The 144,179-nt window shown below is 46.2% G+C and overlaps 1 long non-coding RNA gene and 1 pseudogene across 1 annotated transcript; one reads left to right on the forward strand and one right to left on the reverse strand.

The window, feature by feature from the left end:
* Nucleotides 1-28,986: 28,986 nt before the first annotated feature.
* LOC140458919 (uncharacterized) lies at nucleotides 28,987-110,144 on the reverse strand. The gene is made up of 8 exons (XR_011953745.1): nucleotides 109,772-110,144; nucleotides 109,181-109,314; nucleotides 106,581-106,703; nucleotides 65,449-65,575; nucleotides 50,641-50,911; nucleotides 46,769-46,895; nucleotides 36,479-36,613; nucleotides 28,987-29,110 (listed from the first exon to the last, which is right to left on the reverse strand). It is a non-coding gene; the product is annotated as an uncharacterized lncRNA (long non-coding RNA).
* A 2,906-nt stretch (nucleotides 110,145-113,050) lies between these two features.
* Nucleotides 113,051-114,180, forward strand: LOC140458918 (cyclic AMP-responsive element-binding protein 1-like; annotated as a pseudogene).
* The last annotated feature ends 29,999 nt before the right edge of the window (nucleotides 114,181-144,179 follow it).

Consider the following 144,179-nt stretch of genomic DNA (forward strand, 5'->3'; position numbering starts at 1 on the left):
AATGTCACCGGGAGAGATCCTTCGGGAAATTGTGATAAAGTGCAGTTTAAATAAATATAAAGTTTTAGAGTGATTCACAGAGGACAAGCTGCAACTAGAAACAAAAATAGCCAATTACATGTGTGTGAGGGGAGAACTGACCAAGGTAAACAGGCTAAACAGACTGAGACATGTGTCTGTAAATGAACAGTGGAAAACATTTGAAGGAACAGTGTAAAACACTCAACAGAAGGACATTCCATTGAAACAGTATAAACCTCAGTAAGAAATCCCCACTGGTCCCGCACTCAGGACAAAAGGGTTCATACTAGATTATGAGGCTGAGAAGATCACCACAAAGTACTTAAAATCCTGAAGTGAGAGAGTGTTTTAGGAGTAAATGTTAATGGATTGCAAAGGTTCTGCTCGCAGGAGGAGGGCTGTGCGAAGGGGAACCATGGTGAGGGTTTATTGACACGATAGGAATAGGGAGATGTGAAGGTTCTGGAGGTGGTGAGAGTGTTATAAAGAGTGGTCAGTGTCTGAACGGTGTTACAAAGCCAGTACGGATCATTGCAGCTGGAGGGGTTTGCAGAGGTAGGGAGGGATATATGTATTTTTATTTATTCATTCATGGGATGAGGGTGTCACTGCATGGACTAACATTCTTTGACCCCATGCTAATTACGCAGAGGGTAGCTCAGAGTCAGCCAAATTGCTGTGTGTCTGGAGTCAAATGTTGGCCAGACCAGATTAGAATATTTAATGTCCTTCCTCAAAGGAAGTAAGTGAACCAGATGGGTTCATCCAACTGATCAACAATGTTTTAATGGTGGCCCCACCAATGTCTTATACAGACACAACAAAACATCCTAACTCTTACTGTTAATGCTCTCCCCAATGAAGGTAACCATCCCAAACACCTGCTTCACCAGCCTGTCTACCTGTGACACCACATTCAAAGAACTGTCTACCTTCATCCCTGGGTCTCTGACTGATAACACTACCCAGGGCCCGAACATTAACTGTACAAGTCCCGCCCTGGATTGTTTCACCAAAATGGAGCACTTCACATTTATCTAATTAAACTCCATCTGCTATTCTTCAGCCCACTATCCCAGCAGGACTGTCCATTCTGTTGTTTCATAGATAACCTTCTCCACTGTCCACTTTACCACCAATTTCAGTGACACCCAAAAACCTTACTTACCAGGAAACCAATATTCCCATCCAATCCATTTATCCAAATGACAAACAACAGGGGAGCCACTCCACCGCTGGTCACATGACTCCAGTCAGAAAAACAACATGTCTCCCATCACCCTCTGTCTCCTACCATCAAGCCCATTTTGTATCCAGTTCACTAGCTCCTCCTGAATGCCATATCCTTTTTACATTGATCTGAGCTTTTTACCCAGTTTACCAGACAGAACATAGAACACAGAACAGTTCAGCCCAAGACCCTGCGGCCATGATGCTATGCCAACGTTTTATCTGGTTATAAGATCAAACTAACTTACATACCCTTTATTTTACTATTATCCATGTGTCTGTCCAAGAGTCTATTAAATGTCCTCAATGTGTCTAATTTTACTATCATCATTGGCAGTCCGTCCGACCACCTACCATCTCTATCCTCTTATTCATTCTCCAATCACCTTAAAATTACACCCCCTTGTAATAGCCATTTATGCCATAGGAGAAAAAGTCTCTGACTATTCACTCACTCTGTGCCTCTCATCATCTTGTTCACCTCTACCAGGACGCCCCGCCCCCTTCTTCACTCCAATGAGAAAAGCCTTAGCTCCCTCAAACTTTCTCCATAAGAAATGCCCTCCATTCCAGGCAATATCCTGGTAAATCTCCTGTGTACGCTCTCTAAAACTTGCACATCCTTCCTGTAAAGATGGGACGAGAACTGAACACAATATTCGAAGTGTGGTCTCACCAGGTCGCTATGAAGATGCAGTAAAACCTCGCGGCTCTTGAAATCAATGCCCCTGCAAAGGAAAGCCAACACAACACATGACGTTTTAGCAACCCTACCAATGTGCGTGGCAACTTTGAGGGATCTATGGACATGGACGCCATGATATCTGTTCCTCCACAATGCCAAGTATTTTGCCTTTAACACTGTATTCTATATTCAGGTACAACCTTCCAGAATGAATCACTTCACACTTTTCCAGATTGAACTCCATCTGTCACTTCCAGCCCAGCTCTGCGTCCTGTCAATGTCCCATTGCAACCTACAACAGCCCTCCACATTACCCACGACTCCACCAACCTTCATGTTATTGGCAAACTTACTAACCCACTCTCCAACATCCACATCCAAGTCATTTACAAAAATCACAGAGAGCAGAGTCCCAGAGCTGATTGTTACAGAACCCCACTGGTCACTGAGCTCCAGGCTCAATACTGTCCATCTGCTGCCACCCTCTGTCTTCTCTGGGCCATCCAATCCTGTATCCCAATTTTCCTTCTTTTCTGAATGAGCCATCAACGTATTCTATCATATCCTCAAATAATTCAATCAGGTTTATGAGGCATGACCTGACCCCTCACAAACCCATACTGACTGTGGCTAATTTAACTATGGCTTTCCAAGTAGTCATAAATCCTGTCTTTAGAGTCGTCTCCAATAATCTGCACACCACAGACATTCGACCAAATCTGTAATTCCCAGAATTCTACCTCCGTAACATGGCTCAGACTTTACAATTCTTCCCTCCTCTGCCATGTTCCCCAGAAGGACACTGGAGGGTGGTGGGGGTTAAAGAGATATCGAGGAATATCAGGACAGGAGGATTTTGCAGACATTAGGAGGTTTGCAGTGCCAAAAGGAGGATTCAGTAATTGTGAGGTTTCATGGAGATGGAGGCATTTGAGGAGGGAGGGAGGGAGGATTGTAGGGAAATGAGAGGTGCTTTGTTAGGGCTGCAAGAGGTTACTGAGTCGGGGAGGTTTAAGCACTGGTGGTTGTTACATAAACATCGTTTTAGTTGCAATGGCAGGAAGAGAACTCAGGAAGCTGAAGAGTATGGGGGCTGAACGATGTTACACAAATGGGAAGAGTTGTCAGAGGTGGAGGTGTTTACAGAGACAGCAATGGTCTGATCTGGAGCAGAAGACCCAGACTTGGAGGGATGTGGGGACTGGAGGCGATTTCACAGTGAATGAGGACTATAGACCCACAGGAGGTTACAGAAATGTGGAGAGCTGTAGGGCTGACGGGTTCATGAAGTTGGGAATGTTGGGAGGGATAGAGAAGTTTACAGGGATAAGGATGTTTGTAGGACAGGGCTGGATCAAAGAGAGGGACTGTTTTAGGGAGCTGAGCAGATTACAGAGATAAAGATGTTTGTATCGACTGGAAGAACAAACAGATATGGAGGGTCATCGTGCCTGAAGATGTTTATAGACATAGGAAGGCTTAGGTTCTGGGGGTTATTTAGACATGGAGGCTGTGGAATCTGGATTCTTTTTGGAGAGATTGGGTAGCAAGTTTGCTTGGAGACAGTTTCACAGATAAGGGAGCACAGTACAAACGGAAGGAAGTTCCTGCAGTAGGGAGGGTTCGAGTGGAGAGTGATGTTTACACAGATGGGGGTAAGAGCTGGAGAAGGTTATGGAGATGAGTAAATGTTTGAAGATACAGGAGGAGCTTACACTGACAGGGTGGGTGATAGTGACGGGAGGATGTTACATTGTTAATGAGTCTTGTAGGAACAGGATCGGGAGAGGCACAGGCATTGGAGTGGGATCTACAGATCGGGTTGCAGGGACCTGAGAGGATAACACAGATAGGGATGATGGTAGGGTCTCTACAGACTGATGGCGTTTTAGGGACTGGAAGAGGTTCCGTCCACAAGGAGGACTGTAAGAGCTGCAGGAGCTTATGGAGAGTTGAAGAGTTGGAGCAGTTCACAGAGGGAGGGTTCTCCGACAGGAGTAGGTCACAGATAGTGAGGGATGTGTGGCCTGAGAAAGTTAGAGAGGGGAGTTTTTGGGACTGGAAGATATTACACTGACAGGGACAGTTGAAGAGACTGAAGCAAAAATGGATGGAGAAGGTTACACAGATAGGGAGGTGAGTAGGGACTGAAGGTGAATACACAGACATGGAGGGCTGTATTGTTAGACTGAGCTTAGAAGGATAGGGACTGGTGTAGGGATTTACACAGATAGGGAAGTTTGTGTTTTTGGACAAGGTCACAATGATACAGACAGTGTTAAACAGTGTTGAATGGACTACAGAGGAGCTCAGACAGAATGTATTTTGGGGAGTGGAGGAGATTACAGACACAGAGATGGCTGTCGGTTTGAAAAGAGGTTCTACAGATCCTCAGTGCTGTAAGGCTGAAGGGAGGTTGCAATAATAAGAGTTACCTAAACTTAATGACTTTTTTGATAGAGAGAAAGTCTCAGAACGGGATTGTCAAAAGGAAGTATAGACAGTCCAGATGAGTTTACAGAGATATAAATGTTTTTGGTGGTTTCAGGATGGAACAATGATTGGGAGTGATGTAACAAATGGCAATAGTTATCGGAATTGTTCTAAAAGCAGGAGGAGGTGACAGTCAAATCGATCGTGGTAAGAAGCTGACATCGCCAAGGAGTGTTTTAGAAACTGTTGGAGAGTACACAGATAAGGAGTGTATTGGGGATGAGGCAAGGTTGAAGAGACAGGGATGGTTGACAGGACTGGACAATAACTTGAATAGAATCTCCACAGTGTGGAACCGGCCATTCGGCCCAACAAGTCCACACCAACCCATCAAAAGAGCATCCTAACCAGACCCATCCCTCTCCCTGTCCAATAAACCCTGCATTCCTCATGGTGAACTCACCTAAACCACACTTGCCTGAATACTACAGTCAATTTATGATGGCCAATCACGTATCGTGCAAATATTGGACTATGGCAGGAAACCAGAGCAGCCGGAAGAAAACCACACAGTCGGGGGGAGAACATGCAAAGTCCACACAGACAGTCGGCCAAGGCTGGAATTGAAGCCAGGTTCCAGGCACAGTGAGGCTGATTATACAGAGCACTGCAGAGATTGGACTAGGTCACAAAGTTCACAAGGGGTTATTGGAACAGAAGGAAAATATAGTCAGGAACAGGAGAAGCTTACAGAGATGGTGTCCATGAGAGGGACTGGAGGAGGTTAACGCAATAGGGATGGTTGTGCATTCTCTCGACAATTAGAGGTAGGGACGGTTGGGGAGACTGGATGAAGTTAGTCATACTCAGAGTTGTACACACTCTGAGTAAGGGCAGATGGAGTTTACTTCTGATCACTGTGAGGTAATGCACTGTGGGAAGTCTCATATGCGAAGGATATACATCATGAAGGGTAGTTCCTGCTAGAAAACTGAGTAAAAACGGGACCTTGGTGGAGTCCCTGGATGTCTGAAGGTGTCAGCACAGGTAGACAGGGTGGGGAAGGCACCTGAACTGGGAGCAGGAGGGGGACCCACATCCTGATGGGGCGAATTGTTAGAGCTGCTTGAGAGGATATAATCTAATCTGGCATGGTGTTGGACCTTAAACAGTGATAAGGCCAGAAAGAAGATTGAGGTTGGTGCACAAGTTAAAGACAGCAATTTCAGCAGACAAGGCAGGCAAGAACATAGCAGGGAATGGGGGAGGGGGAACTGATGAGTAAAGAGCATTTATTTCAATGCAAGGGGCCTGACAGCTAAGGAAGATAAACTCGGGGCATGGATTGGAACATGGGGCTGGGATATTATAGTTATTACAGAAACACAGCTGAGGGAGGGACAGGACTGGCAGTTCATTGTTTCAAGGTGGAGATGCTACAGGAAGCATCGAAGGGGAGGCAAGACGACACGTGGTGGTGGGGTTTTCATTGCATGAATCATTACATCAGTACCTAGAGAGGATATTCCTGTGGGATCACTCAGTGACGCTATGTTAGTGGAACTGAGAAATAAGAATGGGTCATCACTCTGACACGATTGTCCTACTGACCCCGAATAATCAGTGGCAGACTGAGGAACAAACATATCAGGAGATCTCAAATATCAATCATAATAATAGGCCTGTTATGGTTGGGGTTTTTAAACTTTCCAAACCTAGACTGGGACAGCCAGTGTTCAGTGTTTGCAAGAGAGGAATTTGCTAATTGTATTACAGAAAACTCCCAATCAATATGTAAATGGCCTGAAAAGAGAAAGGGGCAAAACCTGACCTCCCCTTGGGAAACAAGGTCGTAAAATGGACTGAGGTGTGAGTGGGAAAGCATTTTGCCAAAGTGACTCAAGTCTATTCGTTTGAAAATAGTGATGGAAAAGGACAGGGCTGGTCCACAGGTTCAAGTTATAAAATGGAGCCAGACTAATCTTGATAATATTAGCCAGGAACTCTCAAAGGGTGATTGGGGAGCCTATTTGCAAGGAAGACTGGTAAGTGAGACTATTTTAAAAGTGAGATAAATTGAGCGATCACCACCTGCATGTTCCTGTTCGTGTGCAGCTCAATGCTGACAGCATTCGGAAACACTGGCTGTATATTGAGGGTCTGGTCAAGGAAAAGAGGGCATGTCAGGTATAGCCAGCTGGATCAAGGGAATCCTTGACGATCACAGGGGCTGTAGGAATACACTTTGGGTAGAAAACAGGAATACAGAAAGGGGACATGCATTAGCCTTGGCAGAGAATGATAAGGAGAATCCAAAAGTAATTGTATAAATATATTGAGTAAAAGAGTAACTCGATACAAAATGCTGTCCCTTAAAGATCAATGAGACCATTGGTGTGTGGAACAGCAGGATATGTCTAAGACCTTAAACACATTTTTTTTTACTCGAGAACTTATTGAGGACAAAGACTGGGGAACTCGGGGAACAAGAGTAATATGTTAGACCATATTTGGAGTTCTCTGCAATTCCAGTATCCCCGCTATAGGAAGGATGTTGGGAAAGTTGAAAGTGTTCAGAAAAGATTGACAAGATGTTGCCAGGGTTGTTGCTGAATAAGCTGGGGTTATATTCTCTGGAGCATCAGAGACTGAGCGGTGACCTGACAGAGGTTTGTATAAACATGAGGGGTATGGATTGGGTCAACATTCAAGGTCTTGTCCCAGGGGTTGGAGAGTCTAAATCTAGAGGACATAGGTTTAAGATTAAAGGGGAAAGGTTTAAACGGCACTGCAGGGACAGCTTTTTTATGCACACGGTGGTGTGTGTATGGAATGAGCTGAGAGAGAAAGTAGCAGATAATGATACTATGACTGTATTTCAGAGATATTTGGATGGGTATATGAATAATAAGGGTTTAGAAGTACATGAGCCAAATGCTGGTAAATGGGATGTATTTATTTACATCTTCTGGTCAGCATAGACGAGTTGGACCGAAGGGTCTGTTTCCATGCTGTACATCTCTAGGACTTGAAAAGAGTGCATGTTATCGAAGGTTTTAAAACACAAAGCTATGGAAAACCCCAGGACCTGATTAAGTGTATCACAGAACATTGTGGAGCCCCGAGCAAAGATATTTGTACCATTGATAGCCATGTGTGATGTGCTGGAAAGGCTGGAGGGTGGCATAGTGGACAGTGAAGACGTTGTAATCGAGGATAAAGCGGATGGCCCTCAGGACAACTCCATACAACCCTGTCACGGTGGACCCTGCAAGACGTGTCAGATTGTGGACATAGATACCACTATTACGCGTGTGAACACCTCCCACCTTGTACATGGCAGGTACTCATGTGACTCAGCCAACGTTGCTGGAGGCATGGTACTTTGAGGAAACCGAGCAAAGGCTACGACAACGGATGAATGGGCACCGCACAGCAATCAACAGACAGGAGGGTTCCCTCCCAGTTGGGGAACACTTCAGTGGTCCAGAACATTCAGCCTCGGACCTTCGAGTGACCATCTTCCAAGATGGACTTCGGGACAGGCAGCAGAGAAACGTGGCCGAGCAGAGGCTGATAGCTAAGTTCAGTACCCATAGGGAGGGCCTCAACCGGGACTTTGGGTTCATGTCACATTACAGGTGATCACCATTGCACCACACACACACACACTCATACACACACACTCATACACACACTCATACACACACACTCATACACATGGACACAGGTACACACAGACGCGCACACAGACACCCACACACAACCTTATAGACAGACACTCCCACAGTCACACATGCACCCCCTCAGACTTAAGACACTCTGCACTCACTACACACACACTTTCCCACACTCACAACCACCCCCCAGACAGAAACACACAGACAGACAAAGACCCACAGACACACATTTTGTGGGGTGAATTTGTACTTGCAGGAAACTTCAACTTTGGGAAACTTCAACATTCCTATAATCTGGGACAGTCACACTAACAACAGTGATATTGGAAGAGTAGTTCAGAGAATATTTCTTCAGTGTTTCTTTGAATAACAAATTATGCAACTGGCTACGGACATAACTATCTCAGAGCGATCGTAGGGTGATCAAACTTAGTGAATGAGTAATGTCACCTGGAGAGATCCTTCGGGAAATTGTGATAAAGTGCAGTTTAAAGAAATATAAAGTTTTAAAGTGAATCACAGAAAGGACATGCTACAACTAGAAACAAAAAACAGTCAATGACATGGGTTTGAGATGAGAACTGACCAAGGTAAAGAGGCGAAACAGACTGAAATATGTGCCTGTAAATGAACAGTGGAAAACATTTGAAGGAACAGTGAAAATCACTCAACAAAAGAACATTCCACTGAAACAGACAAAACCTCAGCAAGAAATTCCCACCGGCCCCTCACTCAGGACAAAATGTATCATATTAGATTATGAGGCTTAGAAGATCACCAAAAAGTACTTAAAATCCTGAAGTGAGAGAGTGTTTTAGGAGTAAGAGTTAAAGGGATTGCAAAGAGTCTGCTAGCAGGAGGTGGGCAGTGGGAAGAGGGATCAGTGTCAGGGTTCAATGTCACAAACGGAACAGGGAGAGGTGAAGGTGCCAGAAGTGGTAAGAGTGTTCCTGAGAGTGGTCAGGTCCTGAACGATGTTACAAAACAAGTACGGATTGCTGCAGCTGGAGGGGTTTGCAGAGGTAGAGAGGGACATACGTATTTTTATTTATTCATTCATGGGATGTGGGAGTCACTGTTAATTACCCAGAGGACAGTTCAGAGTTAGCCATATTGCAATGGGTCTGGAGTGACATGTTAGCCAGGCCAGGTTAAAACGTTAGATGGTCTACACAAAAGGAGGTCAGTGAACCAGATATGTTCTTCCCACTGATCAACAACACTTTTATGGTGACCTGACCAATGTCTTGTACAGATACAACATGACATCCCAATCCTACGCTCAATGCTCTCCCCAATGGAGGTAACCATCCCAAACGCCTGCTTTACCAGCCTGTCTACCTGTGACACCACTTTCAAAGAACTGTGTACCTGCATCCCTGGGTCACAGACTGACAACACTACCCAGGGCCCGAACATTAACTGTACAAGTCCCACCCTGGTTTGTTTCACCAAAATGTAACACTTCACCTTTATCTAATTAAACTCCATCTGCTATTCTTCAGCCCACTATCTCAGCAGTACTGTTCATCCTGTTGTATCACAGATAACCTTCATCACTGTCCTGTTTACCACCAATTTCTGTGTCACCCAAAACACTTATTTAACTTACTTAACAATATTCCCATCCAAACCATTTATCCAAATGACAAACAACAGTGGACCCACTCCACCGCTGGTCACATACCTCTTGTCAGAAAAACAACATGTCTCCCACCACCCTCTGTCCACAACCATCAAGCCCAATTTTCTGTCCAGTTGACTAACTCCTCCTGAACGCTATAACGTTTTACATTCATCTGAGCTAATTACCCAGCTTACCATCCGACATGTAGAACACAGAACAGTACAGAACAAGACCCTTCGGCCATGATGACATGCCAATCTTTTATCCGACCATAAGATCAAAACTAAAAGTGGCAGATAGAGTTTAGTTCAGATAAATATGAGGTGCTGCATTTTGGGAAAGCAAATCTTAACAGGACTTATACACTTAATGGTAATGTCCTAGGGAGTGTTGCTGAACCAAAAGACCTTGAGGTGCAGGTTCATATCTCCTTGAAAGTGGAGTCGCAGGTCGATAGGATAGTGAAGAAGGCGTTTGGTATGCTTTCCTTTATTGGTCAGAGTATTGAGTACAGGAGTTGAGAGGTCATGTTGCGACAGTACAACACATTGGATAGGCCACTGTTGCAATACTGCGTGCAATTTTGGTTTCCTTACTATCGGAAAGATGTTGGGAAACTTGAAACGTTTCAGAAAAGATTTACAAGGAAGTTGTCAGGGCTGGAGGATTTGAGCTATAGGGAGAGGCTGAACAGGCTTGGGCTGTTTTCCTTGGAGCGTCGGAGACTGAGGGGTGACATTTTAGAGGTTTACAAAATTATGAGGGGCATGGATAGGGTAAATAGACAAAGTCTTTTCCCTGGGTTTGCGGTGTCCAGAACTAGAGGGCATAGGTTATGTATGAAAGGGGAAAGATATAAAAAAGACCTAAGGGGAAACTTTTTCATGCAGAGGGTGGTATGTGTATGGAATGAGCTGCCAGAGGAAGTGGTGGAGACTGGTACAACTGGAACATTTAAGAGGTATTTGGATGGGTATATCAATAGTAGGGGTTTAGAGGGATATGGACCGGGTGCTGGCAGGTGGGACTCGATTGGGTTGGGATGTCTGGTCGGACTGAACTGTTTCCATGTTGTACAACTCTACGAATCTAACTTCCATTCCCCTCATTTTATTATCATCCATGTGCCTATCCAGAAGTATATTAAATGTCCCTAATGCATCTAATTTTACCGCCACCACTGGCAGTGCATTCCACTCAGGCACCACTCTATATGTAACGAATCTACCTCTGAAATGTCCCCTCAACCATCAACTAATCACCCGAAAATTATACCCCCTTGTAATAACTATTTATATGAGGGTTAAAAAAATCTCTCTCTATTCAATCTATCTATGACTCTCATCACCTTGTTCACCTCTGCCAAGTCACCCCTCACCCTTCTTCACTCCAATGAGAAAAGCCTTAGCTCCCTCAAACCTTCGTCATAAGACATGCTCTCCAGCACAGGCAGCAACCTGGTAAATCTCCTCTTTACCCTCTCCAAAACTTCCACATCCTTCCTGTAATGAGGGGACCAGAACTGAACACAATATTCCAAGTGGGGTCGAACTAGGTCTCTATAGAGCTGCAGCATAACCTCACAGCTTTAAAACTCAATCCCCAAACTAATGAAATCCCACATAATATATTGCTTCTTAACAAGCCAATCAGCTTGGGTGGCTACTTTGAGGGATCTATGGACTTGGAACCCAAGATCCCTCTGTTCCTCCACACTGCTAAAGGTCCTGCCTTTAACTCTGTATTCTGCATTCAAATTCAATCTTCAAAATGAATGACTTCACACTTTTCCCAGATTGAACTCCATCTGCCATTTCTCAGCCCAACTCTGCATCCTGTCAATGTTCCTTTGCAACCTACAACAGCCCTCCACACTACCAACCACTCCACCAACCTTTGTGTCATTGGGAAACTTCCTAACCCCTCTTTCAATCACACATCCAAGTCATTCATAAACTCACAAACAGCAGAGGTCCTGTAACCTCTCCCTGCAGCAAACCACTGGTCACTGAGCACCAGGATGAATGCTTTCCATCTATCATCACCCTCTGTCTTCTGTGGGCTAGTAATCCTGTATCCAGACAGACAGGTTTCCCTGTACCCCATGCCTCTGTACTTTCTGAATGAGCCATAAAGATGTTTTGTCACATTCTCTAAAGATTCAATAAGACTTGTAAGGCATGACCTGCCCCTTACAAAACCATGCTGACTATCTCGAATCAAACTATGGTTTTCCAAGGAATAATAGATCCTGTCTCCCAGAGCCCTCTCCAATAATCTGCACACCACAGACATAAGACTGACAGGTGTGCAATTCCCAGGATATTCCCTTTTCTGAACAAGGGAAATAATATTTTCCTGTGTCCAATCATCTGGTTCGACTCCAGTGGACAGTGAGGCTGCAAAGGTCATCACCAGGTGCTCAGTAATCCACTCCCTCGGTTCCTGTAGTAACTTTGGATGCATCCAGTCTGGTTCAGCGACTTATCTATCCTTATCTTTTACAAAATTCTCAGCACATCCTCCTTCTTAACACCCACCTGTTCACGTACATCAGCCTGTTTCACGCTGTCCTCACAAACGGCAAGACCCTTCTCAGCAGTGAATACTGAGACATAGTATTCATTAAGGACATCCTCTACCTCCTGTGTTTCCAGGCACAAGTTCCTTCCACTATCCCAGATTGACCTTATCCTCACTCTGGCCTTGCTCTTGTTCCTCGCATAAATGGAGAATGCCTCACGGTTTTCCTTAATCCTTCCCAACAATGCTTTTTCATGCCCCCTTCTTGTTGCCCTAAGTCCATCTCTAGGTTCCTTCCTGGTACCTTCAGAGAATCCCGACTGTGTGGAAACTGGCCATTTGGCCCAACACCTCCATATCAACCCTCCAAACAGTATCCAACCCAGCCCCATTCCCCCACCCTATTACTCTCCATTTGCCCTGACTAATGCACCAAACCTACCCATCCCTAAACACTATGGGTAATTTAGCATGGCTAAGCCACCAAACTGGCACATCTTTGGGCTGTGGGGGGGAAACCGGAGCACCTGGAGGAAACCCACAGGGAGAATGTGCAAACACCCCACAGACAGTCGCATGAGGCTGGAATCGAAATGGAGTACGTGGTGCTATGAGGTCGCAGTGCTAACCACAGACACTGCCATCCAATGTAACTCTCTGGAGCCCTATCTGATCCTTGCTTCCTCAACCCTAAGTAAGCTTCCTTCTTCCTCTTGATTAGATGCTAAAGTCCATGTGGACAACGTTGACTGCTCTGCCTTCATCTATCCTTGGCCACCTCCTCGAAGAGTCAATCCTTTTTGTGAAACGTGGGTTCCCACTCACAAAGCCATGCTGACCATCTCGAATCAGCCCTTGCCTTTGTAAATGTATGGAGTTCCTTTCTCTCAGAATCTCCTCCAACAACTTCCCCATCACTGTTCTCATGGGGCTGTAATTTCCTGGCTTTTCCCTGCTGTCCTTCAGTGATGGAACAGCATTAGCCAACCTCCAGTCTTCCAACATCTTACTGTGCCTGTTGATAATATAAATATCTCTGTTAGGGACACTGCAATCTCTTCCCTAGCTTCCCACAATATTCTAATCTTACTGAAACATATGTAACCAGGAACCTCCAACAGCCATTCCTGTCCCTCATCTATCCATGTTTCCGTGATGGCCACAACATCGTAGTCCCAGGTAACGATCCACGCCTTAAGTTCACCCACCTTATTTCTGATACTCCTTGCATTGAAGTATACGCACTTGAGCCCATCTCTGCGTCCGCAAGTAGTCCCTGTCAGTGCTACCTTCTCCACAGCCTCCCTACAGTCTTGGACATCCTGACACACAGCTAGCTTACTTGCTGGACTACAAGTCCGGATCCCATCCCCCTGCCAAATTAGTTTAAACCCCCCCGAAGAGTGCTAGCAAACCTACCCCCCAGGATATTGGTGCCCTTCTGGTTCAGGTGCAACCCGTCCTGTTTGTACAGGTCCCACCTTCCCCAGAATGCAGTCCAATTGTCCAAATATCTGAAGCCCTCCCTCCTACACCATCCTTGCAGCCACGTGTTCAACTGCACTCTCTCCCTATTCTTTGCCTCTGTCACATGGCACCAGCAACAACCGAGAGATGACGACTCTGTCTGTCCTAGCTTTTAGCTTCCAGCCTAACTCCTTGAGCTCTTGAATGACCTCCCCACCCCTCTTCCTATCTATGTCGTTGGTGCCAATGTGTACCACGACTTCTGGCTGCACACCCTCCCCCTTTAAGGATTCTGAAGACACGGTCCGAGACGTCTCGGACCCTAGCTCCTGGGAGGCAACAAACCATCCGAGAGTCTCGCCCATGTCCACAGAACCGCCTGTCCGTCCCTCTAACTAGAGAGTCCCCTATTACTAGCGCTCTCCTCTTCTCCCCCTTTCCCTTCTGAATCTCAGAGCCACAGACCACTTCACTGCAGCTTACACCTGCAAGGCTGTCCCCCCCAACAGTTTCCAAAGCTGCATACTTATTTTTTAGGGGAACGACCACAGGGGAACCCTGCACTGCCTATTTCTTCCCCTTCCCACCTCTAACTGTTACCCAGCTACCTCTGTTCTCCAGCGTAACTATGTCCCTGTAGCTTCTATCGATCACCCTCTCGAATAATCCTCAGCTCATCCAGCTCCAGTTCCAGTTCCCTAACTCGTTCAGTGAGGATCAGGATCTGACTACATTTCCTGCACACGAAGTCGGCAGGAGTATCGGTGGTCACCCCTACCTCAAACATCCTGCAGGAGGAACATTCCACCACCTGCGCTGCCATGACTGTACACTGTCTCCAAAAACAAGAACACTGAGTCAATAACCTGTGGACTTTAAAGTTAGGTTAGAGGAGAAGGGTGGGAGGGAGGCCCTACGGGAGTAGGACCTGGGGTTTAGAACACACCCACTCAAATACTAATCACTTGCCTTCCCGCCCAGCTATGCGCTCCAACCTCACTTCCGCTGCCCGCTACAGGTAAGTAATTTTGAAACAAACTGTCTTACCTTAGCTGTAGTCTCCCGGGTTCGCTTTTCCTCGGCCGCTGCTCCCACTCAAATGACCGTTGGTGATTAAAGGGTGAGTATTTATACTCACCGGTCTCCTTCCCGGCTGCCCCTCTGTTTACCGTCACTTCCTCTGCTGCTCCCGCTCTTTTTGTGAAGAGAGAAAAAAATAACCGTTGCCCGCTACAGGCAAGTAATTTTGAAACAAACTGTCTTACCTTAGCTGTAGTCTCCCGGGTTCGTTTTTCCTCGGCCGCTGCTCCCACTCAAAAAAAAACTTGCATAAAGGCTTCTGATAATTCAAATATACCATATCCCCTATACCACTACACCCCTCCTACACCCTTAAAATTCTGCCATTTATATACACAATAACAAATTCAATCCAACAGGCTCATTGCTGTATCAGTCGGCATGGAGACCACTGTCACACACAGTTACTGTGCTGCCCTTGCCATAAGTACATTCAGTGTCCCGACTGTAACCATATTGACATTCCCATCACTGTCTGGTGCCTACAAAAGAATTCCTGCTAATGGTTGCTGCTACTTGCTTATTCTCAGCTCTACTTTTCATATTCAGATCCTCATGACTGTCTCATTAATGCATTAACCTCATGCTTCCTTCATAACATGTTGGCTTTTTGCCTAGTCTGCATATTGGGACTAGATTGGATTGGGATATCTGCACAGTGTGGATGGGTTGGACCGAAGGGTCGGTTTCCATGCTGTACATCTCTCTGACTCTATGACTCTATCCAAACAACCCTTCAGTATTCACTTCCCAGCGATGGTCATTCTGCAGCTACATCTCCGGAATGACAGTCCCATCATATCTGTTCACTATCATTCCATCTTCCTTATGGCGCAGTCAGGGAGTCATTCCTCTGTAGTGGGGGGTTGAACAGATGGGTAGAGGTTACAGAGATAGGGAGGCTTACAGGGTCTCGAGGATTTAGAGTTAAACAGAGTTACGTCTGGTCAAGAATGTCAGTGGGACAAAGGGGTTTGGGGATTGGAAGAATTTACAGAGATCGAGGGAGCTGGATTAGATTCTGGAGATAGGGATAGGGATGGAAATAGGAAGAGGTAGGCAGACTGAGAGGTACAGACAGGGGGCTGTTTCATCTAGGAGATTATTGTGTATACTAACAGAAATATGGAAGGTTCTCGTGACTGAAGACATTTACAGATATAAGAAGGCTTCTAGGCTCTGAAGGCTACATAGATAGAAAGGCAATGGAGAATGTCAGGTTACTGGGTTGGAGACAGTTACACAAATGGGGAGGGTTGCACAAACTGAAAGAGGTTCCTGTGGTCCGGAGGGGTATGGTGTCGGGAATGAGGGTGAAATTCAACAAGATAAAGATCAAAGAATTGGAGAAGGATAAGGAGATTACAATTTTTTTCACAGCTAAGGAAGGGTTGTAGGAACTGGAGAAGATTACATAGGCAGGGACGGATGGAGACGTTAAAGACAAAAACATTGACATGGAGGGTGGTATTGGTGGGAGGGTCTTATAGGGATAGACAGGGCTGTCAGGGTTTACAGGGATGAAGGAATTTAGTATCTACTGGAGAAGGTTAGGGATTAGGGTGTTAGGGACTGGAGAACCTGACAGAGACAGAGACAGAGACACAGAGAATGGTGTGGACTGGAACAGATTCCAAACAGAGGAAGGATTATCGGGACTGGAGAATATTACAGAGATCACTAACAGAGCATGGGCCAGGATTGATGCCTGCGATCCCCTGTGCTGTCGCATTGAGGACCAGTACAGCAGAGGTGAAAGCAGGACCCTCACAAGATGGTGGGAATGAAACCTCGAATGTTGCTGTTCCTTGCCTAGATCTTTATCTATGCCGTGTCTTCCAGGTCTAGAACATAGAACATAGAACAATACAGCACAGAACAGGCCCTTCGGCCCACGATGTTGTGCCGAACTTCTATCCTAGATTAAGCACCCATCCATGTACCTATCCAAATGCCGCTTAAAGGTCGCCAATGAATCTGACTCTACCACTCCCACGGGCAGCGCATTCCATGCCCCCACCACTCTCTGGGTAAAGAACCCACCCCTGACATCTCCCCTATACCTTCCACCCTTCACCTTAAATTTATGTCCCCTTGTAATACTCTGTTGTACCCGGGGAAAAAGTTTCTGACTGTCTACTCTATCTATTCCTCTGATCATCTTATAAACCTCTATCAAGTCACCCCTCATCCTTCGCCGTTCCAACGAGAAAAGGCCGAGAACTCTCAACCTATCCTCGTATGACCTACTCTCCATTCCAGGCAACATCCTGGTAAATCTTCTCTGCACCCTCTCCAAAGCTTCCACATCTTTCCTAAAGTGAGGCGACCAGAACTGCACACAGTACTCCAAATGTGGCCTAACCAAAGTCCTGTACAGCTGCAACATCACCTCACGACTCTTGAATTCAATCCCTCTGCTAATGAACGATAATACTCCATAGGCCTTCTTACAAACTCTATCCACCTGAGTGGCAACCTTCAAAGATCTATGTACATAGACCCCAAGATCCCTCTGTTCCTCCACCTGACCAAGAACCCTACCATTAACCCTGTATTCCGCATTCTTATTTGTTCTTCCAAAATGGACAACTTCACACTTGGCAGGGTTGAACTCCATCTGCCACTCCTCAGCCCAGCTCTGCATCATATCTAAGTCCCTCTGCAGCCGACAACAGCCCTCCTCCCTGTCCACAACTCCACCTATCTTTGTATCATCTGCAAATTTACTGACCCACCCTTCGACTCCCTCATCTAAGTCATTAATAAAAATTACAAACAGCAGAGGACCCAGAACTGATCCCTGCGGAACTCCACTTGTAACTGGACTCCATGCTGAATATTTACCATCTACTACCACTCTCTGACTTCGACCGGTTAGCCAGTTTTCTATCCAATTGGCCAAATTTCCCTCTATCCCATGCCTCCTGACTTTCCGCATAAGCCTACCATGGGGAACCTTATCAAATGCCTTACTAAAATCCATGTACACTACATCCACTGCTCTACCCTCATCCACATGCTTGGTCACCTCCTCGAAGAATTCAATAAGACTTGTAAGGCAAGACCTACCCTTCACAAATCCGTGCTGGCTGTCCCTAATCAAGCAGTGCCGTTCCAGATACTCGTAAATCCTATCCCTCAGTACCCTTTCCATTACTTTGCCTACCACAGAAGTAAGACTAACTGGCCTGTAATTCCCGGGGTTATCCCTATTCCCTTTTTTGAACAGGGGCACAACATTCGCTACTCTCCAGTCCCCTGGTACCACCCCCGTTGCCAGTGAAGACGAGAAGATCATTGCCAACGGTACTGCAATTTCCTCTCTTGCTTCCCACATAATCCTAGGATATATCCCGTCAGGCCCGGGGGAACTTGTCTATCCTCAAGTTGTTCAAAATGTCCAACACATCTTCCTTCCTAACAGATATCTCTTCTAGCTTATCAGTCCGTTTCACACTCTCCTCTTCAACAATACAGTCCCTCTCGTTCGTAAATACTGAAGAGAAGTACTTGTTCAAGACCTCTCCTATCTCTTCCGACTCAATACACAGTCTCCCACCACTGTCCTTGATCGGACCTACCCTCGTTCTCGTCATTCTCAGGTTTCTCACATACGCATAGAATGCCTTGGGGTTATCCTTGATCCTATCCGCCAGGGATTTTTCATGCCCTCTCTTAGCTCTCCTAATCCCTTTCTTCAGGTCCCTTCTGGCTATCCTGTATCCCTCCACTGCTCTGTCTGAACCTTGTTTCCTCAACCTTATGTAAGCCTCCTTCTTCCTCTTTACTAGACATTCAACCTCCCTCGTCAACCAAGGCTCCCTCACACGACCATTTCTTTCCTGCCTGATCGGTACATACATATCAAGGACACGTCGTATCTGCTCCTTGAAAAAGTCCCACATTTCCACCACATCCTTCCCTGACAGCCTATGCTCCCAACGTATGCTCCTCAAATCCTGTCTTACAGCATCGTAATTTCCCTTCCCCCAATTGTAAAAACTTCCTTGTTGTGTGCACCTATCCCTCTCCATAACCAAGGTGAAAGTGACAGAATTGTGGTCGCCATCACCAAAATGTTCACCCACTAACAAGCCCACCACTTGTCCCGGTTCGTTACCGAGTACCAAATCCAATATGGCCTCCCCTCTGGTTGGACAATCTACATACTGCGTTAGAAAAGCTTCCTGGACACACTGCACAAACACCGCCCCATCCAATCTACTTGATCTAAAGAGCTTCCAATCAATATTTGGGAAGTTGAAGTCGCCCATGACTACGACCCTGTGGCTTCTGCACCTTTCCAAAATCTGTTTCCCAATCTGTTTCTCCACATCTTTGCTGCTATTGGGGGGCCTATAATAAACACCCAACAAGGTGACTGCACCTTTCCTATTTCTGACTTCAGCCCATACTACCTCCAGAGGCAGATCTCCCTCAAACTTCCTTTCTGCAGCCGTTATACCATTTCTAATTAGCAATGCCACCCCCCCTCCTTTTTTGCCACCCTCCCTAATCTTACTGAAACATCTGTAACCAGGAACTTCCAACAGCCATTCCTGTCCCTCATCTATCCATGTTTCCGTGATGGCCACAACATCGTAGTCCCAGGTACCGATCCATGCCTTAAGTTCACCCACCTTATTTCTGATACTCCTTGCATTGAAGTATACGCACTTGAGCCCATCTCTGTGTCCGTAAGTAGTCCCTGTCAGTGCTACCTTCTCCACAGCCTCCCTACAGTCTTGGACATCCTGACACACAGCTAGCTTACTTGCTGGACTACAAGTCCGGATCCCATCCCCCTGCCAAATTAGTTTAAACCCCCCCGAAGAGTGCTAGCAAACCTACCCCCCAGGATATTGGTGCCCTTCTGGTTCAGGTGCAACCCGTCCTGTTTATACAGGTCCCACCTTCCCCAGAATGCAGTCCAATTGTCCAAATATCTGAAGCCCTCCCTCCTACACCATCCTTGCAGCCACGTGTTCAACTGCACTCTCTCCCTATTTTTTGCCTCTCTGTCACGTGGCACCGGCAACAACCCAGAGATGACGACTCTGTCTGTCCTAGCTTTTAGCTTCCAGCCTAACTCCTTGAGCTCTTGAATGACCTCCCCGCCCCTCTTCCTACCTATGTCGTTGGTGCCAATGTGTACCACGACTTCTGGCTGCACACCCTCCCCCTTAAGGATTCTGAAGACACGGTCCGAGACGTCTCGGACCCTAGCACCCGGGAGGCAACAAACCATCCGAGAGTCTCGCCCATGTCCACAGAACCGCCTGTCCGTCCCTCTAACTAGAGAGTCCCCTATAACTAGCGCTCTCTTCTTCTCCCCCTTTCCCTTCTGAATCTCAGAGCCACAGACCCCTTCACTGCAGCTTACACCTGCAAGGCTGTCCCCCCCAACAGTTTCCAAAGCTGCATACTTATTTTTTAGGGGAACGACTACAGGGGAACCCTGCACTGCCTGTTTCTTCCCCTTCCCACCTCTAACTGTTATATAGAATATATCTGAATATAGAAGTCTACTACCTCCACCCTGTGCTGTTTACTGTGAGTGATCTTACCGGTTGCAGGATTTACTGAAGGCTCCAGATCTCCCTCTCCATCTCTCTCTGGCTTACAAACCAGCTTCAATGAGGTGATGGATGAGACAGGAGTTAGGAACATCCTGATTACCTGTATGAGACAGAAATAGACAGAATGGGAAATTAGACTGATGCAATGAGGATAACACATGCAGAATGGCACAGAGACCAGCAGAGATCTCGAAAATCCCAGTCTCCATCCCTTGCCTGTGCTGCTGCATGTCTCTGGAATGGACAATTCTGTTGACTCAGGATCTCAGACCATCTGTAAGAGGGAGAAATGCTGACAGAGGCAGTAAATAGTCTGACACAGCGAGGGATACCAGATGGAGAGATACTGAGTGATAGCACATTATTAGATACTGTATTAATAGGGAATTGTTTGAATTTGTAACAAAGGCACTGGGATAATTGTGAGGGGATTCAACCTTCCTATCTCATCATCCCTTTGGCAGTGGCTCACAGATGAGGCTGACTCTCTCCCACTCTCAGTGGGGGTGGGGGAGTCTGGAGTTGGCTGTACAGACTGATGTGGCCTTCCACAGACTCTGTTACACTTGAGGCAGAAGGTGGACATGGAAAGGGGGTGGGTGGGGCGTTGATATGACAGCGCGCTCCTTGTGCTGTTTTCTCCTGGATTCCCATTTTCCCCACAGAAAGTCTCGAGGTGCTCGACACCTTCCCAATGCTCCTTCCCCACTTCAGACGGTCTTGGCCGATTTGATTAAGAGATGAAAAAACAACGATCAATTCTGAAGTCACCAACATTTAGAAATGTTGAGGAGTGCAGTAGGAAGAGGAAATATTGTCAGTGTTTAATCAGAGTAGTGGAACAGGGAGAATTGAAGGTGCTGGAGTTGGTGAGAGTGTTACAGAGAGGGGCAAAGGCCTGAACAACATTACAAAGCCAGTACGGATTGCTGCAGCTAGAGCTGTTTGCAAAGGGAGGGATAGACATATGTATTTTTCATTGATTCATTCATGGCCTGAGGATGTCACCGGATGGACCAGCATACATTGCCCTCCTGCTAATTGCCCAGAGTCAGCCATATTGCTGTGGGACTGGAGTCACATGTGAGCCAGACCAGGGAAGAATGTCAGATATCCCTCACTAAAGGACATACGTGAACAAGTTGATTTTTACCAGATAATCAACAATGCTAAAAGAGAGGCCTCACTAATGTCCTGTACAGATACACCATGACATCCTAACTCCTACTCTCAATGCTCTGCCCAATGAAGGGTAACCATCTCAAACGCCTGCTTCACCAGCCTGTCTACCCATGACGCTACTTTCAAAAAACTGTGTACCTGCGTCCCTGGGTCACTGAAATAATTGACAACAGTACCCAGGGCCCGAACATTAATTGTACAAGTCCAGCCTGGTCTGCTTTACCACAATACAACACCTTGCATTTCTCCACCTGTTATTCCTAACCTCACTGGTCCAGCAGTACTGTTGATCCCATTGTACTCTTCGATAACCCTCTTCACTGTCCACATTATCACCAATTTCAGTCTCACTCACAAACTTGCTAACCATGGCTCCATTATTATCATTCAAACTGTTTATATAAATGATGCACAACAGTGACCCAGCACCGAACCCCATGGCACACCGTTGGTCACAGGCCTGCAGTTTGAGCAGTAACCCTCTATGAACATGCTCTGTCTCCTACTTCAATCCTGTTTTGTATCCAGTTAGTGAGCGCTCCCTGGTTATGTCTGATCTAAACTTACTATCCAGTCTGCCATGCAGAACCTTGTCAAAGGCCTTGATAAAGTTCATGTGGACATCGTGTACTGCTCTGCTTTGATCTCTCACTTGTCTACCTCCACACTCAGGTTTGAGGCGTGATTTCCCGCGCACAAAGCCATGCTGATGTTCATTAATCTGTCCTTACCTTTCCAAATGTACGATGATCGTTTCTCTCAGAATCTCCTCCAACAACTTATCACCCTGCCATCAGTCTCACTGGTCCGTAGTAGCTGTCGATGATACAAATATCTCTGGAAGGGGTCCTGTAATTTCCTCCCTCGCTTCTCACAAGGCGCTGGGATACATCTGACCATGTCCCAAGGTTCTATCTAACTTTTGCATTTTAAGACATCCAGCACCTCCTGTTCTCCAATGTGAACTCTTTTCAAGACATCCCTATGTATTTTCCCAAGTTCCCGAGCTTCCATGTCTTTCTCCACAGTAAATCCTAACACAAAATATTTGTTCAGTATCTCCCCCATCAGCAGTGATTCCACACAGACAGCCTCATTCACCTTTCAGGGGCCCTATTCTCTCTCGAGCTAAGTTTTAGCCCTGGTTGAAACTTGTCAAAATGCTTCTGAAATTTCAAATATCCCTCTACCGCAACTAGCCTCCCCCAACCTTATCTATTCTGCCATTTAAGGTCACACCAAAATATAGAATCCAACAGATTTAAAAATATTCCCCTTTTATAAAATCATACATATCACATTGTTTCTAAGTATCTAGTTATCATTTATTGTCATATTCTTTATAGCACATTCCAGCACGTTCCCGACTTACTGTCAGGCTAACACCATTTGGTTTCAGACTGACTGCACAAAGGTTTTGGGAATCCTTGTGAATCAATCTGAAACAGGTAGCTTACAGCATCAGCAGGTAATCGAGAAGGCAAATCAGATGCTGCCATTTATTACAAAGGGAGTGGAGTCTAAAAATAGGGAGGTCTTGCTAAAACGATGCAAGGTACAAGTCAGACCACACCTAGATTATAATGAACAGTATGCGTGCCCTAAGGAAAGACATTCTTGTATTAGAGGCAGGCCAGGGAAGGTTCACTCGGCTGATCCTGGAGAGGGCGGGATATTCCAATGAGAAGAGGTGAAGTAGATTGCCCTTGAACCTATTGGGGTTTTGAAGAATGGGAGAGAAATTGAATGAAACATCCAGGATTCGGAGGGGCTTTGACAGGGTGGATGTCGTTAAGTTAGAAAATCGGACAGTACAGCAGAGTAATAGGCCCTTCGGCCCACCATGGCTGTGCTGACCATGATGCTATTCTAAACTAATCCCATCTGCCTGCACATGGGAGATATCCCTCTATTCTCTGTTTGTTCATGTTTCTGTCTAAATGCCCACCAAATATTTACTCTTGTTGCCCCCTCTCCCACCTCCTGAGCAGCTTCGACCCTCTCGGTAAAGACAATTGGCCTCATTCATCTCACTTAAAACTTCTCACTCTCACCTTAAACCGATGCGCCCTAGTATTTGATATTTCGACATTGGAAGAAGGATTCCAACTATCCACACTATTCACGCCTCTTCTAATGCTATATACCTGTACCAGGTCACCCCTGATAGTCACGCAAAACAATCCAACTGTGTCCAACCTCCTTATAGTAAACACATTCTCATCGAGGCAACATTCTGCCAACCCTCTGTTGCAACCTCCCCAAAAACCTCCACATCCTCCCTGTGGTGTGTCGATGAGAACGACACGCAACCTTCCAAACATGGCCGAATAAAGTTTCATTCAGTCACAACATGGCATGCAAACGTCTGTACTCAATACTGTGCCCAATAAAGGTAAGCATACCATACTCCCCCTCGACCACCACATCCTGTTGTGTTGTGATGTTTAGGGAGCTATGGATTTGCTTCCAATGTCTCTGTTTATCAATGTTTCCAACGAGTCAATTAGTGTACTTCTCTCTTCCATTTTACTTCATAAATGCATCACTTCACACCTGTCCTGATAAAATTCAATTTGCCACACCTCTGCCCAACGTTCCAGCAGATCTACATAGTGCTGCAACCTTGAACACTCTTCCTCACTATCCACAATTCCCCTAACTATCCCTAATCATTACATGCCTTTCCAAATATCGTCTGCAAAATTACCACTCAAACTGCTGACCTTTTTCACCTGAATCACAGATATAAATTACACACAGACATCGCAGCACTGATCCTTGTGAAACACCATTGGCCACAGACGTCCAATCAGAAATTGATCACTCCACATGCCTCTGTCAACTATCACCAAGAAAATATTGCATCCAACTTACCAACGAGCATGGGTTGTGATTTGATCTTCCAGATCCCCCTTGCTATTTGGAAGCTGTCCATTCAAAATGACTCTATATTTTGATTCCCAGATTAAATTGGCTGTCTCACTAATGCACTGACTGCGTCCTTTCTTCACAACAAAACAGGACCTTGTTTGGTTTTTTGCTGATCCTGCCTAAATCCCTACGACCCCTCAATAATCACATTGCTGTCATGATCATTCTGCAGCCACACCTCCACAATAACAGTTCGATCATATCGGTTCTCTTCAGTTAATGCTGTCATTCCATCTGCCTTGTTGCAAATGCATGGCACGTGTCACCGAGAGAGGGCCTTTGAGGGATGGTTAGAGGTCACAGAGTGGGAGAGATGTTTGGGGGCGTGACAATGTTGCAGGGTTAAACATAGTTACAGTTCCTACAGAAAGTTCGCAGGAGAAAACATTTTATTGTTTGGAGGAAGTTAGAGAGATAAAGCGTCTTTGATTAGATTCCAGAGATAGGGATGTGTATAGAGTTGTGGATCGTTACATGGACTATGTTGATCAGGGCGTAGAAACATTCACAGGATTCCAGGATGTCGTACATTTAACAATAGTTGTGGGACCTGGAGAATATCACAGTGATAGGGAGGATGGCATGGATTGGAGAATATTACAGGGAAAGGGTGGGTAGTATGGACTGGGGAATGTTGCAAGCACATGGAAGATGATATAAGCTGAAGAATGCTGCAGCAATAAAGAGGAGTATATGGACTGGAGGATGTTGCACGGACAGGGATGAAGTTGTAGACTGGATACAGTTAGAAGGAGAGATGAATTTATGCACTGGAAGGTATGTCAGAGAGAGTGAGTGGTGTGCATGCTGCAAGATACGACAGGGATAGGGAAGCTTGTCGAGACTGGAGGAGAGAGTGATAGAGAGTCTTGTGAGAGACCAGATTCACTTATGAGCATAGGATGTGCTACAGTGAGCAGAGCGTTTTGCAGATATAAATGAGGATACAATGGCCACAAAGCAGTCACACCTATACATAGGTATATAGGAACTGAAGGAATTGAAGGGATTACACAGGCTAGGAGTGTTGTATGCAGAGGAGGAGATTAACCTGATAGGAAAGCTTTTAGAGACTCAACAACGTTAGGAAATAATGGGGATTGCAATGGTGAGAGCAGGTTTCAACGATTCGGAGGATATAGACCTGAAGGAGCTTTGACAGATAGCGATGGTACAGTAAAGGGAATTGTAGTGGCTTCCCTTTCATAAGCAATCCATAAGCACTTAAAACAGCCTGTTTGACATATACATTATCTCTCGCCCATTCATCAGACAGCGCTGCAAATACTTCACTGGCTCTGCCTACCAGCTTAGACTGAACTAGCATTACCCAGAAGACCTCGGGCCACTCAACCTGTCTGTGCAATTTTTCAAATGAAATACAGAGTTCCTTGACTGTAGAGTCACAGGTAGTTAGGATAGAGAAGAAGGCGCTTGGTATGCATTCCTTTATTGGTCAGAGTATTGAGTACAGGAGTTGGGAGGTCATGTTGCGGCTGTACAAGACAGTGGTTAGGCCACTTTTGGAATACTGCATGCAACTCTGTTCTACTTCCGATCGGAAGGATTTTGTGAAACTTGAAAGGGTCCAGAAAAGATTTACAAGAATGTTGCCAGGGATGAGCTATAGGGAGAGTTTGAACAGGTGATGGTTGTTTTTCCTGGAGAGTCGGAGGCTGAGGGTGACCTTATAAAGGTTTATAAAACCAAGAGGGGCATGGATAGGGTAAATAGACAAAGGCTTTCTCCTGGGGTGTGCGAGTCCAGAATTATAGGGCGAGGTTTAGGGTGAGAGTAGAAAGATATAAAAGATAAAAAGGGGCAACTTTTTCACGCAGAGGATAGTACATATATGGAATGAGCTACCAGAGGAAGTGGTGGAAGCTAGTACAACTGCAACAGTTAAAAGATATCTGGATGGTTATCTGAATAGGAAGGGTTTAGAGGGAGATGGGCCGGGTGCTAGCAGGTGGGACTACATTGGGTTGGGAAATCTGATCTGCAGGATGGGACCATGAATGGGTTGTGGAACCTGGAGGATGTTATAATTTGAACCACAGGTAATGTTTGATTGGATCTTTCAGCCAATCTTACAGATGGTACAATTGCAACATTTAAGAAGTATTTGGATGGATATATGAATAGCAAGGGTTTGGAGGGAGATAGGCTAGGTACTGGCAGGTGGGACTAGATTGGGTTGGAATATCCTGTCGGCATGGCTGGGTTGGAATGAAGGGTCTGTTTCCATGCTGTATATCTGCATGACTGTAAGATCGGCTGAATGGTCCAATCAAAAATTACCTGTGGTTCAAATCATAATATCCTCCAGGTTCCACAACCCTGTCCCATCCTGCAGGTTCAATGAATCCCGGAACCTCTAACCTTCTGCAAGTCCCACGTCCCTTCCGACATTTGTACCATCCTCCAGGTTCTGCAGCCCTTCATACCTCGGAACATGGCCCAGACTCTCCAACTCCTCCTTCCTCTGCAATGTTCCCCAGAAGAGCACTGGAGGATGGTGGGGGTTACAGAGATATGGAGGGACATCAGGATGGGAGGATATTGCAGACATTAGGAATATAGGGACTTGAGGAGGTTTCACAGTTTATGAGTGTTGTAGGGACCGGAGGAACTTACAAAGATAGGGATAGTTTTAGATTGGAGGATTCTGCAGAAAACCTTTACGTGGTTAAATACAGGATTCTTAGCAGCGTGCAGGAACAAAGGGATCCTGTGTCCCTCAGGTTCCCACCCAAGTTGACAGGCTGTTAAGAAGGCGGATGGTGTGTTGGCTTTCATTAGCAGGGGGATTGAATTTAAGAGGTGTGAGATTTTGCTGCAGCTCTACAGAACCCCAGTTAGACCACACTGCGAATATTTTGAACAGTTCTGTTTGCTTCATTATAGGAAGGATTAAAGACAGTGCAGAGGAGATTTAGCAGGATGCTACCTGGACTGGAGGGCATGCCCATAGAAGGGAGGTTGTGGAAGCTAGGGCTTTTCTGATCACAGCGAAGGAGGAAGAATGGTGACTTGATAGAGGTGTACAAGGGAATGAGAGGCATAGATAGAGTGGAGAACCAGAGACGACTTCCCATGGCGAAATGGCTATCACAAGGGGACATACGTTTAAGGTAATTGGCGGAAGGTTTAGCTTAGATATCAGAGGGATATGGGCCAGGTGCTGGCAGGTAGGACTAGATTGGGTTGGGATATCCTGTCGGCATGGAAGGGACTGGTCCGTTATTTACACAGAGTGTGGTGGGTGCGTGGAATGGACTGCCAGCCGTGGTAGTAGATTCAGACACATTACAGACATCTAAGCAACTCTTGGATAGGCACATCAATGAATAGTAAAATGTAAGGTATGTCGGTTCGTTTCACCTTCAGAGTAGGATAAAAGGCCAGCACAATATTGAGGGTGGAAGGGCTTGTACTGGAATGTGCTATTCCATGTTCTAAATAGCAAGGGGTATGATGGCAGCAAGAGGTTTCGGGAAGTGGGAGAGGATGCGATCTGAATGAAGTGACACAAATAGGAGGCGTTGCTCAGGTTGTATGAGGTAACAGAGACAGCAATGGTCTGATCTGGAGCAGATGACCCAGACTGGGAGAATTGTGGGGACTGGAGGTGCTTTTACAGGGAGGGAGGAGCATAGAGCCACAGGAGGTTACAGAAATGTGGAGAGCTGTCGGGCCTACAGGAGTTCATGGAGATGGGGAGGTTGGGAGGAATGGAGCAGTTTACAGGGATAAGGATGTTGATAGGATGGGGTGTTTTACACAGACAGGAATGTTTCAGGTGAATGGAGCTGAGTACAGAGATAAAGTGGGTTGTACAGATTGGAAAAACAAATAGACGTATGGAGGGTAGTCGTGACTGAAGATGTTTATAGACACAGGAAGGCTTAGGTTCTGCAGGTTATTTAGATAAAGAGGGTGTGAAATCAGACAGATTCTCCAAGTGACAAAGACAGCAATTTTGGTTGGAGACAGTTTCGCAGATTAGGGAGCATTAGTAACCTCCTCCAGTTTGGTCAGAGTGGGAAGGGTTGAAGGGGAGGGTGATGTTTACACATGGAAGAGCTGGAGAAGACTGTGGAAATGAGTAGATGGATGGAGACACTGGAGGAGCTTACATTGACAGGGTGGGTGCTGGCAATGAAAAGATATCACATCGATAGTGGGTCTTGTAGGAACTGTATTGAAAGAGTCACAGACATTGGAATGACTTCTGCAGATTGGGAGTATTACAGGGACTGAGAGGATTGTAGGGTCTCCACAGATTGATCGTGTCTTTAAGAATATGTAGATACAGAAATCTTAAACCCAATGAATGCAGTCTTCATTTCAAGACCAGAACCTTATTATCCCTCATCAGCCAAGGATCCCTAACCCTGCCAGCTTTTCCCTTTTCCCCAATGGGTCATACTGGTCCTGGATTCTTGAGATCAGAATTTGAAAAGCCCCCCATTTGCCAGTTGCTCCTTTTCCTTCAAACAGACTCACCCAATCGATTAGAATCATAATATGGAGGTGCTGGTGTCGGACTGGGGGTGTACAAAGTTAAAAATCACCCGACACTCGGTTCCATTCCAGCCGGTTTATTTGAAAGCACTAGCTTTCCGACCACTACTTCTTCATCAGGTGGTTGGGGAGCACAATCCTAAGGTACAGAATTTATAGCAACAGGATGACAGTGTCATGGAATATAACATCAAACAAATTTAGTTTCAGCCTTTCATCTGTTACAGTGATCACCAGCGCTTCCAAAGCGAGTTGGATTATAACTGGGCGATGTGCAATTTTAAATTCACAGCATTGACGCTGGTCAGATCCTGCAGAATGGCCCCAAACCTGGCCCTGTTCCAGTATTCCTCTTCAATCTGTGGACCTGCTGATCTTTCTCCATAACTATGTTAAAACGAAGACAGTTGTGGGCACTGGACCCAAAGTGCTCTCTGAATGACACTTCAGTCACTTGCCCGACCCCGTTTTCTGAGGGGAGGTCCAGTGTTGCACCTGCCTGAGTAGAGTAGGACCCTCTGCATATTGATTTAGGAACCTCCCTTGGACACATGTGAAAAATTGCCCTCCGTCCAGGACTTTTTATACTCGAGGTGGCCAGTCAATACAGGGAATATCAAAATCTCCAGCCTGCACTCCTCTATTATTCCTATAGTTATCTGCAATCTCTCTATACATCTGCTCCTTTGGTATCTGTTGGGTCTACAACAGTCTACAATACAGTCCCAACAAAGTGACCACCCCCTTCTTCTTTCTAACTTCTAACCATGTGGAATTTTAAATGAATATATGTTTTAATAATTGGAATTAACAATCCATAAATAAGTATTGATAAAAATCCAAACACAGAGAAAGACAACAGTTCACTCTCATGTGGTCTGCAGGACATACTCACAGCAAAGTGTTTGCCTCTCAATGACCCTGTGAAATGGGCGAGCCAGCTGCTTCGCTCAAGGGCAGCAAGGGATGGGCAATAAAGGCTAGTCAGCCAGAGACATCCACATCCCATACCTGATTTTTTTAAAAATCCATTTAGATCGGTCCCAGCACAGTTCCAGTGGAACAATGTCCTGGCCAATCACGTTGGTAGATTTATGGACAGGGCTTTAAACTGACAGAGAGGATGCTGGGGCAGGGTTCAGGTGAAAGGAGCTTTCCAAATCCAAAGAGAAAACATGAAGCATCAGAGCAGCGTGGGAATGTGACTGAAGACAACAGAAAGGAACAGGATGGGACAAAGTTTAACTAAACTGTAGATCAGCAAATCCATTTGTGACAGGGAATTGTGGGAACGAGTAAATTATGTTTTTTATTAATGGACAAAGTCTCTGCACAAGGTAGATTGATTTGTGACACAGAGATAAAAGAGATTTAGACACCAGAGAGATGTGGTTACAGGGTGAACAAAAGGTGGAACGTAAATATTCAATGGTTCACAACCTTGTGCAAATTCAGGCAAAATGGACGACGCTAACAATAATGGGTAAGAAAGGCATTACAGAGAAAGCATTTGGCATCAGATCATGAAGTAGAGTCAGGCTGAATGTAATTTCTGGCTACTACTTGCCAAGGACACAAGCAGCAGAACAGTTTTAGATCACCCACCGAACAGCATTTCATGGCTCATCACTGCAATAAATAGGAATTCATGGGAATGTTTAATACAGGCATGGTGAACATTTAGTGAAACGTCAATATTCACAAAGTCTGGGACAATCACACTGACAACAGTGATATTGGAAGGGGAGTTCAGAGAATTTTTTTCAGTGTTTCTTAGAATAACACATTGTGCAACTGGCGAGGGACGTAACTGTCTCAGAGCGACTTTGTGTGATAAAACTTCGTGAATGAGTAATGTCACCTGGAGAGATCCTCTGGGAAATTGTGATAAAGTGCAGTTTAAAGAAATGTAAAGTTTTAAAGTGAATCACAGAAAGGACAAGCTACAACTAGAAACAAAAATAGCCAATTACATGAGTTTGAGAGGAGAACTGACCAGGATAAACAGGCGAAACAGACTGAAATATGTGCCTGTAAATGAACAGTGGAAAACATTTGAAGGAACAGTGTAAAATACTCAACAAAAGGACATTCCACTGAAACAGACAAAAACTCAGCAAGAAATCCCCTTTGATCCCTCACTCAGGACAAAATGGATCATATGAGATTATGAGGCTGAGAAGATCACCACAAAGTACTTAAAATCCTGAAGTGAGAGAGAGTTTTAGAGTAAGTTTTAAAGGGATTTCAATGGGTCTGCTAGCAGGAGGGGGGGCAATGGGAAGGGGAATCGTTGTCAGGGTTTATTGACATGATACGAACATGGAGAGGTGAAGGTGCTGGAGGTGGTGGGAGTGTTACAGAGAGTGGTCAGGGCCTGAGCGGTGTTACAAAGCCAGGACGGATTGCTGCAGCTGGAGGGGTCTGCAGAGGTAGGGAGGGACATATGTATTTTTATTTATTCATTCATGGGATGTGGGTGTCACTACCTGGACCAGCATTCTTTGACCCCATGCTAATTACCCAGAGATTGTTGGGGCCCTGGTGGATAAATATATTACTTTGCTGGCCACAGGTGAAGTGCTGAATGACTGGAGGATCACTAATGTGGTTCCTTTGTTCAAGAAGGGCAGCAGGGATAGGCCAGGTAATTACAGAGCAGATAGTCTGACAGCAGGGGGAGGGAAATTATTTTGAACTACTGTGAGGATGAATCAACACTTGCAAAGGTAAGGATCAACTCGGTTTAGTCATCACGGATTTGGCAGAGGAAGATACTGTCTGAGGAATTCAGTTCAGTTTTTTTTTAAATGGTGCTTTAGTATATTGATGAAGGCAGTGCAGATGATGTGGTTTACATGGACTTGAATAAGTCCTTAAACAAGATCCAACATGGAAGGCTGGTCCAAAAGGACTGGGTTCCAAGGCAAGTTGGCAAATTGGATGCAAAATTGGTGGACAGAATACTTTCACCGGGTGTACCACAGAGATCTGTGCAGGAACCATTGAACATTAATAACTCGGATGTGAAAGCAGAAGGTATCATCAGTCGGTTTGCAGATGACATGAAAGGTGAGGGTGTTGTTCACAGCGAGGAGGATGGTCTCCGTCTGCAGTCTGATGTCGATCGGATGATAATCTAAGCAGAGTTTAGTTCTGATTGAAGTGAGGTAATACTCTGTGGGAGGTACGATAAGAGAAGGACAGACAAAATGAACGGTAGGTCATTGCGGAGTACTGAGGAATACAGGGACCTTGAAGGACAAGTCCATAGATCCCTAAAGGTGTCAGCACAGGGAGACAGGGTGGGAAAGGCACCTCAACTGGGAGCAGGAGATGGATCCATATCCTGGTGGGGTGAATTGCTCGAGCTGCTTGAGAGGGTATAACCTTGTTCTGGCAGGGTGTTGGACCTTAAATAAACGTAAGGCCAGAAAGAAGATTGAGGCTGGTGCACGAGTTAAAGACAGCAATTTCAGCAGACAAGGCAGGCAAGAACATAGCAGGGAATGGGGGAAAACTGATGATTAAACTGCATTTATTTCAATGTAAGGGGTCAGACAGCTAAGGAAGATGAACTCAAAAGCATGGATTGGAACATGGGACTGGGATATTATAGTTATTACAGAAACACAGCTGAGGGAGGAGCAGGACTGGCAGTTCATTGTTTAAAGGTAGAGATGCTACAGGAAGGCGAGGCAAGAGAGGACGTGTGGTGGTGGGGTTTTGATTGCATGAATCATCACAGCAGTACTTAGAGAGGATATTCCTGTGGGATCGCCCAGTGAAGCTATGTTAGTGGAACAGAGAAATAAGAATGGGTCATCACTTTGATACGATAGGACTGCTGACCCCGAATAATCTGTGGCAGACTGAGGAACAAATATGTCGGAACATCTTAAATATCAACCATAATAATAGGGCTGGAATGGCACGGTTTTTGAACTTTCCAAACCTAGACTGGGACTGCCAGTGTTCAGTGTTTAAGGGAGGAATTTGGTAATTGTGTTCCAGAAAACTCCCAATCAATATGTAAATAGCCTGAAAAGAGAAAGGGGCAAAACCTGACCTCCCCTTGGGAATTAAGGTAGGGAAAGGGACTGAGGTGTGAGTGGGAAAGCATTTTGCCAAAGTGACCACAGTTCTAGTAGTTTGAAATTCAGCTTTGGAAAAGGACAGGCCTGGTCCACAAGTGCAAGTTATAAAATGGAGCCTGACCAATCTTGATCGTATTAGCCAGGAACTTTCAAAATGTGATTGGGGAAGGGAATTATTTACAGGGAAAGGGAAGTTTGGCAAGTGAGAATATTTTAAAAGTGAGATAAACTGATCGATCACCACCAGCATGTTCCTGTTTGTGTGCAGCTCAATGCTGACAGCATTCGGAAACACTGGCTGTCCATTGAGGGTCTGGTCAAGGAAAAGGGGGCACATGTCAGGTATAGCCAGCTGGATCAAGGGAATCCCTGAGGATATACAGGGACTGTTGGAATACACTTTGGGTGGAAAACAGGAATGGAGAAAGGCTAAATGAAATAGCCTCAGCAGAGAAGGAAAGGGGAATCCAAAAGTGATTGTATCAGTATATTAAGAGTGTATAAGTAACTCAGGACAAAATAGTGTCCATTAAAAATCAATGAGGCCATCGATGTTTGGAACTGCAGGATATTTGCTAAGATCCTAAACAATTTTTTCATTCCAGAACTTACTGTGGAGAAAGACTGGGGAACTCAGGGAACAGGAGTAATACATGAGACCGCAATTGGAGTTCTCTGCAATTCCAGTCTCTCTGCTACAGGAAGGATGTTGTCAAACTTGAAAGGGCTCAGAAAAGATTAACAAGGTATTGCCCGGGTTGTTGGTGAATAATCTGGGGTTACTGTCACTGGAGAATCGGAGACTGAGGGGTGACCTTACAGAGGTTTAATAAACATGGGGGCCATGGATAGGGTAAGCATTCAAGGCCTTTTCCCAGAAGTTGGGGAGTCCAAAACTGGAGGGCATAAGTTTAAGGTTAGAGGTGAATGGTTCACAGAGGGACTGAAGAGACAGCTTCTTCACACACATGGTGATGGGTGTATGGAATGAGCTGAAAGAGAAAGTAATGGAGACTGACACAATTACAACATTTAAAAGGTATCTGGATGGGCATCTGAATTGTGAGGGTGTAGACGTATATGGGCCAAATGCTGGAAAAGGGAATGGATTTATTCAGATCTTCTGGTAAGCCTGGACGAGTTGGGGACTGAAGGGTCTGTTTCTATGCTGTATATCTCTATGACTTGAAAAGAGTGCATGTTATAAAAGAGGTGGTGCTGGAGGTTTTAAAACACAAAGCCATGGCAAGTTCCAGAATCCGATTAAATGCATCACAAGGGTAGAGCTTATACAATTAATGTTAAGGCTTCGGTTAGTGTTTTAGTGCAGAGGGACCTCCGGGTTCAGGTACATAATCCTTGAAGTTTGCATCACAGGATGGATAAAACAGTGCTTGGCATGCCTGACTATTGCTCAGTCCATTGAGTGGAGGATATGGGACGTCATGTTGAGATTGCACAGACATTTGTGAGGCCTGTTCTGCAATACTCTGTCCAGTTCTGGTCGCCCCAGTTATAGGGAGGATATTATTAAGCTGCAGGGGGTTCAGAAGAGATTTACCAGGATATTGCTGGGTATGGAAGGCCTGAGTTCTGAAAAATGGCTGGATAGGCTGAGTCTTTTTTCACTGGAGCCTGGAGGTTGAGACATGATGCTATAAAGATTTATGGAAAAAAAATGAGGTACATAGATCAATTTAATGGTAGTTGCCTTTTCCTCAGGATGGGGGAGTCTCAAGAGGAGGGGCCACATTTTTAAGGTTAGAGGGGAGAGGTGTTCAAAAAAAAAGATATGTGGCAATTTGCTACACAGAAGGTGGTTTGAGTGTGGAATGAACTTCCTGAGAAAAGGGTTGATGTGGGTACAATTACAACATTTAAAAGATATTTGGATAAACAGGTGAATAGGGAAGAGTTGGAGTGATATGGGCCAGCAACAGGCAGCTGGGAAGAGTTTAGTTTTAGATTATGGTGAGTATCAACTGAAGGGTCAGTTTCCATGCTGTATGGCGTTATGACAAGAATATGGTTTGATTCCATTATTGAAGAAAGGATCAGGGCTGGGTCCACTGATGTGCATCATCGACATAAACAATTTGGTTGAAAATATAGGAGTGATTGTGCGAAAGTTTGTTGATGATCAATTGAATGGTGTCGTGGGCAGTAAATACGGTTATCAAAGGGGATACTGACCAACTGGGCCAGTGGACCAAGGAATGAAAGATGGAGTTTAATTCAGCTGTTGGATTTTGTTAAGACAAACCAGGGAGGACTAATACAGTTAATGGAAGGGCTCTGGCCAGAGTTGTTGACCAGAGAGAGAAAGAGAGAGAGAGAGAGAGAGAGAGAGAGAGAGAGAGAGAGAGAGAGAGAGAGAGAGAGAGAGAGACCAGGGGGTGCCAGTTACATTGTTCCTCGGAAATGGCATCACAGGTGGACAGGTTGGGGAAAGCGACATTTGGCACATTTGCCGACATTGGCCAGCACTTTGTTACATACGTTGGAGATATTTGTAACATTGTCCTAAATATTTCACTTGGGCAGAGGAGGCCAAGGGGTGACTCTAAGAATGGTGAATAACCAACGGTAGGTGAGTCCTAAACAGGAGGTGAGAGAGCAAGGATTTAAAGAGGGAGCTGAGGGGGAACATCATCCACAGAGGATGGTGCATAGACGGAATAGACTGCCTCAGGCACATGGAGAAACAAGAACAATTACAGCATGGAAAAGACATTTGAGCAGGTACATGGAGAGGAGAAGGTTTGAAGAGATAAGGGCCAAAGGCAGGCAAATGAGACTCATTCAGTTTCGGTAACATGGGCAGCATTGAGGAGTTGGACCACAGGTTCTGTTTCCGTGCTGTATCACTCTGTATCCAGCTAAAGCGGATTAGTGTACCAATATAAGGCATGTTGTAGACACTGAAGCAAGTTACAGCGATAGGGATGGTTGTCTGGAATGCAGTACATTTCAAATATGTGGAGGGACTATCGGGAATGGAGCAGGTTACAGGGATAACTACTGTTATAGGAGTTAAAAATGACTGAAGACACTGGTGCACAAGCCATGCCACAGATACAGTGTTGCAGAGTAATGAATCTTAGTACAGTGTTGGAGGGAGAACGCAGAACAGAAATATCCCAGGCAGCATTCACAAACTCTCGTCGGAGACCTACTCTCCCGTCTGTTGTACTGATGCTCACTAAGACAGCACAGGACTGAATTGATAACTATGAACTCCCGATGCTGTCTCAGTGCAACATCAGTTAAAGTAGACGTGGTGATTGAGCATGGGGTGTAACTGTACTGTACTGTGCTCCCCCTCCAGCACTGTATCTATGTCATGTCTTGTAAGTGATGTTTGGAGCCCTCTCATTGCTCTCTGCTCTGTGCACTATGAGTGATCTTACCTCACTGCAGGATTTATTGAAGGCTCCAGATCTCCCTTCCCTTTGTCTCTCTGGCTGACCAACTATCTTCAATGAGGTGATGGATGAGACACACAGCAGTTGGGAAGTCTATTGAGTCAGTAACTTCTTGAGTACCTACAGGAGACAGAGAGATAGACAGAATGGGAAATTAGACTGATGCAGTGAGGGTTACACAAGGAGAATGGAAATGAGCCCAAACAGATATCTGGAAAATCCCAAACTCCATCCCAGGCCGGTGCTGTTGCGTCTCTCTGGAGTGGAGAATTCTGTTAGCTCAGGATCTAGAGTAGCTGCAAGAGTGAGAGACGCTGACAGAGGCAGCAATTAGACCCACACAGTGAGGGTTACTACATGGAGAGAGACTAAGTGATATCACTGGAGTGCTGGAAGACTTCAGGATCACACAGTCATGTTAGAAGAATGGGTGTAGCTTCATGTATCAGTGCTCAGGGATTAGCAACCAGTGAGCAGCTGAAGTGATGGTGTAATAACATTATTGTTAGGGTATTTGTCCAAAACCTCAGCTAATGTTCAGGAGAGGCAGGTTTGAATCCCACCATAACATATGGTGGAATTTAAAATCAATAATTTTAAAAATAGCAATGAACAACCGTTAAACAAATATGAAACCATTGCTGATGTACAAAAATCACAATCCCTTCGATTAGATTCCCTACAGTGTGGAAACAGGCCTTTCGACCCAAGAGTAGCCCACTCAGACCCATCTCCCTCGACCTAATACACCTAACATTATGGGCAATTTAGCATGGCCAATTCACCTGACCTGCACGTCCTTGGACTGTGAGAGGAAACCGGAGCATCCAGAGGCAATTCACGTTGACACGTGGAGAATGTGCAAACTCCACACAGTCGCCCGCGGCTGGAATCGAACCTGGGACCCTGGTGCTGTGAGGCAGGAGTGCTAATCACTGAGCTACCGTGCCGCCCACTTGCCCTTTCAACAACGAGATCTGATCATCCTCACGTGGTCTGCATGACATACCCACAGCAAAGTATTTGCCTCTCAATGGTCCTCTGAAATGGCCAAGCAAGCTACTCAGCTCACGGGCAGCTAGGGATAGGCAATAAAGGCTAGTCAGCCAGAGACACCCACATCCCCTACCTGATTTATAAAAAAATCCAATAGGATGGTCCCACTGGAACCGTGATGGGACCAGTGTCCTGGCCAATCATGACAGTAGGTTTATGGACAGGGCTTTAAACTGACAGAGAGGATGCAGGGACAGGGTCCAGGTGAAAGGAGCTTTCCAAATTCAAAGAGAAAAGGTGAAGCATCGGAACAGTATGGGGATGTGACTGAAGGTAATCAAAAAGGAACACGATGGGACAGCGATTAACTAAAACTGTACTTCAGTGAATAGGTTTGTGACAGGAAATTGTGGGAGAGTAAATTATGTTTTTTTTTCAATGGACGACGTCTTATCAATAAGGTAGATGGATTTGTGACACTGAGATAAAAGAGGTTTAGATAACAGAGAGACATGGTTCCAGGGTGAACAAAAGGTGGACATAAATATTCAATGGATCACAACCTTGCGGAAACTCAGGCAAAATGGGTAACACTAACAATAATGGATAACAAAGGCATCACAGAGAAAGCATTTGGTCTCAGATCATGAAGTAGAATCAGTCTGAATGTAAATTCTGGCTACTACTTCCCAAGGACACAAGCAGCAGGATAGTTTTAGCCACCAAAAAGCATTCCGTTGCTCATCACTGCATTACACAGGAGCTCATTGGAATTTTTTAACAAACACATTGTGATAATTTTGGGAAACATCAATATTCAAAATGTGGGACAGTCACACTGGCAAGAGTGATATTGGAAGAGGAGTTCAGAGAATTAGTTTTCAGTGTTTCTTTGATTAACAAATTGTGCAACTGGCGAGGGACGTAACTATCTCAGAGCGACCATTGTGTGATGAAACTTCGTGAATGAGTAATGACACCTGGAGAGATCCTCTGGGAAATTGTGATAAAGTGCAGTTTAAAGAAATATAAAGTTTTAAAGTGAATCACAGAAAGGACAAACTACAAGCAGAAACAAAAATAACCAATAACAGGAGTTTGAGAAGAGAACTGACCAAGGTAAACAGGCTAAACAGACTGAAATATGTGTCTGGAAATGAACAGTGGAAAACATTTGAAGGAGCAGTGTAAAACACTCAACAAAAGGACATTCCATTGAAACAGATTAATCCTCAGCAAGAAATCCCCATCGGTCCCTCACTCAAGTAAAAAGGATCATATCAGATTATCGGGCTTAGAGGATCACCAAAAAGTACTTAAAATCCTGAAGTGAGAGAAAGTTTTAGGAGTAAGTTTTAAAGGGATTGCAAAGAGTCTGCTCGCAGGAGGAGGTCAGATGGAAGAGGGAATAATTGTCAAGGTTTTATGTCACAAAAGGAACTGGGAGAGCTGAAGGTGCTGGAGGTGGTGAGAGTGTTACAGAGAGGGGTCAGGGACTGAACGGTGTTACAAAGCCAGTGCAAATTGCTGCAGCTGGAGGTGTTTACAGAGGTAGGGAGGGATATATGTATTTTTATTTATTCATTCATGGGACAAGGATGTCACTGTGGGACCAACATTTTTTGCCCCACTGCTAATTACCCAGAGTATAGCACAGAGTCAGCCATATTGCTGTGGGTCTGGTGTCACGTGCAGGCCAGACCAGGTTAGAATGTCAGATGTCCTTCCCTAAAGGACGTAAGTGAACCAGATGAGTACTTTCTACTGGTCAACAATGCTTTTATGGTGGCCTCACCAATGTCCTGTACAGCCACAACATGACATCCCAACTTCTACTCTCAATGCTCTACCCAAAGAAGGTAACCACCCCAAACGCCTGCTTCACCAACCTGTCTACCTGTGACACCACTTACAAAGAACTGTCCACCTGCATCCCTGGGTCTCTGACTGACAACACTACCCAGGGCCCGAACATTTTCTATACAAACCCACCCTGGTTTGTTTCACCAAAATGGAACACCTCACCTTTATCTAATTAAACTCCATCTGCTATTCTTCAGCCCACTATCCCAGTGTACTATTTGAACTGTTGTATCACAGATAACTTTCTTCACTGTCCACTTTACCAACAATTTCAGAGTCACTCAAAAAAGTTACTTCCCACAAAACCAATATTCCCATCCGAACCATTTATCCAAATGACAAACAACAGTGGACCCACTCCACCGCTGGTCACATGTCTCCAGTCAGAAAAACAACATGTCTCCCATCACCCTCTGTCTACAACCATCAAGCCTAATTTTGTATCCAGTTGACTAGCTCCTCCTGAATACCATATCCTTTTACATTGATCTGAGCTTATTATCCAGTTTACCGTACAGAACGTAGAACACAGAACAGTACAGCACAAGACGCTTCGGCCATGATGCCATGCCCATCTTTTACCTGACTGGAAGATCAAACTAACTTACATACCCTTCATTTTGCCTATCCAAGAGTCTGTTAAAATGTCCCGTTACACCCACCCACCACTCTCTGTGTGAAGAACCTCCATCTGAGATCTCCCCTTACCCATCCTCCAACACCTTACAATTATGCCCCCATGTACCATGTATGCCATGGGATAAAGAGGTCTCTCACTGTTCACTCTTTCTTTGCCTCACACCATCTTGTTCACCTCTACCAAATCACACCACACTCTTCTTCACTCCAATGAGAAAAGCCTTAGCTCCCTCAACCTTTCTTCATAAGACATGCTCTCCAGTCCATGTAGCATCCTGGTAAATCTCCTCTTTACCCTCTATAAAGCTTCCACATCCTTCCTGTAATGAAGGGATCAAAACTGAACACAATATTCTAATTGGGATCGAAACAGGACTGTACAGAGCTGTAGCATAACCTCATGCCTTTAAAACTCAATCTCCCAGCTAATGAAAGCCAATACAACATATTCTTTCTTAACAACACTATAAGTTTGGTGGCAAATTTGATGGATCTCTGGTCATGAAATCCAAGATCCATCTGTTCCTCCACACTATTCAGTATTCTGCCTTTACCCCTGTATTCTGCATTCAAGTCTCACCTTCCAGAATACATCACTTCACACTTTTCCAGATTTGACTTCATCTGCCACTTCTCAGCCCAGCTCTACATCCTGTCAATGTCCCATTGCAACCTCCAGCAGACATCCACACTATTCACCACTCCACCAACCTTCATGTCATTGGCAAACTTACCTACCCACTCTTCCACTCACACATCCAAGTCATTCATAAAATCACTAAGAGCAGAGATTTTTTGACCTCTCCCTGCAGAAAACCACTGGTCACTGAGCTCCAGGCTGAATGATTTCCATCTGTCATCGCCCTCTGTCTTCTAAGGACCAGGATTTCTGTCTCCAGACAGGCAGGTTTCCCTGTATCCCATGCTCTGTACTTTCTCAATGAGCCATAAATGTGTTTTGTCACATTCTCAAAGGATTCAATAAGATTTGTGAGGCATGACCTGTCCCTTACAAAGTCATGATGACTTCCTCTAAACAAACTATGGTTTTCCAAGGAATCATAAATCCTGTCTCTTAGAGTCCTCTCCAATAATCTGCACATCACAGACAGAAGACTGACAGGTCTGTGATTCCCAGGATTATCTCTATTCCCTTTCTTGAACAACGCATGGCTGATTCACCTAACCTGCACATCTTTGGGCTGTGGGGGGAAACCGGAGCACCCGTCGGAAACTCACACAGACATGGTGAGAATGTGCAAACTCCACGCAGACAGTCGCACGGGGCTGGAATTGAAATCGTGTCCCTGGTGCTGTGAGGCAGCAGTGCTAACCACTGAGCCACCGTGCTGGCCCATGTAACTCTCTATAGCCCTGCTTCTGATCCTTGGTTCCTCAAGCTTAAATTAGCTTCCTTCTTCCTCTTGACTAGATGTTCTCCATCCCCTGGAACCATGTCAAATGCTTTGCTGTAGACAACGCTGACTGCGCTGCCTTCATTTATCGCTTGGTCAACTCCTCGAAGAGTCAATCCAGTTTGTGAAACACGGTTTCCCACTCACAAAGCCATGCTGACTATCTCTAATCAGCCCTTGCCTTTCCAAATATATGTAACTCCTTTCTCTCAGAATCTCCTCCAACAACTTACCTAGCACTGGGCTCACTGGGCTGTGATTTCCTGGCTACTCACTGCAGACCTTAAGTGATGGAACAGCATTAGCCACCCTCCAGTCTTCCGGTCGCTCATTGTGTGTATTGATAAAATAAATATATGTTAGGAACACTGCAATCTCTTCCCCAGATTCCCAAAATATTCTAGGATCGACCTAATAAGCGACTGAGGATTGATCTACCTTTATTTGTTTTCAGATTCCAACACTTTTTTTTCCTTTGTTGAGGATTCTTTCCAAGACATCACTATTTATTTCCCCAACTTCCTGAGCTTCCATGTCTTTCTCCACAGTAAATTCTGACAACACTATTTTGTCTAATATCTCACCCACCTCCGGACAGTTAAGGTGCCCTATTCTTTACCAAATTACTCTTTAGCCCTGATTGAAACTTGTGTAAAGTTTTCTGAAAATTCAAATAAATCGTATCTTCAGTCCAACCACTCCTACACCCGTATCTACTCTGCCATTTATATTCACAACAATAAAAATAAAATCCAACAGGCTCAAAAACACATCCTCTTTTTTATTAAAAGTGTTTCTAAGGGTCCAGTTGTTGTTCATTGACATATCCTTTCAAACATATTTCAGCTCCTGACCTACTATAGGCTAACACTGTTTGGTTTCAGACTGGCAGCAGAAAGGGTTATGGGAGTTCATGTTTATATCATGGTAATAGATGTTTTGGAAATAAGCAGGGTCGTGGGGACTGAAGGACATTATGGAGATAGGGAGTGATGTAGGGACTGAACGAGATTATGGACACAGAGTGCAGTGGTGACTGAAGAACATTATGGAGATAGGGAGTGATGTGGGGCCTGATAGGGGCCAAAGCGATCTGCAGGGCTGTTGGGCCTAAAGGAGGTAGCACAGATCAGGAGGATCATGGGGATTGAAGGAGGTTACTCTGAACGGGAGGGTCATTGGGTCAGGATGAGATTATGGAGATAGGGAGGGTCGTGGGGCCTTTTGGAGGTTATGGAGTTAGGGAGGTTTGTGGGGAATGATTCAGGTTACATAGATAGGAAGAGTCGTGGGGACTGAAGGAGTTTATGGAGAGAGGGAGGGCTGTGGGGACTGAAGGAGGTTATATAGATAGTAAGTTTATAGAGAAGCACAGGAAAGAAGAGCAGGTATTGGCCACTTGACCACAGAGTCGGTCCCACCATTCAACATGATCACGACTGATCATTAACCCAGTACAGTATTCCTTCTTTCACACCTTACTCTGATATTATAGTGACTACTGGCATTTAGTGATACAGTGGGCTGTAGTAACTGGGATGGGGGTGGGGTGGGGGGTGTCTTACAGAGATAGGGAGGGTTGTGGAAGCTGGGACAGGTGACAGAAACAGGGTGGGTTTTAGGAAGGGGAGGACTTTACACAGATTTGGAGGAATGCAGGGATGGGACGTGATAACAATCACAGGGAAGATTTTGGAAGCTCGATCTGAGACGGGTACAGCTGAGAACAGAAGTGAGTCAATCAGTCAGGACAGGTAGGGACAAGGTAGGATTAATAAATTAAACTGCATTTATTTCAATGCAAGGGGCCTAACAGGGAAGGCAGATTAACTCAGGACATGGTTAGGAACATGGGACTGGGATCTCATAGCAATTACAGAAACATGGCTCAGGGATGGGCAGGACTGGCAGCTTAATGTTCCAGGATACAAATGCAACAGGAAGGATAGAAAGGGAGGCAAGAGAGGAGGGAGAGTGGCATTTTTGATAACGGATAGCATTATAGCTGTGCTAAGGGAGGATATTCCCAGAAATACATGCAGGGAAGTTATTTGGTGGAACTGAGAAATAAGAAAGGGATGATCACCTTATTGGGATTGTATTACAGACCCCTCAATAGTCAAAGGGAAATTGCCAAACAAACTTGTAAGGAGATCTCAGTTATCTGTAAGAATAATAGGGTAGATATGGTAGGGGATTTTAACTTTCCAAACATTGACTGGGACTGCCATAGTGTAAAGGTTTACATGGAGAGGAATTTGTTAAGTGTGTACAAGACAATTTTCTGATTCAGTATGTGGGTGTACCAACTAGAGAAGGTGCAAAACTTGACCTAAACTAAGGAAATAAGGCAGGGCAGGTGAGTGAGGTGTCAGTGGGGGGTCACTTTGGGACCAGCGACCATAATTCTATTCATTTTAAAATAGTGATGGAAAAGGATAGACCAGATCTAAAAGTTGAAGTTCTAAATTGGATAAAGGCCCATTTTGACGGTATTAGGCAAGAACTTTTGGAAGCTGATTGGAGGCAGATGTTCGCAGGTAAAGGGATGGGTGGAAAATGGGAAGCTTTCAGTAATGAGATAACAAGAATCCAGAGAAAGTATATTCCTGTCAGGGTGTAGGGGAAGGCTGGTAGGTATAGCGAATTTTGGATGACTAAAGAAATTGAGGGTTTAGTTCAGAAAAAGAAGAAAGCACATGTCGGGTATAGACAGGATAGATCGAGTGAGTCCTTTAGAGTATAAAGGAAGTTGGAGTATACTAAAGAGGGAAATCAGGAGGGCAAAAAGGGGACATGAGACAGCTCTGGCATATAGAATTAAGGAGAATGCACAGGGTTTTTACAAATATATTAAGGACAAAGGGTAACTAGGGAGAGAATAGGGCCCCTGAAAGGTCAGCAAGGCGGCCTTTGTGTGGAGCCACAGAAAATGGGAGAGATACTAAATTAATATTTTGCATCAGTATTTACTGTGGAAAAGGATATGGAAGATATAGACTGTAGGGAAATCGATGGTGACATCTTGCAAAATGTTCAGATACAGAGGAAGAAGTGCTGGATGTCTTGGAACGGTTAAAGGTGGATAACCCCCCAGGACCTGATCAGGTGTACCCGAGAAATCTGTGGGAAGCTGGAGAAGTGATTGCTGGGCCTCTTGCTGAGATATTTGTATCATCAATAATCACAGGTGAGGTGCTGGAAGACTGGAGGTTGGCAAACGTGATGCAACTGTTTAAGAAGGGTGGTAAAGAAAAGCCAGGGAACTATAGACCGATGAGCCTGAACTCAGTGGTGAGCAGGTTGTTGGAGGGAACCCTGAGGGACAGGATGTACATGAATTTGGAAAGGCAAGGACTGATTAGGGATAGTCAACATGGCTTTGTACGTGGGAAATCATGTCCCACACACTCGAGTGATTTTTTGAAGAAGTAGCAAAGAAGATTGATGAGGGCAGAGTGATAGATGTGATCTATATGGACTTCAGTAAGGCATTCGACAAGGTTCCCTATGGGAGACTGATTAGCAAGGTTAGATCTCATGGAATACAGTGAAAACTAGCCGTTTGGATACAGAACTGGCTCAAAAGTAAAAGACAGAGAGTGGTGGTGGAGGATTGTTTTTCAGACTGGAGACCTGTGACCAGTGGAGTGTCACAAGGATCAGTGCTGGGCCCTCTACTTTTTATCATTTACATAAATCATTTCGATGAGAGCATAAGAGCTACAGTTTGCAGATGACACCAAAATTGGAGGTGTAGTGGACAGCGAAGAGGGTTACAACAGGATCTGGACCAGATGGGACAATGGGCTAAGTGGCATATGGAGTTTAATTCAGATAAATGCGAGGTGCTGCATTTTCGAAAAGCAAATCTTAGCAGGACTTATACACGTAATGGTAAGGTCCTAGGGAGTGTTGTTGAACAAAGAGACCTTGGAGTGCAGATTCATAGCTCCTTGAAAGTGGAATCGCAGATAGATAAGAGAGTGAAGGCGGCGTTTGGTATGCATTCCTTTATTGGTCAGAGTATTGAGTCCAGGAGTTGGGAGGTCATGTTGCGGCTGTACAGCACATTGGTTAGGCCACTGTTGGAATATTTTGTACAATTCTGGTCTCCTTCCTATCAGAAAAATGTTGTGAAACTTGAAAGGGTTTAGAAAAGATTTACAAGAATGTTGCCAGGGTTGGAGGATTTGAGCTACAGAGAGAGGCTGAACAGGCTGGGGCTGTGGCATCGGAGGCTCAGGGGTGATCTTACAGAGGTTTCAAAATTATGAGGGACATGGATAGGATAAACAGACAAAGACTTTTCCCTGGGGTTGGGGAGTCCACAACTAGAGGGCATAGGTTTAGGGTGAGAGGGGAAAGATATCAAAGAGACCTAAGGGGCAGCTTTTTCAAGCAGAGGGTGGTACGTGTATGGAACGAGCTGCCAGAGGATGTGGTGGAGGCTGGTACAACTGCAACATTTAAAAGGCATTTGGATGGGTATAGGAATGGGAAGGGTTTGGAGGGATATGGGCCGGGTGCTGGCCTGTGGGACTAGATTGGGTTGGGATATCTGGTCGGCATTGACAGGTTGAACCGAAGGGTCTGTTTCCGTGCTGTACATTTCTATGACTCCACCACTCATGGAGGTTATAGAGATAAACTGTGTGATTGCATCTGGAGGAGGTTAAAGGCATAAAGGTTTGTAGTTATCGTAGGAAATTACATCATTTGGGACCAGCAGAGTTTACAGAGACTGACTGCATTTCAGAAACAGGAAGAGTTCATAATCATCATTAGAAATGCAGAAACTAATTTATGAGAGAAGCAGGGTCACTCTGCACTGTGCCCAGAGACAAGGAGGAGTCTTACAGCTGGAGGAGGTTACTAAGGTACAGGGCTTTTTTGTTGTCGTGACGGGAAGGTTACAGAGATCATGAAGGTAGTAGGAGTTCAAAAAAGTCACAAAGACAGGGAGGTTTCTCAGATCTGGAAAGGACTACACTGACCAGGGTGGCTTAAGGAACTGAAGAGTTGTTTTTCTTCAGTTAAGGAGAGATGTGACAGAACCCGGGATTAATGACAAAGGCAGAAACTTGGAGAGTTGTAGTGGTAGGAGGAGCTTACAGGGATAGGCAGTATTGTAGGGGCTGATAGAGATAGGGGAAGTGGTATCGATGAAACAGACAATGGAGAAACTGACAGACATAGGGAGGGTTCTGTGGAACAGATGAATTTACAGACAAGATGGTGATAATGAAGCCTGAGAATTTTCTCATGTTCCTTGCCCAGCATTGTTCCTACATCATGCCCTCAGGGTCTGAATTAAAATCCACTTACTCCTCCCTGTGCTGTTTACTGTGAGTGATCTTACCGGCTGCAGAATTTACTGAAGGCTCCAGATCTCCCTCTCCATCTCGCTGGCTGACCAACCGTCTTCAATGTGGTGATGTACGAGACAGGAATTGGGAATTCTGCTGAATCAGGGACATCAGGAATACCTACAGGAGGCAGAGAAATAGACAGAATGGAAAATTACACTGATGCATGAATGTTACACATGGAGAATGGCATTGAATCCCACAGAGATCTGGAAATTCCTAATGTCCATTCCTGGCCTGTTCTGCTGCGTCCCTCTGGAGTGGCTCAGGATCTGGAGGAGCTGCAAGAGCGGGAGACGCTGACAGAGGTAGCAATTAGACCCAAAAGTAAGGGATATCACATGCAGAGAGACTGAGTGATATCAGCAGTGTGAGGATCACACAATGGTAACATCAGAAGTGGTTCTGACCAGTGAGCACTGTTACAAGTACTCAGGGAAGACTGAGCTATTTTATTGAGATAGGCTCCCCAGGTATCAGGATTATGCAGTGTGCTATAAATGGACACAGATGTGAAGGGGGACAGGTCTGACGTGAATGGAAATTCCCAAGTCCAAAGAGAAAGGTTGAAATATTGGAACACGATGGAGATGTGGATGAAGACCAACAGAAAGAAACAGTAAGGGACTGAGTTTAATTAAAATACGACATTGTCAAAGAGATTTGTGACAGGAAATTATTGGTTAACATAAAGTAAATGCCATTTCTGCCCCTCACAATTCCTCACACACCACAAATGATATCACTTCCGCCCCTCACATCATCGCGAATGTCACACACTCAGTGACTTCCATGCCCCCCGCCCCACTGCCGTGTTTGCCACCACTTCCACCCCCACCAACGCCGCGCACTTGCATTCTGCTGACAACCCCCCCAGGTCTCACTGTCACAATCCCTGCCCCCAGAACCCTGAGGGGAACACCACCCCTGCTCATGACTCCATCCCTATTCCCCCTAACACCACACCCTCTCCAGTAACAGGCTCCGTCGCCTCCCCCAGCTCCACACCTACGCTTGGTCCCAGCTCCCAGCCCTGCCGAGTTTTCACCATTCCCCCTGACCCCCCCTCACTGAGGACGAATGATCAGTCCTCAGCAAAGTCTTCACCTTTATCCCCCTCCGTCCACACGTCAATTAATTCAATACACGCCGTGACATCGAACACTTCTTCCACCGCCTCCGCCTCAGAGCTTACTTTTACAATGAAGACTCCCACCCACCTTCCAAGGACCCTTTTGCCCACCTCCAACATACTCCATCCACCTGGACACCCCGTGCTGGCCTATTACCTGCATTCGATTTCTTCATTTGCAACTGCCGCTGACACATTAACCGCCTCAATCTATCTCCCCCCTCCCCCACTCCAACCTCTCACCCTTACAACGTGCAGCCCTCCATTCCCTCTGCTCCACTCCCGACCGCATCATCAAACCAGCAGATAGAGGGTGTGCAGTGGTAGTCTGGTGCGCTGACCTCTACACTGCTGAAGCCATGATGCCAACTCGAAGACACCTCCTCCTATCACCCCCTCGACCATGACCCACCTCCCATCACCAAACCATCATCTCCCAGAGCAGACAGAACCTCATCACCTCAGGAGGAGATCTCCCACCCACAGCTTCCTATCTCATTGTCCGGGATCCCCCACTGCCCGGTTCTACCTCCTTCCCAAGATCCACAAGCCTGACCATCCTGACCGACCCATTGTCTCAGCATGCTCCTACCCCACCGAACTCATGTCTGCCTACCTCGACATTGTCCTATCCCCCAGTCCAGGAATTACCCACATTCGTTCGAGACAACACCCATACCCTCCACCCCCTCCAAGACTTCTGTTTCCCTGGCCCCCAACGCCTCATCTTCACCATGGATATCCAATCCCTCTACACCTCCATCCTCCATGACCAGGAGCTCCAAGCCCTCCGTTTCTTCATCTCCCGATGTCCACAACAGTACCCTTCCACCAATACTCTCATTCGTTTGGCTGAACTTGTCCTCACACTTAACAATTTTTTCTTCAAATCCTCCCACTTCCTCCAGACCAAAGGGGTAGCCATGGGCACCCGTATGGGCCCCAGCTCTGCCTGTCTCTTTGTTAGCTACGCAGAACAGTCCATCTTCCGTTGTTACAATGGCACCACTCCCCACGTCTTCCTCCACTACATTGATGACTGCATTGGCGCCACATCGTGCTCCCTTGAGGAGTTTGAGCAATTCATCAACTTCACCAACACTTTCCACCCTGACCTTAAATTTACCTGGACCATCTCTGATACCTCCCTCCCCTTCCTGGACTTCTCCATCCCCATTAATGACAACCGATTTGACACTGACATTTTTTAATGAACCTTCCGACTCCCACAGCTACCTCGATTGCACCTCTTCCGAGACTACCGCCTGCAAATTTGCCAACCCGTATTCCCAATTCCTCCACCTCCGCCGTACCTGTTCCCAGGAGTGCCAGTTCCACCACAGAACACACCAGATAGCCTCCTTCTTTAGAGATCGGAATTTCCCTTCCCACGTGGTTAAAGATGCCCTCCAACGTATCTCGTCCATATCCCACACCTCCGCCCTCAGACCCCACCCCTCCAACCATAACAAGGACAGAACGCCCCTGGTGCTCACCTTCCACCCTACCAACCTTCGCATAAACCAAATCATCCGCCGACATTTCCGCCACCTCCAAACAGACCCTACCACCAGGGATACATTTCCCTCCCCACCCCTTTCTGCCTTCCGCAAAGACCGTTCCCTGAGTGACTACCTGGTCAGGTCCACCCCTCCCAAAATCCCACCCTCCCTTCCTGGCACCTTCCCCTGCCACTGCAGAAATTGCAAAACCTGCGCCCACACCTCTCCCCTCACCACCATCCAAGGCCGCAAAGGAGCCTTCCACATCCAAAGTTTTACCTGCACATCCACCAATATCATTTATTGTATCCGTTGCTCCCTATGCGGTCTCCTCTACATTGGGGAAACTGGACACGTCCTAGCAGAGCACTTTAGGGAATATCTCTGGTACACCCGCACCAATCAACCCCACTGCCCTGTGGCCCAACATTTCAACGCCCCCTCCCACTCTGCCGAGGACATGCAGGCCCTGGGCTTCCTCCACCGCTGCTTCATCACCACCTGACGCCTGGAGGAAGAACGTCTCACCTTCCGCCTCGGAGCACTTCAACCCCAGGGCATCAATGTGGACTTCACCAGTTTCCTCATTTCCCCACCTCCAGCCTTCCAGCTCAGCCCCCCATGACCTGTCCTACCTGCCTATCTCCCTTCCCACCTATCCACTCCACCCTCGTCTCTGACCAATCACCCCCATCCCCACCCCCATTCACCCATTGTACTCTTTGCTACCTTCCCCCATCCTCCTCTCTGACCTATCACCTTCTTCCCCACCCCATTCACCTATTATACTCTATGCTACTTTCTCCCTATCCCCACCCCCCTCTCATTTACCTCCCAACTCTGCAGGCTCCCAGCCTCTGTTCCTGATGAAGGGCTTTTGCCCGAAACGTCATTTTCCTGCTCCTCGGATGCTGCCTGACCTGCCATGCTTTTCCAGCACCACTCTAATCTAGACTCTGGTTTCCAGCATCTGCAGTCCTTGTGTTTACATTATTGGAGGAGAAGGCAAACGAGATAAGGCATGTTGTAGACACTGAACCAAGTTACAGGCATAGGGATGGTAGTCTGGAATGAAGTACATTTAAAATATGTGGAGGGACTATCGGGAAGGGAGGAGGTTACAGCGATAGGATCTGTTATAGGAATTTAAAATTATTGAAGACACTGGACCACAAGACATGCCATAGATACACTGTTGTAGAGTAGTGAGTTTTAATATAACAGAACTTACATTGGTGTGGTGATTGAGCCTGGGGTGTGTGTGTACTGTGCTCCCCTCCAGCACTGTATCTATGTCATGTTGTGTTAACAGATGGTTGGATCCCTCTCATTGTTCTTTGCTCTGTGCACTGTGGGTGACCTTACTTCACTACAGGATTTATTGAAGGCTCCAGATCTCCTTTCCCTTTGTCTCTCTCTGGCAGACCAACTGCATTCAATGAGGTGATGGACGATCCACCCAGCAGCTGGGAAGGCTATTGAGTCAGGACTTTCCTGAGTACCTACAGGAGACAGAGAAATAGACAGAATGGGAAATTAAACAGATGCAGTGAGGGTTACACATCGAGAATGGCACTGAGTCCCACAGAGATATGGAAAATGGAGCGATATTAAGTGATAGTCCCAGATTGCTGGAAAATGTCAGGATCACACAGTCATGTTGTAAGAATGGGTTTAGCTTCATGATGCCCTGGTATCAGTGCTCAGGGATGAGCACCCAGTGATAAGGTGAAGTAATGGCCTAGTGGTATTATTGCGAGAGAATGTATCCAAAACCTCAGCTAATGTTCAGGGCAGACAGGATTGAATCCCGCCATCTGAAAAGGAGACATTTGAAATCAATAATTTTAAAAATAATAATTAACAATCCACAAATAAGTATGAAACCATTACTGATGTACAACAAATCCAAACACTTGTCCTTTAGAGAAGGACATCTGCCCATCCTCACGTGGTCTGCACAACATCCCCACAGCAAAGGGTTTGCCTCTCAATTACCCTCTGAAATGGCCGAGCAAGTCACTCAGCTCAAGGTCAACGAGGGCTGGGCAAGAAAGGCTGGTCAGACAGAGACACCCACATCCCATACCTGATTTAAAAGAAACTATTCGGATGGTCCCTCTGGAACCGTGCTGGGACCAGTGTCCTGGCCAATCATGTCGGTAGGTTTATGGACAGGGAATTAAACTGACAGAGAGAATGCAGGTGAAAGGAGCTTTCAAATCCAAAGGGAAAAGGTAAAGCAATGGAATAGCCTGGGAATGTGGCTGAACACTAGCAGAAAGGAACAGGATGGGACAGAGGTTAATTAAAATTGTACATCAGCAAATAGGTTTGTGACAGAAAATTGTGGAAGAGAGAATATTCTGTTTTTGTTTTGAACGGACAACGTTGCTGTAATAAGGTCGATGGATTTGTGACACAGAGATAAAAGAGAATTAGACACCAGGGAGACATGGATACAGGGTAAACAAAAATATTCAGTGGTTCGTAATCTTGTGCAAACTCAGGCAAAATGGGCAACGCTAACAATAATGGATAACAAAGGCTTTACAGAGAAATCAATTAGCCTCAGATCATGAAGTAGAGTCAGTCTGAATGTAAATTCTGGCTACTACTTGTCAAGGACAGAAGCAGCAGAACAGTTTTAGCCACCGAACAGCATTTAATGGCTCGTCACTGCATTAAACAGGAACTCATTGGAATTTTTTAACAAAGGTATTGTGATAACTTTGTAAAACTTCAATATTTGTATAATCTGGGACAATCACACGGACAGCATTGATATTGGAAGAGGAGTTCGGTTAATTTTTTTTCAGTGTTTCTTTGAAAAACACATTGTGCAACTGTTAAGGGACATAACAATCGCAGAGCGACCGTGTAATGAAACTTAGTGAATGAGTAATGTCACCTGCAGAGATCCTTCGGGAAATTGTGATAAAGTGCACTTTAAATAAACAAAGTTTTAAAGTGAATCACAGAAAGGACAAGCTACAACTAGAAACAAAAATAGCCAATGACATGAAGTTGAGAGGAGAACTGACCAAGGTAAACAGGCTAAACAGACTGAAATATGTGCCTGTAAATGAACAGTGGAAAACATTTGAAGGAACAGTGTAAAATACTCAACAAAACGACATTCCATTGAAACAGTAAAAACCTCAGCAAGAAATTCCCACTGATCCCTCACTCAGGTTCAAAAGGTAACATACTAGATTATGAGGCTGAGAAGATCACCAAAAAGGACTTAAAATCCTGAAGTGAGAGAGTGTTTTCGGAGTAAATGTTAATGGATTGCAATGGGTCTGCTTGCAGGAGGAGGGCTTTGGGAAGGGGAACCATGGTCAGGGTTTATTGACACAATAGGAACAGGGAGAGGTGAAGGTGCTGGAGATGGTGAGAGTGTTACAGAGAGTGGTCAGGGTGTGACAAAGCCAGGACGGATTGCTGCAGCTGGAGGGATTTGCAGAGGTAGGGAGAGACATAGGTATTTTTATATATTCATTCATGGGATGTGGGTGTCACTGCCTGGAACAACGGTATTTGACCCCTCTGCTAATTACTGAGAGGGTAGCTCAGAGTCAGCCATATTGCTGTGGGTCTGGAGTCACATGTCGGCCAGACCAGGTTAGAATATTTGATGTCCTTCCCTAAAGGTGGTTAGTGAACTAGATGAGTTCTTCCTCCTGATAAACAATGTTTTAATGGTGGCCCCACCAATGTCTTTTACAGATACAACATGACATCCCAACTCTTACTCTTAATGCTCTCCCCAATGAAGGTAACCATCCCAAACGCCTGCTTCACCAGCCTGTCTACCTGGGACACCACATTCAAAGAACTGTGTACCTGCATCCCTGGGTCTCTGACTGAAAACACCACCCAGGGCCCGAACATTAACTGTACAAGTCCCACCCTGGATTGTTTCACCAAAATGGAACACCTCACCTTTATCTAATTAAACTCCATCTGCTATTCTTCAGCCCACTATCCCAGCAGGACTGTTCATCCTGTTGTATCACAGATAACCTTCTTCACTGTCCACTTTCCCACCAATTTCAGTGTCACCCAAAACAATTACTTACCAGGAAACCAATATTTCCATCCAAACCATTTATCCAAATGACAAACAACACAGGACCCACTCCACCGCTGGTCACATGCCTCCAGTCAGAAAAACAACATGTCTCCCACCACTCTCTGTCTACAACCATCAAGCAAATTTTGTATCCAGTTCACTACCTCCTCCTGAATGCCATATCCTTTTTTACACTGATCTGAGCTTATTACCCAGTTTACCAGACAGAACACAGAACACAGAACACAGAACAGTTCAGCCCAAGACCCTTCGGCCATGATTTCATGCCAACCTTTTCTCCAACTGTAAGCTCAAAATAACTACATACCCTTCATTTTACTATTATCCATGTGTCTGTCCAAGAGTCTATTAAATGTCCCAGATGTGTCTAATTTTACTCCCACCATTGGCAGTCCATCCAACCACCTACCATTTTCTATCCTCTTATCCATCCTCCATTGACCTTAAAATTATGCCGCCTTGTAATAGCCATTTATGCGATAGGAGGAAACGTCTCTGACTATTCACTCTCTCTGTGCCTCTCATCATCTTTTTCACCTCCACAAAGTCGCCCCGCCCCCTTCTTCACTCCAATGAAAAAAGCCTTAGCTCCCTCAACCTTTCTCCACAAGAAATGCCCTCCATTGCAGGCAGCATCTTGGTAAATCTCCTGTGTACACTCTCTAAAACTTGCACATCCTTCCTGTAAACAGGAACTGAACACAGTATTCCAAGTGTGGTCTCACCAGGACGCTATAAAGATGCGGTAAAACCTCACGGCTCTTACAGTCAATCCCCTTCTAAGGGGAGCCAACACAACATATGCCTTTTTAACAACCCTACCAACGTGCGTGGCGATTTTGAGGGATCTATGGACACGGACCCCATGATCTCTGTTCCTCCACAATGCCAAGTATTCTGCCTTTCACCCTGTATTCTGGATTCAAATTCGACCTTCCAGAATGAATCACTTCACACTTTTCCAGATTGAACTCCATCTGCCACTTCCAGCCCAGCTCTGCGTCCTGTCAATGTCACATTGCAACCTCCAACAGCCCTCCCACATTCCCCACCACTCCATCAACCTTCATGTTATTGGCAAACTTACTAACCCACTCTCCAACATCCACATCCAAGTCATTTACAAAAATCACAGAGAGCAGAGTCCCAGAGCCGATTGTTACAGAACCCCACTGGTCACTGAGCTCCAGGCTCAATACTGTCCATCTGCTGCCACCCTCTGTCTTCTCTGGGCCATCCAATCCTGTCTCCAGACAGACAGATTTCCCTGTATCCCAATTTTCCTTCTTTTTTGAATGAGCCATCAACGTATTCTGTCATATCCTCAAAGAATTCAATAAGGTTTGTGAGGCATGACCTGACCCCTCACAAACCCATACTGACTGTGGCTAATTTAACTATGGTTTTCCAAGTAGTCATAAATCCTTTCTTTAGAGTCCTCGCCAATAATCTGCACACCACAGACATTCGGCCAAATCTGTAATGCCCAGAATTCTACCTCCGTAACATGGTCCAGACACTACAAATCTTCTCTCCTCTGCCATGTTCCCCAGAATGACACTGGAGGGTGGAGGGAGTTACAGAGATAGGGAGGGATATCAGGACACGAGGATTTTGCAGATATTAGGAGGGTGGCAGTGCCAAAAGGAGGCTTTAGTAATTGTGAGGTCTCATGGTGATGAAGGCATTTGAAGAGGGAGGGAGGGAGAATTGTAGGGAAATGAGAGGTTTCATAGTTTAGGTGCTTTGTTAGGACCGCAAAAGGTTACTGAGTTGGGGAGAGTGTAAGCACTGGAGGATTTTACAAAAACATGTGGTTTTGATTGCAATGCAGGAAGAGGATTCAGGAAGCTGGAGAGTATGGGGTCTGAACGAGGTTACACAAATGGGAAGAGTTGGCAGGAGTGGAGGTGTTTACAGAGACAGCAATGGTCTGATCTGGAGCAGAGGACCCAGATTGGGAGGGGTGTGGGGACTGGAGGTGGTTTCACAGGGAAGGAGGACCATAGACCCACAGGAGGTTACAGAAATGTGGAGAGCTGTAGGGCTGACTGGGGTTCATGGAGATGGGAATGTTGGGAGGGATGGAGAAGTTTACAGGGATAAGGATGATTGTAGGCCAGGGCTGGATCACAGACAGGGACTGTTTTAGGGAGCTGAGCAGATTACAGAGATAAAGAGCTTTGTATCGACTGGAAGAACAAACTGAGATATACAGGGGAGTCGTGACTGAAGACGTTTATAGACATAGGAAGGCTTAGGTTCTGGGGGTTATGGAGGCCGTGGAATCTGGATTTCTTTTCAGAGACTGGGATAACAATTTTGGTTGGAGACAGTTTCACAGATAAGGGAGCATAGCACAAACAGGAGGAAGTTGTAGAGGAGGGTGATGTTTAAACAGATAGTGGTGTAAGAGCTGGACAAGGTTATGGAGATGGGTAGATGGTGGAGACACAGGAGGAGCTTACATTGACATGGGGGTGATAGTGACAGGAGGGTGTTAAATAGATAGTGGGTTCTGTAGGGACCGGATTGGGAGAGGAACAGGAATGGAGTGAGTTCGACAGATCAGGATTACTGCAGAGACCTGAGAGGATTACACTGATCGGGATGGTGGTCGGGTCTCCACAGACTGTTGGTGTTTAGGGAATGGAAGAGATTTGGTAGATAGGGAGGGATGTAAGAGCTGCAGGAGCTTATGGAGAGTTGAAGAGTTGGAGCAATTTGCAGAGGTAGGTTTCTCAGACAGGAGTAGGTTATAGATAGTGAGGGGTGTGGGGTCTGAGTAAGTCAGAAAGAGGAGAGTTTTCACGTCTGGAAGAGGTTACACTGATAGAGACAGTTGAAGAGACTGAAGCAAAAATACATGGAGAAGGTTACACAGATAGGGAGGTGAGTAGAGACTGAAGGTGAATACACAGACATGGAGGGTTGTATTGTTAGACGGAGCTGAGAGGGACAGGGACCGGTGTAGGGATTTACACAGATAGGGAAGGTTGTGTTTTTGGAGAAGGTTACAATGATACAGACAGTGTTAGGGAGTGTTTAGTGGACTACAGAGGAGCTCAGAGAGAATGTATTATAGGGAGTGGAGGAGATTACAGACACAGAGATGGCTGTCGGTTTGAAAAGAGCTTCTACAGATCCTCAGTGCTGTAAGGCTGGAGGGAGATTATAACAGTGAGTGTTGCCAAGACTTAATTACTTCACTGATATAGCGCAGGTCTCAGCACGTAACTGTCAAAGGGAAGTTGAGACAGTCCAGATGAGTTTTCAGAGATACAAAGGTTTATGGGAGTTTCAAGAGGGAACAATGATTGGGAGTGCTGTACCAAATGGTAATAGTTATAGGGAGGGTTCTAAAAGCAGGAAGAGGTGACAGACATATCGATCTTTGTAAGGACTGGAGAAGGTTACATCGCCAAGGAGTGTTTTAGAGTCTGGAGGAGATTACAGTGTTAAGGAGAATATTGGGGATAAAGCAAGGTGTAACAGACGGGGATGGTTGACAGGGCTGGACAATAACCTGAATAGAATCGCCATCGTGTGCAACCAGGCCATTCGGCCCAACCAGTCCATTCCAAAACTCTGAAGAGCATCCTACCCAGACCCACCCCTCTACCTATACATTAAACCCTGTATTTATCGTGGTGAACTTACTTATACCACACATTCCTGAATACCACAGTCAACTTATGATGGCCAGTTCACTGATGGTGCAAATTTTGGACACACACACACACACACACACACACAAGGGAGCGACATGCAAACACACACAGTGAGGGAGATACACGCAGACACACAGCGAGGGAGGGACACACACAGCGAGGAAGCGACACACACACAGCGAGGGAGGGTCACGCGCACACGCAGCAAGGGTGGGACACGCACATAGCGCAAGCACACAAACACAGACACACACAGTGAGAGTGGGACACGCACACACACACAGCCAGGGAGGGACATGCACACACAGCGAGGGAAGGACATGCACACACACAGCCAGGGAGGGATGTACACAAACACACAGAGCGAGAGAGGGACACACACATAAACAGCAAGGGAGGGACACGCACACACACAGGGAAGGATGGACAAGCAGACACACGGCGAGGGGGAGGGCATGTGCACAGAAATTGCAAAGGGGCACGCACACTCAGGGAGAGGGGACACGCACAGACATGACGAGGGAGGGACACACGCACACACAGCCAGGGGGGACAGGCACTCACACAGTGAGGGGCGATGCGGACATACAATGGTGGGGATATGCACAAAAAGCAAGGGAGGGACACACACACACACACAAGGGAGGGACACACACACACACACAGCGAAGGGGGGGGGGGACATGCATCCGCACACACACACAGACACAGCGAGGGGAGGACATGCACACACACAGCGAGGAGGGACACGCGCACACAGCGAGGGGGACACGCACACACACAGCGAGGAAGGGACACACACACACACAATGAGGAAGAGACACACACACAGCAAGGAAGGGACACGCACACAAACAGCAAGGGGGGGACGCGCACACAAACACAGCGAGGGAGGGACACGCATACACACAGCAAGAAAGGGATACGCACACACAACGAGGGAGGGACAAACACACACAGCGAAGGAGGGACAAGCACAGACACACAGCAAAGACACAGACACAGACACACACACACACACACACAGCGAGGGAGGGACACACAGCAAAGGAGGGACAAGCACACACATTGCGAGGGGGAGGGCATGTGCACAGAAATTGAGAGGGGGTACACACACGCAAAGCAAGGGAGGGACACGCACAAACATACACACATACACACACAGAGCGATGGAGGGACACGCACATACACACAGTCACACGGCGAGGGAGGGACACACACACACAAAGCGAAGGAGGGACACACAAACACACACCCAGTGAGGGGAATACAGACAGACACATGGCGAGGGAGGGACACACACACACAGCGAGGGAGGGATGCGCACATACACACAGCGAGGGACGGGGACACGCACACATAAAGCGAAGGAGGGACACACACACACACAAACACAAATACAGAGCAAGGGAGAGACGCACACACACAGTGAGGAAGGGACAAACACACACACTTATGGTGAGGGGAATACACACACACACACACAGTGAGGGAGGGACATGCACATACACTGCAAGGGAGGGACATGCACACACCGCGAAGGAGGGACAAGCACACACCGCGAAGTAGCTATAAGCACACACATGTCAAGGGGGAGGGCATGTGCACAGAAATTGAGAGGGGGCACGCACACACAGCGAGAGAGGACACACAGACATGGCAAGAGTGGAACACACGCACACAGCAAGGTGGGCACACACTCACACACAAGGGACGGACACACACGCAAAGCGAGGGAAGGACACGCACAGATACACACACACACAGCGAGGGAGGGACACGTGCACACACAGCAAGGGAGGGACACGCACAGCGAGGGAGCGATACGCAAACACACAGAGTGAGGGGGTTACCGCAGACACACAGCGAGGGAGAGACACACACACACACATAGCGAGGGAGGGACACGCGCACTACACAGAGTGAGGGGGTTACCCGCAGACACACAGCGAGGGAGGGACACATACACACACATAGCGAGGGAGGGACACGCGCACTACACAGAGTGAGGGGGTTACCCGCAGACACACAGCGAGGGAGGGACACATACACACACATAGCGAGGGAGGGACACGCGCACTACACAGAGTGAGGGGGTTACCCGCAGACACACAGCGAGGGAGGGACACATACACACACGCAGCGAGCGAGGGAGGGACACGCGCACGCCCACACCGAGGGAGGAGCGCGCGCGCACACACACACACACACACACACACACACACACACACAGAGCGAGGGAGGGAAGGGGACACACACACACACACAGAGTGAGGGAGGGAAGGACATGCACACACAGCGTGGGAGGGGCACACAAACACAGCGAGGGAAGGACATGTACACACACAGCGAGGGAGGGACACCTGCATACACAGCAAGGGTAGGACACACACACACAGGGAAGGAGGGAAAAGCACACACACGGTGAGGGGGAGGGCATGTGCACAGAAATTGAGAGGGGACATGCACGCACAGCGAGAGAGGACACGCACAGGCAAGGGAGGGACACGCGCACATAGCGAGGCGGGACATGCACTCACAGCGAGGGGAGAAGCGCACACACAGTGAGGGGATATACACAAAGAGCAATGGAGGGACACACACACACACACAAAGAGCGAGGGAGTGACACGCGCACACAGAGCAAGAGGGACACACACACACACACACACAAAGAGCGAGGGAGTGACACGCGCACACAGAGCAAGAGGGACACACACACACACACACACACACACAAAGAGCGAGGGAGTGACACGCGCACACAGAGCAAGAGGGACACACACACACACAAAGCGAGGGTGGGACACGAACATATACACACAGTTAAGGGGATACAAACAGACACACAGCGAGGGAGGGACACGCACACACAGCGAGAGTGGGACACACACACACACACAGCGAGGGAGGGACACACACATACACTGCAAGAGGGACACACATACTCACAGCAAGTGGGGGACACACACACAGTGAGGGAGGGACATGCGCAAGCACACAAACACAGACACACACAACGAGAGAGGGACACACACACAGCGAGGGAGAGACACACGCACACAAACATGCACACACAGAGCAAGAGAGGAACACTCGCAAACACAGTGAGGGGGAGACACACGCACACACACACAGCGAGGGAGGGACACGCACGCACACACAGCGAGGGTGAGACACACACACACGTGCACATCTTCAGGGACACACACACACACTCACACAGAGCAAGAGAGGGATACGCACACACACAGCCAGGGAGGGATATGCACACACAGCGAGGGAGGGTCACACACAAACACACACAGAGCAAGAGAGGACACGCACACACAATGAGGGGGAGACACATGCACATGCAGTGAGGGAGGGCCACGCACACACACACACAGCAAGAGGGACACACACACAGACAGCAAGGGGGGGGATCTCACACATACACAGAGCAAGGGAGGGACATGTATACACACAACGTGGGACAGAGACACACTTACACACACACACACACACACACACACACAGAGCGAGGGAGGGACATGCACACACACACAGTGAGAGAGAGAGACACATACACATAACGCGATGGAGTGACACACACACAAACAGCGAGTAAGGGACGTGCAGTGAAGGGGACACACACAAACACAGACTGTGAGGATGTGACACATACACACAAACGGGGGGGAAGGGACACACACACAGCGAGGGAGGGACGTGCTGAGACACGCAGCGAGGGAGGGATACGCGCACACACAGTGAGGGAGGGACACGCACACACACAGGGAAGGAGGGACAAGCAGACACACGGCGAGGGGGAGGACATGTGCACAGAAATTGAGAGGGTGCACGCACACACAACGAGAGGGGACATGCACAGGCACAGCAAGGGAGGGACATACGCACACACAGCAAGGGGGGACATGCACTCACACACCGAGGGGAGATGCGCACACACAGTGAGGGGGATATCCATAAAGAGCAATGGAGGGACACACACACACAAGGGACGGACACATACAGACAGCAAGTGAGTGACAGGCGCACACACATCCAGGGAGGGACATGCACACACACACACACAAACACACACACAGGGAAGGAGGGGCAAGCACACACACGGCGAGGGGGAAGAAATGTGCACAGAAAGTGAAAGGGACACACAGAGACACGGCGAGGGAGGGACACACGCACACACAGCAAAGGGGGACATGCACTCACACAGCAAGGGGGATATATACAAGAGCAAGGGAGGGACACACACACACACACACACACACACACACACACACACACACACACAGGAGGGAGAGAAGGACATGCACACACACAGCGATGGAGGGTCATACACAAACACACACAGCGAGGGACGGACACACACACACACACACAGGGAAGGAGGGACACACACAGCGAGGGGGAGGAAATGTGCACAGAAAGTGAGAGGGGGCAATCACAGTAGAGGGGACACGCACTGACACGGTGAGGGAGGGACACACGCACACACAGCAAGGGGGGACATGCACTCATACTGCAAGGGGGATATACACAAAGAGCAAGGGAGGGACACACACACACACACACACACACACACACACACACACACACACACGCGCGCAGCGAGGGAGTGAGACGCATACACAGCAAGAGGGACACACACACACAAAGTGAGGGAGGGACACACACATGCACACAGCGTGGGAGGGACACACAGGCACAGTGAGGAATTGAAATGCATACATATACACACACACACACACACAGTGAGGGAGGGACACACACACATGCGCAAGCACACAAACACAGACACACACAGTGAGAGTGGGATACGCACACACACACAGCCAGGGAGGGACATGCACACACAGCGAGGGAAGGACATGCACACACACAGCCAGGGAGGGACACACACACACAGCCAGGGAGGGACACACACACACACACACACACACACACAGAGCGAGGGAAGGACATGCACACACACAGCGAGGAAGGGATGTACACAAACACACAGAGCGAGAGAGGGACACGCACATAAACAGCAAGGGAGGGACACGCACACACACAGGGAAGGATGGACAAGCAGACACACGGCGAGGGGGAGGGCATGTGCACAGAAATTGCAAAGGGGCACGCACACTCAGGGGGAGGGGACACGCACAGACATGACGAGGGAGGGACACACGCACACACAGCCAGGGGGGACAGGCACTCACACAGCGAGGGGCGATGCGGACATACAATGGTGGGGATACGCACAAAAAGCAAGGGAGGGACACACACACACACACACACACACACACACACACACACACACAAGGGAGGGACACACACACACACACACACAAGGGAGGGACACACACACACACACACACACACACGGGAGGGACACACACACACACACAAGGGAGGGACACACACACACACACACAGAGCGAGGGAGTGACACGTATGCACACAGCAAGAGGCGCGCACACACACAGGCACAAAGCAAGAGAGGGACACGCACACACACACACACAGACACAAAGCAAGGGAGGGACACACACACACACACAAACACACCAAGGGAAGGACACTCACATTAACTGTAAAAGGGTCACACATACTCACAGCAAGAGGGGACACGTACACACAGCGAGGGATGGACACACACATGCTCAAGCACACAAACACAGACACACAGCAAGAGAGGGACACACACACACACACAGCCAGGGAGGGACATGGACACACACAAACACACACACACACACAGAGCAAGAGAGGGACACGCGCACGCAGCGAGGGGGAGACACATGCACACACAACGAGGGAGGGCCAAGCACACACGCACACCAAGAGGGACACACACACACACACACACAAAGAGCAAGGGGGGAACTCACACATACACAGCGAGGGAGACACACACACACACACGCAGCGAGGGAGGCACACACACATACCCCGAGCAAAGGAGGGACAGGCACACACACACACACACACACCGAGCAAAGGACGGACAGGCACACACACAGCGAGGGAGGGACACACACACACACACACACACAGCAAGGGAGGGACACGCACACACACAGCGAGGGAGAACAAACACACTATTGCTCAGTCCATTGAGTGTAGGATTTGGGACGTCATGTTGTGATTGTACCAATATCAGTGAGGCCTCTTCTGCAACACTCTGTCCAGCTCTGGTCACCCAGTTATAGGGAGGATATTATTCAGCTGCAAGGGGTTCAGAAGAGATTTACCAGGATGTTGTTGAGTATGGAAGGCTTGAGTTCTGAAAAATGGCAGGAGCCTCAAGATTGAGAGGTGACCTTATAGAAGTTTATAAGATAATGAGAGATTTAGATAGCATTAACGGTAGCTGCATTTTCCCCAGGATGGGGGAGTCTCAAGAAAAGGGTCCACATTTTTAATGTTCGAGGAGAGAGATCTTCAAAAGAACGACATGAGGGTCAAATTGTTACAGAGGGCGGTTTGAGTGTGGAATGAACTTCTTGAGAAAGGGGTGGATGTGGGTACAATAACAACGTTTTTCAGACATTTGGTTAAGTACGGGAATAGGAAATGTTTGGAGGGATATGGGCCAGCAACAGGCAGCTGAGATGGGTTTAGTTTGAAATTATGTTTAGTACCAACTGAAGGGTCTGTTTCCATGCTGTACAACTCTGACAAGAATATAGTTTTGGTCAATTATTTGAGAAACACTGATGGAATGCTAGGGAACTAAAGACCAATTAGCCAGAGGTCAGTGATGGGTAGGTTGTGGAAGTGATTCTGCCAGGCAGGAGTTACATGCATTTGCAAAGGCAAGGATTGATGAAAGATAGTCAGCACAGCTTTGTGTATACAAAGTCAGGTCTCACTAACTTGATTGCTTTTGTTGAAGTGGTGACCATACATTGTCTACACTAAAGTCAGCAGGGTCTTTGACAGGGTTTAGCATGATATACTGGTTCAGAAGGTTAGATCACATGGGATCAGGGAGAGCTAGCCAACTGGATACAAAATTGGCTTGACAGTAGGAGACAGAGGGAGGTGGGAGAGGATTGTTGTTCAGAATGGAGGCCTGTGACCAGAGGAGTGCTATAAGGATCGGGGCTGGGTCAACTGATATGTATCATCTACATAAACGATTTGATTGAGAATATAGGAGTCATTGTTAGTAAGTTTGCAGATGATCAAATTAATCGCGTCGTGTGCAGTGAATATGGTTATCAAAGGGGCTCTTGAACAACGGGGCCAGTGGATCAAGGAATGAAAGATGCAGTTGACATATGGTGTTGGGTTTTGTTGAGACAAACCAGGGAGGACTAACACAGTTAATGGTTTGGCCCTGGACAGTGTTGTCGAACAGAGAGACACCAAGGGCTGCAGTTACATTGTTCCTCGGAAGTGACATTGCAGTTGGACAGGGCGGTGAAAGCAGTATGACGCACTTTCCTTCATTGTCCAGAGCTTTGATATGATTTGGAGACATGTGTAACATTGACCTAAATATTTGCCTTAGGCAGAGGAGGATACGGATTGACCTTATAAAGGTTTATAAAACCATGCGGGGCCTCAGTAAGGTGAAAAGCCAAGGGTAGGTGAGTCCTAAACTAGAGGGTATAAACAGGAGGTGAGAGAGCAAGGATTTAAAGAGGGAGCTGAGGGGCAACATTATCCACAGAGGATGGTACATAGACGGAACGGACTGCCAGGGCCACATGGAGAAACGTGGACAATTACAACATGGAAAAGACATTTGGGGAGATACATGGAGAGGAGAAGGTTTGAAGAGATAAGGGCCAAATGCAGGCAAATGTGACACATTTAGTCTAAGAATCATGGTCAGAATTGATGAGTTGGAGTGAAGGTTCTGTTTCCGTGTTACATGACTCTGTATGCAGTTAAAGAGGAGGAGACTACTGAGATAAGACATGTTGTAGACACTGAAGCAAGTTACAGTGATCGGAATGGTAGGCTGGAGTGCAGTATGCTTCAAATTAGTGAAGTGACTATAAGGAAGGGAGGAGGTTACAAAGATAGCAACTGTTATAGGATTTTAAATATTATTGAAGACGTTGGTCACCAAGATATGACATAGATTCAGTGTTACAGTGTGGTTAGTCTTAGTACAACAGACCTTACATTATGGGCAGGGATTGAGCCTGGGGTATGTCTGTATTGTGCTCCCCATCCAGCACTGTATCTATGTCATGTCCTGTTAGCTGATGTTTGGAGCCCTCTCATTGCTCTCTGCTCTGTGCACTGTTAATGATCTTACCTTCCTGCAGGATTTATTGAAGGCTCCAGATCCCCCTGCTCTTTGTCTCTCTGGCTGACCAACCATCTTCAATGTGATGATTGACGAGACACCCAGCAGTTGGGAAGTCTATTGAGTCAGGACCTTCCTGAGTACATGTAGGAGACAGAGAGATAGACAGAATGTTAAATTAGACTGATGCTGTGAGGGTTACACATAGAAAATGGCACTGTGTCCCACAGGGATCTGGAAAATCTCAGTTTCCATCCCTGGCCTGTGCTGCTGCGTCTCTCTGGAGTGGAGAATTCTGTTGGCTCAGGATCTGGAGATTCTGAGTGAGAGACACTGACAGAGGCAGCAATTAGACCCATACAGTAAAGGATATGGAGAGAGACTGAGTGATATCACCAGAGTGCAGCAAGTTATCAAGATCAAACAATTGTGTCAGAAAAACGGGTTTAGCTTCATGATGCACTGGTGTCAGTGTTCAGGGATGGGCAACCATTGAGCAGGTGAGGTGATGGCCGAGTGGTATTACTACAGCACGTATCCAAAACCTCAACTAAGGTACAGGGGAGAAAGGTTTGAATCCCACCATCAGAAATGGTGGAATTTGAAATCAATAATTTAAAAAATAGTAATTAACAATCCACATGTAAGTGTGAGATCATTGCTGATGTACAAAAAACCCGTACACTTGTCCTTCAGAGATGGACATCTGCCCATCCTAACATGGTCTGCACTACATTCCTGAAGAAGGGCTTATGCCCGACACGTCGATTCTCCTGTTCCTTGGATGCTGCCTGACCTGCTGAGTTTTTCCAGCAACACATTTTCAGCTCTGCACTACATAACCACAGCAAAGTGTTTGCCTCTCAATTACTCTCTGAAATGGCTGAGCAAGCTACTCAGCTCAATGGCAGCTCGGGCTGGACAAGAAAGGCTGGTCAGCCAGAGACACCCACATCCCATACCTGATTTTTTTAAAAATAATCCATTAGGATGGACCCACTGGAACCGCGCTGGGACCAGTGTCCTGGCCAATCATGTCGGTAGGTTTATGGACAGGGCTTTAAACTGACAGAGAGGATGCCGGGACAGGGTTCAGGTGAAAGGAGCTTTCCAAATCCAAAGAGAAAAGATGACGCATCGGAACAGCATGGGAATTTGGCTGAAGACAAGCAGAAAGGAACCGAAAGGGACAGAGTTTAACTTAACCTGTACATCAGAGAATAGGTATGTGACAGGACATTTTGGGAAAGAGTAGATTGTCTTTTTTTTCGCATGGACAAGGTCTCTGCAATAAGGTAGATGGATTTGTGACACGGAGATAAAATAAATTTAGACACCAGGGAGACATGGTTACAGGGCGAACAAAAGGTGAACATAAGTATTCAATAGCTCACAACCTTGCAGAAACTCAGGCAAAATGCGCAACGAGAACTATAATGGATAACAAAGGCATTTTAGAGAAAGCATTTGGCCGCAGATCATGAAGTAGAGTCAGTCTGAATGTAAATTCTGGCTACTACTTGCCAAGGACAGAAACAGCAGAACACTTTTAGCCACCGAACAGCATTTCATTGCACATTACTGCATTAAACAGGAATTAATTGGAATTTTTTAACAAAGGTATTGTGATAATTTTGGGAAACTTCAATATTCGCATAATCTGGGAAAATCACACTGGCAACAGTGATAGTGGAAGGGAAGTACAGATAATTTTTTTTTTCAGTGTTTCTTTGAATAATACATTGTGCAATTAGCTAGGGACATAACTATGTCAGATCGATGGTTGTGTGATGAAACTTAGTGAATGAGTAATGTCACCTGGAGAGATCCTCCGGGAAATTGTGATAAAGTGCAGTTTAAAGAAATATAAAGTTTTAGAGTGAATCACAGAAAGGACAAGTTACAATGAAAAACAAAAATAGCCAATTGCGTACATTTGACAGGAGAAGTGACCAAGGTAAATAGGCTAAACAGACTGGAACATGTATCTGTAAATGAACAGTGGAAAACATTTGAAGGAACAGTGTAAATCACTCAAAAAAAGTACATTCCATCAAAACAGACAAAACCTCAACAAGAAACTCACTCCTGTCCCTCACTCAGGACAAAATGGATCATATTAGATTATGAGGCAAACAAGATCAGCAAAACGTGCTTAAAATCCAGAAGTGAGAGCGTGCTTTAAGAGTAAGTTTTAAAGGGATTGCAAAGGGTCTGCGAGCAGGAAGAGGGCAGGTGGAACGGGAATCATTGTCAGGGTTTAATGACGTGACAGGAACAGGGAGAGATGAAGGTGCTGGAGGTGGTGAGAGTGTTACAGAGAGTGGTCAGGGCCTGAACGGTATTACAAAGCCAGTACAGACTGCTGCAGTTGGAGGGGTTTGTAGAGAGATAGGGTGGGACATTGGAGGGAGAGGATCAACCAGTTGCTCATCCAAAACCACCACGTCAGTGGCCACAGGATTTTTCATACACACTATTGACCACCCTCAGCCCACAAGAGCATTTACATAAAGTATTTACGAATTACAGGCCAAAGGATAATTCACACACTGTATTGACCGTCCTCAGGACACAGGAGTATTCACACAGTTTTGAGCATTCACAGCGCACAGAATTATTCATACTCTATTAACCATGCACAGGCCACAGTATAATTAACAAACAGAAATGACCATGCAGAGACCACAGATTATTAACACACAGCATTGACCATCCACAGGCCACATTATTACTCATACACAGTACTGACGATTCACAGGCCACAGGCTTATGACCACACAGCATTGACCATCATCAGGCCACCGGATTAGTCACACACATTATTGAACATCCTCAAGCAACAGGATTATTCCCACACAGTATTGATCATTATCAGGCCACAGGAGTATCCACACACAGAGTATTGACCATCCTCGGGTCACAGGATTTCTCACACACTGTATTGACCAGCCTATGGTCACAGGATTTTTGAACACACTGTCTTGAACATTTACAGGTCACAGGATTACCCAAACACAGTATTGACTACCCTCAGGCCACAGGATTATTCACACACAGTATTGACCATTCACAGGATGCAGTATTATTAACAAACAGTATTGACTATGCACAGGCCACAGATTATTAAAACATAGTGTTGACTACACTCAGGCCACATGTTTATTCACGCAGAGTATTGAGCGGTCACAGCGCACAGAATTATTCACACTCAGTATTGACCATCATCAGGCAAAGGTCTATTCCCACACAGTATTGATGATTCACAGGCTACAGGATTACTCATACACATCATTGACCATCATCAGGCCGGACGATTATTCACATACAATATTGACCACCCTCAGGCCACAGGATTATGCACACACAGTATTGACCATTGACAGTCCAAAGGATTAATTGTACATCGTGTTGACCATCCTCAGTCCACAGGATTATTTACTCACAGTATTGACCATTCACAGCCCACAGGATTATTCACACAAACATTGACCATTTACAGGTAACAGGATTATTCTCACACAGGATTGAACAACCTCAGGCAATAGGATTAATCACACATCGTATTGATCATTCTTAGGCCACAGGATTACTCACACACAGTTTTGATCATCCTCAGGCCAAGGGTTATTCACACGCAGTACTAATGATTCACACGCCAGAGGATAAATCACACACAGTATTGACCAACCTCCGGCCACAGGAATATTCACAAACAATATTCAAAATTCTTAGGACACAGGATTAATCACACATAGTATTGATCATCCTCCGGCCAGAGGATTAATGAACACACGGTTTTGACCACTTACAGGTCACAGGATTATTCACAGACAGTATTGCCCATGCACAGGCCACAGTATTATTCACACACATTATTGAGCATTCATAGTACACAGGGTTATTCACACACAGTATTGAGCATTCACATTGCACAGGATTATTCAACACTTTGTATAGTCCATCCACAGGCCATACTATTATTATTAGACCACAGTATTAATGGTTCACAGGCCACAGGATTGTTCACACGCAGTTTTGACCACCCTCAGGCCACAGGATTGTTCACACACAGTATTGACCATCCTCAGGCCAAAGGTCATTCACACACAATATTGACAATTTACTGTCTAAGGATAATTCACACACAGCATTGACCGTCACAGGCCACAGGTTTATTCACACACAATATTGAACACCCTCAGGGCACAAGATTATTCACGGTATTGACCATCATCAGACCTCAAGATTATTCACACACTGTATTAACCAGCCTCCGGCCACAAGATTATTCACAACAGTATTGACCATCCACATGCCACAGATTATTAACACACAGTATTAACCATTCACAGGCCACAGCCTTATTCACACACAGTATGGACTATCTTTAGGCCACTGGATTATTCCCACACTTTATTGACTACTCTCAGGCCACAGGTTTATTCATACAGAGTATTGAGCAGTCGCAGTGCACAGGATTATTCACACACAGTATTGACCATCCTCAGGACACAGTATTATTAACAAACAGAAATGACCATCCACAGGCCACAGGATTTTTCACCCGCAGTATTGAACAACCACAGGCAACAGGATTAATCACATAGTTTTGACCATCTTCAGGCTAAGAGTTATTCACACACAGTATTGATGATTCACAGGCCAGAGGATTATTCACACACAGTATTGACCATTTATTGTCCAAGGATAATTCACACACAGTATTGACCGTTCACAGGCCACAGGATTATTTGCACACAGTATTGACCAGTCTACGGCCACAGGATTTTTGAACCCACTGCCTTGTCACTTTAAAGGCACAGGATTATTCACACACTGTGTTGATGATTCACAGGCCACAGGATTAGTGACACACAGTATTGACCATCCTCAGACCACAGGATTATTTACACACGGTATTGATCATTATCAGGACACAGGATTATTCATATACAGTATTGACTTACCTCAAGCCACAGGATTTTTCACACACAGTATTGATGATCCTCAGGCCACAGGATTATTTTCACAAGGTACTGACCATCATCAGGCCACAGGATTACTCACCCAATATACTGACCATCCTCACATAACAGAATTATTCACATAAAGTATTGACCATCATCAGGCCACAGGATTATTCCCACACAGTATTGAGCATTCATACTTCCCAGGATTATTTACATACAGTATTAACCATTCTCAGGCCACAGGATTATTCCCACACAGTGTTGACCATCCTCAGTACACAGGGATACTCAAAAAAAATAAACAAACATTCCCAGGTCACAGGATTACTTAAACACAGTATTGACCACCATTAGGCCACAGGATTAATGAACACACTGTCTTGACCATTTACAGGTCTCAGTTTTATTCATACACAGGTTTGACCATTCTCAGACCACAGGATTGTTCACACAGTGTATTGATCACCCTCAGGCTGCAGGATTATTCACAGACAATACTCACTACCCTTAGATCACAGGATTGTTCTCACACAGTAATGACCATCCAAGGGTTATTCACACACAATATTCAGTATTCACCATGCACAGGATTATTCAAACACAGTATTGACCTTCCCCAGGCCAAAGGATTATTCCTACACAGAACTGACCATCCTCACGCCACAGGACAATTCCCACAGAGTTTTGGCCATCCTCAGGTCACAGGATTGTTCACAAATAATATTGACCACCCACGCACCGCAGGATTATTCACATACAGTATTCACCATTCACAGTCCACAGCATTATTCACACACAGCGTAGACCGTTAACAGACCACAGGATTATTCATACAGAGCATTGAACAACCCCAGTCAACAGGATTAATCGCACATAGTTTTGACCATTCTCAGGCCACAGGATTGCTCACACACAGTATTGGCAATCCTCAGGCCAAGGGTTTTTCACACACAGTATTGACCATTCCCAGGCCAGAGGATTATTCACACAGGGTATTGACCATTCACTGTCTAAGGATAATTCACACACAGCATTGACTGTCACAGCCCACAGGTTTATTCACACACAATATTGAATATCCTCCTGGCACAGGATTATTCACGGTATTAACCAGCCTCCGGCCACAAGATTATTCACAACAGAATTGACCATCCAAGGCCACAGATTATTAACACACAGTTTTGACCATTCACAGACCACAGCCTTATTCAGCCACAGTATTGACTACTCTCAGGCCACAGGTTTAGTCACACACAGTATTGACGATTCGCAGGCCAAAGGACTATTCGCACATGGTAATGACAATTCACTATCCAAAGGATTATTCACACACAGTATTGACCATCCGCAAACCACAGGATTATTCACACACAGTATTGACCAGCCTACGGCCACTGGATTTTTGAACCAACTGCCTTGACAGTTTACAGGCTACAGGAATATTCATACATGGAACCAACCATTAACTGTCCAAAGGATTATTCACACACTGTATTGACCATTCTCAAGCCACAGGATTAATGAACACACTGTCCTGACCAACCTCAGGCCACTGAATTATTCACACATGGTATTGATAACCCTCAAGCCATGGGTTATTTAAACACAGAATTGACGATTCTCAGGCCAGTGGATTATTCACACAGAGTATTGACCATTTTCAAGTCACAGGATTGTTCACACACAGTATTGACTAACCTTAGGTCATAGAATTATTCACACACAGTATTGACTACCCTTAGGTCACAGGTTTATTCACACATGGAACTGACCATTCACTGTCCAAAGGATTATTCACACATGGTATTGACCATCATCAAGCCACAGGATTATTCACGCACAGTATTGACCGTACTCAGGCCAAGGGGTATTCATACACAGTATTGATAATCCTCAGGCCACAGGATTATTCACAGATGGAACTCAGAATTCACTGTCCAAAGGATTATTCACACACTGTATTGAACAACCTCAGGACACAGGAATATTCACAAACAGTATTAAACAAACATTCTCAGGCCACATGATTATTTACACACAGAATTGTTCACCCTCAGGCCAAGGGTTATTCACACACAGTATTGAAGATTGACAGGCCACAGGTATAAGGACACACATTATTGACCATCCTCAGGCAACAGGATTATTCTCACACAGTACTGACCATCCTGATGCAACACAATTATTCACACATGGTATTGATCATCCTCAAGCCACAGGGTTATTTTCACATGGTATTGACAATCATCAGGCCACAGGATTAATCACACATGGTATTGACCATTCACTGTGCAAAAGATTATTCTCACACAGTATTGACCATCCTCAGGCAACAGGAGCAGTTCACAGAGTATTCACCAACTCAGGCAACAGGAGCAGGTCATGCACAGTATTGACCATCCTTAGGCTGCAGGATTATTCACACACAGCGGTGACCATTCACAGCATTATTCGCACACAGTATTGAACAAGCTCAGGCAACAGGATTAATCACACATGGAACTGACCATTCACTGTCCAAAGGATTATTCACACACTGTATTGACCAACCTCAGGCCACAGGAGTATTCATAAACAGTATTGAGCATTCACAGTTCCCAGGATTATTTAAACACAGTATTGACAATCCACAATCCACAGGATTATTCACACAACTATTCTCCATCCTCAAGCTGCAGGAGTATACACACACAGTATTCTACATCCTCAGGCCACAGGATTATTCACACACTGTATTGACCAGCCTACAGCCACAGAATGTTTGAACCCTTTGCCTGATCAGTTTACAGGTCTCAGGATTATTCACACAAGGTATTGACCATCCCCAGGCCACAGTATTATTCAAGCACAGTCCTGATCATCCACAGGCCAAGGGTTATTCACACACTGTATTGATCATCCTCAGGCCGAGGAATTATTCACACACTGTATTGACAATCGTCAAGCAATAGGATTATTCACACAGAGTATTGATCAACCTCAGGCCACAGGATTATGCACAAACGATATTAAACATTCTCAGGCCACAGGATTATTCACACACAGAATTGAAGATTCACAGGCCAAAGGATTAGTGACACACGTTATTGACCATCCACAAGCAAAAGGATTATTCACACACAGTATTGACCATCCTCAAGGCCACAGGATCATTCACAAACGATTTTGGCCATCCGCAAGCCACAGGATTATTGTCAGATGGTATTGACAATCATCAGGCCACATGTTTATTCACAGTGTATTGACCATCCTCAGGCCACAGGATTATTCACACATGGTATTGACCATTCACTATCCAAAGGATTATTCTCACAAAAGTATCGACCATCCTCAGGCAACAGGAGCAGTGCACACAGTATTGATCAACTCAGGCCACATGATTATTCACACACAGCATTGACCATCTTCATACCACAGGATTATTCACACACAGCATTGACCATTCACAACCCACAGCATTATTCACACACAATATTGAACAACCTCAGGCAACAAGATTAATCACACATGGAACTGACTATTCACTGTCCAAAGGATTATTCACACACTGTATTGACCATCCTCATGCAACAGAACGATTCACGCAAAGTAATGACCATCCTCAGGCCACAGGATTAATCACACACTGTATTGACTATCCTCAAGCCACATGATTATTCACAGACAGTATTGACCAACCTCAGGCCGCAGGATTATTCACACACAGCGTTCAATAAACTCAGGCAACAGGAGTAATTACACTTGGAACTGACCATTCACTGTCCAAAGGATTGTTCACACACTGTATTGACCATCCTCAAGTCACAAGATTATTCACACACAGTATTGACCATCGTACGGTAACAGGTTTAATGAAAACACTGTCCTGACGATCCTTATGTCACAGGATTGTTCACACATAGTAGTGAGGATCCTCAGGGCACAGGATTATTCACACAGTATTGACGATTCACAGTCCAGAGCAGTATTCACACACCGTATTGATGATTCACAGGCCAAGAGTTATTCACACACAGTATTGACGATACACAGGCCAGAGGATTATGCACACGTGGCATTGACCATTCTCTGTCCAAAGCATTATTCACACACAGTATTGACCATCCTCAAGCCACACGATGGTTCACACACAGTATTGACCATCCTCAGGCCACAGGAATATTCACACACGCTATTTACTATTATCAGGCCACAGGATTATTCCTACACGGTATTGTCCACCCTCAAGCCACAGGATTTTTTGCACACAGTATTGATGATCCTCAGGCCACAGGATTATTTTCACACGGTATTAACCATCATCAGGCCACAGGATTAATCACATGCTGCATTGACCATTCTCACGCTACAGAATTATTCTGACACAGTATTGACCATCTTCAGTTAACAGAAATATTCACACACCGTATTGACCATCCTCCTGCCACCAGATTTGTCACACACAGTATTGACCATCCTCACACAACAGGATGAATCACACATGGTATTGATCATCCTCCGGCCACAGGATTATTCACACGCAGCTCTGACCCCCCTTAGGCCACAGGATTAATGAACACACTGTCTTGATCATTTACAGATCACAGATTCATTCACACAAAGTTTTGACCACCCTCAGGCCGCAGGATTATGCACAGATAGCACTCACTACCCTCAGGCCACAGGATTGTTCACACACAGTATTGATCATCCTTAGTCCAAGGGTTATTCACACACAGTATTCAGTGCACAGGATAGTTCACATACTGTATTGACCAACCTTAGGCCACAAGATTATTCCCACACAGTAGTGACCACTCTCAGGCCAACAGGATTATTCCCATATATTATTGACCATTCTAAATCCACAGGATTATTCACACATAGTATGGACCGTCGTCAGGCAACAGGATTATTCACACAAAGTATTGACAATCCTCAGGCCACTAGATTATTCACACACTGTATTGAACATTCTCAGTTCACAGGATTATTCATACACAGTATTGACTAGCACATGGCCACAGGATTAATGAATACTCGGTCTTCAATTTGCAGGTCACAGGATTTTTCCCACATAGTATTGACAATTCTCAGACCACATCATTATTCACACACAGTATTGACCACCATTAGGCCACAGGATTAATGAACACCGTCTTGACCATTTACAGGTCACAGGATTATTCCCACACAGTATTCACCATCCTCAAGTCACGGGATTGTTCACACACAATATTGACAATCCTCAGGCCACAGGAGTATTCACACATTGTATTGATCATCCTCAGACCACATGATTATTTATACACAGTATTGACAGTATACAGGCCACAGGATTACTCTCACACAGTATTCACAATTCACAGGCCACAGGATTACTCAGACACTGTATTGAAAATCCTCAGGCCACTGGATTATCCACACACAGTCCTGACCATCCTCAGGACACACTAGTATTCACACACAATACTCAATATTCCCAGCCCACAGCATTATTCACACACAGTATTGATTGGAACACGGCCACAGGATTAATGAACACACTGTCTTGATGATTTACAGGTCACAGAAACATTCGCACCCAGTATTGACCATCCTCAAGCCACAAGATTGTTCACACTCAGTATTGACCGTCCTCAGACCACAGGATTATTCTCACACAGTATGGCTGTCCTCAGGTAACATAATTTTTCACACAATGTATGGACCATTCTCAGGCCACAAGATTATTCACTTGCTGTATTGAAAATTCTCAGGCAACAGGATATTTAACACACACAGTATTGACTATCCTTTGGCCCAAATGTTATTCCCACACAGTATTGACCATTCTCAGGTCACTGGATTATTCGCACACACTATTGACCACCATACGGCCACAGGATTAATGAACTCACTGTCTTGACCATTTACACGTCACAGGATTATTTCCACGCAGTATTGACGAGTCTCAGGCCACAGCAATATTCACACACAGTATCAACCATTCACAGGGCACAAGATTATTCACACACAGCATTGACTAACACACGGCCACAGGATTAATGAACACTCGGTCTTCAATATTTGCAGGTCACAAGATTGTTCCAACATAGAATTGACAATCCTCAGGCCACATCATTATTCACACACAGTATTGACCAGCCGATGGCCACAGGATTTTTCCTACACAGTATTGACCATCCGCAGGCCACAGTATTATTTGCAAACAATATTGACATTGCACAGGACACAGATTATTAACACATAGTATTGACCATCCACAGCCCACAGGATTATTCTCACACAGTATTGCCCATCCTTAGCCAAAGGGCTATTGACACACAGTATTGACAATTCACAGGCCACAGGATTACTCACACACATTATTGACCATCCTCAGGACGCAGGATTATTCACACAGTGTATTGACCACTCACAGTCCAAGAGGATTATTTACACACAGTATTGACTATCCTTAGGCCAGGGCTATTCACACACAGTATTTACGATTCACGGGCCATAGGATTATTCACAGACGTTACTGACTGCCCTCAGTCCACAGGATTATTCACACACAGTATTGAACATTCACAGTGCACAGGATTATTCACATTCAGTATTGACCATCCTCGAGTAGCAAAATTATTCACACGCATTATTGTCCAGCCTCAGGCCACAGATTAATTACACACTGTATTGACAGTACAGAGGCCACAGGAGTATTCACACACAGTATTGACCATTCTCAGCCCACAGGATTATTCACACACGGTATTGACGACCATAAGGCCACAGGATTAATAAACACAGTGAGTTGACCATTCAGTACAAACAGTACTGAACATGCACAGGCCACAGTTTATTATCACCCAGTATTGACCATCCACAGGTCACAGGATTATTATCACCCAGTATTGACCATCCACAGGTCACAGGATTATTATCACACAGCATTGACCATCCACAGGCCACAGGATTATTATCACACAGCATTGACCATCTACAGGCCACAGGATTATTATCACACAGCATTGACCATCTACAGGCCACAGGATTATTATCACACAGCATTGATCATCCACAGACCACAGGATTATTATCACACAGCATTGACCATCTACAGGCCACAGGATTATTATCACAGCATTGATCATCAACAGGCCACAGGATTATTATCACACAGCATTGACCATCAACAGGCCAGAGGATTATTATCACACAGCATTGATCATCCACAGGCCACAGGATTATTATCACAGCATTGATCATCCACAGGCCACAGGATTATTATCACACAGCATTGACCATCCACAAGCCACAGGATTACTATCACACAGCATTGACCATCCACAGGTCACAGGATTACTATCACACAGCATTGACCATCCACAGGCCACAGGATTACTATCACACAGCATTGATCATCCACAAGCCACAGGATTATTATCACAGCATTGACCATCCACAGGCCACAGGATTATTATCACACAGCATTGACCATCCACAGGCCACAGGATTACTATAACACAGCATTGACCATCCACAGCCCACAGGATTATTATCACACAGCATTGACCATCTACAGGCCACAGGATTATTATCACACAGCATTGACCATCTACAGGCCACAGGATTATTATCACACAGCATTGATCATCCACAGGCCACAGGATTATTATCACACAGCATTGACCATCTACAGGCCACAGGATTATTATCACAGCATTGACCATCCACAACCCACAGGATTACTATCACACAGCATTGACCATCCACAGGCCACAGGATTATTATCACACAGCATTGACCATCCACAGGCCACAGGATTATTATCACAGCATTGATCATCTACAGGCCACAGGATTATTATCACAGCATTGACCATCCACAACCCACAGGATTACTATCACACAGCATTGACCATCTACAGGCCACAGGATTATTATCACACAGCATTGACCATCCACAACCCACAGGATTACTATCACACAGCATTGACCATCTACAGGCCACAGGATTATTATCACAGCATTGACCATCCACAGCCCACAGGATTATTATCACAGCATTGATCATCCACAGGCCACAGGATTATTATCACAGCATTGACCATCCACAGGCCACAGGATTATTATCACACAGTATTGACCATCCACAGGCCACAGGATTATTATCACACAGCATTGACCATCCACAGGCCACAGGATTATTATCACACAGCATTGATCATCCACAGGCCACAGGATTATTATCATACAGCATTGATCATCCACAGGCCACAGGATTATTATCACAGCATTGATCATCAACAGGCCACAGGATTATTATCACACAGCATTGACCATCCACAGGCCACATTATTATTCACTCACAGTATTGACCATCCTTAGGCAAAGGGTTTTACACACACACACTACTGATGATTCACAGCCCAGAGCATTATTCATACACAGTACTGACTGCCCTCAGGAAACATTATTATTCACACACAGTATTGACCATCCTCCGTCCGCAGGATTACTCACACACAGTATTGATCATCCTCAGGTCAACAGTTATTCACATACAGTATTGACAATGCTAAAGCCATTAGATCATTCACACACTGTATTGACCAACCTGAGGCCACAGGATAAATGAACACATTCTCTTTATCAATTAACAGGTCACAGGAATATTCCCACACAGTACTGACAATCCACAGGGCACAGGATTATTCACACACTGTATTGAACATCCTCAAGTTCAGGATTACATTGACACACTATTGACCATTCACAGTCCACAGGATTATTCACACACAGTATTGACCACCATACAGCCACAGGATTAATGAACACACTGTCTTATTCATTTACACGTCACAGGATTATTCACACACAGCATTGACTAGCACATGGCCACAGGATTAATGAACACTCAGTCTTCAACATTTGCAGGTCACAGGATTATTCCCACACAGTATTGACCATCCTGAAGTCACAGGATTATTCCCACACAGTATTGACCATCCTGAAGTCACAGGATTATTCCCACACAGTATTGACCATCCTGAAGTCACAGGATTATTCCCACACAGTATTGACCATCCTGAAGTCACAGGATTATTCCCACACAGTATTGACCATCCTGAAGTCACAGGATTATTCCTACACGGTATTGACCATCCTCAGGCCATGGATTATCCACACAACGTATTGACAATCCTCAAAACAAAGGATTATTCCCACACTGTATTGACCATTCTCAGGCCACAGGATTATTCATAAATGGGATTGAACGACCTCAGGCAACACTATTGTTCACACACAGTATTGACCATCCTCAGGACAACGGTTATTCACACATAGTATTGACCATCCACAGCCCACAGGATTATTATCACACAGTATTGACTATCCTTAGGCCAAGGGTTATTCACATACAGTATTTCCGATTCACGGGCCATAGGATTATTCGCACACAGTATTGACTGCCCTCAGTCCAGAGGATTATTCACACACAGTATTGAGCATTCACAGTACACAGGATTATTCACACACTGTATTCACAAATCTCAGGCCACAGGTTAATTCACACACAGTATTGACAATCCTCCGTCCACAGGATTACTCACACATAGTATTGACCATCCTTGGATAGCAAAATTATTCACACACATTGTTGACCAGCCTCAGGCCACAGGATTATTTACACACTGTATTCATATTACAGAGGCCACAGGAGTATTCACACACAGTATTCAACATTCTCAGCCCACAGGATTATTCACATACAGTATTGACGAACATACGGCCACAGGATTAATAAACACACTGCTTTGACCATTTACAGCTCACAGGATTATTCACACACAATATTGACGATTCTCAGGCCATTGGATTATTCACACACAGTATTGACCAGCATAAGGCTACAAGATTATCCCCACGCAGTATTGACCATTCTCAGACCACAGAATTATTCACACACAGCATTGACCATCCTCAGGTCACACGAGTACTCACACGCAATATTCAACCTTCTCAGCCCACAGGATTATTCCCACACAGTATTGCCCATCCTGAGGCAAAGGGATATTCACACACAGTATTGACAATTCACAGGCCACAGGATTATTCACACACAGTATTGACTGTCCTCAGGCCACAGGGTTATTCACACTGTGTATTGACCATCCTTAGGCCAAGGGATATTCACACACAGTATTTACGATTCACGGGCCATAGAATTATTCCCACACAGTATTGACTGCCCTCAGTCCACAGAATTATTCTCACACAGTATCGTCCATCCTCAGGTCACAGGAGTATTCATACACAGTATTGACCATTCTCAGCCCACAGGATTATTCACACACAGTATTGACGAACATACGGCCACAGGATTAATAAACACACTGCTTTGACCATTTACAGCTCACAGGATTATTCACATTCAGTATTGACCATTCACAGGCCAGAGGATTGTTCACATGTAGTATTGATCATACTCAGGCCAAGGATTACTCTCACACAGTATTGACCATTCACAGGCCACAGGACTATTCCCACACAGTATTGGGCATTCTCAGGCCAGAATATTATTTACATACAGTATTGACCATCCTGAGACCACAGAACTATTCACACACAGTATTGTCCGTCCTCAGGTCACACGAGTATTCACACACAATAATCAACAGTCTCAACCCACAGGATTATTCCCACAGAGTATTGACGATTCTCAGGCCACAGGATTATTCACACACAGTATTTACCATCCTCAGACCATGTGAGTATTCACACACAATATACAACATTCTGAGCCCACAGGATTATTCACTCACAGTACGGCCTAGCCTCAGACCACAGGATTATTCACACACAGTATTGACCAGCATAAGGCTACAGGATTAATGGACACATTGTCTTGACCATTTACAGATTGCAGAATTATTTCCATGCAGTATTGACCATCCGCAGGCAAAAGAATTATTCCCACAAAGAATTGACAATCCTCAAGCCACGGGATCTTTCACACACAGTATTGACCATCCTCAGGGCACAGGGTTATTCACATACAGTATTGAACATCCTCAGGACACAGGTTTATTCCCACACAGTATTCCCACTCTGGGAATCTCTCACACAGACTCTGGGACTCTGAGATTCTCACACACAGACACACACACACTCACTCTGGGACTCACATACAACACTCACTCTAGGACACTGATTCTCACACACTCTGGGACACTGTGATTGTCACACACTCTGGGACTCACACACACACACACACACACACTGGGACACTGTGATTGTCACACACTCTGGGACTCATACACACACACACTCTGGGACTAACACACACACACACTGGGACACTGATTCTCACACACTCTGGGACACTGATTCTCACACACTCTGGGACTAACACACACACTCTGGGAAACTGTGATTCTCACACACACACTGGGACTCACACACACACACTCTGGGACACTGATTCTCTCACACTCTGGGATTCTCTCACACACACACACACACACTCTGGGACATTGTAATTAACACACACTCTGGGACACACACACACACACATACACACTGGGCCTCACACACACTCTGGGACACTGATTCTCACACATACTCTGGGACTCTCATTCTCACACTCTCTGGGATTCCCTCTCTCACACACACTCTGGTATCCCTTCACTGACACACACGCTGGGACTCTCTCCCTCTCTCACACACACACACACACACACACACACACACACACACACACACACACACACACACACACACACACACACACACACACACACACACACACACACACACACACACACACGGACTCTCATTCTCTCACACACACACTCTGGGACACTGTGATTTTACACATACTCTGGGACACTGATTCTCACACACACTCTGGGACTCTCATTCTCACACACTCTGGTATTCCCTCAATGACACACACTCTGGGACTCTCTCTCACACACACACATGCTGGGACTCTCTCTCTCTCTCTCTCTCTCTCTCTCTCTCTCTCTCACACACACACACACACACAGGGACTCTCATTCTCTCACACACACTCTGGGACTCTCTCTCTCTCTCTCCCACACACACACACACACTCTGGGACACAGATTCTCACACTGACTCTGGGATACTGAGATTCACACGCGCACACACACTCTGGGACTCACACACACTCTGGGACACTGTGATTCTCTTATACACACTGGAATTCTCTCGCACACTCTGGCACACTCAGGTAATCTCTCTTACATTTGGGGATATCCTTAAACACCATGGGACTCTGGGACTCTGGCACTCACTCTGGAACTCTCTCTCACTCACTGTGGGATTCCGTTACACACTCTGGGATTCCCTCTCACACTCTCTGGATTCACTCACACACTTTGGGACTTTCTTGGATTCTGTCACACACTCTAGGAATCCTTAACACACTCTGGGACATGCTGGGATGCTCTCACACACTCTGGGACTCTCTGGGATTCCCTTATGCAATCTGGAAGACTGGGACTCTCTCCCACACACTCTGGCACACTGTGATTCTCTTACACTCACTAGGATTCTCTCGCACACTCTGGGAATCTCTCTTACATTCGGGGATTCCCTTACACACCATGGGACTCTGGGACTTTCTCACTCACTCTGGGACTCTCTCTCACTCACTGTGGGATTTCGTTCCACACTCTGGGATACTCTGGGTTCTCTCTCACACTCTGGGACTCCCTCACACACTCTGGGATTCCCCCTATTTCACACACTCTGGGATTCCCCTCTCTGGGATTCCCACTCTGGTATTCTCTCTCTCTCTCTCACACACACACACACACACACTGGGATTGCCTCTTTCACACACACTCTGGCATTCACTCTCTCACACGCACTCTGGGATTCTCTCACACACAATCTGGGACTCTTGGGGATTCCGTCTCTCTCACACACTCTGGGACTCGCCCCTCTCACACACAATCTGGGAAACTCACACACACACACGCTCGGACTCTCTGGGATTCCCTCCCTCACACACAATACGGGATTCACTATCAAACACAGTCTGGGATTCTCACAAACACACACAATCTGGGATTCCCTCACAAACACACACTCTGCGATTCCCACTCTGGGACTCTCTGGGATTCCCTCTATCCCATACATTCTGGGACACTCTGGGATTCCCTCTCTCAACACTCACTCTAGCATTCCCTCTCACATACACATTCTGGGAAACTCGCGCACACCCTTTGGGATTCTCTCATTCATACTCTGGGATTCCCTCTCTCACACACACTCTGGGATTCTCTCTCACACACACACACTCTGGGAAACACACACACAAAGATCCTCTCACACTCACTCTGGGATTCCCTCTCTCACACACACACTCTGCGAAACTCGCACATACACTGGGATTCTCTCTCACACAATCAGGGACTCTCTCGGATTCTCTCTCTCTCTCTCACACACAAACTCTGGGATTCCCTCTCACACACACACACACACACACACACACACACACACACACACACACACACTCTGGGATGCCCTCTCTCAGACACACCCTGGCACTCCCTCTCTCACAAACACTCAGTGAAACTCGCACACACACTCTGGGATTCCCACTCTCACACTCACGCCGGGATACTCTCACACACAATCTGGGACTCTCTGGGATTCCCTCTCTCTCACACACTCTGGGATTCCCTCTCTCAAACACACTCTGGGATTGGGTCTCTCACACGCGCTCTGGGAAACTCACACACACACACACACACACTGGGACTCTCTGGGATTCCCTCTGTCACACACACACTCTGGGATTCCCTCTGTCACACACACACTCTGGGATTCCCTCTCTCACACACACACACACACTCTGGGACTCCCTCGGATTCCCTCTCTCACACACAACTCTGGGATTCCCTCTCACACACAAACACACTCCTGGATTCTCTGGGATGCCCTCTTGCCCACACACTCTGGGAAACTCACACACACACACACACACACACACTCTGGGATCCTCTCACAAACACTCTGGAACTCTCAGGGATGCCCTCTCTCACACACACTCTGGGATTGGCTCTCTCTCACACACTCTAGGATTCCCTCTCTCATACACTCTCTGGCATTCCCTCTCTATCACACACTCTCTGGCAATCCCTCTCTATCACACACTATGGGATGCCCTCTCTCACACACACTCTAGGATTCCCTCTCTCACACACACTCTGGACTCTCTGGGATTCCCACCCTCACTCACACTCTGGAATTCCCTCTCTCACGCACAAGCTGGGATTCCCACTCTCACACACACTCTGGGATCCCCTCTCTCTCTCACCATCACTCTGGGATTCTCTCTCTCACACACATTCTGGGACTCTCTCACACACAGTCTGGGACACTCACAGACACACTCTGGGACACTGTGATTCTCTTACACACACTGGAATTCTCTCGCACACTCTGGCACACTCAGGGAATCTCTCTAACATTTGGGATTCCCTTACACACCATAGGCTTCTGGGACTCTCACTTACTTTGGGACTCTCTCTTACTCACTGTGGGATTCCCTTACAAGCTCTGGGACTCTCTGGGATTCTCTCACACACTCTAGGAATCCCTAACACACTCGGGGACACACTGGGATTTCCTTACACACTCTGGGATTCCCTCTCTCAAACACACTCAGGGATTCTCTCTCTCTCAAACACTCTGGGATTCCCCCTCTCTCACACAAACTCTGGGATTCTCTCACACACACTCTGGGATTCCCTCTCTCACACACACTCCTGGGAAACTCGCACACACACTGGAATTCCCACTCTCTCACACAATCTGGGACTCTCTCGGATTCTCTCTCTCTCACACACACACTCTGGGATTCCCTCTCTCACACACACTCTGGGCCTCTCTGGGATTCCCAGTCTGACACACGCTCTGGGATTGCCTCTCTCACGCACGCTCTGGGATTCCCTCTCTCACACACTCACTCTGGCATTCCCACTGACATACACACTCTGGGAAACTCGCATGCATACTTTGGGATTCTCTCATTCATACTCTGGGATTCCGAATCTCAAACATAATCTGGCATTCCCTCTCTTACACACACTCTGGGATTCCCTCTCTCACACACACCCTGGGACTCCATCTCTCACAAACACTCTGTGAAACTCGCACACACACTCTGGGATTCCAACTCTCACACAGAGTCTGGGATTCTCTCACACACACACTCTGGGACTATCTGGGATTCCTTTTCTCTCACACACTCTGGGATTCCCACTCTCACACTCACGCCAGGATTCTCTCACACACAATCTGGGACTCTCTGGGATTCCCTCTCTCACACAGACTCTGGGAAACTCGCAAACACACTCTGGGATTCCATCTCTCAAACTCACTCTGGGATTCCCTCTCTCACACACACTATGACACACAATCTGGGACTCTCTGGGATTCCATCTCTCTCACACACTCTGGGATTCCCTCTCTCACACACACTCTGGGATTCTCTCAGACACACACTCTGGGATTCTCTCACAAACACTCTGGGACTCTCAGGGATGCCCTCTCTCACACACTCTCTGGGATTCCCTGTCTCATAAAGACTCTGGGAAACACGCAAACACACTCTGAGATTCCATCTCTCACTCTCACTCTGGGATTCTCCCTCTCACACACACTCTCACACACAATCTGGGACTCTCTGGGATTCCCACTTTCACACACACTCTGGGATTCCATCTCTCACACACACTCTGGGATTCCCTCTCTCACACACACTCTGGGATTCCCTCTCTCACACACACACTCTGGGATTCCCTCTCTCTCACACACACACTCTGGGATTCCCTCTCTCTCACACACACACTCTGGGATTCCCTCTCTCACACACACACACTCTCTGGGACTCTCTGGGATTCCCTCTCTCAAACACACTCGGGGATTCCCTCTCTCTCACACACTCTGGGAAACTCGCACACACACTCTGGGATTCTCTCATTCACACTCTGGGATTCTCTCTCTCTCACACACTCTGGGATTCCCCCTCTCTCACACAAACTCTGGGATTCCCTCACACACACTCTGGGATTCCCTCTCTCACACACACTCCTGGGAAATTCGCACACACACTGGAATTCCCACTCTCTCACACAATCTGGGACTCTCTCGGATTCTCTCTCTCTCACACACACACTCTGGGATTCCCTCTCTCACACACAATGTGGGACTCTCTGGGATTCTCTCTCTCTCACACACTCTGGGAATTGCCCTCTCTCACACAAACTCTGGAATTCTGTCACACACACTCTGGGATTTCCTCACACACACTCTGGGACGCCCTCTCTCACACACACTATGGGATTCCCTCTCCCTCACACACCCTGGGATTCCCTCTCTCACACACACCCTGGGACTCTCTGGGATTCCCTCTCTAATAAACGCTCTGTGAAACTCGCACACACACTCTGGGATTCCAACTCTCACACACTCACTCTGGGATTCCAACTCTCACACACGCACGGACTCTCTGGGATGCCCTCTCTCACACACTCTCTGGGACTCCCTCTCTCACACACTCTCTGGGACTCCCTCTCTCACACACTCTCTGGGACTCCCTCTCTCACACACTCTCTGGGACTCCCTCTCTCACACACTCTCTGGGACTCCCTCACTCACACACTCTCTGGGACTCCCTCACTCACACACTCTCTGGGACTCCCTCACTCACACACTCTCTGGGACTCCCTCACTCACACACTCTCTGGGACTCCCTCACTCACACACTCTCTGGGACTCCCTCACTCACACACTCTCTGGGACTCCCTCACTCACACACTCTCTGGGACTCCCTCACTCACACACTCTCTGGGACTCCCTCACTCACACACTCTCTGGGACTCCCTCACTCACACACTCTCTGGGACTCCCTCACTCACACACTCTCTGGGACTCCCTCACTCACACACTCTCTGGGACTCCCTCACTCACACACTCTCTGGGACTCCCTCACTCACACACTCTCTGGGACTCCCTCACTCACACACTCTCTGGGATTCCCTCACTCACACACTCTCTGGGATTCCCTCACTCTCACACTCTCTGGGATTCCCTCTCTCACACACACTCATGGATTCCCTCTCTCACACACACTCATGGATTCCCTCTCTCACACACACTCAGGGATTCCCTCTCTCACACACACTCAGGGAAACTCGCAAACACACTGGAATTCCCACTCTCTCACACAATCTGGGACTCTCTCGGATTCTCTCTCTCTCACACACACACTTTAGGATTCCCTCTCAAACACACACACACTCTCTGGGATTCTCTGGGATTCCCTCTCTCTCTCACACACACACACACACACTTGGACTCTCTGGGATTCCCTCTATCTCACACACATACTCTGGGACTCTCTGGGATTCCCTCTCTCAAACACACTCGGGGATTCCCTCTCTCTCACACACTCTGGGATTCCCTCTCTTTCACACTCTCTGGGATTCCCTCTCCACACACACTCTGGGATGCCCTCTCACACGCACACTCTGGGATTGGCTCTCTCTCACGCACTCTAGGACTCTCTGGGATTCTCTCTCTCACACACTCTCTGGGATTCCCTCTCTCACACACACTCTCTGGGATTCCCACTCTCGCACACACTCTCTGGGATTCCCACTCACTCACACACTCTCTGGGATTCCCTCTCTCACACACTTTGGGATTCTCTCAGACACACACTCTGGGTTTCTCTCACAAACACTCTGGGACTCTCAGGGATGCCCTCTCTCCCACACTCTCTGGGATTCCCTCTCTCACGCACTCGCGGGGATTCCCTCTCTCATAAAGACTCTGGGAAACTCGCAAACACACTCAGATCCCATCTCTCACTCTCACCCTGGGATTCCCTCTCTCACACACTCTGGGATTCCCTCTCTCACACACACACTCTGGGATTCTCTCACAAATATTCTGGGACTCTCAGGGATGCCCTCTCACACACACACTCTGGGATTGGCTCTCTCTCACGCACTCTAGGATTCCCTCTCTCTCACACACACACACACACACACTCTGGGACTATCTGGGATTCCCTCTCACACACACACTCTGGGATTCCTTCTTTCCCCGACACTCGGGGACATCCTCTCTCAAACACACTGTGGGATTCCCTCTCTCTCACACACTCTGGGAAACACACACACACACTCTGGGACTCTCACGGATGCCCTCTCTCACACACTCTCTGGGATTCCCTCTCTCACACACTCTCTGGGATTCCCTCTCTCACACACACACACACACACACACTCTGGGACTCTCTGGGATTCCCACTCTCTCACACTCTGGGATTCCCTCTCTCACACACACACTCTGGGATTCCTTCTCTCCCCCACACTCGGGGACACCCTCTCTCTCACACACGCTGGGAAACACACACACACACTCTGGGATTCTCTCTCACACACTATGGTACTCTCAGGGATGCCCTCTCTCACAGACACTGTGGGATTGGCTCTCTCTCACACGCACCCTGGGATTCCCTCTCTCACACGCACCCTGGGATTCCCTCTCTCACACGCACCCTGGGATTCCCTCTCTCACACGCACTCTGGGACTCTTGGGGATTCCGTCTCTCTCACACACTCTGGGATTCCCTCTCTTACACACTCTGGGGCTCGCCCCTCTCACAATCAGGGAAACTCACACACACACTCTGGGATTCTCTCACACACACGCTCGGACTCTCTGGGATTCCCTCCCTCACACACACTCTGGGATTCACTATCAAACACAGTCTGGGATTCTCACAAACACACACAATCTGGGATTCCCTCACAAACACACACTCTGCGATTCCCACTCTGGGACTCCCTCTATCCCACACACTCTGGGACTCTCAGGGATGCCCTCTCTCACACACACTCTAGGATTGGCTCTCTCTCACGCACTCTAGGATTCCCTCTCACACACACACACACACACACTGGGACTCTCTGGGATTCTCTCTCTCACTCACACACTCTGGGATTCCCTCTCTCACACACACACATTCTGGGATTCCCTCTTTCAACACTCACTCTGGCATCCCCTCTCACATACACACTCTGGGAAACTCGCACACAAACTTTGGGATTCTCTAATTCATACTCTGGGATTCCCTCTCTCACACACTTTGGGATTCTCTCACACACGCACTCTGGGACACCTTCTCTCCCACACACTCTGGGATTCCCTCACTCAAACGCACTCTGGGATTCCTTCTCTCCCACACACTCTGGGATTCCCTCACTCAAACGCACTCTGCAATTCCCTCTCTCACACACACTCTGGGAAACAAACACATTCACTCTGGGATACTCTCACACTCACGCACGGACTCTCTGGGATACTCTCACACTCACGCACGGACTCTCTGAGATTCCCTCTCACACACACACACTCTGGGACTGTCTGGGATTCCCTCTCTCACACACACTCTGGGACTCCCTCTCTCACACACACTCTGGGACTCCCTCTCTCACACACACTCTGGGACTATCTGGGATTCCCTCTCTCACACACACACTCTGGGATTCCCTCTCTCACACACACTCTGGGACTCCCTCTCTCACACACACTCTGGGATTCCCTCTCTCACACACACTCTGGGACTATCTGGGACTCCCTCTCTCACACACACTCTGGGATGTCTGGGATTCCCTACACACACACTCTGGGACTATCTGGGATTCCTTTTCTCTCACACACTCTGGGATTGACTCTCTCACACACACTCTGGGACTCTCACAGACACACTCTGGGACACTGTGATTCTCTTACACACACTGGAATTCTCTCGCAAACTCTGGCACACTCAGGGAATCTCTCTTACATTTGGGAAACCCTTACACACCATAGGCTTCTGGGACTCTCTCACTTACTCTGGGACTCTCTCTTACTCACTGTGGGATTTCCTTACACACTCTGGGATTCCCGCTCTCACACACACTGGGATTTCCACTCTGACACACACTCTGGGATTCCCTCTCTCACACACATTCTGGGATGCCCTCTCACACACACACTCTGTGGATGCCCTCTCTCACAAACACACTGGGAAACTCACACACACACTCTGGGATTCTAACTTTCTCTCTCACTTTGGGATTCCCACTCTCACACACACTCAGGGACTCTGAGATTCCCTTCAGCTCACACACTCTCTGGGATCCCCTCTCTCAAACACACTCTGGGAAACCCACACACACACTCTGGGATTCTTTCTCTCACACACACACACACTGGAATTCCCTCTCTCACATTCTGGGACTCTCTGGCATTCCCTTACACAATCTGGGATGCTAGGACCCTCGCCCACACACCCTGGGTTTCTCTCACACACTCTGGGAATTCCCTCAAACCTTCTGGGATTGCCACTCTTACCCACACTCTGGGACTCCCTCTCTCTCACACACACTTTGGGGTTCCCTCTCTCACACACACTCTGGGATTTGCCATCTCACACACACTCTGGGATTCCCTCTCTCACACACACTCTGGGATTCCCTCTCTCACACACACTCTGGGATTCCCTCTCTCACACACACTCGGACTCTCTTGGATTCTCTCTCTCTCTCACACACTCTGGGATTCCCCCTCTCTCACACACTCTGGAATAATCTCACGCACACTCGGGGATGCCCCCTCTCACGCTCACTCGGGGATGCCCCCTCTCACGCACACCCGGGGATTCCCTCTCTCACGCACACCCGGGGATTCCCTCTCTCACGCACACCCAGGGATTCCCTCTCTCTCACACTCACTCTGGCATTCCCTCTCACATACACACTCTGGGAAACTCGCACACACGCCTTGGGATTCTCCCATTCATACTCTGGGATTCCCCCTCTCATACACACTTTGGGATTCCGACTCTCACACACAGTCTGGGATTCCCTCTCACACACAATTTGGGATTTCTGCTCTCTCACACACATTCTGGGATTCCCACTCTCACACACATGCTGGTATTCTCTCATACACACTCTGGGACTCTCTGGGATTCCCTCTCTCACACGCACTCTGGGATTCCGTCTCTCTCACACACTCAGGGATTCCCTCTCTCACACACACTCTGGGAAACTCGCACACACACTGGAATTCCCACTCTCTCACACAATCTGGGACTCTCCCGGATTCTCTCTCGCTTACACACACCCTTGGAGTCCCTCTATCACACACTCTCGGGGACTCTCTGGAATTCCCTCTCACATACACACTCTGGGAAACTCACACGCATACTTTGGGATTCTCTCATTCATACTCTGGGATTCCCTTTCTCTCACACGCTCTGGGATTCCCTCTCTCACACACACCCTCTGGGAATCCCTCTCTCACACACTCTCTGGGATTCCCTCTCTCACACACTCTCTGGGATTCCCTCTCTCACACACACTCTGGGGGTCTCTGGGATTGCCTCTCACACACACATTCTGGGATTCTCTCACACACACATTCTGGGATTCTCTCACACACAAACACACTCCTGGATTCTGTGGGATGCCCTCTCTCCCACACACCCTGGGACTACCTCTCTCACAAACACTCTGGGATTCCCTCTCTCACACACTGTCTGGGATTCAGTCTCTCTCACACACACTATGTGAAACTCGCATACACACTCTGGGATTCCGGCACTCACAGAGTCTGGGATTCGCTCACACACACACTCTGGGACTCTCTGGGATTCCCTCTCTCACACATACTCTGGAAAACTCACACACACAACCTGGAACTCTCTGGAATTCCCTCTCTCTCACACACTCTGGGATTCCCACTCTGGGACACTCTCACATACTCTGGGATTCCCTCTCACACACAGGGACTCGCTGGAATTCCCTCTCTCACGCACAATCTGGGATTACCTCTCTCAGACACCCTCTGGGAATCCCACTCTCACACACACTCTGGGACCCTCTGGGATCCCCTCTCTCTCTCACACACAATCTGGGACACTCAAAGACACACTCTGGGACACTGTGATTCTCTTACACACACTGGAATTCTCTCGCACACTCTGGCACACTCAGGGAATCTCTCTTACATTTGGGATTCCCTTACACACCATAGGCTTCTGGGACTCTCTCACTTACTCTGGGACTCTCTCTTACTCACTGTGGGATTCCCTTACACGCTCTGGGATTCTCTCTCACACTCTGGGATTCCCGCTCTCACACACTCTGGGATTTCCACTCTCTCACACACACTCAGGGATTCTAACTTTCTCTCACACTTTGGGATTCCCACTCTCACACACACTCAGGGACTCTGAGATTCCCTTCAGCTCACACACACTCTGGGATCCCCTTTCTCAAACACACTCTGGGAAACCCACACACACACTCTGGGATTCTCTCTCTCTCTCACACACACACACACACACACACACACACTCTGGAATTCCCTCTCTCACATTCTGGGACTCTCTGGGATTCCCTTACACAATCTGGGATGCTAGGACCCTCGTCCAAACACCCTGGGTTTCTCTCACACACTCTGGGAATTCCCTCAAACACTCTGGGATTTCCACTCTTACCCACACTCTGGGACTCTCTGGGATTCCCTCTCTCTCACACGCTCTGGGATTTGCCCTCTCTCACACGCTCTGGGATTCACTATCACACATGCACTCTGGGATTCCCTCTCTCTCACACACTCTCTGGGATTCCCTCTCTCTCTCACACTCTCTGGGATTCCCTCTCTCTCACACATTCTCTGGCATTCCCTCTCTCAACACTCACTCTGGCATTCCCTCTCTCAACACTCACTCTGGCATTCCCTCTCACATACACACTCTGGAAAACTCACACACACACCTTGGGATTCTCTCATTCATACTCTGGGATTCGCTCACGCACACACTCTGGCATTCCCTCTCTCTCACACAGTCTGGGATTCTCTCAAACACAATCTGGGTCTCTTTGGGATTCCCTCTCTCACACACACTTTGGGATTCCGTCTCTCTCACATACTATGGGATTCCCTATCTCACACACTTTGGGATTCTCTCACACACACACTCAGGGATTCCCTCTCTCACACACACTCTGGGAAACTCGCACACACACTGGAATTCCCACTCTCTCACACAATCTGGGACTCTCTCGGATCCTCTCTCGCTCACACACACTCTTGGATTCCCTCTAGCACACACTCTCGGGGACTCTCTGGGATTCCCTCTCACATACACTCGGGGATTCCTTCTATCACAACACACTCCCTGGGGTGCCCGCCCTCACACACACACTCCCTGGGGTGCCCGCCCTCACACACACACTCCCTGGGGTGCCCGCCCTCACACACACACTCCCTGGGGTGCCCGCCCTCACACACACTCTGGGGCTCTCTGGGATGCCCTCCCTCACACACACTCTGGGGCTCTCTGGGATGCCCTCCCTCACACACACTCTGGGGCTCTCTGGGATGCCCTCCCTCACACACACACACACTCTGGGATGCCCTCCCTCACACACACACACACACACACTCTGGGATGCCCTCCCTCACACACACACACACTCTGGGATGCCCTCCCTCACACACACACACACTCTGGGATGCCCTCCCTCACACACACACACACTCTGGGATGCCCTCCCTCACACACACACACACTCTGGGATGCCCTCCCTCACACACACACACACTCTGGGATGCCCTCCCTCACACACACACACACTCTGGGATGCCCTCCCTCACACACACACACACTCTGGGATGCCCTCCCTCACACACACACACACTCTGGGATGCCCTCCCTCACACACACACACACTCTGGGATGCCCTCCCTCACACACACACACACTCTGGGATGCCCTCCCTCACACACACACACACTCTGGGATGCCCTCCCTCACACACACACACACTCTGGGATGCCCTCCCTCACACACACACACACACTCTGGGATGCCCTCCCTCACACACACACACACACTCTGGGATGCCCTCCCTCACACACACACACACACTCTGGGATGCCCTCCCTCACACACACACACACACACTGGGATGCCCTCCCTCACACACACACACACACACTCTGGGATGCCCTCCCTCACACACACACACACACACACTCTGGGATGCCCTCCCTCACACACACACTCTGGGATGCCCTCCCTCACACACACTCTCGGGCTCTCTGGGATGCCCTCTCTCACACACACTCTGGGATGCCCTCTCTCACACACACTCTGGGGCTCTCTGGGATTCGCTCTCACACACACACTCTCGGGCTCTCTGGGGTGCCCTCTCTCACACACACTCTGGGATGCCCTCCCTCACACACACTCTGGGATGCCCTCCCTCACACACACTCTGGGATTCCCTCTCTCACACACACACTCTGGGGTGCCCTCTCTCACACACACTCTGGGGCTCTCTGGGATTCGCTCTCACACACACACTCTGGGATTCCCTCCCTCTCACACACTCTGGGGCTCTCTGGAATGCCCTCTCTCACACACACACTCTGGGGTGCCCTCTCTCACACACACTCTGGGGCTCTCTGGGATGCCCTCTCTCACACACACACTCTGGGGTGCCCTCTGTCACACACACTCTGGGATGCCCTCTCTCACACACACACTCTGGGATGCCCTCTCTCACACACACTCTGGGGCTCTCTGGGATGCCCTCTCTCACACACACACTCTGGGATGCCCTCCCTCACACACACTCTGGGATGCCCTCTCTCACACACACACTCTGGGATTCCCACTCTCACACACACACTCTGGGGTTTCCTCTCTCACACACTCTGGGATTCCCACTCTCTCGGATTCTCTCTCTGTCTCACACACACTCTTGGATTCCCTCAATCACACACACTCTGGGATACCCTCTCTCTCACGCACAACCTGGAACTCTCTGGAATTCCCTCTCACACACACACTCTGGGATTCCCTCTCTCTCACACACTCTGGGATTCCCACTCTGGGACACTCTCACACATACTCTGGGATTCCCTCTCACACACAGGGACTCGCTGGAATTCCCTCTCTCACACACAATCTGGGATTCCCTCTCTCAGACACCCTCTGGGATTCCCACTCTCACACACACTCTGGGACCCTCTGGGATCCCCTCTCTCTCTCACACACAATCTGGGACACTCACAGACACACTCTGGGACACTGTGATTCTCTTACACACACTGGAATTCTCTCGCATACTCTGGCACACTCAGGGAATCTCTCTTACATTTGGGATTCCCTTAAACACCATAGGCTTCTGGGACTCTCTCACTTACTCTGGGACTCTCTCTTACTCACTGTGGGATTTCCTTACACACTCTGGGATTCCCTCTCTCACACACACTCTGGGACTCTCTGGGATTCCCACTCTCACACACACTCTGGGACTCTCTGGGATTCCCACTCTCACACACACTCTGGGGTTTCCTCTCTCACACACACTCTGGGATTACATCTTTCTCACACACTCTGGGATTCCATCTCTTACACACACTCGGCAAAGTCTCACACACACTCTGGGATTCTCTCATACACACTCTGGGACTCTCTGGGATTCCCTCTCTAACACACACTCTGGGAAACTTGCATGCATACTTTGGGATTCTCTCATTCATACTCTGGGATTCCCTCTCTCTCACACACTCTGGGACCCGCTCACACACACATTCTGGGACTCTCTGGGATTCCCTCTCTCTCTCACACACTCTCTGGGATTCCCTCTCTCACACACTCGCTGAGATTGCCTCTCTCACACACTCGCTGGGACTCTCTAGGATTCCCCCTCTCACAACATCTGGGATTCCCTCTGTCACACACACTCTGGGAAACACACACACACACACACTGGGATTCCCTCTATCACAAACTCTGGGATTGGCTCTCTCTCTTACACTCTGGGACACGCTGGGATTCCCACTCACACACACACACGCTGGGATTCCCACTCACACATACACACACGCTGGGATTCCCACTCACACACACACTGGGATTCCCACACACACACACGCTGGGATTCCCACTCTCTCACACACACACACACACACACACACACACACGCTGGGATTCCCACTCTCACACACACACACACACACACACACACACACACACGCTGGGATTCCCACTCACACACATACACACACGCTGGGATTCCCACTCACACACACACACACACACACACTGGGATTCCCACTCACACACATACACACACGCTGGGATTCCCACTCACACACACACACGCTGGGATTCCCACTCACACACACACACACACACACACTGGGATTCCCACTCACACACACACACACGCTGGGATTCCCACTCACACACACACACACACACAAACACACGCTGGGATTCCCACTCTCACACACACACACTGGGATTCCCACTCTCACACACACACACACACGCTGGGATTCCCACTCACACACACTGGGATTCCCACTCACACACCCTGGGATTCCCACTCACACACACACTGGGATTCCCACTCTCACACACACACACGCTGGGATTCCCACTCTCACACACACACACACACACACACACACACACGCTGGGATTCCCACTCTCTCACACACACACACACTGGGATTCCCACTCTCACACACACACACACACTGGGATTCCCACTCTCTCACACACACACACACACACACACACACACACACTGGGATTCCCACTCACACACACTGGGATTCCCACTCACACACACTGGGATTCCCACTCACACACACACACACACACACACACCCTGGGATTCCCACTCACACACACACTGGGATTCCCACTCACACACACACACTGGGATTCCCACTCACACACACACTGGGATTCCCACTCACACACACACTGGGATTCCCACTCACACACACACACACGCTGGGATTCCCACTCACACACACACACACGCACATGCTGGGATTCCCACTCTCACACACACACACACTGGGATTCGCACTCACACACACACGCTGGGATTCCCACTCTCTCTCACACACACACACACACACACGCTGGGATTCCCACTCACACACACGCTGGGATTCCCACTCACACACACACACACACACACACACACACACCCTGGGATTGCCACTCACACACACACTGGGATTCCCACTCACACACACACACACACGCTGGGATTCCCACTCACACACACACACACGCTGGGATTCCCACTCACACACACACACACACGCTGGGATTCCCACTCACACACACACATCTGGGATTCCCTCTCTCTCACACACTCTGGGACTCTCTCGGATTCTCTCTCTCTCACACACACTCTTGGATTCCCTCTATCACACACTCTCGGTGACTCTCTGGGATTCCCTCTCACACACACACACACACTCAGATTCTCGCACACAAACACACTCTGGGATTCTCTGGGATGCCCTCTCTCACGCACACTCTGGGATTCTCTCACACACACTCTGGGATTTCCTCTCTCACACACACTCTGGGATTCTCTGATACACACTCTGGGACTCTCTGGGATTCCTTCTCTCCCACACACTCGGGGACTCCCTCTCACATACTCTGGGGCTCGCTGGGATTGGCTCTCCCTCTCACATACTCTGGGGCTCACTGGGATTGGCTCTCCCTCTCACATACTCTGGGGCGCGCTGGGATTGGCTCTCCCTCTCACATACTCTGGGGCGTGCTGGGATTGGCTCTCTCTCTTACACACTGGGGCGCGCTGGGACTCCCACGCTCTCACGCGCGCTGGGACTCCCTCAGATTTTCTCTCTCCCTCGGATTCATACACTCTTGGATTCCCTCTATCACACACTCTCTGGGACTCCCTCTCTCACACACACACACACACACCCTGGGCCTCCCTCTCACACACATACTCGTGGATTCCATCTCTCACACACACTCTGGAACTCTCTGGGATTCTCTCACACACACACACTCTGGGATTCTCTCACACACACACACTCTGGGACTCTCTGGGATGCCCTCTCTCACACACACTCTGGGATTCTCTCTCTCATAAACACTCTGTGCAACTCGCACACACTCTGGGATTCGACTCTCACACACACTCTGGGGTTCTCTCACACACACACTCTGGGACTCTCTGGGACTCCATCTCTCTCACACACTAGTGGAAACCCGCACACACTCTGGGATTCCCTCTCTCAACACTCACTCTGGCATTCCCTCTCACATACACACTCTGGGAAACTCGCACGCATACTTTGGGATTCTCTCATTCATACTCTGGTATTCACTCTCTCTCACACACTCTGGGACTCTCTGGGATTCCAAGTCTGACACACGCGCTGGGATTCCCTCTCTCAACACACGCTCTGGGAAACTCGCACGCATACTCTGGAATTCCGTCCCACTCACACACACTCTGGGATTGGCTCTCTCTCACACACTCTGGGAAACACACACACACACACACACACACTCTGGGATTCTCTCACACACACGAATGGCGTTGCACGGGGTTGGGGGGGAACCGCGTTGCACGGGGTTGGGGGGGAACCCGCGTTGCACGGGGTTGGGGGGGAACCCGCGTTGCACGGGGTTGGGGGGGAACCCGCGTTGCACGGGGTTGGAGGAATCGCGTTGCACGGGGTTGGGGGGACGGTGCTACATGGGGTGGGGAGGAACGGCGTTGCTCGGGGTTGGGGGGACGGTGTTGAATGGGTTTGGGGAACGGTTTTGGGAGGGAACGGTGTTGCACGGGGTTGGGGGAAAATGGCGTGGGACTGGTTTGGGGAGGGAACGGCATTGCACTGGGTGGGGGGACACGGTTGGGGGGACAGCTTTACTCTGGGTTAGGGGGAACGGTGTTGCACGGGGTTGGGGGGACGGGGTTGAGGGGAAACAGGTTTGGGTTGGGGACGGGGTTGCACGGGTTGGGGGACGGCGTTGCACGAGGTTGAGGGAACACAGTTGGGGGAGGGGCATTGCACAGGGTTGGGGACGGGGTTGAGTGGGGTTGCACGGGGTTGTGGGAATGGGTTTGGGCAGGAACGGCGTTGCACGGGGTTGGACTGGTACGGGGTTGGGGGGAATGGGTTTGCACAGGGTTGGGGGACTGGCGTTGCACGGTGTTGGGGGAACGGGGTTGGGGGGAGTGTTGCACGGGGTTGGGGGGGGAAACGGGTTTAGGCGGGTACGGAGTTGGGGGAACGGGGTTGTGGCGAATGGCGTTACACGGGGTTGGGCGGGGACGTCGTTGCACGGGGTTGGGGGTACGGCGTTGTGGGGGCGGGGTTGGGGGGATGGTGTCAGACGTGGTTGATGGGAGCAGCGTTGGACGCGGTTGGGAGTGGGTGGGGGGACAGGAGCCCTCTGTAAATTGATGTACATCCCACCCAGCCCCTGAGAGCCCCCTGTACACATTGACACATTTTCCCCCCCCACCTCGGATCCCCCTGGAAACACTGACACATTCCTCTGGTGTATTAATCCGTTCCTGAAAGTTTGTGTAAACATCCCCACAACCAATCAGCTTCTCTCAAGCTCCCACTCACAAATGAAAGCTATAGCCTCCTCTACAAATGGGTGAAATGAACAATCCAAATGATACCCTTCCATTCCCTACATCAAAGCAGTGACTACTCTTCAAGCTGACAATCTGGGCCTCCAATCAATCTCTCTGTTCTGGGAATTCACTGAGCAAATATTAAAGAAATATCCATTATGATCCTGACAGACCACCTTTCAGGGATCCAGCCTGAGGGAGAATGTGTATAGTGGGTATGTCCTGAATTGTCCCAATGGCTGGAAGTGTTTCTCCATCGAGATCCTCTGATTCAGAGTCCAGAAACTGGGGTGTGTGGAAGGACAGGACTGTGTGAGCTAGTGTATACCACATCTGACTGTGTCAGTCACAAAAATAAATCTCTCGGTTTGAGTCCTGTCATGGTCAGTGAGGATCAGTAATGGACGTCTGATTCCCTGTCTGGGAGAAAATATTCCTGTTTTGCAAGATCAACATTTTAAATTGAATATTCCCACGTATCAGAACTACCTCCAGAGTCAGCGATGAACAATGGACCCTAATTTACACCCAGACATCAATGAGACATAGAAAAATAGTCCTTGCTGTTTCAATAGCACAATCACAGCGCCACAGTCAAGCAAATGAGAGGATTGTTTCTCCCAAAAAAACCTTTAGCAACACAGACAGACGATACCATTAAGCCCCAGGAGCCTGACTGCAGCTTAATAACATTTTTTGTTCTGATTAAAAGTTTGTAGGCAGCACGGTGGCACAGTGGTTAGCACTGCTGCCTCACAGTGCCAGAGACCTGGGTTCATTTCCCGCCTCAGGCGACTGACTGGGTGGAGTTTGCACATTCTCCCTGTGTCTGCATGGGTTTCCTCCAGGTGCTCAGGTTTCTTCCCACAGTCACAAAGATGTGCAGGTTAGCTGAATTGGCCATGCTGAATTAGCTGTCGTGTTAGATGTAGGAGAATGGGTCTGGGTGGGTTGCGCTTCGATGGGTCAGTGTGGACTTGTTGGGACGAAGGGCCTGTTTCCATACTGTAAATAATCTAATCTTATCAAATGGAAAACATTAACTCTGCTTCTCTCTCTCTACATTACCTGCCAGTCTGTTTCAAATTTTCAGCAGCCACAGCATTTGTGTTCATTTTAGTAGCATCATCGTTAACTTTTCAGAACTCACCCAGTTTCTGCAACATCTTTTGATCCACTTTGTATTGCAAACATTGCAAATTATTCTCTGGAATGTAGTCAGTGATTCCGTTCTTGAAGTGGAAATGATCACAGATTCCCGGGTGTTTGAGTGAAGTCATTTCTCCTTATCTCAGTCACTCAGGCTGCTCTCCATTTCGGAGACTGTGACCCATTGTTCTAGATTCCTATCAGCAGAGACAGCTGCCAACATCAATCCTGCCAATCTCTTTGGTCATAATGTCCAGTTCAATGAAAACACCTCTTATCACATGCAGTACAGGATCTCTGAATCTCACCCACTTAGTCAACAATCTCCAGAACCAGGAATAAGCCGGTGCCCCTCTGTTACAAACACTCTGATGGCAATGTGTGCTTCCTTCAGTGAGGAAAACAAATTTGCAACCATCTGTGTCCGTCTGTCTGCCTGAGGTTCCAATAAGTGCATTGATGGAAATCACATTGGAAAACCAAATCCCTTTCCAGGTGTTCAAATCACTTCATGCAGAATTTACAGACAAAGGAAATCTGTGTTATCGGGAGCATAATCTTATTAGTGATAGTCTGTTGCACACAGCAACATGATCTTCTCACAAACACAAGCCATTGTTCTATGTTGAAATTGAAATGTGAAGCCAAAAACGTCATGTAAACAATCTGCTGCTTGTCACTTTAATAAATGAACTTGCTGATAAGATAATGCTCAAAGTGTTATAAAGTTGAAGGTGTGTACTGTATCTTTAAGAGGGAGAGAACACTCTTCTGAACTGAGAGCTTATAACTACCTGTGTACCGTATATGACTGGCCAGCAATCCCAGAGTGCACTGGGAAAGCAAACAAATGTAACATTTGACTGTGAAATATAGACCTGAGTTGGTTGCTGTTTTGACAATAATTCAAATTTAATCTATCAGTTTAAATTATACCCCAAGATTCCAAAACCCAATCGAATTTGTATTTATTGTTTTGCCAGCATCAAGCCAATGAGATGATCTGTTGGGGGCAAATAAAATGCAGACATTTTAAAAATTTGTCAGAGAGTAACTGCTGTCTGGGAGAGTTAACATCTTGCTCGCCAAGAAATTAGGAAAGTCTCTCAATCAAAGGGTACATTTTCATATGAAACATACTCAGAATAAAAGAAGACAACGGCCCAGGGAGATCCTCAGACAGACGAAGAAAGACACAAAAGACAAGAGCCGCTATGTAGTTTTGAAATTAAGTTGATGTAATTTTAATAAGTGTCTTATTGAAATAACATATTGTTATATAGCTGGAGGCAGATAATAAACAGTGAAGAGAAAAAGGGAGCTTAGATTTATGATTAGTTGTTTAATATTCACTTTTCAAGTTAAAAATAATTTGATGCTATTTTCTTTAAATAGTGGAATTTGTGAGTTTTCTGTCACTCAGACTTTAACAGATTACGTGGTGAGGTGAACTTTTCTGGGTGTTTGGTTTAATTAACAGAGGGGTTCACCGTCATGTTGTAACAAAAGAAACACAACAAAGTACAGCACAGGAACGGGCCCTTCAGCCCATAATGTTGTGCTGAATGTGACACCAAATTAAACTCATCCTTTCTGCCTATCTTTGTTCCACATCCTTGCATATCCACATGCTTACCCAAAAACCCCTTCAACACCCCTCTCATATCTGCCTCCTATACCATCCCTGGCAGCATGTTCCAGATTCCTACCACTCTCTGAGGAAAACATATTAGCCCTCACATCTCCTTTGAGCTCTCCCTCTTTCACCTTAAATGCATGTTCCATAGTAAAGATATTTCAGCTCTGGGTAGAACATTTTGACCGTTAACCCTGTGCATCTCATGACGCTGCGCTGACTGTCCCCAATTAGGCCATTCTTTCCCAAATGCGCATAAATCCTATCCATAAGAATTCTGTCCAAAGCTTCCCAACCACTGAGATGAGACTCACCGGGCTATAATTTCCTGGATTGTCCCTATTTCCCTTCTTGAAGAGAGGAACACCAGTCCTCGACGACCTTTCCAGTGGCTAGCGAGGACTCAAAAATCTTGGCCAGGGCCCCAAAAACCTCCTGTCTTGCCTCTCTCAATAACCTGGGGTAGTTACCATCTGGCCCTCGGGATTAATCCACGTTAATGCTCTTCAAGAAATCCAACGCTTTTTTCTCGACCTCAAAATTGCCCAAGCACATTAGCCTGCTCCACACAAATCTCAGTATCCTCTATATCCTTTTCCTGGGTGAATGCCGATGCAAAGTAATTATTTAGGATCTCGCCCACTTCCAGTGACTTCAAGCACAAGTTCCTTCCTTTAGACTTGACTGGCCTGACCTTCTTCCTAGTTATGTGGAAGCTGTGGAAAGGGTTCAGAGGAGATTTACTGGGATATGGCCTGGTATGAAAGGAAGGTCTTACAAGGAAAGGCTGAGGGAATGGAGGCTATTTTAGTTGGAGAGAAGAAGGTTGAGAGGTGACTTAATTGAGATGTATAAGATAATCAGAGGGTTAGATCGGGTAGCTAATTTTTCCGCGAATGGTGAAGGCTAACATGAGAGGACATAGCTTTAAATTGAGGGGGGATAGATTAAGGACAGATATTAGGGGTACTTTCTCACTCAGAGAGCAGTAGGCACGTGGAACGCCTGCCTGCAACAGTAGTAGAATCGCCGACGCAAAGGGCATTTAAATGGGCATTGGACATCCATATGGGTAATATTGGAAGGGTGTCGGTTAGATAGGCATCAGATTATTTTCACAGGTCGGTGCAACACTGAGGGGCCAAAAGGCCTGTACTGTACTGTAACGATCCATGTTCATATCCTCTTGTGGGTAATTATCTCGAGAACAATTTGGGATTCACTTTAACCCTACTTGCGAAGGGCAGGGCCCCTCCTTGCTCTGCTCATTCCCTGTTTGGGTTCCTTTGAGCTTTTGTTTTACACATTTCTCACATGCCATGCCAATTCTAGCTTCCCAAAATTTGCATAGGCTTGTTTTTTTCTCCCTTCTGACTAAATTCCCAGCCTCCCTCGTTATCCAAGGAGCCCTTACATTGCCAGCCTTGTTTCTCCTCCCTCCTGAAACATGCTGGTCATGAACCCCGATCAGAAAGCCTTTAACTAACTTCCATGTGCCCAATGTGGCATGGTCTGATGACAGCTGCTCCCAGTTAACACTGCCGAGCTCCTGTCTAATACTGCCATCATTTTCAATCCCATAATTTAGAAACATCCCTCAGGGTCCTGTCCGTATCCTTATTCGTAGCTACCTTAAAAAAAAACTTAAGTTGTGATCACTGTTTCCAAAATGGTCTCCCACTAAAAGGTCAGTCACCCGGCCAGGCTCATTCTGAAACAATGAAACCCTGAAGTGTTGAGCAGCCAGGCCTGTGCTTCTCCCAACCACATTTCTGGAATGGCCACAATATCGGATCGGAGTTTATCTACCTTAGCTACGTTGCTCCTTGTGTTGAAATTAACACACTTCAGCCCATTCGTACTATGGTGTTCATTTCTCTGTATTCCCTTTCTGATTGACTCTTTTACATCTTCCTTCCTTCCTTCCTTCCTCATCCACAACACCCCCAATGTGCTGCCCTGCTGCTGTGGTTCTCATGCCCTTGCCATTCTAGTTTAAACCCTCACATGTAACAGGAGTGAGTCTCCCTGTGAGGATATCGGTTCCCCTCTAGTTCAGGTCACCCCTGCTCCAGAAGAGGTTCGAATGTTCCAAGATCCTGAAACACTCCCCCTGTACCAGCTCTTCAGCCATGCATTCATCTCTGCTATCTTTCAATTCCTAATCTCACAAGCACATGGGACTGGTGGTAACGCAGTGATTACTACCCTCAAGGTCCTGCTTTTCAATCGTTCCCCCTACTTCCTGTGCTTACTGCTCAGGATCTCATCCCTCTTTCTACCCATGTCGTTGGTAGCAATGTGCACCATGACCTCTGACCTCCCATTCTCCCAATTCAGAATTTCATGCAAATGCTCAGAGATGTCCTTGATCCAGGCACCAGGGATACAACACCCCATCCTGGAGTCTCGGACGCAGCCACAGTAACACCTGTCTATGCCCCCAACTAGCGGCTCTCCTCCTATTTTCGCTCCCTTGGATTTTGCCCGACCTTGTTCTACAGCAGAGTCATAGAGTCCTACAGCACAGAGAGAGGCCCTCGGTGCCAGACTGATCTCTGGCAACCATAATGTCCATCCATGGCAACCCCATTTCCCTACCCATGCCCCACATCCTTCTAATCCTTTCCTACCCATGTATTTGTCCAAATGCCTTTTAAATGTTGTTAATGTACCTGCCTCAGCCACTTCCACTGACAGCTCATTCCGTATGAGAATCAGCATCTGTGTAAAAAAAGTTGCTGCTAACATTCCCTTTTATTCTTTCCCCTCTAAACTTAAACTGATGCCCTCTAGTCCTCAATTCTTCAACCCTGGGAAAAAGACTGAATGCATTCACACTATCCATGCCTCTCATGATCATATACATTTCGAGAAGATCTCCCTTATGTCTCCTGTGCCCCGAAGAAAAATGTCCCAGCTTTTCCAACCTCTCCCAATAACTCAGGCCATTGAGTTCTGGTGCTATAGGCCTGTCTACCACTGTGCTACTCCCCTGAGAAGTTATTCCCAACAATACACCAGCTCTCTCTCCTTAAATATCCAGCATTCAACCCCATCTTTATCCCCTGTACGATCCTCAGTGTCCTGCTGTTGCGCCAACCTAACCACGCGGACACCCACCTACCTGATGGAACCTGGATGTTTGGACAGGACAAGATCAGGGATGTTTTTAAACACAATGAATGGAATTCTGAAATGACATTTGGACTGAATGTAATGTACAGCAGTGTGAAATGGAGTTGGATGACCTACGTGACTTGCTGTAAGGACACAGACAGTAGAATCCGAGGTGATCATGAGTATGTGGAGGTGAATGTGGGAGACAAGCTGGGACTGTATTGGAGTAGTCATAGTGAGAGGGAACAAATGGTGGATGAAGAGTTTCAGCAGCTGATGGACTGACGCTCAGGTGAGCCATCGGAAACTGAGCAAGTGACCACCATCTAATAGGACAGAGAAACTGATCCATCAGCCTGAAACTGACTGACCATGTGGCTGTCAGTGACTCCAACACAAGTGAATGGAAACATTGCTCAGAGCCTGTTTCTGTAACATTCAACACAACCAGGAAATGGAAAGTGAATAATTAGCTGAAAACAAGGCCACTGCTCTGTTAGAGTCAAAATCATTCAATGTTCAGTCACTGAATATTCTAATCTGCAGAAAGGAATCTCCCAGAATCACAGCAGAGGGAGAAAACAAGCTTGGCAGAGCCAGAATGAAGCCACCGCCTGCATCACAACAGCTCAGAACAAAGAGGCTGAATTCTCCACCAACTGACAAGCAATACAGATACTGTCAGAGTTACAGATCGAGTACAGAACTATTCAGGAAACAGACTTACCAGATATACTGGTCGGTGGGGTGTGCCAGAAATCCATGAAATAGCTTTGTGATGTGCCGTTTTCTCGTTGAGAAATGATTCTTTGTTTTCGCTGAGAAGAGCGGATGTGTAGTTCACTGATCACTAGATTTACAGACAAAGGAAACCTGATCAAGGACTCACAGGTCAATTACACTGTTAGTGACAGTCCATCGCACACAACAGCCTGTTACACAGAGAACAGAACAGATTCTAGTTTAACAGAGAGTCTCACATGAACATCTGCTGCTTTAATAAAAATGGTACCTGTTTGAAGAAAAGGAACATATCACCAATACAGCGAGACTTTTAAACTGCCCAATGTAACTGCGGAGTTTTTAACCAATTCAGTGATCACTGTTTCTATGTATTTTGAAGCTATTTTGAGCAGTGTATGTATCATGGGTCGGTGTGGAGTTGCTGGACCAGGGACCTGTTTCCACACTGGAGGGATTCTATTCAATACAATTGTCAACCTGTCCCACAGCAAGGCCTGAGGGGAGTCTGTACTGGGGAGTGGTTGTGTCCCACAGCAGGATAGGTAAGGCCCGAGAGGACATTGCACCAGGCATGGGTTGTGTCCCACAGCAGGGTGGGTAAGGCCCAAGGGGTCTCTGTACCATGAGGGGTTGTGTCCCACAGCAAGATGGGGAAAGCCCAAGGGGAGTCTGTAGTGGGGAGTGGTTGAGTCCCACAGCAGGATAGGTAAGGCCCCAGAGGAGATTGCACCAGGCAGGGGTTGTGCCCCACAGCAGGATGGTTAAGGCCAGTCGAGAGTCTGTACCGGGGAGGGGTTGTGTCTCACAGCAGGACGGGTGAGGCCCAAGGGGAGTCTGTACCGAGGAGGGTGTGCGATCCAAAGCAGGACAGGTAAGGCTCAAGGGTAGACTGTACCGGGGAGGGGTTGTGTCCCACAGCAAGATGGGTAAGGCCCGAGGACAGTCTGTACCACGGAGGGGATGTGTCCCACAGCAGGATGGGTAAGGCCCGAGGGGAATCTGCACCAGGGAGGGGTTGTGTCTCACAGCAGGATGGGTAAGGCCCGAGGGGAATCTGCACCAGGGAGGGGTTGTGTCTCACAGCAGGATGGGTAAGGCCCGAGGGGAATCTGCACCAGGGAGGGGTTGTGTCCCACAGCAGGATGTGGAACGCCCGAGGGGAGTCTGTATCGGGGATGGGTCATGTCCCACTGCAGGATGGTTAAGGTCAAAGGGTAATCTGTACCGGGGAGAGTATGCGTCCCAATGTAGGATGGGTAAGGCTCAAGAGTAGACTGTACCGGGGAGGAGTTCGGTCCCACAGCAAGATGGGTAAGGCCCGAGGACAGTCTGTACTGGGGATGGAATGTGTTCCACAGCAGGATAGGTAAGGCCAGAGGGAAAACTGTACCCAAGTGGGGTTGTGTCCAACAGCAGGATGGGCATGGCTCAAGATTAGACTTTACCAGTAAGGAGTTCAGTCCCACAGCAGGATTGGTAAAGCCAAAGGGGAGTCTGTATCAGGGAGGTGTTGTGTCCCACAGAAGAATGGGTTCGGCCCGAGGGTCATCTGTACCGGTGAGGGATTGTGTCCCACTTCAAGATGGTTAAGGCCTAAAGGGCAGTCTGCACCGGGGAGGGGTTGTGTCCCACAGCAGGATGGGTATGTACCAAGGGGAGTCTGTACCAGGGAGGTGTTGTGTCCCACTTCAAGAAGGGTAAGGCCCGAAAGATTCAGTACTGGAGCGGTATTGTTTCCCACAGCGGGATAGGTAAGCCCGCGGGGAATCTGTACCGGGGAGGGGTTGTGTCCCACAGCAGAATGGGTAAGGCCTGAGGAGTGACCGAGAGCAAAGATTCACGTAGGGAGCTGAGGGGCAACATTTTCCACAGAGGACGGTTCATATACGGAATGGACTGCCAGGGGCACATGGGAGAAACAAGAACAATTACAACATGGAAAAGACATTTGGGCAGGAACGTGGAGGGGAGAAGGTTTGAAGGGCCATGGGCCAAACGCAGGGAAATGCAACTCATTCAGTTCAGGAAACCTGGACAGCATTGATGACTTCGGCCAAAGAGTCATGCAGCACAGAAACAGACCCTATGTCTTGGGTTATTGGGGGAGTGGACTATCGTGACAAGACATGTTGTCGAGACTGAAGTAAGTTAGAGAGGTATGAATGGTAGTCTGGACTGGAGCAGGTTTCAAATGTGTGAAGTGATTGGTGAGAGGGGAGGAAAGTACAGAGATAGGAACTGTTTTTGGCATTAGAATGATTAAAGACACTGATCCACAAGACAAGCCATAGATACAGTGTGGGAGAGGGAACACAGAACAGAACATTCCCAGACAGCATTCCCACCCTCTCGTGGAAGGTCTGCTTTCCCCTCTTTTGTACTGATGCTCACTAAGACAGCACAGGCTTGGATTGATAACTGTGACACTCCCGATGTACAACAAAACTTACAAAGGCGGTGACTGAACCTGGGGTGTGTCTATACTGTGCTCCCCCTTCAGCACTACAGGTAAGTCATGTCCTGTTAACTGATGTTTGGAGCCCTCTCATTGCTCTCTGCTTTGTGCACTGTGAGTGATCTTACCCCACTGCAGGATTTATTGAAGGCTCCAGATCTCCCTGCCCTGTGTCTCTCTGGCTGACAAACCATCTTCAATGAGGGATGGATGAGACACCCAGCAGCTGGGAAATCTATCAGATCAGGACCTTCCTGAGTACCTACAGACAGATAAACAGAATGGGAAATTAGACTGATGCAGTGAGGGCTACACATGTCAAATGGCACTGAGTCCCACAGAAATCTGGAACATCCCAGTCTCCATCGTCTATCTGGAGTGGAGAATTCTGTTGGCTCATGATCTGGAGTAGTTGCAAGAGCGAGGTACATTGACAGAGGCAGCGATTAGACTCACACAGTGAGGGATACCACATGGAGAGATACAAAGTGATATCACCAGAGTGCAAGATCAAACAATTGTGCAGGAAGAAAGGGTTTTGATTTATGTTGCACTGGGATGCGCAACCTCTGAGCAGGCGAAGTGATGGCCTAGTGGTATTATTGTGAGACAATTTATCCAGAAACTCAGCAAATGTTCACTGGACACAGGTTCAAATCCCACCATTGCAAATGATTGAATGTGAAGTAAATGCTTCAAAAAAAGATGTAATTAAAAACCTGAGAGTATTAAACAATTGCTGATGTTAAGAAAAATCCACCGGGTGCATTCATGTCTTTAGTGAAGTGATCTCAGGTGGGTCTTTCCTCCGATTGTCCTCGACCCCGATAGCCCCGCCCTCCTGCTCATTGACCTTCTCAAAATGAGGCCCGCGCTCCCTTTTCCCTCAAACAAATGGCGGCCGTGACCCTGGGCCGCTTTCCAGACAGAGACCATCATCTCCTTATACGGGTCTGGAGGGTCTTTTTCGGATTTTTTTCACCTATATCCGCGTCTTTTGAATTCTCTCCGCTCCTTTCTCCCAGTGAGTCTCCCACACGCCTCGCTCTGAAGCCGATCGTAGCCGCACCCGGAGAAAGCTGTTCCATGACTCGCCGTGTCCTGGTTAATGGGACACTGCGCATGCTCTTCATAGAAACCAAACTGCGCGTGCGTCGGAGGTTGTCAGTGAGTTCATAGAGAATATTCATATCTACACAGAATCACGGGGGAAATATTCGACATTAACAATTGCTCTGTGAGTTACAGTCATTGAGATGGTTAATATGCAAATAGGTTGTTTGGTCCAACTTAACCATACCAGCCAGGTATGTAAATTACCAATCGTTCTGGGAGTTTGAAAATAAGTTTGTTAGTCGAGTTGTGTAAATCGATTGGAAATATGTTCATTGTCAGATTTACATCTGAACTATTTCTTTAAAACCTCACATTGGTTTATGAGAGGTGTTTAATGCTCCGCTATGCCGTGACACTGATCAATCCTGCAAAGCAGTTGGCTTTCTGACCAATCCTGAAGCGTTCACTCCAGAGAATGCATTGGGCCCGCTCCTCACTCACTCTGGTTGGAGGACCGGCCGCTGCTCGGTCCTTCAGTTCCGCCCCTTCCTTCCAAAAGCAGAGGTGATTCAGGTGCAGTTAAGCAACAGAAACATTAAGGGACAAGGGAAGTTGGAGTCGATGCCTTGTGATGCAGGGAAAATATCCCGAATCTTGGACTGAGAGACCGGCGTTCAATTCACAGGTAGTGCAGGTGTGTGTAAAAACAACTTTGAACAGGTTCATGAGGGAAAATAAGGGAAGTCAGGAACCGAGTAAAAACAATAGAAAACCCATACAATGTGGTGGTGCTCTCAATAGTCAGATGATTTTAGTCTTTACCAAGTGTTTCAGGGTCCCAATACAGTCTGGTCCACTCCTCCTTGTGCACATATACCACGATTGTGGGGTAAAGTGTTGTGGTGGGATATAAAGGTGCTTTTCTAGAACTCATTTGGTTTTGGAGTTAAAAATGGGTGAGAAAGAGTAGGGTTTTGGATGGAGTTACTTGTTCCCCTCCTGCTGCAGCATCTCATTACTGCCCTGACTCTACCTCGTACATGTTTGGTAGAGATCACTGTCATTTCATCAGCCCACAATACAAGATCCGTCACTCTGTTTAAGACAGCAGAAATCTCTTTTAGCACCATAGTCATGACATGCATGAACCTGTTGCAGTGCTTCAAACTCCATGACAGACTCAGTCTGGAACCTCCTCTATCCTTAAGACTTTATGCACTGCTTGCACTTTTCCATTTCCCCTTTGCACATTCCCTTTCCAACCCACCCCACCTGTATCATTCCACAGTTGGAGCTGTCAAGGGCAGAAGTCTGTGGAATAGCCTCCCTAACCTTCTCTATCTTCCTTTTAAGATGTATTTTAAAAACATTCTCTTTAATCAGTGTTTTGATCATCCATGAAGCACCTTAGGAGATTTGCCATTGTGAAAGTTCCATACAATGCAAGAAGTTGTTATTGCCATACATTAGGAGAAACAGGAATGATGTAGTCAAAATTCTAACAAGAAAGTCACTGATAGGCGCAATGTATAGGCCACCAAATAATTACATCACATTGGCATGGGCAATAAACAAATAAATAACTAATGCCTGTACAAATGGTACAGCTATTATCGTCGGTGATTTTAATCTACATGTAGATTGGTCAAACCAGCTCAGTCAAGGTAGCCTTGAGGAGTTCACTAAGTGTCATGATAGTTTTCTTGAACAGTATGAAATGGAACTGACAAGGGAGCAAGCTATCCAAGATCTGGCCCTGTGCAATGAGGTAGGAATAATTAATGACTTCAGACTTAGGGATCCCCTGGGAAGAAGCGATCACCGTATGGTTGAATTAGAATACATATGGAGAGTGTGAAGATAAAATCTAATAACTGGGTCCTGTGCTTGAACACTGGGAACTACAATTGAATGAGAGAGAATCTGGATAATGTAGACTGTAAACAAAAATTTTATGGTGGGAAGTTGATGAGCAGTGGAAGATTTTCAAAGACATTTTACAAAGTGCTCAGCAAAGATATATTCCAGTGAAAAGGAAGGACTGTATGAAAAGGTATACTCGGCAATGGGTATCTAAGGAAAGTGATCAAATTAGACCCTAAGAACATAAGACATAGGAGTGGAAGTAAGGCCATTTGGCCCATTGAGTCCACTCCGCCATTTAATCATGGCTGATGGGCATTTCAACTCCACTCACCCGCATTCTCCCCGTAGCCCTTAATTCCTTGTGACATCAAGAATATATCAATCTCTGCCTTGAAGACATTTAGCGTCCCAGCCTCCACTGCACTCCGTGGCAATGAATTCCACAGGCCCACAACTCTCTGGCTGAAGAAATGTCTCCACATTACTTTTCTGAATTTACCCCCTCTAATTCTAAGGCTGTGCCCACCGGTCCTAATCTCCTCACCTAACGGAAACAATTTCCTAGCATCCACCCTTTCCAAAACATGTATTATCTTGTAAGTTTCTATTAGATCTCCCCTTAACCTTCTAAACTCCAATGAATACAATCCCAGGATCCTCAGCCTATCCTCATATGCTAAACCTGTCATTCCAGGGATCATCCATGTGAATCTCCGCTGGACACGCTCCAGTGCCAGTATGTCCTTCCTGAGGTATGGGGACCAAAACTGGACACAGTACGCCAAATGGGGCCTAACCAGAGCTTTGTAAAATCTCAGTAGCGCATCGCTGCTTTTATATTCCAACCCTCTTGAGAGAAATGACAACATTGCATTCGCTTTCTTAATCATGGACTCAACCTGCATGTTTACCTTTAGAGAATCCTCGACTAGCACTCCCAGATCCCTTTGTACTTTGGCTTTATGAATTTTCTCACCGTTTACAAGGTAGTCCATGCTTGTATTCTTTTTTCCAAAGTGCAAGACCTCGCATTTGTTCACGTTGAATTTCATCAGCCATTTCCTGGACCACTCTCCTCAGTACTAACTGCCTGTCCATCTAACTTCGTATCATTGGCAAACTTCGCTAGAATGCCCCCAGTCCCTTCATCTGGATAATTAATATATAACATGACCACGCAGGTAACCATGCCTGGGATCCAATCAACGACATGTCCAGCAGTAACTTCAGTGCATTTGCCGAATGGGCAGACTGTTCAAGTGCAAGGAGTTATCCAAGCAGCTCAGTCCTCAGTCATACAGTCCCCTCCAGTTCAGACTGTTCAGATCTCTACTATATCTGAATGTGAGGACTCCAAGCAATCTGTGGATAGCATAACTGGCTCTCAGAAACATAGAGAAATTCTATCGAGACGGCCTTCATTCAGGAAAATCCTGAATAAACTTTCTTCTGATCCCCTGGTGTACCAAGAAATTGATGAGGAAAAATCAGAAGAAGAGTCTGTCTCAACTGTTACTACAATGACGATGCAGACACCCATCTATCAGACTATCAGCAGACAATTCATTGCTATCACACAGCGGGGGAGCAATTCAGCTGGCCAGCAATGGTTCAGATGGAGTGCAAGGACTCCAGACACTAACAATGACCAACGCAGCTACAGCCAAGGTTGGAGCAGCCATTGTACAGTATGCACAGAGCCCTGATGGACAGCAAATCTTTGTTGAAAATGTGTTGCTGGAAAAGCGCAGCAGGTCAGGTAGCATCCAAGGAACAGGAGAATCGACGTTTCGGGCATAAGCCCTTCTTCAGGAATCAGGCAGCATCCAAGGAACAGGAGAATCGACGTTTTGGGCATAAGCCCTTCTGTGCCAGGCAGCCAAGTGCTTGTACGAGGTGCTGCTGAAGATGTCCAAACCTATAAGATCCGTAAAACTCCTAACTCCACTGCTGGCCAGGGAATGGTTATGGCATCTTCACCAGTCCTGCAAAGCCAGTCCCAGAATGCTGAAGAAACCACTCATAAATGTGAAATCTGCCTCATGAAAAACAGGGAAGCAGCTCGAGAGTGCTGTCGCAAGAAGAAAGAGTATGTGAAATGCTTGGAGAATCGGGTTGCTATTCTGGAAAATCAAATTTGAAAGAGAAGGTGTACAAAGTGGCCAAAAACAGCATGAAACTAGAACTGGGAAAATGGTAAAGGTCAACTGAAAGCCACAAAAGAGCTATAAAGAAAAGTAATATAGAACATGAGAAAAATAAACTAGCACAGACTATAAAGACAGAGAGCAAAAGTTTATATAAATATATATAATGAGAAAAGAATGGCTAAAGTAAATGTTGGTCCTTTGGAAAATGAGAAGCATTTAGTTATGGGATATCACAGTGGAGGATGCTAATATCTTTCCGGTAACTAGCAAAGAGACAAAGGTAGGTGAGGATTTGGAAACTATCATTATTACGGAACAGCTAGTTTTGGACTGTTTGGAGGTAATTGAGCTAATGATAGAAAAGTCTCCTGACCTTGATGGAATGCCTCCCAGGGTACGAAAAGAGATGCCAGGAAAAATAGCAAATGCACTGGCAGTAATTTTCTAAAATTCACTGGACTCTGTGGCAGTCCCAGCAGATTGGAAAACAGCAAAAGTGACACCACTGTTTTAAAAAGGAGGTGGACAAAAAGTGGGGAATTATATACCAGTTAGTTTATTCTCTGTAGTGGGAAAGATGCTTGGGTCTATTATCAAGGAAGAAATAACAGGGAATCTCGATAGAAATTGTCCATTGTACAGATGCAGTATGGGTTCATGAAGGGCAGGTCATGCTTGACCAATCTTTTGGAATTCTATGAAGACATTTCAAGCAAGGTGGACAACGGAGACCCAGTGGATGTAGTGTTCCTGGATTTCCAAAAGACCATCAACAAGGTGCTGTGCAAGAGGCTGTTGCACAATATAAGGGTGCATGGCGTTAGCGGTAGAGTATTAGCATGGATAGAAGATTGGTAAACTAATAGGAAGCAAACTGTTGGGGACAAATGAGTATTATTCTTGCTGACAATCATTGACACGTCGTGTGCCTCAGGGATCAGTGTTGGGACTGCAATTATTTACAACTGATACAGATGATTTGGAGTTGGAACTACATGTAGGGTGTCAAAGTTTGCATGTGACACCAAGATGATTAGCAGGACAAAGTGAGCGGAGGACTGTGAAACTTTGCAGAGCAACAAAGATACATTTGAGTGAGTGGGTAATGGTCTGTCAAATTAAATAGAATGTTTGTAAGTATAAAGTTTATACTCTTTGGTTGTAGTAACATTTAAAAATAAAATCACTTGAATGTTAAAAAGTTGCATCATTTGCTCTGCAGAGTGACCTGAGCATCCTTCTGCATGAAGGTTGGTCACCAGGTACAACAATCAGTTCAGAAAGCAAATGGAATTTTGTCCTTCGTTGCTGAAAGGAATGTGTTTAAAGGCAGAGGTTATGTTCCAGCTGTATTTGAGTGCTGGTGAGACCACCCCTGGAGTACTGCATGTAGTTTTTGTCGTCTTACTTGAGAAAGGATGTACTGGCACGAGAGAGGGTGCAGAGGAGGTTAATTAGGTTGATCCCAGAGTTGAGGGGTCTGGCTTAAGAGAGACTGAGTAGATTGGGATTATATTCATTGGAATTCAGAAGAATGGAAAGATATAAAATAATGAATGGAATGGATAAAATAGAAATAGAGAGATGTTTCCACTGGCAGGTGAAGCAAGGACAAGAGAGCATCATCGCAAGATTAGAGGCAGCAAATTTAAGACTGAATTGAGCAGGAACTTCTTGACCTCGATGGAATTCATTGCCCAGGGAAGTAGTTGATGCTAGTTCAGTAAATGTTTTTAAAGCTAGGTTAGATTTTTAAAAACGTAATTAATTAATGGACACAGTGAGAACGTGGGTAAATGGTTCTGTGTCCACGAAATGATCAGCCATGATCTTATTGAATGGCAGAGCAGGCTCGAAGGGCAGGAAGGCCTTCTCCTGTTCCTAGTTCTTCTGTTATACATCCCTCCCTCATTCGTGACTTGGAGGTGTTGGTGTTGGATTGGGATGGACAAAAGTAAAATTCACAGAACACCAGGTTATTGGTCAACAGGATTATTTGGAAGCTTCTTCATCAGGTGGTTTTGAGATGCTGTTGTGTCATTTTTAACTCTTGTAACTCATGACCAGCAACAAAAGCCACGACGCAATCCGTATGCTCCAGCCAACAATGGGTCCCAGGTGATTGATGTCAGAGGCGGACCAATGGAAAGGCAGGGACGGCGCTGGAGGACCTGGCGGGGCAGTTGGTCCTCCGATCAATCAGGATGAATGAGGGGCGGGAGTAGACTATACCACGTGATCATCCTCGCGGTCGGTTCGGGATGTGTGGACGGAGAGCCGTTGGTAAAGATAGAAATAAACAGCAGCAAGCGGGAGGGAAATGGTGTTGGTATGGGTTGAGAGGGTTCATAGTCATTTGGTGCACATCGGAAAATACAAATTTGAAACTTAGTCCCGTTTTTGCAGTAAACGGGACAATGCCTCATCTCGCGATTGACTCGAGTAAGCGCCACCATCTTTATTCGGGGCAACGATTCACTGGACTCGTGCAGCCGCCAGCTTTGTAGGGGGCAAAGTTCAGCGGGAGGCATGTGCAGCCTTCTCTGGTAGACAGTCATAGGGCAGGATTTACACAGAGCATATTCACACCCAGAGAAATGGATTTTTTTCTGGATTTGTTTTGTCATTCGTTTAAATGATTTGGATGTGAACAGAGGCGGTATAGTTAGTAAGTTTGCAGGTGACACCAAAATTGGAGGTATTGTGGACAGTGATAACGGGTATTTCAGAGTACAATGGGATATTGATCGGATGGAACAATGGGCTAGGAGTGCCAGATAGGGTTTAATTTAGATAAATGTGAGGTGCTGCATTTTAGAAAAGCAAATCAGAGCAGGACTCACACATTGAATTGTAAGGTCATGGAGAGTCTTGCTGAACAAAGAGACCTTGGAATGCAGGTTCATAGTTCCTTGAAAGTAGCGTCGCAGGTCGATAGGATAGCGAAAAAGGCATTTCGTATGCTTCCCATTATTGGTCAGAGCATTGAGTAAAGGAGCTGGACAGGACATTGGTTAGGTCACTTTTGGAATATTGTGTGCGGTTCTGGTCTCCCTCCTTTCAGAAGGAGGCACTGAAACTTGAAAGGTTTGAGAATTGATTTTCAAGGATGTTGCCAGCGTTGGAGGATTTGAGTTGCAGGGAGAGGCATGATAGGCTGGGGCCATTTTCGCTGCAGTGTTATAGGCTGAGGTGTGATGTTTTAGAGGCTTACAAAAATCGTGAGGGACATGGATACCGTAACTAGACAAGGGTTGGTGGAGCATAGAACTAGAGGATAGAGGTTTAGGGTGGGGGGTGGAGGGGAATTTAAAAGGAGCCTAAAGGGCAACTAAAATTGTAACATTTCAAAGGCATTTGAATAGGAAGTGTTCAGAGGGATGTTGGCCAAGTGCTGGCAAATGCGAATACGTTAGGTTAGAATACTTGGTTGGCACAGATGGGTTGGACTGAAGAGTCTGTTTCTGTGCTGGACATCTCTGACTGTGGGATCATAAAAGTGAACATTGCTCTGATTCATCTCTGGGCTCTTTGATGTCCACTTGTTTGTTAGCTTCCTCAGTCTCTCGTGTGTATTTTTGCTCTGTGTAGTATTTTACTATTACGTTCACAGACCTCTTTGTAAATGAATTGTCCACTGCTGCCCGGCTCCTGACCATATGCCCCATTATCAGGTTATTTTTTCCACAATATCTTTGACAGTCAAGAGTTCTTTTTTCCAATAAGTGAGTGGATTTTCCTTCCATTTCTGCCAGTCAAATTCTGCACCATTTTCATTCCCTATAAATCATATTGCACTCCCTGAAACATGATGTGTATTTCTCCTTCCACAGATACCAGTGATCAAGGCCAAAGCTCTCTTGCCTGTTGAGAAGATGATGTTTGACTTATTTGTACTGCTGCAGTTTGTATGGTGAAGGTGCTCCCACGACGTGGTTGGGTAGGAGATATTACAGATTATTCACTCAGAGATAGTGAAGAGTAGAAGATATCTGTACAAATCAACACATTTTTAATTTCACAAAAATATTGAGAACTTTTGACATAAGACCACAGATGGAGAATATTATATCCGGTGACCAAAACCATTACCAAATAAGCAATTTTTCAGGAATGACTTCAAGGAAGAAAGCAGATCTTAGATGGTAGGAATTCCAGACCATTTTGCCTTGGAATCTATAGAAACAGTCACACAGCTGAACCCAAAAATAAACACATCATTGAGAGTCTGAACTAAAATGAGTTGTTGAGATGTGAAAGGGTGTGTGGTGCAGGAAGATAGGAATGATTACAGCCAGGAATTAAGTCAAGGGTGTGAAAGTAAATTGCTGTTGCTTATAAATGGGAGCATTTTGATGGATCAGCAGGTACAAGTGAATACTTGGGCGGTAGAGTTCTCAATATTCTGAAGATTATAGGGAGGGTGATTGTGGGATGCTGGTCAGGAGTGGGTTTAGATAATGAAAGAGAGTTTCAGTAAATGAGCTGAGACTGTGGTGAGGTCAGGTGATATCAATGAAGTCGAAATAGTGGTCTTGGAGTGGGACTGGGCTGTTGCCCTCAGCTGTGGTATTCAGCTGTTTGTCAGTTTGTGAATCAAGTCTGTTACAAGCTCAGAAGCTGATTGGCCCTGGCAGAACACAAACTGGGTGTCACTGAGCAGGTTATTGTAAGCATGTGCTTGACAGCACTATCGATGACAACTTCCAACACTTCACTGCTGAGGGAGTGTGGACTGATGGAGGGAAATTGGCTGGGTTGAATGTGTCCTGCGTTTTTATGTTGAACAACACTACTGACATTTGGAAATGTTTCCCAGATGCCAGTGCTGGAGCACAACTTGTCTTGGTGGGCAGCAAGTTCTGGAGGAGAAAGTGAGGACTGCAGGTGCTGGAGATCAGAGCTGAAAATGTGTTGCTGGAAAAGAGCAGCAGGTCAGGCAGCATTCAGGAACTCATTCCTGAAGAAGGGCTCATGCCCAAAACATCGATTCTCCTCCTCCTTGGATGCTGCCTGACCTGCTGTGCTTTTCCAGCTACACATTTACAGCAAGTTCTGGAGCACAGCCATCAGTATTATTGCCACAATGCGGCAGGGCCCATAGCCTTTACACTACTTGTCAATTTCTTGATCTGATTTGAAATGAGTTTTCAACCAATTCAATTCACATCTGTGAAGTCAGGGACCAATAGAGAAGGCTCATCCACTTGGCACTGCTGGCTGAAGATTGCTGAAAATGCTGTTGTCTTATCTGTTGCATGAATGTGTGAGGCTCCTCCATTAGTAAGGGTAGGGATATTGTGATGCTTCCTGCAGTGAGTTGTTTAATTGTCTATCACCATTCCTGACTAGGTGTGGCAGAACTCAGATCTGATCCATTGGTTGTTTGATCACATAGTTCTATTAGGTGTTGCTTGCACTGTAGCTTCACCAGGTTGGCACCACATTTTTAGGTATGCCTGGTATTGCTCCTGGCATGCCCTGCGGAACTCTCCATTGAACTAGGGTTGATTCCCCTGACTTGATGTTAATGGTTGAGTGGGGGATATACCAGGCCATGAGATTTCAGATTGGGCTGGAGTACAGTTCTGCTGCTGCTGTTGGACCACAGTGAGACAGAAGTTGCAGGGTCAAGAGGGCTGATTGTGTGGTTGTATTTTCCAGTGCACGAGAAAATACAATGTGGTCCATCCAGTTTCATTTCTTTGTTGAGTCTGTGCAGTGACTAATACAATGAGTGATTTGGTGGGCCACTGTCAGGAATGCAACTTTAAAAAAAAGGATTTGTAATTTACACATGAAAGAAGTGAAACTATCATGGTATTCGAACAAATGAAAGACTGAACAGACAATCAAGGTATTTTTCAATGGATAATTTCAGTTACATCACACTGTAAATGTTTGCTACAAATTCCGTGCCTTAGAATTGTGCCCTCCACAATCACCTGATGAAGGAGCGGTGCTCTGAAAGCTAGTGTGCTTCCAAATAAACCTGATGGACTATAACCTGGTGTTGTGTGATTATTAATTGAGAATATTACAGCACTACTAACAGGGCTGCATGTAAACAAGCTCAGCCCAGTTAATCAATACATTCGGAAGGATTTCCTCCAAGTTTGATTACACAATATTAGGCAAAACCGTCAACTTCAACCTGCAATGTTGCTCTTAACAAAAACTTCAGGCTGACACAAAGCTCCCCAACCCACTGCAATGTGGTAACCGGGCCCGGCCCAGGAATTGGAACTGGGACATTTGTGGACTGTGATCTCAAAGGAAGGGAGCAAACACAATTCTGACAGGTTAGTCCTCAAAGATGAGTAGCAAGTTTGAGACAAGGCAGGTGGTATGCCTTCTTACACTTAGTAAAGTTGCATTTCTTATTTACAGTCGTGTTTTGCAAAGTATAAAAAACCAGTTTGTTTTCCGTGGTTAGGGAGTTTTATCCTCGTTGGTCACAGTTGCAGCCCCTCGCTCCCCAAGTCAAATCACAGGATCTATAACAAAAAAATAAACTGTACGTGCTGGAGATCTCAACCACAGAAACAAAGTGCTGGAGAAACTCAGCAGTTCTGAGGGTATCTGTGAAGTGAAAAAAATGTTACATTTGAAGTTCACTGACTCTTCATCTGAACGGACAAAAGGTCATGAGACTTGGAGCTTACAATGTTTTATTCCCCTCAGAGATGCTGCTGGACCTGATGTTCTCCAGCACTGTGCTTTCTATAGTGAACTTTATTTACAAAACAGATTGGAAAAATACTAATCTCCAAAAGTGAAAGGTTCATTGCAAACATGAGCATAGTTTCTACACTTGAGTTACACAAGCACGTCTCGGTTTAAAAACAAGATTTAACTCACAATAATATTCCATCTCAAAATTAGCCAAGTTACACCAGTAATAAAGCTCCTCCACCCAATGAGGCACTTCAGCACAACATCCTGCAGTGTTACACACAGCCACCTTTACCAAAGAATGATCACATGTCACAAAATTGAAGGCCAAGAGCATGTCTCTTTAAAGGAGCTGAAGTCAAACTCAATTTTTGGAAGGGTTTTTATTAAACCTGATCGAACATTTAAATCTCAGAGCATAATCTTTCCTTTTTTAAACAAAGTGTGTGGGAAACATCCCACATCTTGCTAAAGGTTCAGATCAGTCTGATACATAGAGCCAACGTTCAAGCAAACATCACACTTTCCATTCACTTCTACAAAGGGCTGACATCACATTTCTTCAGGATTTAAAGTATTTTATAAATTGTTTGTAAGCTCATTTGTCACGTTAAAGAACTGGATAATGAATGCCATTGTATTCAATAAGAGTGAAGCCTGTGACAGCAGATTTATCTTTGGAGGGTAGTGTATGTGCTTTCTAAGTTCTGGGAGCACTTTGGGAGACTGCTCCCAGATGGTGTTAGTGAGCATATCTGGAATGCACTGTTTAGATTTGGGAATCCTTGGGAGACAATCTGTGGTCTCACTAATACTTGGCTTGTGTTGTTGGTGTACAGTAAGCAATTCATAAAGTTACTTATGTATTATTGTTGACTACCTGAATGGTATTCAAATCTGCCAGGTTGCCTTCAATAGTGTAAATGCATCTATTGTAAATGTTTTACAATATTCCAGAACTGCCCAGTGCTTGGCAAATTCAGGGGGGACAAAAAATCACATTGAGTAATTTGAAATTAAGAATCCAAGAGGATGTAACCACTGAAGTATTCAATTCAAATAGTTAAATGGAGTGCTCACATTTAAAATACCTGTTATCCATAGGAATGGATGGACTGACAGAATTGGGACCAAATTCCTGGCTGGGGAGTGTGAAATGTGCTTTGATAAAGTCACCTGCATTTACCAACAATAATTTGGCAAGCTCGGAAATTTAAAAAACAATACGAGCTTCATTGCTGCTCCAGTCGGGTCACAAACTCTGTGAAAAAAATAACAATGTTCAGGTTTATTGCATACACTCTGAAACACGTGTTTCTTCGACAGATCCTGCAAGTTTCCCCAATGAGCATAGTCCATCCAAATGATGTTCCTAACTTTGGCCAACTCATTTCTTTCTGAGCCTCTATAACCTGAAGAGTGACCAGAAGCAATTACTCCACATCTGTGGGAACATTACCGACGAGGATTTTTTCCTTCAGAATTGACTTCCATATATTCAGTGCCCAGAACAGATAAAAAGCTTGTTACCTTTTATAGAGCAATGATTCAGTGGGAGTAAAACGCCAACCTTTTTCTTGCTTAACAATCACGCTACCTAAATTTTAAACGTGAACACTTCTTAATAGTTCACCAGATCCTAATGAAATATTTTGTGCGAACAAATCACATGATACATATTTATTCAGATAACAAAACAAGTTTGTTCATTGAAGAATCCAGAGGAAAAGGTCATGAAACAATGTGAGTTTGATATACCTCAATCATCATTTCAAGTGCATTCTCTGCATAAATTCTCCTTTTCCTCCTCGAAGTATTTAACTTCTTGAATAATTGTGAGAATGAAGTCGCAGTTGTACAACACAAAATCTGACCCTTCAGTCCAACTTGACCATGCTGACCAGATATCCAAAATTAATCTAGTCCCATTTGTCAGCATTTGTTCCATATCCATCTTAAACCCTTTCTACTGATTATCAGTTTATTTTACTTTATCAGCACTTGAAATACTGACATTTTTTTCTCCCAACATTGGTTAAAGAAATCATAAGTTCATTCATCCAAGTTAATTTTGTAATCTTTCACAAAGAAACAAGTGAGAACATCATATAGCTGAGTGCAAAACAAAATACTGCAGCTGCGTGATATCTGGGAACACTGTAAAGGTGAGGCACTGATACTGCACAAGTTTGTCAGCACGGTTTCAATTACTAGAATAATTTAGACTTCACATAGTTAAGGTAAATGTGCGATATCTGAATTTCATGAATTGGTTCCTATTGCACTTTTGAGAAGATTAAACCAAGAATAATTTTTGTTTATCAAAGGAGAAAGTGATGACCAAAGAAGCTGGACATTAGAGTCGGAAAGTGTCATGCTGGAAAAGCACAGCAAGTCAGGCAGCATCCGAGAAGCAGGAGAGTTGATGTTTCGGTCATAAGCCCTTCATCAGGAATCATAGGCTTCAGAAAAATAACTGGCATAGACTTATGCCAATACATTTGTAGAAGGGTCAGATTAGAGACTAATTTCAGATTTGGTACCATTCAGTGCAACATTTCAGTATGATACTTACATATGTTCCTAAAAGAGAAGTTGTCTAAAATTACAAGCTCTAGAATGATTACACGATTAAACCTGGAAATAAAGCTGGTGAACAAGAATGGCAAAGTGAAGTCCCATCAGTATCGCCTCGGGCAGTGTCAAGTAAGAATTTGACAACAGAGTTGCCACTTTGGTGTAACCTGCAGTCTGGCCAAAATGCAGCAAAAATCTGTTCAATTTCATCTGCAAACTATTGAATGCAAATCCTCCTTGCACACTAATGAGGCAGCATTTTGGGATGTCATTTTTAAAATATATTATTTTCAAAGTTCCTCACAATTAAGAGTGATCACTTGGTGCTGTCTGCATAACACAGTATGAAAAGGAACTAACAAAAAAAATTATAACCCCAATTCAGAGTCACTAATTCATTGATATTGCATGGGTCCAGCATTTGTAAGTAATCAGTTTTTAAAAATAAATACAGATACATTTACTAACTATATTGGAGAACAGTCAAATTTCTTACTGAACAGAGACAGGATTGGACAGAGTCTGCATGGATTTAAGAGAGGGGAATCGTACTTAGCACATTTACTGAAATAATCTACAGAGTCAAATATTAAAGAAAGAAATTGCAGGATATTTAGAAAAGCTTATCATTAAACATGGTAGACTGGGTTTTGTGAAAGAGAAACTATATTTGACAAATTTATGACAGTTCATTGAGGAGAGAACAAGCAGGACTGATAAAGGGCAATCCAATGATGCTCTGTATTTGGATTTTAAAAATGTAAATGATAAGGTGCTACATAAAAGTTAATTGCACAATTTAGGAGCTCATGGTATCAGGGTAATGTATTAGATTGGACTGAGGATTGGTTAACTCCACTGGCTGTTGCTGAGTCCTCACTTGGAGTACTGTATACAATGTTAGCTCCCATATTTAATAAAGAATAAACTAACATCGGAGACCATTCAAAAAAGATTCACTTAGCTGCTTTGAGGACGAAAGGGTTGGCCTATCAAGAATAGATAAGCAGAAGTGATCTTATGGAAACAAGATTCTGAGGAGCTTGACAGGGTAGATGTTGACTAGATCTTTTAGCACCAGTGAAGTCTCAAACCAGGGGACATTACATAAGGGAACATTCATTTTAGGAAAAGTAAAGATTTTTTTTCTCAGATAATGGCTAGAATTTTCTCGCCCAAAAACTTGTGAAAGTTAAATGTGGGAGGGGAATGGTTGGGTTACTCTTTGGAGGGTTGTTCTGGCTTGTTGGGCTGAAGGGCCTGTTTCCACATAGTAGGGAATCTGTGATTCTATCTCAAATTATTTTAAAAGAGGGCAGATATACTTTTGAAATATTGAGCAGTTGAGGGCTATGCGGATCAAGCATAAAAGAAGTGTTGAGGTCTGGGTTGGCCAAGCCATGATCTGATAGAATGGGGGAACAAGCTGAAGGGAATGAATGCCCTACGCCTGCTCCTTGAGGCTCCGTTTCATGTTTTTTTTGTTTTCAAAGAAGAGTGTGATACAATGTGCTAAAGAAGATGTTGTGAAAAGCAGTGAAAATGAGTTGTTTATGTACTGATTCAGATGGCATTGATTCATCAATTACAGCTATACAGTCATGAGTGGGAAGGCAATTCCCTCCATGAATAAAGGAAATCTACTGCAGAGCTCACACAAAGGGAATTCTGACCCTCAGTAAACTCATCACATTACCCAACATATTAGTTAAGCAGGACGCACTGCGCATGCTCTAGCCAACAAATGACCCGCGGGTGATTGATGTCAGTACTGGACCAATGAAAGGTCGGTGGGCGGATCTGGAGGACCTAGGGGAGGTTGGTCCTCCAACCAATCAAAGTGAATGAAGGGCGGAGCTAAACTAAACCATGTGATCACCCTTGCGCGCGGCGCAGATTCGCTGTAATGAATGCTCGGGAAGTTATGGAGAGAAAGGATACGGTAAGGAAAGAAATAAACAGGGAAATGGGATAAAAACTGTGTTGCTATGAGCGGAGAAGTTTTACAAACAAATTGTGCACGACGGAAAACATAAATTTGAACGTCCCAGTCCCGTGTTTGCAGTAAATAGAGAGTTGCCTCAGCGCGGCTGCAGGTCTGAGTGAGCGCCGCCATCTTTATTCGGGACAACGATTCACTGGACACGGTCGGAGCCGCCATCTTTGTAGGGGGCAAGGTGCAGCCAGGCGCATGTGCAGCCTTTTGTCTAGTACAGAGTCATTGGGATCATAGCAGCCAATACTGCTCTGATTCACCTCTGGGCTCCCTCATAACCACTTTGTCAGATCTAGCTTCCTCAGTCTCGAACCATGGGTGTATTTTTGGTCTGTTTACTCCTGTATTATTACTTTTATAGACCCTTTGTAAATGAGTTTTTCACTGCAGCCCGGCCCCTGACCATGTACTGCTCTATTATCAGATTACTTTTTTCTTGAATACTTTTGACAGTCAAGAATTCTTTTTTCCAACATGCAAGTGTATTTTCCTTCCATTTCTGAATATCAAATTCTGTACCATTTTCATTCCCTGTAATCCATTTTGCTCTCCCTGAAACATCAACTGTGTTTCTCCTTCCACAGATACCAGTGATTAATGCCAAAGCCCTGTTGCTTGTGGAGAGGGTGATGTTTGACTTTCTTGTACAGCTGCAGTTTGTGTGGTGAAGGTGCTCCTTACAATGTGGTTGGGTAAGTGGCATTATCGATTATTCACTCAGCAACAGTGATGATTTGAAAATAATGTCCAAATCAACAACAGTTTGTATTTTTATTATCATGCTTATAATTTCACAAAAATGTTATTGAGAACTTTAGACATTACGTCAGAGATGGAGATATTAGGTCAGGTGACCAAAAGCACTGTCAAAAAGCAGATTTTGAGGGATGTCTTAAAGGTGGAAAGCAGACCTGAGAGGTTTTGGCTGCAAATTTCAGACCATGCTGCTTCAGCAACTGTAGAAACAGCCACACAGGTGAAGTAATGAATTAACAAATGGTTGGGAGTCTCGAAGAAAATAGGTTGTCGAGGTCTCAAAGTGTGTGTGGTGCAGGGAGCTAGGGATTATCACAGCCAGGAATTAAATCAAGGGTGAGAATTTTAAATTGAGGGATATTGGCCAGGTGAGACTAGATTGGGTTGGGGTATCTGGTCGGCATGGATGGGTTGGACCGAAGGGTCTGTTTCCTTGCAGTACCTCTCTATGGCTGTATGTTGATTATAATTAGGAGCCTTTTGATAAATCAACAAGCAGAAATTTAGACTTTCTTGATATTACAGTGAGGTTGAATGTGGGAAGCTGGCCTTGAGTGTGTTTGGAAAATGAAGTCTGGAGATAACACAAGGTGGATGAGAGTTTTAGTAAATGAGCTGAGATGAGGGTGGAATCAGCTAGAATTAGTGATCTTGGAGTGGGACTGGGCTGTCACCCTCACCTCGCCTCTGGGATTCAGCTGGTGGCCAGATTGTGAATCAGGGCGGTAACACAATCGGGAACTGAGTGGCCCTGGTGGAGCCTAAATGAGTGTCGCTCAGCTGGCTGTTGCTGAGCAGCTGCTGCTTGGTTGCCCTGTTGATGACTACTTTCATCACTTTACTGCTGATCGAGTGTGGACTGATAGAGGGAAATTGGCTGGGTTGGATTGCCCTGTGTTTTTGTGTTGAACATCCCTGGGCAATGTTCCACATTGTAGATAGGTGCCAGTGCTGGAGGGGTACGTGACTTGGTGGGTGGCAAGTTCTGGAGCACAAGCCATCAGTATTATTGCCAGAATATTTGCAGGGCCCGTAACCATTGCACTACTTAACCATTTCTTGATGTTATTCAAACTGAATCGAACTGGCTGAAAATTCACATCTGTGATGTTAGAAACCACTGGAGAAGGCTGAGATGGATCATCCCACTTTGCACTTCTGGCTGAAGATTGCTGCAAATGCTGTCATCTTATCTGGTGCATGGGTGTGTGAGGCCCCTCCATCAGTAAGGGTGGGGATATCTGTGATGCTTCCTCCAGTGAGTTGTTTAATTGTCCATCACCGTTCACAACTGGGTGTGGCAGAACTGCAGAGCTCTGATCTGTTCCATTGGATGTAGGATCACTTAGCTCTATCATTTGCTGCTGATGCTGTTTGATGTGCAGATAGTCCTGTTTGATAGCTTCAACAGGTTGGCACTTCATTTTTAGGTCTGCCTGGTGCTGCTCATGGCATGCCCTCCTTTCCTGTACATTGTGATGGGTGAGTGCAGGATTTACAAAGCCATGAGATTACAGATTACAGTTCTGCTGCTGTTGATGTCCCATAGTGCCTCAGAGATACCCAGTTTGAGATCGTCCATCTCTTCGAAGTCTGTCCCATTTAGAACGGTGATAGTGTCATTCAACACAATGGAGCTTTTTCTCAACTTTAAGCCAAGTCTTGTGTCTCCAAAAGGAATGTGTGATGGTCGCGCTTACTGATACTGTCATGGCCAGATGTATCTGCCGCTGGTCAATTCATAACAATGAGATCACTCTTGTTTTTCTCTCTTGTTGGTTCCCTCCCCACCCGCTGTAGACTCAGTTGAGCAGCTATATCCTTTAGGACCTGCAGCTCAGTCAGTAATTCTGTTGCAGAGCTAGTCTCGATTGTGGATATAGAAATCCTGTACCCAGAGTACGTTTGACTGCATTTTATTGCCTCAGTGCTTCCTCCAAATGTTGTTCAACATGAAGCAGAACTGATCCATCAGCCAAGAGAGGACGGGACGTGGTAATCAACAGGAGCCATGAGACATCCTGGACTCCGGAGCCAATGCTGAGTGCTCCGAGGGCAAATCCTCCCTGTCTGTACACCACTGTGCCACCACCTCTGCCTGGTCTGTCCTGCCGGTGGGACAGGACATATCCAGAGATTTCAGGTGAAAGTGAAGACTGCAGATGCTGGAGATCAGAGTCAAGAGTCTGGTGCTGGAAAAGCGCAACAGGTCAGGCTGATGAAGGGCTTAGGCTCGAAACGTCGATTCTCCTTCTCCTCGGATGCTGCCTGACTGTTGTGCTTTTCCAGCACCACACTCTCGATATCTAGGGATGGTGATGGTGGTGTCTGGTTATCTTTGTCAGGGATGATTCCATGTGTATGACTATGTCAGGCTGTACCTTGACTAGTCTGTGAGACAGCTCGGCACATTTTGGCACCAAAAACCATATGTTAGTGAGGAGGACGTTGCACCATCGAGAGGGCTGATTCTGTGGTTGTAATTTCTGGTGCCTTGTTAGTTGCCAACTGGTCCATCCAGTTTCATTCCTGTGTTGAGACTTTGCAGTGATCAGTACAGTGAGTAGCTGGCTGGGCCGCTGTCAGGTTGGCAGGATTTGTTTCGCCATTGACAATTGTTTCATGGAGATCAGGAGATTCCTAATACGTTGTTTTTTTTTCTTGAATTCAGATTCCACCATCTGCCAAGATGGGATTCGAATCAGGACTTCAGTCGTTTGTTTTAATATTCTGGATAAAACCTAAATACATCAGGTTTGTTCACTCATTTTAAATATCACTAACCCTGGTTTTGTTTCTTTGTAAAACACTGTCCATCATCCTGTCTCCTCCATCCTCCCCTCCAACAACGAGTGAGGAGCACATGGAGTTTCTCTGTCACTAAGACTGAGATAATCCGATCTGCTGCTTCTCTCCCTCCCACTAGCCCACTGAGTCAAACTGCCTCACGTGGTGTTCCTGGTTTTTGTCCGAAACCTACATCTTTCTCCAGTGTCTTGTCAAGCCTTATCAGAGCTCACCTTGACCCTTTACCCTAATCTCGCTAAACTCCCTTTCCAACTCTCTTTCCTCTGCTGCCGCCTCATCACTCCCCTTTGCCAATTCATAGATATTGTTCCTTGTTCTGTCTGTTGGTCTTTTTTTGGTTATGTCCTTCTCTCCCATTCTGTGAAAAACTAATATTTGACCTCACCATTGTTGGAAAATCCTGCTCCATCTCCACTCTCCTTTTCCTTTCTGAATTCCTTGCATTTGGTGTCCCTTAACGATCTATCCTTGGTCTCTCCTGTATCTCACGTACATTGTGCCAGGAGGTGATATCATCCAAAAACACTGTGTTAGGTTTGACATGTACACGGACGATGCCCAGCTCGCCCTCCCCATCATCCCTCTCCATTACTCCACTGTTACTCAGTTATCAAACTGCTTATCACATTCCCACTACTGAATTAGCTGCAATTTCCTCCAATGAAACATTGTCATGGTTAAACCCATTGCCTTACCTTTACCTTTCTGCTGAGCCCCTCCCACCCACTGGGAACTCTGAGGCAGAACGACACTCTTCACAATATTGCTGTTATATCTGACCTCAAGGTGACCTTCTGATCAGACATCCACACAATCACAACACCGGGAACTCCAATCTCTTAAATGTTGCTCACCCCAACTCCATTGCTACTGAAACCCCTTACCCACGTCTGTGTCACCTTAAACTTGAATCCAAAACAGAACCCTTGATTCCGTGACTCATAATCTGGTTTCAGACTCCCCTCTCAGTATTTACCCTCAGACACATCCCCTCTGTATTTATCCTGTCAAACCCCTTCAGAATCCCATCTGTCTCAATGAGATCACCTCTCTTTCTCCAAAATCCAGTGAGTAGAGTCCCAACCTTTTCAGCCTTTATTTAAAAGATAATCCCTCCAAACCAGGGATCATCTCATTGAATCTTCCCTGAAATGCCTCCAATAACGTGACACATTTCCTTATCTAAAGGGACCAAAACTGCTCTCATTACTGCAGATATGGTGGTCTCACCAGCACTTCCACACATTACTCTCAGGTAGAGACTCCAAACTCTAATACTGAAAAACTTTGAAACAAAACATTCGATTCCCCTTCCTGATTCCCTGTTGTAACTGTGTGGTAGCTTTCTGTGTTTCCTGAACAATTACCCCTGGTCCCTTTGTTGTGCAGCTTTCTACAGTTTCCACCATTTAAATAGTACTTTGTTCTTTTATTATCTCCTCCAAAATGATCAATTTCCTATTTTTCCCAAGTTACACCCCATCTGGCAATTTGTTGCCTCTTTCTCCTGTGCATCTCTCTATTTTCATAACCCTCTTAGACCTCTACAGTTATGCCTTTTCTAGGAGATATCCCCCCTTCCCATTCTTCCAAACATTTACTGGGAGCACTGGGCAGTGGGAAGCAGACAGAGTTGCTATCTTTTTAGGGATACGCTTTGGAGTGATTGGGAGGATCTTCCTACCCATTGGTCAGGATGGAGACAACTTGCCCATCGTTAGGCATTAGCCTTTCACACCCATGTCTTATTGATGAGGCAGAGCGGCAGCACGGAATGAAAGAAAAGAAAGTCATTCTTGTTCCCCATATCTCCCTGACGCTTGGATGATTTTCTCCAATGTGTCAAAGAACTGCTGTGTTCAGTCACATGAGATCTCAAGTTGGAATCTCCTAGAAACCCACAGATTTCCCTCTGAGTTGACTGCTGATGTCCTCAAGGGTAATATGTACAGTAATCCTGGGCCACGAGGAGGGGATGGTGTGAGTTTCTAACTTGAACTGATAGTGATAGATTTTATAAACTTGTATTACAGGATATTACAGGTGGACATTCAGATGGTAATCTCAGTAAATATTCTGCTAAACTCTAATTGAATTACTCAGTATATCAGGACATGGATATTCGCATTGTGTGTGTGAGTATTGTGTTCCAGATCAATCCCATTTGCTGCTTTAAGATTCTCCTTTGAATCATCGCATTCTCTCAAAAGGTCTCCCCAAACCTTCAATGTGTCCTGTAATCCTTTTATGATGACCTGATGAGTGTAAGGTTTATTATTCGAATGTGTAATTTTTGTATAAGGATGCCTCAGAGAGGGAGCACAATATTCTTAAAGGGGAGAATAACCATTTTGAGGAGAGGCTGTTGTTTATTGGTATCAATGACATAGGAATAGAAGAGTTCACATTATTGGATCATTGGAATCTCTTGTGGGGTAGAATTGCCCTCCATCAGAAGGATGGATTGTACTGGAAGGGAACAGTGGCTAGTGCTATTCAGGAGGCATTAACCCAGTGAAGGAATGTGGGTAAACCCAGAGAGAGAGAGAGTGAGGGAAGAGCTCGGTCCGACGCTGGTACAGTTCAGACGTCAAACAGTCAAGGCAGACAAGGGCAAGGCACAGAATGAGCAGTTTCACTGCATTTATTTCAATGGAGGAGGCCCGATAGGTCGGGCAGAGGAGCTCAGGGTATGGTTTTGAACATCGCACTGGGATATTATAGCAATTACAGAGGCATGACGTAATGATGAATAGGACCAGCAGCTTAATGTTTCACTGTATAGATGCTATAGCAAAGATAGAAAGGGGGCAACAGAGCAGGGGGAGAGGTATTTTTGATTAGGGATAACATCACAGCTGGGCTTCAAGAGGGTATTCCTGGGAGTACATCCAGGCAGGTTATACAGGTGGAACTGAGAAATAAGAAAGGGATGATCTCCTATTGGGATGGTAATGTTGACTGCCCCCCACTTCCCCAATAGTCAGCAGGGAGTTGAGAAGCAAATTTACTAAGAGATCACTTATCCGTAAGAACAGTATGGTTGTTTCCAAGACTTGACCTTCTTTGCTATTCATTCACAGGATGAGGGTGTCACTGGCTGGGCCCAAAGGGCAGTAAAGAGTCAACCACATTGCTGTGGGTCTGGAGTCACATGTAGGCCAGACCAGGTAAGGATGGCAGATTCCTTGCCTGAAGGATATTAGTGAATCTGATGAGTTTTGCTTTTCGCAATAATCAACAATGGATTCATGGTCTTTAATAGATTCTTAATTCCAAATTTTTATTGAATTCACAGTCCACTGTCTGCTGTGATGGGATCCAAACCCTGGGCCCCAGAACATTATCTGGGTGTCTGGATTATCCATCTAGTGATAATCTCACTCGGTCATTTGGCAGGGTGAGTGACTGAGGTATCCGTGGGGCAGCACATCAGCACCAAAGATCCCATGGTCTCTGTGGAAGATAGAAAGGGCTGGGGAGGGAGATATATCCCTGGTGGTGGGGTCTGACTGTAGGTAGCGGACATAGCAGAGGTTACTGGAGATTAGTGGGTGGCAGGTGAGGAGTGGGGGATTATATTCTTATTGTTGTTGGAGGGGTGGGGGGGGGGAAGTTGGAGGTACAGGAAGTGGAGGATATGCGTTGGAGTGCATTGTTGATCAAGTGGGAGGGAAATGCGGTCCTTGAAAGAGGAAACCTTTCTGGGATGTCCTGGAGTGGAATTGCTTCTCCTGGGAGCAGATATGGCAGAGGCGGCGGAATTGAGAGTGCAGGATCACATTTTTACAGGAATATACTCGAGGGTAATCAGGAGAGCAAAAAGGGGACTTGAAATATCTCTAGGACATAGTTTAAGGAGAATCCAAAGAGATTCTACAAATAATTTAAGGATAAAATAATAACCAGACACAGAATAGGACCCCTTAAAGATCAACAAGACCATCTATGGAACAACAGGAGGTGGGAGAAATACTATGCTATTCTATTCTAGAGAGTTTGGAGAAATAAATAGTGATAATTTGAAAAGTGTCTATATTACAGAGGAGGAAGTACTGGATGTCTTAAACAGTAGCAAGGTGGATAAATCCCTGGGACCTGATCAGGTGTATTCCAGAAATTTGTGGAAAGCTAGGAAGGTGTTGGCAGTGCCCCTCCCTAAGGTATTTATATCATTGTTTGTGACAGGTGAGATGCTGGAAGATGGGTGCCATTATTTTAAAAAGGTGGTAAGGAAAGGCCAGGGAACAAGAGAACAGTCAACCTAACGTCCGTGGTAGGTAAGTTGTTGGAAGGGATTCTGAGGGACTGGATTTACATGTATCTGGAAAGACGAGGATTGATTAGGGCTCGTCAACATGGCTTTGTGTGTGGGAAATTCTCTCTCTCTAACTTGATTGAGTTTCTTTGAAGATGTGACAAAGATGATTAATGAAGGCAGACTGTGGACGTTGTCTATATGGACACTGAACGATGTTCCACATAGCAGACTCGTTAGCAAAGTTAGATAACATGGAATGTTGGGAGAACTAGCCATTTGGATACAAAACTGGCTTGAAGGTAGGAGGCAGAGGGTGGTGATGGAGGGTTGCTTTGCGGACTGGAGGCCTGTGAGCAGCATTGTCCTGCAGGAATGGGTATTAGGTCCTTAAATAAATGACTTGGATGTGAATGTATGAGATATGATCAGTGGGTTTACAGAAGACACCAAAATTGGAGGTGTAGTGGACAATGAAGCAGGTTAGTTCAGAATGCAACAGTATCTTGACCAGATGGGCCATTGGGGCGAGGAATGGCAGACTGGGCTCAATTTAGACAAATGTAAGCTGTTGGAATTTGGAAAGGAAATCAGAGCAGGACTTGTACACTTAATGGTAAAGTCCTTGGGAATGTTGCTGAACATAGAGACCATGGAGTGCAGGTTCATTGTTCCTTGAAAGTAGAGTCGAAGGTAGGCAGACTAGTGAAGGTGGTGTTTGTTATGCTTATATTTATTGGTCAATGCATTGAGTTCAGAAGCTGGGACGTCAAATTCTGGTTGGACAGGACATTGATTAAGCCATTTCAGGAATTATGTTTTAAGTTCGAAATTCCCTGTTCTGGAAAGGATGTTGTGAATCTTGAAAGAGTTCAGACAAGATTTTCAAAGACTTTGCTCGGGTTGGAGGATTTGGGCTACAGGGAGAGGGTGAATAGGCCAGGGGTAATTTCCCTGGAGAGGCAAAGACTGAGAGGTGACTTCATGGAGATCGATAAAGTCATGAAGGGCATGGATAAGGTGAACAGCCAGGGTCATTTCCCCCCAGTTAGTTGGGTTCAAAACAAGATCACATGGACTAAAGTTGAGAGGGCAAGGATTTAAAATGGATCTAAGGGGCAAAGTTTTCAAGCTGTGTGTGGTGTATGTGTGGAATGAGCTGCCGGATGAAGTAGTGGAGGCTGATACAATTACAACATTTGAAAGGCATCCGATTGGGTACGTGAATAGGAAGAGTTTCCAATGATACGGACCAATAGCTGGCAAATGGGGCTCCGTTTGTTGAGGATTCCTCGTTGTCATGGACAAATTGGACCAAAGGTCTGTTTCTGTGCTGTACATCTCTATGACACTAATAAATGAAAATAAGATGTGTTCCTCTTTTGTGGAGAGCGAGCAGAAGCACAGATAATTGTCCTTGGAGCTGAGAAGGTTAAGCAGTGATTTTGACCAGGTGCAAATTTGTTTCTAGGATATCTAATCTGCAGAGTGAGGGGAATTGTTAACAATGTCACAATTTTAGTAACTGTTTTCAGGTAATTGGCAAATAATGTGAATATGTGAACATTATTTTATTCAGTAAGTTCTGAGTATCTGGAACAGTCTGAATGGCAGCTGGACACAGACTCAGCAGTTATTCATAATCAGATTTAGAATTTTACTTTTTAAGGGAAGATTTGGGGGGCTATGGGCAAAGGGGAAGGGAATTGAGACAGATTTGCAGCATCTCCAGAGGAAGAGGGTACATCCCAAATGTGCTGAATAGCCCCAGCCCCTGTGCTCTGTGATACTGCCCCCATTGACTGTGAATGTTGAAGCTCATCCCAGGGCAGAGAGAGGGAGGATCCCACCACTCACCTCACAATGGGCCCCGAATGATTGATATCAGCGCAGGCCAATAGGGGGCAGAGGGCAGTACTGGAGGACCAGGTTGTACCAGTTTGTCCTCCAACCAATTGGAGTGAATGAGGGCATCCTCAAGGCTGGAGCTAAAGAAAGGCACATATCGCAGAGATCTGAGAAACTGGAGGACATGAGATAGGGAGCGTTCTGTGGCTGGTGAGGAATTATATAAATCAGGAAGAGTTGTGAGGCTGGATGAAGTGACAGTGATCGGGAGAGTTGTGAGGATGGAGGAATTTAGAGTTAGTGAGGATTAGAGTCCTAATGTTATACAGCAAGGAAACAGGCCCTGTGGTCCAACCAGTCCATGCCGACCATAATTCCAAACTGAACTAATTGTACCTGCCTCCGCTTGGTCCACATCCATCCAAATATTTCCTAGTTATGTACTTATCTGAATGTCTTTTAAATATTGTAATTGTATTCACAGCTACCACTTCCTCTGGAAGTTCATTTCACATGTATAATTTTTTTAAAAACCCTAATGTCTTTTCTGAAATCTTTCTAATTTCTTCTCAAAATGAATGCAGCACAGTTTTGAATCCCCCCCCCTCCCCCCCCAGCAAAACACTTTCTGATTTTGTAAACCTGTAATAAGGTGACCCCTCAACCTCGTGCACGCCAGTGAAAAAAATTCCCAGCCTATCCAGCCTCTCCTTAGAACACAATCCCTCCATTCATGGAAACATCCTGGTAAATCTCTTCTGAACCTGCTCCAATTTAATATCCTTCCTATAACAGCACAACCAGAACTGGACAGAGTATTCCAGAAGAGGCCTCCCCAACGTCCTGTACATCCTCAACATAACGTCCCAACTCCTGGACTCAAAGGTCTGAACAATGAAGGTAAGTGTGCTAAGCACTTTCTTAACCACCCTGTCTACATGTAACACAAATTTCAAAGACCTGAAGCCCTCGGTCGCTTTGTTCCCATATCACTACTCAAGGCTCTACTTTTATTGAGTGTAAGTCCTGCCCTCGTTTGTTTTGTCAAGATGTTATATTTTGCATTTATTCCAATCAAAAAAATTTTTTGAGTATAAAGGCAGTAGGAGTATAATTAAAAGAGAAATCAGGAGGCAAAAAAGGGCCGTGAGATAGCTTTGGCAAATAGGGTTAAGGATAATCCGAAGGGCTTTTGTAAATACATGGAAAAAAAAAGGCTAACTAGGGAGAAAATAGAGACCCTCAAAGATCAGCAAGGCAGCCATTGAGTGGAGCTGCAGGCGATGGGCGAGATAGGAAACAAGTATTTTGCATTAGTGTTTACTGTGAAGAAGTACATGGGAGATATAGAATGTGGGGAAATAAATGGTGTCATCTTGAAAAATGTCCATATTACAGAGGAGGAGGTGGTGCTGGATCGGTGGCTAAGGAGCTGGTGCAGGGGAAAAGGATTCACGTTTTTTGGATCATTATGATCTCCTCTGGAGTAGAGTTGACCTGCATAAGAAGGATGGATTGTACCTGAATTGGAAGGTGTCTAATATCTAGGCAGGGAGACTGGCTGGTGATACTCGGGAGGCATTAAACCAGTGAGGGAGTGGGTATAAACCCAAGAAGGTAGTGAGAATAGAGGTATGTCTGAGGCTGGTACAGTTCAGAAGTCAAATAGTCAAGGCAGGCAAGGGCAAGGAACAGAATGAAGACGGACTGAGCAGTTGCACTGCATTTACTTCAATAGAAGATGCCTGACAGGGAAAGCAGATGAGCTCAGGGTATGGTTTTGAACATGGCACTGGGATATTATAGCAATTACAGAGGCATCACTCAGGGATGGATAGGCCTGGCAGCTTAATGTTCCAAGGTATAGATGCTATAGCAAGGATAGGAAGGGGGACAAGAGAGGAGGCGGAGTGGCATTTTTGATTCGAAATAGCATTATGTTTTTGCTTAGGGAGGATATTCCTGGGAGTATGGTCAGTGAAGTTATTTAGGTGGAACTGGGAAATGAGAATGGGATGATCACCTTATTGGGGTTTTCTGCATGGATTTCGTCTGGGCCCCCTGGTTTCCTCCCACAGTCCAAAGATGTGCAGGTTGGGTGGATTATCCAGGCTGAATTGCCCGTAATGTTCAGGGATGTGCAGGCTCTGGGAAATGCAATGTTACAGGGGCAGGTTAAGAGGCTTTCAGGTTCAGTATCAATGTGATGGGCTGAATGACCTGTTTCCACACTGTTGGGATTCTCTGATAATTCTATTTTTAAAATATTTACAGAAAATAATAGACCAGATTGAAAAGTTAAGGTTCTGAATTGGACAAAGGCCAATTTTGATGGCACAAGGTAAGAACTTCCATCTGGCCCCTCAAGCCTGCTCTACCATTCAATAAGATCAGGGCTGATCTTTTCATGGCCTCAGCTCCACATTCCTGCTCTCTCACCATAACCCTTAATTCCTTTCCTGTTCACAAATCTACATTTTGCCTTAAAAGCATTCAAGTTGATAACGTCAAATGCTGCACTCGGCAGGGAATTCCACAGATTCACAACCCTTTAGCTGAAGAAGCTCCTCCTGAACTCAGTCCTAAATCTGCTCCCCCTTATTTTGAGGTAATGCTCTGTAGTTTGAACCGACCCCAGTGGAAATAGCCTCCCTGCTTCTATCTTATCTACTCCCTTCATAATTTTATTTTTTCCTATCCAACCTCCCATTCCTCTAAATTACAATGATTATAGAACCAGTTTTCTCAATCTCTCCACATACACCAACCCTCTCAACTCCCAACTCAAACTAGTGAACCTCCTGTGCCAGTGCATCCTTGCTAATGTAAGGGGACCAAACCTGGACACAGTACTCCAGGTGTGGCCTCACCAGCATCCTGTACAGCTGCAACATAACCATACCTCTAGCAATGAAGGACAATATTCCCTTCACTGCCATAATTACCTGCTGCACCTGCAAACCAACTTCCTGAGATTCATGCACAAGGCCACCCAGCTCTCTCTGCACAGCAGAATGCTGCAAGATTTCACCATTTCATCATCCAGTTTTCTGTTCGTACGACCAAAATGGATGACCTCACATTTCCCAACATTGAACTCCATCTGCCAGATCATTCACTTAACCTATCTGTATCCCTGTGCAGACTGACAGTGGCCTCTGCAGACATTGCTCTACCTCATCTTTGTATCAAATGTGAACTCTGACACCGGACACTTGGTCCTCAACTCCAAAACATTTGTGTAAATTGCAAACAGTTGTAGTGCCAACACTAATCCAAACACCCATTTATCCCCATTCTTTATTTTTTGCTGGTTAACCGATCCTGTATCTATGATAATACATTACCAATAATGCTGTGCATCTTTACCTTATTCAGCAGCTTTTTGTGTGGCAACTTATCGGATACCTTCTGGAAATCCAGGTACACCACATCCACTGAGTCTGCCTTGTCTAACGCACTCGTCGTATCCTCAAATAATTCCAGTAAATGTGTTCTACATGACCTGTCTTTCCTGAATCCATGCTGTGTCTGCTCAATGAGACAATTTCTACCCAGATATCTCACCACTACTTCCTTGAGAGGTTCAAGCATTTTCTCCACTACAGATGTTAAGCTAACGGGTCCTTTTGAAAAATAGTGGCACCACATTTGCAGCTTCCAGTCTGTCAAAACCATTCCAGAATCCACCAACTTTTAGTGAATTTTCACGAGTCTATTTGTTATTCTCCACCCCCCCCCCCCCCCCTCAGCCCCCCCCCCCCCCCCCCCCCTGCCATCTCCTTTAGTCCCTGGGATGCATTCCATCAGAGCCTGGATACCCATCTACCTTTAGGCTGTTATCTTTCCCAACATTACCTCTTTACTGGGAATGATTGCTTCTGTATCCTCATCTGCCATTGCCTCCATAGGCCTGCGACAATGAGAGTATATAGATAGAATGTTCTGTTAAGGCCAAGGCTGGTAGGTGTAGAGAATGCCGCCTGTTGAAAGAAATTGAGGGCCTGGTCAAGAAAATGAAGTAGGCGTATGGCAGGTACAGAGAGCTGTGTTTGTGTGAATCCCTAGAGGAGTATAGGGGCAGTAGGAGTATACTCGAGGTAAACCAGGAGGGCAAAAAGGGGACATGAGATAGCTTTAGGAAATAGGTTTAAGGAGAATCCAGAGTGATTGTACAAATACACTAAGGACAAATGAGTAACCAGGCAGAGAATAGGTAACCGCAAATCAAGGCTGTCTGTGGAACCGCAGGAGGTGAGAGAGATTCTGTATGAGCGGAGAGGTTTTACAAACAAAATGTGCTCATCGGAAAACACAAATTTGAACATCACAGTCTTGTGTTTTCAGTAAACAGGGAATTGCCTCAGTGTGGCTGCAGGCATGGGTGCGCGCCGCCATCTTTATTTGGGGCAAGAATTCACTGGAAACATGCGGAGCCACCAGCTTTGTAGGGGGCAAGGTGCAGCCAGGTGCATGTGCAGCCTTTCTCTGGTACAGAGTCATTGGGCAGGATTTACACAGCGCACATTCAATCTCAGAGAAATGGATGTTTATTTCTGGATTTGTTTCGTCATTCATTTAAATGATTTGGTATCGTAAATGAGTTTGCAGGTCATACAAAATTGGAGGTGTTGTGGATAATCAAGAACGTTACCTCAGATTACAATGAGATATTGGTCAGATGGGGTATAATTTAGATAAATGTGAGGTGCTGCATTTTGGAAAACCAAATCAGGGCAGGACTTATACACTGAATGACAAGGCCCTGGAGATGTTTGCGGAACAAAGAGACCTTGGACTGAAGGTTCATAGTCCTTGCAAGTCAAGGATAGGATGCTGAAGAAGGTGTTTAGTATATTTTCCTTTATTGATTCGAGCATTGAGTATAGGATGTGGGAGGTCATGTTACTATACAGGACATTCGTTAGGTCACTTTTGGAATATTGTGTGCAATTCTGGCCTGCCTCCTATCAGAAGGGTGCTGTGAAACTTGAAAGGTTTCATAAAAGACTTACAAGGATGTTGTTAGGGTTGGAGGATTTGAGCTACAGGGTGAGGCATAAAAGGCTAGGGCTGTTTTCCCTGGAGTGCCATAGGCTGAGCAGTGATGTTATAGAGATTTATACAATCATGAGGGGCATGAATAGAGTAAATGAACAAGGTGTTTTCCCTGGAGTGGTGGTGTCCAGAATTAGAGGGCATTGCTTTAGGGTGAACGGAGAAAATTTCAAAGGGGCCTAAAGGACAACTCTTTCATGCAGTGGGTGGAATGAGCTGCCAGAGGAAGTGATGGAGGCTGGTACAATTAAAACATGTTAAAGGCATCTAACTAGACATATGATATGTTTAGGAAGCGTTTACAGGGATATAGGCCAAGTGCTGGCAAATGGGAATAGACTAGGTTCGGATACCTGTTTGGCAAGGATGAGTTAGACCGAAGGGACTGTGTCGGTGCTATACATCTCTATGACTGTGGGATCATAACAGCTTATACTGCTCTGCTTCATCTCTGGGCTCCCTCATGACCACTTTGTCAAAATCTAGCTTCCTCCATCTCGAACAATGGGTGTATTTTTGGTCTGTTTGGTTTTTTACTATTATTGTTACAGACATTTTTGTAAGTTAATTTTTCACTGCCGCCCAGCCCCTGACCATGTGCTGCTTATCAATATTTTCCGGAAAATCTTTAATGGTCGAGAATTCCTTTTTCCAATAAGCAAGTGTATTTTCCTTCCATTTCTGACTATCTCATTCTGCACCGTTTTCATTCCCTGTAATCCATTTTGCTCTCCCTGAAACATCAACTGTGTTTCTCCTTCCACAGATACCAGTGATTAATGCCAAAGCCCTGTTGCCTGTGGAGAGGGTGATGTTTGACTTTCTTGTACAGCTGCAGTTTGTGTGGTGAAGGTGCTCCCACAATGTGGTTGGGTAAGAGATATTACAGAGTATTCATTCAGCAACAGTAAAGATCTGAAGATAATGTCCAAATCAACAACAGTTTGTATTTTTATTATCATGCTTATAATTCCACAAAAATATTATTTAGAATTTTAAACATAAGGCCAGAGTTGGTGATATTAGGTCAGGTGACCAAAAGCATTGCCAAATAAGCAGGTTTTGAGAAACGTCTTAAAGGAGGAAAGCAGACCTGAGGGGTTTTGGCTGTGAATTTCAGAACGTGTTGCTTTGGCAACTGTGAAAGCAGCCACACAGGTGAAGTAATGAATTAACAGATCATTGGGAGTCTCGAACAGAATGGGTTGTCGAGGTCTCAAAGGGTGTGTGACGCAGTGAGCTAGGGATGATCACAACCAGGAATTAAATCAAGGGTGAGAATTTTAAATTGAAGGATGTGGGTCGGATGCTGGCAGGTGAGACTAGATTGGGTTGGAATATCTGGTCGGCATGGACGGGTTGGATTGAAGGGTCTGTTTCCAAGCTATACATCGCTGTAGCTCTATGTTCTTGATTATGAATAGCAGCCTTTTGATGGATCAACAAGTTCTGGTACAAGGGAGTACTTGGGCAACAGAGATTTAGTTTTTCTTGAGATTACAGGGAGGTTGAATGTGGGAAGCTGGCCAGGAGTATGTTTGGATAATGAAGTCTGGAGATATGACAAGATGGATGAGAGTATATGAGCTGAGACAAGGGTGGAATCAGCTTAGTGGCCTTAGAGTGGGACTGGGCTGTCACCCTCACCTCGCCTCTGGGATTCAGCTGGTTGTCAGATTGTGAATCAGGGCGGTAACACAATCGGGAGCTGAGTGGCCCTGGTGGAGCCTAAAATGAGTGTCACTCAGCTGGCTGTTGCTGAGTAGCTGCTGCTTGATAGCCCTGTTGATAACATTTTCCATCACTTTACTGCTGATCGAGTGTGGACTGATAGATGGAAATTGCCTGGGTTGTATTGCCCTGTGTTTTTGTGTTGAACATCCCTGGGCAATGTTCCACATTGTTGGTCGATGCCAGTGCTGGAGTGGTACTCGGCTTGGTGGGTGGCAAGTTCAGGAGCACAAGATATCAGTATTATTGCCAGAATATTTGCAGGGCCCATAGCCTTTGCACGACTTAACCATTTCTTGATGTTGTTCAAACTCAACCGAACTGGCTTAAACTCACATCTGTGATGTTAGAAACCACTGGAGAAGGCTGAGATGGATCATCACACTTTGCACTTCTGGATGCAGATTGCTGCAAATGCTGTTGTCTTATCTGGTGCATGGGTGTGTGAGGCCCCTCCATCAGTAAGGGTGGGGATATCTGTGATGCTTCCTTCAGTGAGTTGTTTAATTGTCCATCACCGTTCACAACTGGGTGTGGCAGAACTGCAGAGCTCCGATCGGTTCCACTGGATGTAGGATCACTTAGCTCTGTTGCTTGCTGCTGATGCTGTTTGAAATGCAGATGGTCCTGTTTGGTAGATTCACCAGTTTGGCACTTCATTTTTAAGTCTGCCTGGTGCTGCTCATGGCATGCCCTCCTTTCCTGTCCATTGTGATGGGTGAGAGCGGGATTTGCAAACCCATGAGATTACAGATTGTGCTGGAGTACAGTTCTGCTGCTGTTGATGTCCCACAGTGCCTCAGAGATACCGAGTTTGAGATCCTACATCTCTTCAGAGTCTGTCCCATTTAGAACGGTGATAGTGCTACTCAACGCGATGGAGGTTTTTCTCAACCTTAAGCTAAGACTTGTGTTTCCAAAAGGAATGTGTGATGGTCGCTCGTACTGATACTGTCATGGACAGATGGATCTGCAGCTGGTCAATTCATAACAATGAGATCACTCTTGTTTTTCCCTCTTGTTGGTTCCCTCACCACCCGCTGTAGACTCAGTTGAGCAGCTATACCCTTTAGGACCTGACCACCTCAGTCAGTAATTCTGTTGCAGAGCTCGTCTCGATAGTGGACATTGAAATCCTGTACCCAGAGTACGTTTGACACCATTTTACTTCCTCAGTGCTTCCTTCAAATGTTGTTCAACATGAAAAAGAACTGATCCATCAGCCAAGGGAGGACAGTACGTGGTAATCAGCAGGAGCCATGAGATTTCCTGGTGTCCGGAGTCAATGCTGAGTCCTCCAAGGGCAAATCCTCCCTGTCTTGTGCCATGACCTCTGCCTGGTCTGTCCTGCTGGTGGGGCAGGACATATCCAGAGATTTCAGGAGAAAGTGAAGACTGCAGATGCTGGAGGTCAGAGTCAAGAGTCTGGTGCTGGAAAAGCACAGCAGGTCAGGCTGATAACGGGCTTAGGCTCGAAATGTCGATTCTCCTTCTCCTCGGATGCTGCCTGACCTGTTGTGCTTTTCCATCACCACAATCTCAATATCTTGGGAAGGGGATGGTGATGGTGGTGTCTGGTCATTGTCTGTAAGGGTTGATTTCATGAGTATGAGTATGTCGGGCTGTTCCTTGATTGGTCTGTGAGACAGCTCGGCACAATTTGGCACCAAACTCCAGATGTTAGTCTGGAGGACATTGCACCATTGAGAGGGCTGATTCTGTGGTTGTATTTTCTAGTGCCTTCTTAGATGACGAGTGGTCCATCCAGTTTCATTCCTTTGTTAAGACTTTGCAGTGATTAATACAGTGAGTAGCTGGCTGGGCCACTGTCAGGTTGGGAGGGTTTTTTCTGCCATTGACAATGTTTCCATGGAGATCAGGAGATTCCTAATTCCAGTTATTTTTTCTTGAATTCAGATTCCACCATCTGCCAAGATGGGATTCGAACCAGGACTTCAGTCGTTTGTTTTAATATTTTGGATAAAATTTAAATACATTAGGTTTGTTCACTCACTTTAAATATCACTTACCCAGGTTTGGTTTCTTTGTGAAACACTGTCCATCATCCTGTCTCCGCCATCCTTCTCTCCAACAACAAGAGTTTGGAGCACATGGAGGTTCTCTGTCACTAAGACTGAGATAATCCGATCTGCTGCTTCCCCCCCCCCCACTAGCCCACTGAGTCAAACTGCCTCACGTGGTGTTCCTGGTTTTTGTCCAAACCTACATTTTTCTCCAATCTCATCTCCTGTCAAGCCTTATCAGAGCTCATCTTGACCCTTTACCCTAATCTCACTAAACCATAGACTTGCCAACTCTCTTTTCTCCTCCACCTCATCAGTCCCCCT

Source organism: Chiloscyllium punctatum, chromosome 34 (genome assembly GCF_047496795.1).
Source record: "Chiloscyllium punctatum isolate Juve2018m chromosome 34, sChiPun1.3, whole genome shotgun sequence".
Lineage (NCBI taxonomy): Eukaryota > Metazoa > Chordata > Chondrichthyes > Orectolobiformes > Hemiscylliidae > Chiloscyllium > Chiloscyllium punctatum.